The 130,271-nt window shown below is 52.1% G+C and overlaps 6 protein-coding genes, 2 long non-coding RNA genes and 1 pseudogene across 39 annotated transcripts; 6 read left to right on the top strand and 3 right to left on the bottom strand.

The window, feature by feature from the left end:
- The first annotated feature begins 4,285 nt into the window (after positions 1 to 4,285).
- Positions 4,286 to 6,475, top strand: LOC146752715 (zinc finger CCCH domain-containing protein 11A pseudogene; annotated as a pseudogene). Its single transcript, XR_014940432.1, has 2 exons — positions 4,286 to 5,403; positions 6,030 to 6,475. The product of XR_014940432.1 is annotated as a zinc finger CCCH domain-containing protein 11A pseudogene (transcript).
- Positions 6,476 to 25,302: 18,827 nt separating this feature from the next.
- Positions 25,303 to 37,629, bottom strand: LOC146752716 (uncharacterized). 2 transcript variants are annotated; one of them, XR_014940458.1, is made up of 6 exons: positions 37,523 to 37,629; positions 36,784 to 36,998; positions 28,426 to 28,497; positions 28,287 to 28,351; positions 27,993 to 28,068; positions 25,303 to 27,811 (listed from the first exon to the last, which is right to left on the bottom strand). It is a non-coding gene; the product is annotated as an uncharacterized LOC146752716 (long non-coding RNA). The 2 variants fall into 2 exon arrangements; XR_014940457.1 differs by lacking the exons at positions 28,426 to 28,497; positions 37,523 to 37,629 and having other exon boundaries at positions 36,784 to 36,922.
- On the top strand, positions 32,087 to 39,157 carry LOC146752717 (uncharacterized). The gene is made up of 6 exons (XM_085531404.1): positions 32,087 to 32,323; positions 34,448 to 34,532; positions 35,570 to 35,776; positions 36,742 to 36,948; positions 37,475 to 37,732; positions 38,619 to 39,157. The coding sequence occupies exons 2-6, from the start codon at positions 34,455 to 34,457 to the stop codon at positions 38,814 to 38,816; spliced, it is 948 nt and encodes a 315-aa protein (XP_085387530.1). The 5' UTR covers positions 32,087 to 32,323; positions 34,448 to 34,454; the 3' UTR covers positions 38,817 to 39,157.
- A 5,124-nt stretch (positions 39,158 to 44,281) lies between these two features.
- Positions 44,282 to 61,172, top strand: LOC146752718 (uncharacterized). 3 transcript variants are annotated; one of them, XM_085531433.1, is made up of 5 exons: positions 47,829 to 48,217; positions 59,214 to 60,407; positions 60,522 to 60,578; positions 60,745 to 60,801; positions 60,939 to 61,172. In XM_085531433.1, the coding sequence occupies exons 2-5, from the start codon at positions 59,784 to 59,786 to the stop codon at positions 61,071 to 61,073; spliced, it is 873 nt and encodes a 290-aa protein (XP_085387559.1). In that variant the 5' UTR covers positions 47,829 to 48,217; positions 59,214 to 59,783; the 3' UTR covers positions 61,074 to 61,172. The 3 variants fall into 3 exon arrangements, with proteins under 3 accessions (XP_085387558.1, XP_085387559.1, XP_085387557.1); XM_085531432.1 differs by lacking the exon at positions 47,829 to 48,217 and adding an exon at positions 44,282 to 44,595 and having other exon boundaries at positions 60,745 to 61,130; XM_085531431.1 differs by having other exon boundaries at positions 60,745 to 61,130.
- Positions 61,173 to 61,214: 42 nt separating this feature from the next.
- LOC146752719 (SUN domain-containing protein 3-like) lies at positions 61,215 to 95,745 on the top strand. Of its 28 annotated transcripts, none has more exons than XR_014940426.1 (11): positions 61,215 to 61,418; positions 62,364 to 62,468; positions 62,842 to 62,883; positions 63,930 to 64,097; positions 64,818 to 64,904; positions 90,565 to 90,669; positions 91,051 to 91,092; positions 93,994 to 94,161; positions 94,882 to 94,968; positions 95,282 to 95,444; positions 95,539 to 95,745. XR_014940426.1 is itself a non-coding variant. In XM_085531409.1 (10 exons), the coding sequence occupies exons 2-10, from the start codon at positions 62,446 to 62,448 to the stop codon at positions 95,346 to 95,348; spliced, it is 789 nt and encodes a 262-aa protein (XP_085387535.1). In that variant the 5' UTR covers positions 61,215 to 61,418; positions 62,364 to 62,445; the 3' UTR covers positions 95,349 to 95,745. The 28 variants fall into 28 exon arrangements, 23 of the variants coding, with proteins under 23 accessions (XP_085387535.1, XP_085387539.1, XP_085387534.1 ...); XR_014940427.1 differs by having other exon boundaries at positions 95,371 to 95,444; XM_085531409.1 differs by having other exon boundaries at positions 95,282 to 95,745.
- LOC146752720 (uncharacterized) lies at positions 85,830 to 88,920 on the top strand. The gene is made up of 8 exons (XM_085531368.1): positions 85,830 to 87,248; positions 87,363 to 87,488; positions 87,550 to 87,642; positions 87,780 to 87,839; positions 87,922 to 87,986; positions 88,218 to 88,293; positions 88,494 to 88,540; positions 88,694 to 88,920. Exons 1-8 carry the CDS (start codon positions 86,625 to 86,627, stop codon positions 88,893 to 88,895), a joined length of 1,293 nt encoding a protein of 430 aa, XP_085387494.1. The 5' UTR covers positions 85,830 to 86,624; the 3' UTR covers positions 88,896 to 88,920.
- Positions 91,272 to 93,235, bottom strand: LOC146752721 (uncharacterized). The gene is made up of 2 exons (XR_014940459.1): positions 93,056 to 93,235; positions 91,272 to 92,378 (listed from the first exon to the last, which is right to left on the bottom strand). It is a non-coding gene; the product is annotated as an uncharacterized LOC146752721 (long non-coding RNA).
- A 3,099-nt stretch (positions 95,746 to 98,844) lies between the features above and the next one.
- On the bottom strand, positions 98,845 to 101,875 carry LOC146752722 (uncharacterized). Its single transcript, XM_085531372.1, has 5 exons — positions 101,527 to 101,875; positions 101,073 to 101,202; positions 100,051 to 100,164; positions 99,818 to 99,967; positions 98,845 to 98,973 (listed from the first exon to the last, which is right to left on the bottom strand). The coding sequence occupies exons 1-5, from the start codon at positions 101,805 to 101,807 to the stop codon at positions 98,863 to 98,865; spliced, it is 786 nt and encodes a 261-aa protein (XP_085387498.1). The 5' UTR covers positions 101,808 to 101,875; the 3' UTR covers positions 98,845 to 98,862.
- Positions 101,876 to 103,453: 1,578 nt separating this feature from the next.
- Positions 103,454 to 107,039, top strand: LOC146752723 (uncharacterized). Its single transcript, XM_085531380.1, has 2 exons — positions 103,454 to 104,942; positions 105,782 to 107,039. The coding sequence occupies exons 1-2, from the start codon at positions 103,454 to 103,456 to the stop codon at positions 106,228 to 106,230; spliced, it is 1,938 nt and encodes a 645-aa protein (XP_085387506.1). The 3' UTR covers positions 106,231 to 107,039.
- The last annotated feature ends 23,232 nt before the right edge of the window (positions 107,040 to 130,271 follow it).

Consider the following 130,271-nt stretch of genomic DNA (forward strand, 5'->3'; position numbering starts at 1 on the left):
TGTGCCTGAAGGTCCGAACTGGGAATCCAGCCTTCATGCCGGACTGATAGTTCGTGAGCGGGGGAGACCTTGTTCCTGGATAGTCCCCCAGTGGTGGACATTCAGAAGGATTCTGCACAGCCAATATGTTTTTGTCTTCTTATTTGGTTATGGAGTGTGACATTATAATGCACACTGGGCAGAACTGGATTGCCACAAAGATTCTGTACAATAGTGTTACATTGAACTTGGAGAAGTTGTAACTCCATTGTGTACTGTGCTGTTATCTTGAACTTGAATGCACCGTTCTCTACAAGTTGACTAAGTGTTGCCATACAGCATTTCACAATTGTTAGGCAGATTGCTGTTGTGTGCTTTCAGGATTGTAGGCACTACAGCTGCATCACTTTGGTATGTATTTATGACAGCTTAATTGTTTTTCGCATATGTTTAATGTTTGAATCATTTGCGGAATAGCCTTAAATGTGCGAATCACCTTTGGAGTAACAGGGAGTATGCAGGGGAACCTTTACAGGGGCTGGAGATGATAAAGAGGGGGGAGATGTTGGGTATTGGGCAGGTGGTGCCTGCGTGCACCAGGGCTGGAGTCAGGGAGGTCACAAGTATCTGATGAGGCGGTTCTAGATTCTAGAACCCTTCCAATTGTGAGAACAGAAGTGCTGAGCTGTGTGCGTGTTCCACGGTGCAGAGTCCTGTGGCAGTTGGTGCCCGGTGTCTGTGCTGAGCAGCATTGAGGTCTTTAGGATCGTAGGAATCTGCCAGAGAGGAATCTGTTGTGAAGGTACTAAAGGTAAAAAGGCAGCATTTCTATCAGTATTATAGGAGGGAAGGAAACTTTATCCTTAACTGCTGTTTTTGTTCCCTTTGTCATGCAGTCAGTCCAGCAACTAACTTGAGAACCCGACTTCTCCTCTCTTTAGTTTAGATTTGGGAAAATTCCCTGAAAAAAAAATTATTTTTTGGAAAATTCACTAGTGTTTGTGTGAGTAAAAGGTTCCAGCCTTTCCTTACTGACTGTAGGAAATGCTTAGCACAGAAAAGTGCAGCACTTTAATGATAGAGTTCCGAATCACTTGAATTTGATCTTCTGTCTGTCCTGGTTGTAGGTTTTACTGCATTTGATACCTTAAAAAAAAAAAGCAACCAACAAAACAAACGTAAAATACCAAAATATTTGATTTTTACATCAGAAAAGAAAAAAAACCGACCCAAACCCTTGTTGTGGCTGAGCAGAACGTGCTGCAGCTCCATGCAGTGCTGAGTTACAGTATTCAGGCACATGTGTGTGGATTTGTGTATCGATACGCACTGGCATGCTTTTGCTGTACAAGTAACAAAGACAGGGGAAGGTTTTAGTGTTTTCTTCGTAGGTGAAGAAACCTTGAAGACCAGAAATTCCAACTTACAGAATTTGACATTGGCAAAGTGAGGAGGAAAATTCTTCCTACCCCGTTATTCTTAATTGACGGATTCAGTGTTGGTTCAGCCTACAGGAGAAGTGAACTGCAAGGCTTCGAAGATCGCTGTCTTTGCTGAGGTTGTCCAGGTGGGTGAGCTTGAAGACCTGCAGCGGTCAGACAAATGTGTTGGGGTTACTCACTGCTGTCACTCGTGGTGTTGAAGGAGGGGCTCCATTGGAGGGCTTGCAGCCGTGCAGCCCAGGGGCTCCGTGCTGAGTCAGGGTGATGTTACTAGAGTTTGACCAGTGTTGAGGAGGGCAATGTTTTGAAACAACTGCTCCTGAGAGACTGATTGAATGAACAGAAGAAAGCTGGGAAGATGATAGATAGGAGCACAGCTCAACTTTATGTGCTTCTGATATTTCAGTTTTTTCTTGCATGCTCAGCTTCTTTCTGCTCCTGTGGCCTTTGCCTTGCAGGTTGTTTTCCTGAATTTAAGCTTTTACTGGGTGAATGTTGTGTAGGGGGGAATTTCTTTGTTCGCCCAGTAGCCAGTTGGATGGGCAACTGGAGACTCAGCATTTATCTGTGTGGGTTTTCAGCCTTGCTTGCCATCTTTGTGCAGTGGTTGTAAGGTTAGGATCAAAGTTTTGAATCGATCCTTTTCTTCCTGTAGCTACTCTGCTGAGTCCACCAGAGTCTGCAGGTGACGATCTGAGGGCAGCTCAGATAACAGTGCAGCAGAGCAAGCTTTCTGTGCACTCCGATCCCTTTCCACAGTCATTGGAAGTGATGGAAGTGGAAAAGTCAGAGACTGTCCCAAGCCCGACACATCCTCCCGTTGTCATCAATTCTGCACATGATGACAAATGTGATGGTGAGTGTGGTTGATTTCCTGGTTCTCTAGTAGTTAATCTATTCACATAGGCTGCTTCTATGGGTTTACCAGGTAAGTGTAGCTGTTTAAATAAAGAACCCATCTGTAGTCACTTACATTTGTACTTAAGAATATTAACTGTGGGCTGAAGTGTCATTGTATGAGCTACATAAATATGGGAAATCTGATTGAATTCCTACCGCGTAACTGAAGAGACTGATTTTTTCTTTCCTTGTACAGACCAGCTTTCTAAGGAGAGAGAAGGAATAAAAACACCTATCCAGCAACCAGCTAAAGAAAACCATCATGGATCGCGGATCATTTCCATCAGGAAATCTAATGCTGATACCAAACAAGGTATTCCAGGATTAATCAGAAGCACTTGCCAATTAACTCCAAAGCAATTTATCGAACAAACACAACAGAACATAGGGTTGCTGAATGGACTCGGCTATTTCCATGATCTTGTTCCTACCTTGTAACTTCATGTGCCTTTCAGATTAGGAAGGTAAACTCCTTTGTTTACAGCATTAGAGCACGACGAGGCCACAGCATGGAGTTTAAGTGCCTGTATGTGCATCTTTCCAACCAGTGGTGAAAGCCACATTTGCTGATAGAGGAATCTAATGTCGTGTGGATGGGATAAAGTAAGGGATAAAGCCTACTTTTAATATCCAGAAGGATGAAAGGAGGGCAGCAGACAGACGTCAGGTCCATGGTGCTCTTAGCTGTGGGGAGAGCTGACAGGGTTTGTTCTGCATGCTTCTGAGCAGGAGGCAGTTTGCAGAGCTGTGGTCCTCAGCGTGTGCCTCTGTCCTTCAGTCTCATTCACTGCTCTGTGTTCCCAGATGACAGTCTGAATTTTGGAATAAAAACACTTGAAGAAATCAGACTGAAGAAACAAAAGGATAAAACCAAACAACAAAGTGGTGAGTTCATATGCCCTACTTTGTTATCCTTCTGATAATACTCAGATAGCTGGCACTGTGTTGGGGAATAGAGCCGTGCAGTGGTTGTTGCACATTGGACAGTAGTGAGTAACAAATGCGCTTTGGTCTTTGTGACGGTTCTGTCAGGTTTGTTTTTGTTGTTGGCAGTGGCTTTTCTTTTTCCTGTTGTAAACACTGTCTGTTTGTTCACTTGGATCAGAAGGGCCTTCAGGAGCTCCTGCTCATCAGCTCCAATCTCAAACTGTTCCTGTGCCGAAGAAGGAGAATGTGCGGACACTGGTCAGAACTGTGACGCTGTCTGCAAAGCAGGGTAATGATGAGTACCTTTGTTTCCATTTGGTGGCTGCTAAGTGGAATGGATAAATTACAATTGGGACTTACCCTGAGTGCATTACAGTTGCAATGTTATTTTCTGTCAGGGCTGTCAAAGTGGTGTCTTTGTTTTGGGTGGGAAATGAGCTCACAGGTCAGTAATTCTGTTGGTTTCTGTCAAATAAGCACTTTGTTTTTCTTTGTTTTAGGGGAGGTGCCTGTGATTAAACTGAATATTGCTGATAAACCTGGAAAACAGGAATCCTCTGTAGGTAAGGGCTGCTTGTGAGCTGCTGTTTGGCTGCCTCCACGTAAATGGGAGAGCACTGCTGAAGCAGGAGGGAGGAAAGTGTGTCGTGGGTCTGTGATGACTCCAAGTGGCACACAAGTGTAGCAGCTGGAAGGTGAATTTGAGAACATACACTTGGAGAAACCAGAGTTTGTGGTTGATTTGTAAAAATCTTTCTCCAAAGGAATTATCTTAGGAATGTTGTTGTTTTCTCTCTGTAGCTGATGTCAGTGGCCTTCCGCTGAAGCGCAGCCTCGCAGAAAGGCTGGGGAAGAAGATCAAGATTGACAGAGCACCAAGGAGAGGTAAATGGTCATTGGTGTTTGCTGCACAGATTCTCTAGGCTTTCTGCTTATTCTTTCTCAGGAGCGTTGTTGTTGGGAACACGTATATTCTGTAATATTATGACAAATCTGGAAACTTAAGCTCTCGTTGGACTCTCATTTAATCACTATGCTTCTCCTTTCTTGATGATGGCAGAGAAGGGTGCCAAGCCAGCAGGGGAGATCCATGTCAAGACTCTGGAAGAGATCCGTCTTGAAAGAGCGAATCAGCGAGGAGAAACCCCAGCTGCCCCCCAGGCAGAAGGGTGCTGTAAGGTGGAGGATCCCAGCTCCGGGGTGAGGCCTTCCCCTGCAGTTCACATTAAAACCTACTCGGAAGCCCTGGCTGAAAGGAAACACAAAGGACTGGAGGATGAGAAGCAAAATGTAGAAGAGCTTCTTACTGAGAAGAGAGCTGAGGGTAAATGCAAGAACGAGAGAATTATCCCTCCACCTGGGCCGGGTAACGTGAAACTGGAAGAGCCACGGCGTAAAATCAAGAGATTGGAAGAAATTCATATTAAAACTTTGGAAGAAATCAAGCAGGAGAAAGCCCTGCGGATGCAGCAGGTCGCAAAGCCAGCAGGTAAGGAGGTGCTTCACTGTCTGCTCTGCCAAAGTGCTTCCCCTGTCAAGCAAATGGATTTTGCTTAGAATTGCCTGGGCTGTTTCTTACAACATGCAAAGGCAGGAAGTGCCAGGATGTCCATCCATGTGTTTTTCCATTGAATCCGTGGTGTCTGTCTGCTTTATTCTGGAAAATTCATTCGCTGTGAGGTTTTGTAATTCAGTTTCTCTTGTACATTTTTTTTTCTGCCATGTTTTTGGTGTAGCATGTTCTGTGTGTTGATGCCAAGGTTGCCTTCATCTTTGGCGTGTGTTGCTTAGTTTGATATGTAAATGTATTTGAAAAGCATGGATTGACTCCTCAACATGGGGGCCAACCTCTGTCAGAAAGGTCAGGGGGGTGAATTATTCATTGGGGAGGTGAGAGAGGCTTTGTGATGAGACAGCATGTGAAGGAGGGAAGAGCTTGGATACTGTATGGACTGCGAGATGTCGCCTCTGTGCTTTGTTATTGAATGTGAGGAAATAAGCACATGGAGGAAACACTGGCACTCAGGTTTCTTTCTATGCTTGCTGTTGACCAAGTGATTTTCTTTTTCCTTGTTTTAAAGCACCTGGAAGAGAAGAGAAAAAGACTGTGGGATGGAGCAGGGCTGCTCCCAAAGCTGTCTCTTCACCCGCAGAGGTGAGTCCCTTCTGAAGATGGACACATTGACACAATTTCTTCACATGTTCTCATGTCTCACTGCTCACCATGTGCCACCATCATGAGTGCATTCCTACCTTCCTGCCTTTGGTGAAGAGCTGCAGCCATGTTTCACAATCCTGGTACTTTCAATGGCTTTCCCAGACAGCTTTGCACTCCTCAAACTCAGAATTGATCTGATTGTATCTGGCAGTGAGGCAGTAACCCTGCTGGCACCAGGTACAACTTGTGAGGTTAACGTGGGAGCGCTGGATACAAAAAGGCCACAATGGCTTCGTGTTCAATGAAATCAGACTGTGGGTGGATATTGTGTAGGGGAACAGGAATGACTTTCTGTTGCTCAGATAGAATGTGGTAGGTAACAACTCCAGTACTGCGCTGATTTAAACGAGCTTGCTTTGTTAATTGCACACGTTTGAAACAGTGTTTTCACAGCAAAGCATGGATCTTGTTATAGGGAGGCATTTATGAAAGGGTCAGTGACCCAAGTGACAGGAATGTACTGTTCCAGGTGCAGCCGTTTTTGCAATATCTCCAATCTGATTTCCTTCATACACTCCCCCTGGTGTCTGTTCTTATTTTGCACTTACTTTATTTCTTTTTAGCCCTGGGATCAGAGTACACCAAATTCTAGAGCTCAAGCAAAGAGCCTTGAGGGGGCAATAAAGGAGAAGCTGCAGCTGAGACAACCAAAGAAGCTGAAGAAGGAAGTGGCTGCTGTGCCGGCTGCAGCTAAAGAAACAGTCAAAGGTAAAAGTGCAGAGCTTAATAGTCCTGAATCCACCCTTCATGTTCAGCTTATCAGCTTGCAAAGGCCTAAGTGAAATCTCAGCACGGTGGGCAACAGCATTGCCAGGGAAACCATCAGCCCAACCTCAGGAGCAGAGAACTATGAATGAGTGTTGAGTGTGAGGTGGTCCTCGGAAGTAAAGGGACCTGAGTTGTCATGGTGGGTGCGTGCCTTTGCTTAGTGCTAGAAAGGGAAATGCTTATTTTCTTAGTTCACTTGTGTTCCTTCCAGCCAGACTTCAGCTTGAGAACGAGGGACAGACAGTGGCACTGAGCTGCAGACTTACCTGTGTGATAAACCCCTGGATGTATTTTGTGGGTCTGTTGTGGCTTGCACAGCGTCTGGTTGCACACTCTTGTCTGTAGCTCCTGCTTTTTCCTTTCTCTAGAGGGACCATGTATTGCTTTCTCCTGCTGTATGGCTGTTTCCCTTGTCTGGGTTATAATATGGTGTAGCTCTGCAGTTTCTTTGTTTCTTTGGTGGGACTGTTGGTATGCAGCACTTACTGTGGAAGATATTGCTGAGATTTGTGGAAAGAGCAATGTAATTTTGCTGGCCGGATGTATTTAACTGTGGAGAAGAGCTGTGGGAATGACAGGACAACCTGGACTCCTCTCAAGGCACAATTGTACCAGCTCTCTCTTCTTCCTGTAGCCAAGGGCAACGTGTGTGAGAAGCCTTGGGATGGCAAAGCCAGCAGCCCCACGAAGCGAGCAAGGAAGAGGAAGGCTGCTGAGATCTCTCCCTCTGCTGTGGCAGCTGTGAATCCTCAGAGAAGCACTGAAGAAGAGGAGCCTCCAGCTAAAAAAGCTAAAATAGCAGCTTTGGTAAGGAGGGGAGGAAGCATGAGTGCTGCCCTGGTCAGGCTTACTGATAAGGTCCTTCAGGAGCCCCTTGGCCCGCGTGTTGGGTTAAGGCTCAGCAGTGCTGAAGGAGAAGCGCTGCAGAGGAAGGATCTCCTGAGCAATCATTGACTTTGTCTTCCTTCTTTCCAGACTGCTGGTCCAGCCCTGCCGGAGGTCAGCCTGCTCACCAAGGCTGTAGAAGAAGATGACTTTGAAAAGTTCATCTCAGAAATCTTAGCAGGGGAACTGGAAGCCAAGTGCAACGTGTGTGAGAAGCCTTGGGATGGCAAAGCCAGCAGCCCCACGAAGCGAGCAAGGAAGAGGAAGGCTGCTGAGATCTCTCCTTCTGCTGTGGCAGCTGTGAATCCTCAGAGAAGCACTGAAGAAGAGGAGCCTCCAGCTAAAAAAGCTAAAATAGCAGCTTTGGTAAGGAGGGGAGGAAGTGTCAGTGCTGTCCTGGTCAGGCTTACTGTTAACGTCCTTCAGGAGCCCCTTGGCCCCATGTTGGGTTAAGGCTCAGCAGTGCTGAAGGAGAAGTGCTGCAGAGGAAGGATCTCCTGAGCAATCATTGACTTTGTCTTCCTTCTTCCCAGACTGCTGCTCCAGCCCTGCCGGAGGTCAGCCTGCTCACCAAGGCTGTAGAAGAAGATGACCTCGAAAAGTTCATCTCGGAATTCTTAGAGGAAATGGAAGGACAATATGACTTGGAGCTGGAGAAGGACGTGGATGAACTCCATCTTGAACTTTCTGAGATGATTGATAGTATATCTGAGTAGTCTTGTAGTATATATATATATAAATAAATATTTTAAAAGGCTTCACAATGAGTCTTAAAGCACAGCTGAACTGGTAAAAGATTGGCAGACTGCATTCCATTGTCCTGAGTTTTCCTGCTGGTCAGAGTTGAGGTCCTGTGCATCCATTCCCTGATCCTGGTTGGCTCCTTTCAGCAGCAAGAGGACAAAGCAGTTCTGTGACAGCCCAGAAGGACGTCCATCTGTGTGCTGCAGTGCCTGGCAATTGATCTCCTGATCCAGTGATGCTCTGAAGGCTTCAACCTCAAGCTCCTTCCTTCCTCCTCCCTTGGCCATGCTGGAAATGGAAATGGAAGCAGAAATTGACTTGGACCTGGAGAAGGATGATGAGGATGATCTCCTTCGTGAACTTTCTGAGATGACTGACTGTTGAACTGCGTAGTAGTTATTATAGTATGTTAAAGAAAAGAAAAAAAAAAAAAAAACCACAAACAAACAAAAAACCAAAAAAAACCAACAAAACAACAAGAACAAAAAAAAAAAAACCTTTAATTTAATAAAAACCTTTTCTTTTTGGTTGGATACCCCAGGGTGATACTTTACTAAAGGAGGCTTCACAATAATGAGTCTTAAAGCACAGCTGAACTGGTAAAAGATTGGCAGACTGCATTCCATTGTCCTGAGTTTTCCTGCTGGTCAGAGTTGAGGCCCTGTGCATCCATTCCCTGATCTAGGTTGGCTCCTTTCAGCAGCAAGAGGACAAAGCAGTTCTGTGACAGCCCAGAAGGACGTCCATCTGTGTGCTGCAGTGCCTGGCAATTGATCTTCTGATTCAGTGACGCTTTGAAGGCTTCAATCTCAAGCTCCTTCCTTCCTCCTCCCTTGGCCATGCTCAGCGTTGGGTGCAGCTGGAAGCTTCTTCGGTGCTCCCATTTCTCGGGCAGTCCCCATGTCTAGCCTGGAGTTCTGCCAGCTCTTGAGTTTTTTTGGTGTATGCCTTTGTTTATGACTCGAATCCTTTAAGGCAACTTAATGACAGTGTGGGGGTGGGAGGGAGCAGAATTATTCTGGTGTTTTGGACCAAATGTGCCACCAAAGCGGGGGGTGCTCCCTGCCTTCCAGTTATCAGCAGTGATGCAGCAGCAGTGTGAGAAGCGGGAGCTGCACGCCACTGCTGCGTTATTCCCTCCTTTCCCTTTTTCTGGATTTCCAGTGCTGTTTGCTGGCAGAGAGCGATGCTGTGCTGATGATTTCTGGAAGCCAACACGTGTGCGCTTCGCTTGTCTCAGTTCAGAGTGCAGCCATCCCAGCCCTGCTGTGGGCACAGTGCAGCCCTGGCCCTGCTGGAGGACGCCGTGGTGACTCTGTGCTTCAGCAGGGTATTGAGTGGTTTTCTGCTGCCTCTGGGTGGGACTGTGCCCATGTCGTGTCTGCCACTGTTACTGTAAATATTTTATCCTTTCCTTTTGTATTTGCCTTCTATTTAAGATATTGTATGAACGTAGTCAGGCTCCTCTGTTTGTGCCAGCGGCTCTCAGCTGTGTTTTTAAATAAACCTGGCACAGGACAGCAGTGCTGTACGTCTGCCTGCAGCTCTTGGAGGGAGCAGGAGGGGAGCCAGGAGTGCTGCTCCAGCAACATCCTGGTGCTGCTGCCACCAGGGTTACTGCTGTGCTGCTGTTATGAGCTCCATGGAAGAGATGAGCTCCAGCATGGCCTCCTCACACTTATTTGGCTCTGAACCCTTCAGTTGCTATTGGCCGTGGCACATTCCATGCAGTGTGAATCTCTCTAACAGACATAACTGTATCAGTGGAATTGTGGGGGCTGGGAGGGAGGACACAGTGCTGCTGAGAGCAGGGCCAGGCAGCCCAGCATGCTCAGCACCACAGCCAGGTGAGGCTGGCAGTTCAGTTACAGGTGTGTGTGCAGCTGGTCACCACTCAGCCTCCCCCATTGCAGCTCCCTGTGTCCCACAGTTCCCCCATCCCCGTTCTCCCACTGTCCCATTGTCACCCTGCCACACCATTGCTGTGTGCACTAAACCTTTATTGCCCCCCGAAGAGGTCCTCATTGTACACCACCTGCGCCCGCTTGTCGCGGTGTGAGCCCATGGCACTGTTCTTTACGGCTGTTGGGGCACAGGATGGGGGCAGGGACTCAGCACTGCTGGCACCCCCACACCGTCCCTGTGCCCCCCCAGTGCCCCCCAGCTCACCCAGGGATCCCCAGAGCCTGGTCAGCTGATTCCATCTTCTTGTAGGTGACAAAGGCACAGCTGTGGGGGGGGTGAGGTCAGCACAGCTTCCACCCCATTCAGCACCACCCCACAACAGATGCACCCATACATCACTGACTCACCCACAGCTTTGCCCACGCCCCCTGCCCCTCTGCCCATCCTGCTCTCGCCTCCCCCGCTCCTCAGGCTCCGGCTCCTGCTCCCAGTCCAAGCGGCTGTCGCGCTCTCCCCTCTCAGGGGGGGTCCCCACGTCCCCCACCAGCTTCGGGGTCCCGCAGGTGCTTGCTGGTGCAGATGAAGCTGGTTTGAAAAAATGCGGGGGCGGAGGGGGGGTGAGCAAAATAAACACAGAGTGAGGGCACAAATATGGGGGAGAGAACAAAATAAAGGGATAGGAACCACAAATAATGAGGTGGGGGCAATAAAGAACTGGGGGTTGGGGGTGATGGCACTCACTTCTCATCGGGGTACCATCCCGTTCTCTGCAAGCCACGATGTTGTGGGAAGCTGTGGAGGAAATGTATTCTCTCTAAGAGAGGGGAGCAGGTATCTCCTAAATGCATATCCGAGCTGGTAAAATGGGCTCATATGAATGGACACCTTCAGGAGGTGGCACTGATGTTCACTGTAGCCGAATGGCGAGAAATAGTCGACCATCTGTGGGAATTTGTTATCTCCAAAAATAAGGAATACAAAATAAATATATTGAAGAATATGCAAGCCGAGCGGCAGTTCGCTGCTGCTGTGGTACAAGCTCTATCCGGACCTAGTGCTCAGTCAAGGTCAGAACTTGACTCCCTGTTACCAGGAGTTTCGTACTCCGTTTGCTCAACAGCCTCACAAGTCAGGGCTGCCGCAGAAGCCCCGAATAATCCCCCATCCTCGACCTCTTCAATGTCTCTGGCAGATCCGGTTTTGGCTGGTGAGGAAGGTGCGGTGGGGGGGGGGGGCTGAGGGGTGTGCAGAGCAGCAAGAAGCTCCTGAGAGTGAAAGCGACTCGGATAATGGTGGGAATGAGAAAGCGTTGGAGGAACATAATAAAACATTAACTGAGGAGCTGCAGGACTTAGAACTGTGTATGAAGGAGGCATCAGTCTCTTCGAGCGTTTCACCGATGTCTTTACAGCCCCTGTCTATGCGATTCCCCCCCACATGTAGCGATCCTCCACCTTTGCGTTGGTCTGGAGTCATTAGAGACATGATATTGGAGGGACCGTGTCAAGCTGTGTTTCAGCTCGCTTGCCCGCTGATAGACGATCAGCAGGGAGCTGCTCGGTGGGAAGTGCATCATTGGAAATTGTTACAGCAGGCTGGTAAGACTGTGACTGACTATGGGATAGATCTGAAGCTTCTAAGCAAATCATTCAATGGATTTTCACTGAGGATACTCATATGACACTAGACACTTCTAATCTTGTGCAGTTGTTACTAACACCACCAGAATACGTTGTTGGTCTCATCTCAAGGCAGAAAATAGCATCCAGCCTTTATAATAACTGTGTTTGTGTGTTTCTTTCCTAGTGGAATTGCTTTGTAACTTGCGGTGTTATAAATAATATTAGTAATGGTTTGACATAGTGTGTGATTTTCTGTTACCAATGCAGTCTCAAGAATTAGAATTTTAGGCATTATCCATAGATCAAATGTGTGTTAAAGAAAGGATTTGATGTAATCAGTGCTGTAATCTATGGGAATAGCTCTTTTAGTATGTTAGTACTGCTCACTCATGATGTTATTAGCCTATTAATTAGCTTTTCTTAATTTGCAAAGACAAAACCTGGAAAGGAATCCCAGGCAAAGGGATGACCCTGTATTGTAGAATGGATACGTCTCTTACACCCAACTAATTGGGATTTTAAAAATATGACCATGCATCACTTGAGACAAAAGTGCATACTAATAGAACTAAATTTGATAGTTTATTCTGTTTTCCAGGCAGCTGTTCCACTTGGGCTCTGTATCACGCACTGGCCATGCGGATATGGTGTACAACTGGAAGAAATCCTTCAGACCCTGAATGCAGGAGAGAATCTGTGATGGGTGAGAGAGGAAAGGTGCACTTTGAAGCAGGGAAGGCCCTGCTGGCACCGCCTGTCGCAGCCACCACCAACACGGTTTGCTGTTTCTCAAGGGTCAATAAGTAATAATGCCCCTAGTGATACTCCAGCACATTTGTCCTCTAAAACTGGTTCTATCTGACATGCAACTTCATAAAGTTCAATTATCAATTATTAGCTCAAAGGCATGGTTATGAGCATCCTAAAAGCATTTGTTGCACAATAGTTAGTGGCCATTAAAAATCAATATATCAGAGTATATGCAAGTTGAAGACTTTTCCTAACTAGTGACATGTGAACACAATGGGACCCTCATGGATTTATTTCCAGGTTGCAGAAACTTAGGTTGCAGAGCAAACGAGTTTGTTCTTTTTAGTAGGTTTAACAGTAATGTTGTTATGCTGTGTTTGACTTGTCTCTTTTTTCACTTCTAGAGGATTGTCAATCGAGGTCTTGATTGAGTTATAATGGTTATGTTATTAATATAAGTAGTGTTGTTATTCTATAGGCAGTAGCTTGCTAATTAATAAAAAAGGGGGGGTCGCCGCGCTCCGACCCCGCAGAGCTCCACTCCATGCGGTACTTTGAAATAGGGATGACGGAATCCGGCCCCGAGCAGCCCTGGTTCTTTGAAGTGGGGTACGTGGATGGCGAAATCTTCGTGCACTACAACAGCTCCGGTCGGAGGTACGTGCCCCGCACGGGGACAAGTACCAGTGCTGCGTGGAGCACGCCAGCCTGCCCCAGCCCAGCCTCTACTCATGAGGTGAGTGAGGGGATGTGGGGCTGGGGGGCTCTGGGCTGCCCCTTCCCCTGCTGACAGCCCTGCCTTCCCCCAGAGCAGTCACAGTCCAGCCTGGTGCCCAATGTGGTGGGGGTGGTTGTCGCCGTTGTGGCCATTGCCATCATGGCTGGCGTTGGATTCATCATCTACAGACGCCATGCAGGTAAAAGTGGAGGGGTGTAGGAGGACAGTGGGGGCTGTGGGGGGATTTGAGGCTCCCTCAGGAGCCCTCAGCCTGGCTGTGATGTGAACCTGTGCTGATGCATCTCTCTGTCTGCAGGGAAGAAGGAGAAAGGCTACAACACGGCGCCCAGTGAGTGATGAGGGCAGCGCTGTCCCCCACCTCTGCCCAGTGCCAGGGCAGCATTGGGGTCCCCGCTTTCTCCCAGGGTTCCCCTTCCTGGTGCTCAAAGCTGCTCCATGCCCCACAGCAAGAACAGGGCTGGGGCTCATGGCTGTGAGAGTCCTTCCTTGTTTTCTGGCTCCAAGCTTGCTTCCTGAGGTGTTTCTTGTGAGAAGACTCTCAATGATTTATTGAAGTGGCAAGTAATGGGTGCTACCGTGTGACAATCAATATCACTTTTTGGGTATTTGAATATTTGAAAGCACCTTCCTTCAGAGCTGTTTGCCTCCAGAAGAGTGCTCAGGACTGTTTATGAGCGGAAGATCTGGCCCGGGACTAAATAGCTCCAGCTTGGTGTGGGAAATCTGGGTTATGAAGCCATCGTGCCCTGTGAAAAACAGGATGCGGATGGGTATCCCTGCTCCCTCTTATCTGCTGGCAAGGCTCAGAAGATGGGAACAAAGGAATTTCTGCTAAGATCCCAGAGCCAGAAGCTTCCATTCCAAGGAGTGCTGACTCAACTACTTTGGATTCGAGCTGTCACTCCAAAGAGAGCTGACTTGACCACTTTGGACATATAAATAAGTTGGTGCTACCATTGGAAATTGTCATCGTGGTCACCATTAACAGAACAACGCCTGACGACCCACCACGACTGAAGACCAATGACTGAACTACAAACCTCGATGGATCCATGGTGGTGAATATCTCCCTCTTGCTTCCTACAGAGACTCCTTGCTTCTATTTCATATTTTTACTGCATTCCCTTTCCCATCACCCTACACCATAATAGCGTCCGTCCTCCCCTTCCCCATCTCCCTGATAAAGTCTTGTAATAAACTGGTCGGACCAATGTTTGAACCGTTGTTTCTTACTCCCGCACCAGGTATATGTATATCAAAGAACCTTGCCTCCCTCCTACAAACTGGGCTGAGACAATGGCTCTTCTTACCTTACAGGCCAGGAAGGTGGAACCAGCAACTCGAGCACAGCTGCGGTGTGGGGCTGGGGGTTGGAAGGGGTCCCTGTGCTCCTTGTGCTCCTTGTGGTGCTGCACCAGGGCTGGGCTGGGACTCTGCAGGGAGCTGAGGGTTGGGATGTGAACGTGGCCCTATGGGACACCATCTCTTCTTCTTCACACAGGAAGTAACCAAACCGTCTGAGTGCTGTGCTTCAGCCTGCAAGGGGCCAACTGGCCACACGAGCATTTGGGGTCGGTGATGAACACAGCCCCATCCCCTCTACCTCTCACATCTCCCTCTGCTTCCTATGCTGTTATGCTTTTCCTGTGCTGCTTCTTGTGAAATAAAGTGTTGGGCTGTTCTGTGCTCAGCCTGCGGCGCATTCTGCTCCGTGCTGTGCTCAGGGTTGGGGTGTATGAGGGGACCTCTCCTCATCCCTCCTCCCCCCACCCCACACTCTTTGCCCATTGCTCCATTTCACACTGCTGCTCTCCTCCTCCCCCTTGCACTCCCTGTGCTATCTGCACCGCTTTGGCATGAAGACATGACTGGAAAGTTCATCTAGTATTGGGCTGAGCTGTGCTTCCCCCCCATAACCCACAGTGCTGCCACAGCCACATTCTGAGGGCAGACACCCAGCTTCCATAACCAACCATGCACTGAGGCTGAGCTGCCCACACCCCACATCCCAACCTGCTCCTCTACAAAACATCTCCGCTTTATTCCATACAAATCCCAGAGCATCCCACTCTTCCCATCCTGCAGCGGGGAGCGGAGACAGCCACAGCTCCCCATGTCCCATCGCATCCCACTCCAGCTGCCCTGTGGTCCTCAGTGCTGCAGCAGCCGGCTGTAGGGTTGTCTCGCTTCAATTTAGGAGTGAGGCAAAGGTTCTTTTGATATGTTATGCCCGGGTGAGATTAAGAAGAAGAACATTCAAATGTTGATCCGTTTATTGGAAATAAATTCCAGTTTATTGGAAATAATAGACAGTTGATTCCAGTTTATTGGAAATAATAGACAGTTGAGGAGATGGGGAAGGGAGAGGGACAAATGCCAAAATTAGGGTGATGGGGAAGGGAAAGTAGGTGATAGAAAAAGGTAGAAAAGAGCAAGAATTATGTTAAAGCGGGGAATAGTCACCTCCTGAATGCAGCAGCGTCCCATAGCACGTTGTTAACGTTGGTCCAGGGCAAAATAAGTGTAGGGGAGAGCAGCAGCGAAGTAGCAGGCCACAGATCGATGAAACGCAGAGAAGATGGTCAGAATAGCGAGGTCTCAGGAAGTGGAGTCTTGGGCAGCGAGGTCCCTCAGAGCAGAGTCTCGAGCAGCAATCCCAGAAGAGATAATAGGCAGCAGTAGGACAACGGTGGAGGAATCTGAGGTCAGATACCTAGATGCCCACAAAGGTCCTTCAGCATGCAGGCATCTTCTTCAGCATGCAGGCGCTCGCGTAGAGAGGCATCTGATGACAGAAAACATCCTTGTTTCCATAGTGAGGCATCTGGTGTCAAAAAACCTCAAATTTGGGGTTTGTCCGTGCCCTTTTTATCCTTCTTTCCAGCCTTCGAGACATTTCGGGACCGCTCAGGTCAGAGTCCTGTGATTTCCTCAGAGTTGTCAATCTTCCTTGAGATGGGCCAACATGGAAGACCACTTGAGGGACATTAGTCCTCAGAGATGGCCATCTTCCTTGAGATAGGCCAACACAAAAGACCACTTAAGGGCCATTAATCAGTATCTTATCTCCCTTTGGTAGCTCCCCGACTTGTCCATCTCCTAAACAAAGGGATTTCTCGAACCTTGGTTCCTGTGTGTCTCAGTCCTGGAACCTTGGTCAGGACTTGCCTGAACTTGTCCATTTCAGCAAACTTTGAGACAGTAATGTAAAAAGCATGGCCTCTTACAAGGGTCCATTGCGGGTCCTCAGTTCGGTGGGTGTCCCCATCTCAGCCATCGTGTCATGCTCCAGCACCACAACATGGTCTGCCTTCTCCAGCATCTGGGGTTGATGGCTGATGAGCAGCATTGACTGGTCCCCCCTGTTGGGTAGGTTTGTGGCGTGGCATTAAACTGGAACATTCGGTGTTACACACTGTGTGTGAGTCCCGTCTGTTCCCATGTGCGGAGGCACGGTACTTTCACACAGCAGCCTTGATTTGTCGCCGGATCGGGAGGCGACAGCCTTCATGTCAGAAATGTGGACAAATGCTTCTGTTGTCTGAACCGTCTCTTGGCCCTCAGCACAATGATGCGCTGCCTTTCCAACCCTTCACAGCACTGCTAGGTGCCAAGTGCTGTGCTTTAAGTCTGTTGTACGATGAGTGGCAGCAGAGACTTTCCAAGGGAAATGCTTCATGCTGTAGATAAACAACAACAACAAATACAGCTGGGTTAATGTGGTCATCTTCCTGTGGCATATTAGTTGAAGCAAAAAAGAAAATCCCCATCCCTTCTTGCTGAAGCTCTTGGCCACCCCCAGGAAGGGCTGAAAAGCTCTTCCAGGTCCTTTCCTTAGAGCCTTTGATGCAGAGGGTCCCCACAGATTCCATTCCAAGATCTCCCTAAGCCTCCCTGTTTCCTACAGCTGTAGGCACTGATCCTAAAACAGCTGGGCTCTGTTTCCAGCCTGTGGGACCCCAGGAGTTCCTCACACCATTTTCTGCAAAGCCAGAGCTGCCCACAGTCCCCCACAGCCACTCTTCCCACTACATACGTCAGGGTGCGGATGCAGTGCGCTGAGTCCCGGATATCCCACACTTTGATGTACGACGTGGACACGGTGAACACCAACCCCGTGTGGCTGCAGTACTTGATGGAAACGACATTATTTGGGTGACCCTTGAGGGAAGCAATTTCCTGACCTGTCACCAAGTTCCACATCTTATAGCTCCGGTCTGTAGGAAGAAGAACGTGACTGAGAGAGTTGGGCTGGGGAGTTCCTCCGTGGCGTGGAGGCACCGACTCCTTCCCAAGCGCTACCTCCCACCACCCACAGCTCCACTCCAGGGCAATGAAGCCAGCCTGCTCCAGCACCTGGACATCAGAAGGCAGGGACAGGGGAGCAGCCCAGAAGGAGCCATCCCTGCCATGCACCCCAATTCCCCACGCCAGCCTGGGGAGATCTATGAGAATAGCGCATAAAAAGCCAGCAGCCCCCACACCTGTTCTGTCCAACATATACCTTTTTAGGCAGTGAAAAGCAGTTCATCAGTGGCATCCAGGCAGAGCACAGGCTTGGTGTGTCCTTCTGCCACAGAGACGCACTGCAGTGGGGCTGTCCGGGCATTCTTGGTGCCACCCACTGGATTAATGATGCCCCCTGCATGGGAAAGAAAGAAGGTGGGGTAGGTATGTGGAAAGGCACAGCACTGTAAGGTCCTACAGGCATGGGAAAGCACGAGCTGCCTCACCCCCAAGCATCTTCCACTTCCTGGTAGGGCAATGGGCCCCTCCATCTGAACTCAGGCATATCTGAGCAATCATCTTCATGGAAATTTTGGCATCTCCCCACTGGCAGCCCCTGCCTAACGGCTCTGCCCAGGTGACACAGACTGTGAGATGTGATGCTCACGGCCTCTGCTCTGAGCCAGGAAACTCAGCTCATTGGACCTCAGCTCAGTTGAGTACAAACTGCACTTTCTCCATCCTGAAGCTCTGCCAGGAACGCTTCATTAGACGAATTTCATGGCAGTTCCTTCAAGCTGCCAGCCAGCCTGTGGTTGGCAACGTTTGGAAACGGAGCTGTACTCCTTTTAAAACCAAAAGGATGACAGGGGGCAGCACTGGCATTTGCACCCAGCACCCTGTGCCTGATGCTGGCTCAGAGGATCCATCCTCACCAAACGTTCTTCCAAGGGACGCCCTGCAGGCACCTCATCCCTCCGGCCACAGCATCTGCCAATCACTTCCACATCAGAGTGTTCAGAACACTGAGGTCCAGCAGCCCCACTGCTGCAGTCCTGAGCTATGTGGACACCAGCAGCTCTTTCCTGCTGGCATTCCAAGCACTGCCTGGGGCTCTGAGCTGTGCTAAATCTTTTCCTATGAGTAGGCAAAACAAGGCAGGAGGCTGGAGAAGGGCAGGCCCAGGGCTGCATGAGGTCTGCATTAGTCAGGAGGGTGAAGGTAAGCTCATTAATTCGGGTTTAGAAGTCACAGGCGTGCGATCTCCTTCTCAATTAGCAGCTTTGCTCACACATTCAGCAGCTCTCCTCTGACCCCTAGTGTTGCTACTGGTCTCGAAGTGACACCGAGACCAAAGGGAAATCCCGGCTCCCCAGGGTGAGATGCGATCAGAGCAAACAGCTCAAGGCGACAAAGCACACACGCGTCTGGCGCCGTGTATCCAGTGGTTGCTGAGAGCAGAGCACCCATCAGCACCAGAGGTGCTCCTAAAGGGCAATGAGAAGGTTGTCCTTGCACTGGGACAAACTCAGGAGCACATTCACCCCGAGGCTGAGCTCTGCACAGCAGTGACTTGGCTTCTGGGGCAGAGAGCTCTGCTCACACAGGACCCAGCACTGCAGAGATACAGCCAAGAGTGGGGAACGCCTGCACGTATTTCCCTGGAAGATGCTTGCAAGAAAAACACACTGACAGTGCCCAGTGTTGCTCACCCCAGCATTACAGTCCTGCTGGAGAGCCAGGGATGGGACAGGACATGCTGACAAGAAATGACACAGAGTGTGTGATGAGGACCTCAATCTGCTTATTATGTGGATAATGCGGAGAGGTCTGGCTGACGGAGCTTCTCACTGTGTGAGTTGGTCAGCATTAGAGAAAGCCAGCATGGAGTTCTGTGAGCTTTTGCAGGGGACGAAGAGGCGCAGAAGCTGCTACCCACCCTTGGTGCTCTTAGAAAGTTAACTGAATCGGCCAAGGAGGAGCGGGAGTTATGGCTAACCTGTTTCCTGCAGGGGTGAACCCCAGAGGTTTGAGACGAAATGAGGTTTGGCAGATGAATGTCACAGACTTCCCAGAGTTTGGGTGTTTCCGTCACTTGCATGTCACAACTGACACATGCAGTGGTTTTCTCTGGGCTGTGGCACAATCTGGACAGACCGCCATGCATTACATAAAAGTGTTGTGCATGGCCATCGCTGTCATGGGTGCACCTCATGAGTTAAAGACTGACAATGACCCAGGATATAGAAGTGCATGTTTTGGACACTAGTGCACAGTTTGGGGCATTAAGCATATCTTCAGCATTCCTGGCAGCAGCACCGGCCAGGTTATTGTGGAGTGTGCACATCAGACCTTGAAGGGGCGTCTTCGTGCGCTTAAAGAGGGGGGAGGGCTGGAGGGGCCTGAGCTGTGCCCACACGCTCTCCTCCTGCGTGAGAGAATCGGATGGGAGACCATCAGCTGACCGAATGGACACCAATAGGTCAGGTCCTGAACAGACCTGACGCAGGGCCATGGCTCCCAGACCCTACTCCTCGTCATGGGCAGGGGATACGCCTGTGTCGGGACCCCAAGTGGGCCCTGCTGGCTGCCGGCATGTTGGGTTAAGCCGGCACCAAATGAGGAGCCATCCTGTGCACCGTGAGGATCCGAACATCTCAGCACCGGTTTTGGTCAACAACTCCTTGGTTAATGACTCCAGTGCAGCCAGTGATTTGACGTCAGCACTGGGCAGCGGCTGCTGGTAACGGCACATGAGACAGCGTTGCTCCCAATGTGCCTGAAGGTCCGAACTGGGAATCCAGCCTTCATGCCGGACTGATAGTTCGTGAGCGGGGGAGACCTTGTTCCTGGATAGTCCCCCAGTGGTGGACATTCAGAACGATTCTGCACAGCCAATATGCTTTTGTCTTCTTATTTGGTTATGGAGTGTGACATTATAATGCACACTGGACAGAACTGGATTGCCACGAAGATTCTGTACAATAGTGTTACATTGAACTTGGAGAAGTTGTAACTCCATTGTGTACTGTGCTGTTATCTTGAACTTGAATGCACCGTTCTCTACAAGTTGACTAAGTGTTGCCATACAGCATTTCACAATTTTTAGGCAGATTGCTGTTGTGTGCTTTCAGGATTGTAGTCACTGCAGCTGCATCTCTTTGGTATGTTATTATGACAGTTTCATTGTTTTTCGCATATGTTTAATGATGGATTCATTTGCGGAATAGCCTTAAATGTGCAAATCACCTTTGGGGTAACGGGGAGTATGCAGGGGAACCTTTACAGGGGCTGGAGATGATAAAGAGGGGGGAGATGTTGGGTATTGGGCAGGTGGTGCCTGCGTGCACCAGGGCTGGAGTCAGGGAGGTCACAAGTATCTGATAGGGGCGGTCACCTGCACAATTAAATAGGGTTTGTGGCATGGCATTAAACTGGTACTTTCGGCGTTACACACTGTGTTTTCTGGTTAGCATTTGGGCTGCTGTGCTAACAGATGTGTCTGGGGTTATCTTGTTTTAAAATGGAAGGGCTCAAAAGGAGCAGAGGGATGTGAGGTATTTCTAGTCCGCTTCATGCTCCCGATTCTAGAACCCTTCCAATTGTGAGGAGAACAGAAGTGCTGAGCTGTGTGCGTGTTCCACGGTGCAGAGTCCAGTGACAGTTGGTGCCCGGCGTCTGTGCTGAGCAGCATTGAGTTCTTTAGGAACGTAGGAATCTGCCAATCTGTTGTGAAGGTACTAAAGGTAAAAAGGCAGCATTTCTATCAGTATTGGAGGAGGGAAGGAAACTTTGTCCTTAACTGCTGTTTTTGTTCCCTTTGTCATGCAGTCAGTCCAGCAACTAACTTGAGAGCCCGACTTCTCCTCTCTTTAGTTTAGATTTGGGAAAATTCCCTGAAAGAAAGTTTTTTTTTTGGAAAATTCACTAGTGTTTGTGTGAGTAAAAGGTTCCAGCCTTTCCTTACTGACTGTCGGAAATGCTTAGCACAGAAAAGTGCAGCACTTTAATGAAAGAGTTCCGAATCACTTGAATTTGATCTTCTGTCTGTCCTGGTTGTAGGTTTTACTGCATTTGATACATTAAAAAAAAAACAACAAAACAAACCTAAAATACCAAAATATTTGATTTTTACATCAGAAAAGAAAAAAAAAAAAACCAACCCAAACCCTTGTTGTGGCTGAGCAGAACGTGCTGCAGCTCCATGCAGTGCTGAGTTACAGTATTCAGGCATATGTGTGTGGATTTGTGTATTGATACGCACTGGCATGCTTTTGCTGTACAGGTAACAAAGACAGGGGAAGGTTTTAGTGTTTTCTTCATAGGTGAAGAATCCTTGAAGACCAGAAATTCCAACTTACAGAATTTGACATTGGCAAAGTGAGGAGGAAAATTCTTCCTACCCCGTTATTCTTAATTGACGGATTCAGTGTTGGTTCAGCCTACAGGAGAAGTGAACTGAAAGGCTTGGAAGATCGCTGTCTTTGCTGAGGTTGTCCAGGTGGGTGAGCTTGAAGACCTGCAGCGGTCAGACAAATGTGTTGGGGTTACTCACTGCTGTCACTCGTGGTGTTGAAGGAGGGGCTCCATTGGAGGGCTTGCAGCCGTGCAGCCCAGGGGCTCCGTGCTGAGTCAGGGTGATGTTACTAGAGTTTGACCAGTGTTGAGGAGGGCAATGTTTTGAAACAACTGCTCCAGAAAGACTGATTGAATGAACAGAAGAAAGCTGGGAAGATGGGTGGGCATTCCTCATTCTTTTCTGCTTGTCGGTGTTTTGCTTAGGGTTCCTTTTCAAAAGAAGATTTCACTGATCAAGACAGTAGAAGACTTTCAGTCCAAGGAAGTACGAGCCAGCTCTTTGAGAGAGCACAGGAAGAGCTGCACAGAGATCCCCGAGACCAGAACTGCTTCTGTGCGCTCGTCGAGCATGTCGAAGAAAGGAGACGATTGCTATTTCTACTTCTATTCCACTTGTAAAAAGGTCTGCTTGGGTTTTTTCCTTCATTTCTCCTTCTTTCAGTTCTGAAGTCAAGAGGACGGGGTGGAATACTTAGAAGTATTACTGATCTTCAGCAAACTTCATAACTAATTGCATTGTGCAAAAGAGCAACTAGCTAAAAATGAGCTCAAAGCACGGCCAGTTCTCAGGTTGCACTAGTTCATTTTCCTCTCTTGGTTTCCATTGGGTTACAGGGAGACAACTGTCCCTTCAGGCACTGTGAAGCTGCTTTGGGCAATGAAACCATCTGCACGCTGTGGAAGGAGGGCCGCTGCTTCAGGAATGTCTGCAGGTTCAGGCACATGGAGATCAGTGTGAGTGTTGGCTCCTCAGAGTTTATCACCAAACCCACTTCTCATTTCTTTAGGTGGGCTGATGTGCTTTTGCAGATTAGGTTCATTTGCTTTGAAATGATGATGGTTCCTATTGTTAAGAGGGGGCTGGGAGGAAGCAGAGGGAAGAGAGCTCAATGGCAATGGTATATCATAGCAGAATATTCTTGTAGTAGATACCAACAGTGTTCTCTCAACAGTTGCTAAAGAACCACATCATTCAGACAAGCATTCTGCAAGGTGTGTTAGTTTAACCCCTTCTAAACTGGTGTCCTCACCCACAGAATGCTAGGAAAGCTCAGTGAGCCTGGTGCTCCCAGCCTGCGCACTCTTCAGAGTGGTGTTTGAGTGCTGCTTTGTGGCAGTCTGCTCACTGGCACCATCTGGAGCTCAGTCTCCCTTTGCAGATCTTATGTCCACATTACCATCAGCTTTTCTTCCTTTCTGTCTGCAGAAATTTCGCAGCATGATTTCCTGCTACTGGGAGAACCAGCCAGGAGGCTGCCAGAAATCCAACTGTGCCTTCCATCACACCAAGGGACGTTACCTCAATGGGGTTTTCTTTCCACCAAGCCAAAGTGAGTTTGTCTTTTTTAGGAATGAAAGATTAACTCTATTACTCACAGGTGGGTATAGTGTCATAAAGAACGCCAGATAACGTTCACTTGTGAGCTGATAGATAGGTGCACAGCTGAACTTTGTGCGCTTCTGATACCTCAGTTTTATCTTGCATGCTCAGCTTCTCTCTGCTCCTGTGGCCTTTGCCTTGCTGGTTGTGTTCCTGCAATTAAGCTTTTTCTGGGTGTCAGGGAGATGAATGTTGTGTAGGGGGGGATTTCTTTGTTCACAGAGAAGCCATTTGGATGGGCAAGTGGAGACTCAGCATTTATCTGTGTGGGTTTTCATCCTTGCCTGCCATCTTTGTGCAGTGGTTGTAAGGTTAGGATCAAAGTTTTAAATTGATCCTTTTCTTCCTGTAGCTACGCTGCCAAGTCCACCAGAGTCTGCAGGTGACGATCCAAATGCAGCTCAGATAACAGTGCAGCAGAGCCAGCTTTCCGTGCAGTCCGATCCCTCTCCACAGTTGATGGAAGTGATGCAAATGGAAAACAAAGAGAGTGTCCCAAGCTCTACACATCCTCCCGTTTTAATCAAAGCTGCAGATGATGACAAATGTGATGATGGTGAGTGTGGTTGCTTTTCCCGGTTCTTTACTAGTTACTCTATTCACTTAGGCTGCTTCTATGGGTTTACCAGGTAAGTATAGCTGTTAAAATAAGGAACCTGTCTGTAATCACTTCCATTTGTACTTAAGAATATTAACTGTGGGCTGCCAATTAACTCCAAAGCAATTTGTTGTAAAAGCACAACAGAACATAGGGTTGCTGAATAGACTCAGCTATTTCCATGATCTTGTTCCTACCTCGTATCTTCATGTGCCTTTCAGATTAGGTAGGTAAACTCCTTTGTTTACTTCATTAGAGCAAGATGAGGCCACAGCATGGAGTTTAAGTGCCTGTATGTGCATCTTTTCAACCACTGGTTAAAGCCACATTGTTGATAGAGGAATCATGTGGATGGGTTAAAGTAAGGGATAAAGCCTACTTTTAATATCAAGAAGGATGAAAGGAGGGTATCAGACAGACGTCAGGTCCATGGTGCTCTTAGCTGTGGGGAGAGCTGACAGGGTTTGTTCTGCATGCTTCTGAGCAGGAGGCAGTTTGCAGAGCTGTGGTCCTCAGCGTGTGCCTCTGTCCTTCAGTCTCATTCACTGCTCTGTGTTCCCAGATGACAGTCTGAATGCTGGAATAAAAACACTTGAAGAAATCAAACTGAAGAAACAAAAGGATAAAACCAAACAACAAAGTGGTGAGTTCATATGCCCTACTTTGTTATCCTTCTGATAATACTCAGATAGCTGGCACTGTGTTGGGGAATAGAGCCGTTCACAGAAGTGAACCTTTATCTTGTACTGCTGGTTTTGGAGTAGCAGTTGCTGGCAGCTGGGTGCTCCATGAGAGATAGACTTTTTTGTGGTTAACTGTTCTAAAATCTTTCTCCAAAGGAATTATCTTAGGAATGTTGTTGTTTTCTCTCTGTAGCTGTTGTCAGTGGCCTTCCGCTGAAACGCAGCCTCGCAGAAAGGCTGGAGAAGAAGATCAAGATTGACAGAGCACCAAGGAGAGGTAAATGGTCATCGGTGTTTGCTGCACAGATTCTCTAGGCTTTCTGCTTATTCTTTCCTGGGTGCGTTGTTGTTGGGAACACGCATATTCTGTAATATTATGTCAAATCTGGAAACCTAAGCTCTCGCTGGACTCTCTTTTAATCATTATGCTTCTCCTTTATTGATGATGGCAGAGAAGGGTGCCAAGCCAGCAGGGGAGATCCATGTCAAAACTCTGGAAGAGATCCGTCTTGAGAGAGCGAATCAGCGAGGAGAAACCCCAGCTGCCCCCCAGGCAGAAGGGTGCTGTAAGGTGGAGGATCCCAGCTCCGGGGTGAGGCCTTCCCCTGCAGTTCGCACCAAAACCTTGGAATCCCTGGCTGAAAGGAAACACAAACACCTGGAGGAAGAGAAGCAAAAAGTAGAAGAGCTTCTTACTGAGAAGAGAGCTAAGGGTAAATGCAAGAAGAAGAGAATTTTCCCTCCACCTGAGCCTGATAAAGTGAAACTGGAAGAGCCACCGCGTAAAATCAAGCCATTGGAAGAAATGCATATTAAAAGCTTAGAAGAAATCAAGCAGGAGAAAGCCCTGCGGATGCAGCAGATCGCAAAGCCAGCAGGTAACGAGGTGTTTCACTGTCTGCTCTGCTGAAGTGCTTCCCCTGTCAAGCAAATGGAGTTTGCTTAGAATTGCCTGGGCTGTTTCTTACAACATGCAAAGGCAGGAAGTGCCAGGATGTCCATCCATGTGTTTTTCCATCGAATCCATGGTGTCTGCCTGCTTCATTCTGGAAAATTAATTTGCTGTGAGGTTTTGTAGTTCAGTTTCTCCTGTACTTTCTTTCTGCCATGTTTTTGGTGTGGCTCTGTGTGTTGATGCCAAGGTTGCCTTCATCTTTGGCTTGTATTGCTTAGTTTGATATGTAAATGTATTTGAAAAGCATGGATTGATTCCTCAGCATGGGGGCCAACCTCTGTCAGAAAGGTCAGGGGGGTGAGTTATTCATTGGGGAGGTGAGAGAGGCTTTGTGAAGAGACAGCATGTGAAGGAGGGAAGAGCTTGGATACTGTATGGACTGCGTGATGCCGCCTCTGTCTGTGCTTTGTTATTGAATGTGAGGAAATAAGCACATGGAGGAAACACTGGCACTCAGGTTTCTTTCTATGCTTGCTGTTGACCAATTGATTTTCTTTTTCTTTGTTTCAAAGCACCTGGAAGAGAAGAGGAAAAGACTGCAGAATGGAACAGGGCTGCTCCCAAAGCTGTCTCTGCACCCGCAGAGGTGAGTCCCTTCTGTAGATGGACACAGTGACACAATTTCTTCACATGTTCTTGTGTCTCACTGCTCACCATGTGCCACCATCATGAGTGCATTCCTACCTTCCTGCCTTTGGTGAAGAGCTGCAGCCATGTCTCACAATCCTGGTACTTTCAATGGCTTTCCCAGACAGCTTTGCACTCCTCAAACTCAGAATTGATCTGATTATATCTGGCAGAGAGGCAGTAACCCGTTTTTGAAACATCTCTAATCTGATTTCCTTCATATGTTCCCCCTGGTGTTTGTTCTTATTTTGTACTTACTTTATTTCTTTTTAGCCCTCGGATCAGAGTACACCAAATTCTAGAGCTCAAGCAAAGAGCCTTGAGGGGACAATAAAGGAGAAGCTACAGCTGAGACAACCGGAGAAGCTGAAGAAGGAAGTGGCTGCTGTGCCGGCTGCTGCTGAAGAAACAGTCAAAGGTAAAAGTGCAGAGCTTAGCAGTCCTGAATCCACCCTTCATGTTCAGCTTATCAGCTTGCAAAGGCCTAAGTGAAATCTCAGCACTGTGGGCAACAGCATTGCCAGGGAAACCATCAGCCCAACCTCAGGAGCAGAGAACTATGAATGAGTGTTGAGTGTGAGGTGGTCCTCGGAAGTAAAGGGACCTGAGTGCTCATGGTGGGTGCGTGCCTAGGGAAATGCTTATTTTCTTAGTTCACTTGTGTTCCTTCCAGCCAGACTTCAGCTTGAGAACAAGGGACAGACAGTGGCGCTGAGCTGCAGACTTACCTGTGTGATAAACCCCTGGATGTATTTTGTGGGTCTGTTGTGGCTTGCACAGCATCTGGTTGCACACTCTTGTCTGTAGCTCCTGCTTTTTCCTTTCTCTAGAGGGACCATGTATTGCTTTCTCCTGCTGTATGGCTGTTTCCCTTGTCTGGGTTATAATATGGTGTAGCTGTGCAGTTTCTTTGTTCCTTTGGTCGGACTGTTGGTATGCAGCACTTACTGTGGAAGATATTGCTGAGATTTGTGGAAAGAGCAATGTAATTTTGCTGGCCGGATGTATTTAACTGTGGAGAAGAGCTGTGGGAATGACAGGACAATCTGGACTCCTCTCAAGGCACAATTGTACCAGCTCTCTCTTCTTCCTGTAGCCAAGGGCAACGTGTGTGAGAAGCCTTGGGATGGCAAAGCCAGCAGCCCCACGAAGCGAGCAAGGAAGAGGAAGGCTGCTGAGATCTCTCCTTCTGCTGTGGCAGCTGTGAATCCTCAGAGAAGCACTGAAGAAGAGGAGCCTCCAGCTAAAAAAGCTAAAATAGCAGCTTTGGTAAGGAGGGGAGGAAGTGTCAGTGCTGTCCTGGTCAGGCTTACTGTTAACGTCCTTCAGGAGCCCCTTGGCCCCATGTTGGGTTAAGGCTCAGCAGTGCTGAAGGAGAAGTGCTGCAGAGGAAGGATCTCCTGAGCAATCATTGACTTTGTCTTCCTTCTTTCCAGACTGCTGCTCCAGCCCTGCCGGAGGTCAGCCTGCTCACCAAGGCTGTAGAAGATGACCTTGAAAAGTTCATCTCGGAATTCTTAGAGGAAATGGAAGGACAATATGACTTGGAGCTGGAGAAGGATGTGGATGAACTCCATCTTGAACTTTCCGAGATGATTGACAGTATAACTGAGTAGTCTTATAGTATATATATATATATATATATAAATATTTTAAAAGGCTTCACAATGAGTCTTAAAGCACAGCTGAACTGGTAAAAGATTGGCAGACTACATTCCATTGTCCTGAGTTTTCCTGCGGGTCAGAGTTGAGGTCCTGTGCATCCATTCCCTGCTCCTGGTTGGCTCCTTTCAGCAGCAAGAGGACAAAGCAGTTCTGTGACAGCCCAGAAGGACGTCCATCCAGAAGGAGAACCCACGTCTCCTCGCCCGCTCCTTCTTCTCCTGTAGGTGAAGATGGGGCAGAGATGGAGGTCAGGGTCTGCTGCATAGCAGGGGGATCATGCAGGACTCGGGAGCCCAGCAGCACAACAGTGCTGGAAGGAGCCCTGTCCTCAAGGAGACCCCATTGCATGGGGAGACCACTGTTGGATGGGGTGAGGGTGCTGTGTGTTCTGCCCCTTACCAGCTGTGCCTCCACCAGCTCCGGCAGCACAGCCCCAGGCTCACACTCCACCTCCAGCTCCATCTGATGCTGTTGCCTGTGTTGAACAAGGCTTGGTTGGAGTCTATCACCACGGGGGGCTCCCCAGCACTGTGTGCCCACCCCCCAGGGCTGGGATGGGGCTGCTCTGTCACACCGTGCAGTAAACAGAGCCCCATCTCCAGCAGCACTGCAGTCCCATTGCTGCCCCAGGTGTGTCAGAGACGCCCGTGTGCAGGCGTGGGGTGCAGGGTCCCATGGGTGGGTCCCACTCACCAGGCACCCTCCAGCTCCAGCTCCTCCCGCTCCTCTCACAGGCGCTGTTTCTCCCTGCGCAGCACCTGGAAGACAAAAACATGAGCTCCAGGTCCACAACATGGGGGTGGGCAGCCCCCCACCCCTTCCCTCAACCCACCACACACACTATCTCCATTTCCTCTGTCTCAGCCTTCAGCTGCTCTTCCAGCTGGGCAATGAGCTGCTTCTCCTGCAAGACAAAGCGTGTACCACCAGGGGTGGCTGCGTTGGGTCCCATTCGGCCATGGGGGACGGGGGGGCTCATCTGGGGCAGATGTGACCTCCCCCCTTAATATGGGGGCTTGGGGGGTGGTTAAAGGTGAGTTAATGGGGTTTAATGGGGTTTACTAGGGATTAATAGGGATTTATTAGGGATCAATAGCAGTTAATAGGGATTAATAGGGATTAATAGGGGTTAATAGGGGTTTAATAGGGATTATTAGGGGTGTAATGGGGATTTATTAGAGATTAATAGGGATTAATAGGGGTTTAATAGTAATTTATTAGGAATTAATGGGGGTTTAATGGGGTTTAATGGAGGTTAATGGGGGTTTAATGGGAATTAATAGGGGTTATTAGGGGTTATTAGTGGGTTAATAGGGGATTAATGGGCTTAATAGGGGTTTAATAGGGATTTATTAGGGATTAATAGGGATTAATAGGCGTCAATAGGGGTTATAAGTGAGTTAACATGGGATTAATAGGGGTTAATGGGGGTTTAATGGAGATTAATAAGGATTTATTAGAGATTAATAGGGATTAATAGGGGTTTAATGGGGATTAATAGAAAATTAATAGGGAATAATAGGGATTAATAGGGAATTAATAGAGGTTAATGGGGATTAATAGAGATTTATTAGGGATTAATAGGGATTAATAGGGGATTAATAGGTTGTAATGGGGATTAATAGGGATTTATTTGGGATTAATAGGGGATTTATTAGAGATTAATGGGGTTTAATGCGGGTATAAGGGGGTTTATTAGGGATTTAATAGGAATTAAAAGGGATTAATAGGGGTGTAATGTGGATTAATAGGGATTTATTAGTAATTTAATATATGGATTAATATGGATTAATAGAATTAATAAGGATTAATAGGGATTATTAGGGCTAATAATTATTAGGGCTATTAATTATTAGGGCTATTAATTAATTAATTATTAGGGCTATTAATGCCATTACTAGGGCTATTAATTATTCAGTCTATTAATTAATTATTCCGGCTATTGATTAGGATTATTAATTAATTATTTATTGATTATTAATTATTAGGCTAATTAACTGCATCTTTTCTCTTTCCAGGTCCATATCGACGACGGAGCGACTTCCGCCCCCCCCTAATTAGTTAATTAATGATTAATTAATTAATGACCTGCCATTATATAATTAATCCATTAATCGAGGCCTCATTAGCACTTAATAACAGGGACCGGGAAAGGGGGCGGGGCTATGTAAATCAGGCCAATGGCTCATGAATATATAATCATATGCTAATGAGGTCTCACTGTTAGCTGATTTGGCGTGGTGGGGTTTGACAAAGCCACGCCCCCTTCATTTGCATAATTAATGCGCACGCGTTAACAAAGCTGGTGCCCGATTGGTCGGCGTCTTGTTCTTCCTTCGTTCCAATGGGGTTAATATTTGGGGGGGGGGGTGTTTAATTAAGGCATTAATTAAGAGGTTAATTAAGGGGTTAATTATGGGGTTAACGAGGGTCGATGTGTGGCCGGAGGTGGGGGGGAGGGGGAGATGATGGATGCTGTTGGATGAGAATAAAGATGGCGGAAGAGCGACAGGGTCTGGTGTTATTGGGGGGGGTATGGGGTATATGGGGGGGATGGAGCCTATAAGACCCTATAGACCCCATAGGACCCCATAAAAATCAATAGGACCCCATAAGAATCCCATAGGACTCCATAGGACCCATAAGTCCCTATAAGACCCCATAGGACCCCATAGACTCCATAGGACCCCACAGACCCCATAAGACCCTATAAGACCCCATAGGAACCAATAGGACCCTATAAGACCCCATAGAACCCCATAGGAACCAATACGACCCCATAGAATCCCATAGGAACCAATAGGACCCTATAAGACCCCATGATACCCCATAGAACCCATAAGTCCCTATAAGACCCCATAAGACACCATAGAACCCCATAGAGACCCCATAGGACCCCATAGAACCTCATAAGTCCCCATAGAACCCCATAGGACCCCAAAAGACCCCATAGGAATGAATAGGACCCCATAAACCCCATAGAAACCATAAGTCCCTACAAGACCCCATAGGACCCCATAGGAAACAATAGGACCCCATAAGACTCCATAGGAATCAATAGGACCCCATAAGACCCCATAGGAATCAATAGGACCCCATAGAACCCAATAAGATCCCGTAGAACTCCATAAGACCCCATAAGTCCCTATAATACCCCATAGGACCCCATAGGATCCATAGGAACCCACAGACCCCATAAGACCCTATAAGACCCCATAGGAACAAATAGGACCCCATAAGACCCCACAGGAATCAATAGGACCCCATTAGAAGCCATAAGACCCCATAAGAACCAGTAAGACCTCATAAGACCCCATAGAAACCAATAGGACTCCATAGGAATCAAAAGGACCCTATAAGACTCCATTGACCCCATAAGACCCCATAAGATCCCATAGGACCCCAAAGGAATCAATAGGACCCCATAAGACACCAGAGACCCCATAGGAACCAATAGGACCCCATAGAACCCAATAGAACTCCATAAGACCCCATAGGACTCCATAAACCCCATAGAAATCAATAGGATCATTAGAAACCATAAGACCCCATAAGAACCAATAGGACCTCATAAGACCCCGTAAGACCCCATAGGATCCCATAAGACCCCATAGGAATCAATAGGACCCCATAGAACCCCATAAGAGACCCCATAAGACCCCATAGGACCCCATAAGACTCCATAGGAACCAATAGGACCCCATAGAACCCCATAAGAGACCCCATAAGACCCCATAGAACCCATAGGAATCCGTAGAACCCCATAGAACACTATAAGACCCATTAGGAACCAATAAGACCCCATAAGACCCCATAGGACCCCATAGGATTCAAGAGGACCCCATAGGACCCCATAGAACCCCATAGGAATCAATAGGACCCCATAAGACCCCATAGGAACCAATAGGACCCCATAAGACCCCAACAGACCCCTATGGGATCCCATTAAACCCAATAGGATGCCATAAGACCCCATAGGACTCCATAGACCCCATAGGACCCCATAGGAATCAATAGGACCCCAAAAGACCCCATAAACCCCATAGGACCCCATAGAACCCATAAGTCCCTATAAGACCCCATAGGACCCCATAAGACCCCATAAGACACCATAGAACCCCATAGAACCCCATAAGACCCCATAGGACCCCATAGGAATCAATAGAACCCTATTAGACACCATAAGACCCCATAGAACCCCATAAGATCCCATAGAACCTCATAAGTCCCCATACAACCCCATAGGACCCTATAAGACCCCATAGGAATGAATAGGACCCTATAAGACCCCATAGAACCCCATAGGACCCCATAGAACCCCATAGGACCCCATAATACCCCATAGGACCCCATATAAACCCCATAGGACCCCATAGGACCCCATAAGACCCCATAGGGCCCCATTAGACCCCATAAACCCCATATGACCCCATAGGACCCTATAAGACCCCATAGGACCCCATAAGATCCCATAGGACCCCATAAGACCCCATAGGAACCAATAGGATCCTATAAGACCCCATAAGACCCCATAGACCCCATAAACCCCATAAGACCCCATAGAACCCCATAAGGGGAAGGAAGGAGCCCCAAATTCCCCTTATTAACCAATCAAACGAAGCTTTTCCTGGTCTTTCAACCAATCAGAGCTCTCCTCCAGCCCTCATTTGCATACGGCTGAGGCAATAGTTACACAGCACTAACGGCTTCATCCTATAGGAGGATATAGGGTGAGACTATGGGGTCTATGGGGTCTTATAGGGTTTTATGGGGTGTATGGGGTCTTATGGGGTCCTATGGGGTCTTATGGGGTCTCTATGGTGTCTCTATGGGGTCTTATGGGTTCATATGGGGTCCTATAGGGTCTTATGGGGTTCTATGGGGTCTTATTAATTCCTATGGGGTCCTACGTGGTCTTATGGTTCCTATGGGGTCCTATGGGGTCTTATAGGGTCCTATGGGGTCCTATGGGGTCCTATGGGGTCTTATGGGGTCTATGGGGTCTCTATGGGGTCTATGGGGTCTTATGGGGTCTCTATGGGGTCTTATGGGGTTTTATGGTGTCCTATGGGGTCCTATGGAGTCTTATGGTGTCTATGGGGTCTCATTGGTTCCTATGAGATCCTATAGATTCCTATTGGTTCCTATGTGGTCTTATGGGGTCTTATGGTGTCCTATGGGGTCTTATGGGGTCCCTATGGGGACTTATGGGGTTCTATGGGGTCTTATGGGGTCCTAGGGGATCCTATGGTGTTTCATGGGGTCTATGGGGTCTTATGGGGTCCTATGGGGTCTCTATGAAGTCCTATGGGGTCTTATGGGGTCTCTATGGGGTCCTATGGGGTCTCTATGGGTTCTTATGGGGTCTATGGGGTTCTATGGGGTCTCATTGGTTCCTATGAGATCCTATAGATTCCAATTGGTTCCTATGGGGTCTTATAGGGTCTCTATGGGGTCCTATGGGGTCTTATGGGGTCTCTATGGGGTCCTATGGGGTCTCTATGGGGTCTTATGGGGTCTTATGGGGTCCTATGGGTTCCTATGGGGTTTTATGGGGTCTATGGGGTCTATGGAGTCTATGGGGTCTGTGAGGTCTTATGGGGTCCTACGGGGTCTATGGGGTGTTATGGGGTCTTATGGGGTTTTATGGGGTCTATGGGGTCTTATGGGGTCCTATGGGGTCTTATGGGGTCTCTATGGGGTCTTATGGGGTCCTATGGGGTCCTATAGCGTCTTATGGGGTCCGAATGGTTCCTATTGATTTCTATGGGGTCCTATTGATTCCTATGTGGTCTCTATGGGGTCTTATGGGGTCTATAGGGTCTTATGGGGTCTTATGAGGTTCTATAGAATCTATGGGGTCTTATGGAGTCCTATTGATTCCTATGGGGTCTTATACGATCCTATGGGGTCCTATGGGGTCTTATGGGGTCTGTATGGGGTCTTATGGGGTCAATGGGGTCTTATGGGGTCCTATGGGTTCTATGGGGTCATATGGGGTTCTATGGGGTGCTATGGGGTCTTATGGGGTCCTATGGGGTCCTATGGGGTCTATGGGGTCTCTATGGGGACTTATGGGGTCCTATGAGGTTCTATGGGGTCTATGGGGTCTTATGGGGTCTAATGGGGTCTTACAGGGTCTTATAGGGTCTATGGGGTCTTATGGGGTCCTATTGCTTCCTATTGATTCCTATGGGGTCATATTGCTTCCTATGGGGTCTTATGGGGTCTTATGGGGTCTTATGGGGTCCTATGGGGTCTTATGGGGTCTTATGGGGTCTATGGGTCTTATGGGGCCTTATGGGGTCTTATGGGGTCCTATGGGGTCGTATTGGTTCCTATGGGGTCCTATGGGGTCTTATGGGGTTTATGGGGTCTTATGGGGTCCTATGGGGTCCCATGGGGTCTTAAGGGGTCTTATTGCTTCCTATAGGGTCTAATGGGGTCCTATGGGGTCTTATGGGCTCTCAATGGGGTCTTATGGAGTCGTATTGGTTCCTATGGGGTCCTATGTGGTCTCTATGGGGTCTTATGGGGTCTTATGGTGTCCTATAGGGTCCTATGGGGTCCTATTAATTCCTATGGGGTCCTATTTTTTCCTATGGGGTCTTACGTGGTCCTCCAAGGCCATAGAGTTGGAGGGCCGGGGGGGATAGGAGGCTCCTCCAGGATCATAGAGTTGTAGGCTGAGGGGATATTAAGTCCTCCAAGGCCATAGAGTTGAATGGGAAGGGGGGATAGGAGCCTCCTCCAAGCCCCGTAGCTTAACTAGGCCTCTAACACCCCCATTCAGCCCTTAATTAACCCAATTAAACCCTTAATTAACCCAATTAAGCTTTAATTAACCTCATTAGAGCTAAGATGGACAATGAGGCCTTCGAGATGGGACCCGAGGAACCCGTCGGGTCCCGGAAGGGAAAAGATGGACACCATAAAGAGGTAAGGATTGGGGTGAGGCCTAGTGAGGCCTAGCGAGGCCTAGTGACAACTCTATAGAGTTCCTATGGGGTTCCTATGGGGTCTCTATGGGGACTTATGGGGTCCTATGGGGTCTATGGGGTCTCTATGGGGTCTTATGGGGTCCTATGGGATCCTATGGGGTCTTATGGGGTCCTATGGGGTCTTATAGGGACTTATGGGTTGTATGAGGTCATATGGGTTTCTATGGGGTCTTACTAGTGAGACCTAGTAAGGCCTAGTGAGTCCTAGCGAGGCCTACCTAGGCCTACCTAGGCCTATCATGGCCAACCTTGGCTTGGATTGGATTGGATTGGATTGGCCTAGCACGGCCATCTTGGGCCTACCTTGGCCTACCTAGGCCTGGATTGGATTGGATTGGATTGGCCTAGCACAGCCATCTTGGGCCTAACTTGGCCTACCTTGGCCTGAATTGGATTGGATTGGATTGGATTGGCCTAGCACGGCCATCTTGGGCCTACCTTGGCCTACCTAGGCCTGAATTGGATTGGATTGGATTGGATTGGATTGGATTGGATTGGATTGGATTGGATTGGATTGGATTGGCACGGCCATCTTGGGCCTAACTTGGCCTACCTTGGCCTGGATTGGATTGGATTGGCCTAGCACAGCCATCTTGGGCCTACCTTGGCCTACCTAGGCCTGGATTGGATTGGATTGGATTGGCCTAGCATGGCCATCTTGGGCCTATCATGGCCTACCTAGGCCTGGATTGGATTGGATTGGCCTAGCATGGCCATCTTGGGCCTAGCATGGCCTACCTTGGCCTAGCTTGGCCTAACTAGGCCTAACTGGGCCTAGCATGGCCTACCTTGGCCTACCTTGGCCTAACTAGGCCTAACTAGGCCTAGCATGGCCTATCTTGGCCTACCTTGGCCTAGCAGGGCCTAACTAGGCCTAACTAGGCCCAATTAGGCCTAACTAGGCCTAACTTGGCCCACTTCGGCCCGGTTCGGCCTATGTAACCCCCCCTTTCTCCCCTCCCCCCCATATCCAAGATGGCGCCCGAGTGGGGCAGGAGATCCCTATGGAAGCTGTTCGGCCTCTGCCTGTTGGCCAGCTCCATTATGACCGCCGTGGGGCTGGGAAGCTTGAGCGTCATCAATAGGAAGGCGATTAACGAGTTGCGTGTTAACAAGGTGGTTAATGAGGTGGAGGGGGACAAAGGACGGCTCCGGTTCGTGTATAGGATGGGGATGTCGGAGGTAAGTGGATGGGGGGGATATGGGATGGGGGGAGGAAGTGGGGGGGAAAAAAGTAGGGGAGAGGAAATAGGGGGGGATATAGGGGGGAAATAAGGGGGGAAGAGGAAGTATGGGGGATATAGGGGGGAAATAAGAGGGGAAGAGGAAGTAGGGGGGGATATAGGGGGGAAATAAGGGGGGAAGAGGAAGTAGAGGGGGATATAGGGGGGAAATAAGGGGGGAAGAGGAAGTGGGGGGATATAGGGGGAGAAGAAGTGGGGGAGGAAGTGAGGAGGAAGTGGAAGTGGGGAGGAGGAAGAGGAAGGGAGGGAGGAAGAGGAAGTGGGAGGGGAAGGGGAAGAGGAAGTGGGGAGGAAGAGGAAGGGAATGGGAAAAGGGAGGGGAATAAGAGGGGGAAGGGAAGAAGGAAGAGGAAGAGGAAGAGGAAGAGGAAGAGGAAGAGGAAGAGGAAGAGGAAGAGGAAGAGGAAGAGGAAGAGGAAGAGGAAGAGGAAGGAAAAGACAAAGTGGGAGGGAAGAGGATGTGTGGGGGGAAGTGGGGAGGAAGTGGGGAGGAAGTGGGAGGGGAGAGGAGAGGAGAGGAAGTAAGAGGGGAAGGGAGGAAGGGGAGGGGAAGAGGAAGTGGGGGGGGTATAGAGGGGAGAGGAAATGGAAGGGGAAAAGAAAGCGGGAGGGGAGAGGAAATGGACTTATGGGCTTATGGGGTCCTATAGGGCCCTATGGGGTCTTATGGGGTCCTATTGCTTCCTATTGATTCCTATGGGGTTTATGGGGTCTTATGAGGTCCTATGGGGTCTGATGGGGTCCTATTGATTCCTATGGGGTTTATGGGGTCCTATGGGGTCTTATGGGGTCCTATGGGGCTTATGGGGTCCTATAGGGTCCTATGGGGTATCTTCTTCCTTTCCTATGGGAAGGGGAAGGGGAGGGGGAAGAGGAAAGGGAATAAGCCCATTTCCTTTCCAGCCACAACGCTACCCCGGAGGTGAAATCCAATGGGCGACGTACCGGCTGGATCCCAAGTGTTATCCGGATCGAGAAGCTCGCGTCTTCGCTCAAAGCCTCCACGAGCATCAAGCCAAAATGAGCCTGGCTTTAATCAGGATCAAACCTGGAGCGCTTCGGGTCCCCCACTGGCATTTTAATGCCAACGTCCATGGCTACGTGGTGCAGGTAGGCCGCAGCCTTTGGTTTAGCTTCCACATCCTCTTTCTCTCTTCCACCTTTAAGAATATACTTCCTTTTCCTCTATGGCTTCATTTAACCCTTATTCCCCTACCTTGTAATCCATTTACCTCGTGGGTCTACCCTAAAACCCTATAGGATTTGGCCATATTATATAGGGGTGGCCCATGTTAATTGGGGGTGGCCTTTGGTTTTACTTCCACTTCCTCTTTCTCTCTTCCACCTTTAATCCTATACTTCCTCTTCCTCCTTGGCTTCATCTAGCCCTTCCTCCCCCACCTTATAACCCTTTACCTCGTGGGTCAACCCTAAAACCCTATAGGATTTACCCTATATTCTATAGGGCACAACATGGATCTCGCTTTTCCTCCCACTTCCTCTTTCTCTCTTCCGCTTTTGACCCTACACTTTCGATTCCTCTCTCGCCTTATCCATCCCTTCTTTCCCCACCTTATAACCCCTTTACCTCGCGGGTCTACTCTAAATCTAATAGGATTTCCTCTATAATCTATAGGGCACGGCCTGGATCGGCATCGTCACCCCAACCAACGTCACTACCTACCGAGCCGAAGTCGGCCAGGTCCTTTTCTTCCCCCGGAACGTTCTTCATTGGATCCAAAACACGGAGGATGGGGGGGAAGGAAATAAAAGCCGGACCCCAAAAGAACTCGTCCTCGTTCTCTTTTATGGGACCCACGAGGAGCTGAAGACATTGGAGGTGGATGAGGCCGTTAATGGGACCCCAAATGAGGTCTTAATTGAGGCTTTACAGGTATGGGGGGGGGGGTGGAAAATGGGGGGTTTGGGGTTTTTTTGGAAGGTCCTAGAAGGGATCGAAGGGATTGAGGTGAAAGAGGGGACCCGGCCGGTTAAAATGGTGGTAGTTGCGTCTATCACGTTCCGTTGAGGAGATATAGGGTTTTATATGGGATGGTTGGGTGTTTCTATGAGGTTCCCTTGAGGAGATATAGGGTTTTATATGGGATTTGGGTCCTGGAAGGTTAATAATGGGGATTTGGGGTCATCTCATTGGGTTCTATGGGGGATTTGGGTCCTGGAAGGGGGATAAGAAGGAACTTGGGTCCTGGAAGGTTAATAATGGGGATTTTGGGTCTTCCCATTGGGTTCTATGGGGGATTTGGGTTCTGGAAGGGGGATAAGAAGGAACTTGGGTCCTGGAAGGTTAAAATGGAGGCGGTTGGGTGTTTCTATGGGGTTCCGTTGAGGAGATATAGGGTTTTATATGGGATTTGGGTCCTGGAAGGGGAAAAGGGAGGTAATAGGGTCTTCCCATTGGGTTCTATGGGGATTTGGGTCCTGGCAGGGTAAAAGGGAGGTAATAGGGTCTTCCCATTGGGTTCTATGGGGTTTTGGGTCCTGGAAGGGTAAAAGTTGGTAATAGGGTCTTCCCATTGGGTTCTATGGGGCATTTGGGTCCTGGAAGGGTAAAAGGGAAGTAATAGGGTCATCCCATTGGGTTCTATGTGGGATTTGGGTCCTGGAAGGGTAAAAGGGAAGTAATAGGGTCTTCCCATTGGGTTCAATGGGGTTTTGGGTCCTGGAAGGGGAAAAGGGAGGAAATAGGGTCGTCCCATTGGGTTCTATGGGGGATTTGGGTCCTGGCAGGTTAATAACGGGGTTCTTTTGGGTCCTGGCAGCTTCGTAGTGTTCGGGATTGGATTGGAAGCTTCCAGAAGGTCCCGATCCTACAAAGCTTGAACCACCCCATTAATTTAAGTCAATTAGTGCGGGATGTTAATTACACCCAGGCAGATAACGAGCAAGTATGGCGGTATTTATATGACCTTAAAGGTAAGGACCCTGTAAGACCCCATAGACCCCATATAACCCCATAAGACCCCATAAGACTCCATAGACCCCATTATACCCCATAAGACCCCATAAGACCCAATAGACCCCATAAGACCCCATAAGACCCCATAGACCCCATAAGACCCCATAAGAACCCATAGAACCCATTAGACCCCATAAGACCCCATAGACCCCATAAGACCCCATAGAACCCATTAGACCCCATAAGACCCCATAGAACCCATTAGACCCCATAAGACCCCATAGACCCCATAAGATCCCATAAGACCCCATAGACCCCATTAGACCCCATAAGACACCATAAGACCCTATAGACCCCATAAGATCCCATAAGACCCCATAGACCCCATTAGACCCCATAAGACACCATAGACCCCATTAGACCCCATAAGACACCATAAGACCCTATAGACCCCATAAGATCCCATAAGACCCCATAGACCCCATTAGACCCCATAAGACACCATAGACACCAAAAGACCCCATAAGACCCCATAAGACCCATAAGACCCCATAAGACCCCATAGACCCCATAAGACCCCATAAGACTCCATAGACCCCATTATACCCCATAAGACCCCATAAGACCCCATAAGACCCAATAGACCCCATAAGACCCCATAAGACCCCACAGACCCCATAAGACCCCATAAGAACCCATAGAACCCATTAGACCCCATAGACCCCATAAGACCCCATAGAACCCATTAGACCCCATAAGACCCCATAGACCCCATTAGACCCCATAGACCCCATAAGACCCCATAGACCCCATTAGACCCCATAAGACACCATAGACACCAAAAGACCCCATAAGACCCTATAAGACCCCATAAGACCCCATAGACCCCATTAGACCCCATAGACCCCATAGACCCCATAAGACCCCATAGAACCCATTAGACCCCATAAGACCCATAGACCTCATAAGACCCCATAAGACCCAATAGACCCCATAAGACCCCATAAGACCCCATAGACCCCATAGACCCCATAAGACCCCATAGAACCCATTAGACCCCATAAGACCCCATAAGACCCCATTATTACCCTTCTAGGACCTTAAAGACCCCATAAGACCCCATTATTCCCCTTAGAGGACCTTAATAGACCCCATAAGACCCCATAGACCCCATTAGACCCCATTATTCCCCTTCCAGGACCTTATAGACCCCATAAGACCCCATAGACCCCATTAGACCCCATTATTACCCTTCCAGGACCTTATAGACCCCATAAGACCCCATAGACTCCATAAGACCCCATTGACCCCCATTATTCCCCTTCTAGGACCTTATAGACCCCATAAGACCCATAGACCCCTAGACCCCATTATTCCCCTTCCAGGACCTTAATAGACCCCATAAGACCCCATAGACCCCATTAGATCCCATTAGACCCCATTATTCCCCTTCCAGGACCTTCTCAACCCCATAAGACCCCATAGACCCCATAAGACTCCATTATTCCCCTTCCAGGACCTTAATAACCCCCATTAACCCCCATTTTACCCTTCCAGGACCTTAATAGACCCAATAAGACCCCATTGACCCCATTATTACCCTTCCAGGACCTTAATAGACCCCATAAGACTCCATAAGACCCCATAGGACCCCATTATTACCCTTCCAGGACCTTAAAGACCCCATAAGACCCCATAGACCCCATAAGACCCCATTAAACCTCATTGACCCCCTTTATCTCCCTTCCAGGACCTTCTCAACACCATAAGACCTCATAGACCCCATTATTCCCCTTCCAAGACCTTAATAACCCCATAAGACCCCATAGACACCATGACCCCATTAAACCCCACTATTACCCTTCCAGGACCTTAAAGACCACATAGACCCCCATTATTACCCTTCCAGAACCTTAATAGACCCCATAAGACCCCATAGACCACATAAGACCCCATAAGACCCCATTAGACCCCATTCTTCCCCTTCCAGGACCTTAATACCCCCATATAATCCCATATTCCCCTTCCAGGACCCTTCCTTTAACCTTCCAGGACCTTTCTATCCCCCTTAGGTTCCCCTCCGGCACCATTTAATGGCGGAGTTTTCCACTGGGCTCCGTATCGACCTGCCAGGACCTGGATGGAACCAATGAATCTCATTTACATCCAGTCGCTCCTTCAGGTAACGCCTTTAAGCTGCCAGGACCTTGGAGGGGTCGGTTGCCAAATAGTGAGCTATTCGATTACATAGGAAACCGGTGTTGCCAAATAGTGAGCCATTGGAATGCATAGGTGCCAAATAAGGAGCTATTGGAATACATAGGGGCCCATCGTTGCCAAATAGTGAGCCATTAAAAGACATAGGAAACCATACTTGCCAAATAGTGATCCATTCGATTACATAGGAAACCAGAGTTGCCAAATAGTGAGCCGTTAAGTTACATTGGAAACCGTAGTTGCCAAATAGTGATCCCTTGGATTACATAGAGTCCCATAGCTGCCAAATAGTAATCCATGGACCCCCATAGAGCCCCATAGAGCCCCATAGAACCCCATAGAGCCCCATAACCCCCCATAGGACCCTATAGAGTCCCATAGCCACCGCATAGGACCCTATAGACCCCCATAGAGCCCCATAGAGCCCCATAGGGATCCATTAGACCCCATAGACCCCCCATAGGACCCCCATAGAGCCCCATAGCTGCCAAATAGTGACCCATAGAGCCCCATAGGACCCCACAGACCCCCATAGCCACCCCATAGGACCCTATAGAGCCCCATAAGACCCCATAACCCTCCACTGGACCCCATAGAGCCCCATAGCTGCCAAATACAGACCCATTAGACCCCATAGAGTCCCATAGCACGCCATAACCCCCCATAGAACCCCATAGACCCCCATAGAACCGCCATAGGACCCCATAGGGCCCCATAGCTGCCAAATACAAACCCATTAGACCCCATAGAGCCCCATAGGACCCCATAGAGCCCCATAGACCCCATAACCCCCCATAGAACCCCATAGAGCCCCATAGCTGTCAAATAGTGATCCATTAGCCCCCATAGCTGCCAAATAGTGATCCATTGGACCCCATAGGACCCCTACGACCCCCATAGACCCCCCATAGGACCCCCATAGAGCCCCATAGAGCCCCATAGAACCCCATAGAACCCCATAGAGCTCCATAGCTGCCAAATAGTGATCCATTGACTCCCATAGAGCCCCATAGGACCCCATAGCCACCCCATAGATTCCCATAGAGCCCCATAGACCCCCATAGGACCCCATAGACCCCCATATAAACCTATATAACCCTATATGATCCTATATATAACCCATTGCAGCACCCCGATCCTCTCACCATAGCCACCCTAAGGATCTTCCCTAATGAACTTGGCCAACCCCATTATCATCTTAACGCTAACGAGCTGGCTTACATCCTCCAAGGCTGTGGCAAGGTAAGGCCCTATATTGTATATAGGGGATATAGGGGGGTGGGATGCAAATGAGGCTTAATGAGCTCATGAATATGCAAATGCAGGCCGGCCTGGTGTTGGAGAATGGGGAGAGCCTGAGCTTCGAGGTGGAAGTGGGGGACGTCCTATTCTTCCCTATGGGGAGCCAGCATTACTTGAAGAGCGGGTGCCCTGACGGGATCCTATTGGTGCTGGGTTATAGCACCGGGAATATGGTGGGTCTATGGGGTCTATATGGGGTTCTATGGGGGTCTATGGGGTCTATAGGGGTCTATGGGGCTCTATGGGGCTCTATGGGTGGCTATGGGGTCTATATGGGGTCCTATTGGATCCAGTTGGGTCCTATGGGGTTCTGTGGGGTCCTATTGGGTTCTATGGGGCTCTATGGAGCCTTATGGGGTCTATAGGGGTCTATGGGGGTCTATGGGGCTCTATGGGGCTCTATGGGGGGTCTATAGGGTCACTATTTGGCAGCTATGGGGTCTATGGGGGTATATGGGGGTCTATGGGGCTCTATGGGTCTCTATGGGGCTCTATGGGGTCTATATGAGGCTCTATGGGGCTCTATGGGGTCCTATGGGGGTCTGTGGGGGTTTATGGGGTATCTATGGGGCTCTATGGCGTTCTATGGGGGTCTGTGGGGCTCTATGGGGTTCTATGGGGTTCTATGGAGCTCTATGGGGGTCTGTTGGGATCTGTGGGGCTCTATGGGGGGTCTATAGGGGTCTATGGGTCTCTATGGGGGTCTATGGGGGGCTATAGGGCTCTATGGGGTGCTATGGGGTCTCTATGGGGTTTATGGGGTCTCTATGGGGCTATATGGGGTAACTATTTGGCATCCATGGCCCTCCATTCATTCGAATGGATCCCTATTTGGCACCTATGGGCCTCCATTCATTCCTATGGGGCTCCATTCATTCCTAAAGAACACTATTTGGCAGCTCAGAGCCTCCATTCATTTTAATGGCTCACTATTTGGCACCTATAGGAACTCCAAACCCAGCGCCTCAATCGCTACTTCCGGTCTCTCCCGGCCGCCATCTTGGCTCGCCTCTTCAGTACGGATCTAGAAAAGACCCGGATGTTGCTCCGGGATCAATTAAAGCTCATTAATTAACGCTTGTAACTCATTAAACAGATGGCAACGCATTGATTGTATTGAGACGGTCCTCCAGGGCCATAGAGTTGGACGGGCTAGAAGAGACTTCCGGGTTTAGAGAGGCATAAAGGGACTTCCGGGTTCCGAACGCTTCCGAACGCATCCGAAGGTTTCCGAAGCCCGAAGAAACCCGGAAGTCGAGCGGAGCGGCTCCGAACTTGACCCGAGCGGCTCCGAGCGCTTCCGAGTGCACCCGAGTGGTTCTGAAGTCGATCCGAGCGCTTCCGAAAGGCTCCGAACGGTTCCGAAGCGTGAAGGAACAAGGAAGTCGCTCGTAGCGATCCCGAATGGCTCCGAACTGGACCCGAGTGTTTCCGAGCGTCTCCAAAGTCGACCGGAGCGCTTCCGAACGGTTCCGAATGGTTCCGAAAGGGTCCGAAGCCCGAAGAGACACGGAAATTGCTCGTAGCGATCCCGAATGGCTCCGAAGTGGACCCGAAGGGCTCCGAGCGTTTCCGAGCTCCTCCGAAGTGAACCCGAGAGCTTCCGAAAGGATCCGAATGGTTCCGAAGCCTGAAGAAACCCGGAAGTCGCTCGTAGCGAACCCGAACGGCTCCGAACTGGACCCGAAAGTTTCTGAATGTTTCCGAAGTTGACCCGAGCGCTTCCGAACGGAACCGAAGCCCGAAAAACCCGGAAATCGCTCGTAGCGATCCCGAAATAGACCCGAGCGTTTCCGAAAGGTTCCGAACAGCTCCGAACCCGACCGGAAGCCGCCTGTAGAAACCCGGAAGTCAACCAGAAGTCGCTGGGAGCGGTTCCAAACCCGACCCGAGCGGTTCCGAAGAATTCCGAAGGTGAAATCGAAGGAACCCGGAAGTAAACCGGAACTCGCTCCGAAAAGACCCGAGCGCTTCCGAACGGAGACGAAGTGGATCTCGGAGCAACCCGGAAGTTAACCGGAAGTCGCTTCAGAACGACCCGAGCGCTTCCGAATACTTCCGAAGAGAGCCGAACCGGAACGGAAGTGGCCAGACCAACCCGGAAGTAAACCGGAAAAACCTTCAGCAGGCTCCTCCGGCAGCCGAACCGGCTCCGAACACCGGACGAACTTCGTCTTTTTTCGGCTGTTTTCGGTTCCGGTACCGGGGATGGAGAAACAAGGGCGGGTGGATTGTCCGGCGTTACCGCCCGGGTGGAAGAAGGAAGAAGTGATACGGAAATCGGGGCTGAGCGCCGGGAAAAGCGGCGTCTATTACTTCAGGTAACGGGGACCGGCCCACCGTTCCCTGGTGGCAAATTCTCATCTTTTGTTGGCTCTGTGCTCCTCCCCTGGCTTTCTGCAAGGCTGCCATTTGCTGGAAGGCTGCTTCCATCAGCTTCTGACAGAAAGGAGACAAGAAATGCATGAAGAGCATCTCTTTGGAGGAGGATCTGAGCACAGCCAACCACAAGCTTCTGGTCAAGAGCAGTTTCTTCAGTTTACCGTTCCACTGCTACAGTGTTGTGCCACTTCTGCAGTGTCCTTTCCTCTCTCCTGCATCACACACCCTGCCCTTCCCTTCACGCGGCCCTATTTAGAGGCAGGTACCCACACCACAGCTCACAAGAGCTTCCTACCCACAGAGGCTTTCTCTTGCTTGGCCTCCACGCCTCACCTTGGCCTCAAGACTACTAAGTTGCAAGGCCTCTTGGCCAGGCTCTGGGCCTCCCTCCAGGCTGTTTCACCTTAAGGCCTCTAAGCCTCCTGGGCAACCTCTAAGCCTTTAGGCCTCCACCTATGCCCCTAGGACAGCTTACAGGCATCTGTGCCTCCAGGTGTGTTCTCCATTACAGCTCTAAGCCTTCCTTTGTGCCATAAATGCTCATGGACACGTGGCCTCTTTTTTGGCCTCCCTCTGTGCATCAGGCCCTCAAAACCTCAGTGCTTCCAGTCCAGCCCTTTAGTACCTCGGCTCCAGGCCTACCCTTAAGCTTCAAGGACTTTAGGCTCTACAGGGCTGTTAAGGCCTCTAAGCCCCCTTTTTTTGGCTGTGTCCGATAGAACCACCACTGCCCTTGATGCTCTGTCCCATAACCCCCACAGCTTAGCCCCGTAAGCTATGCACCATAAGCTTCTGTTTGCCTACAAGCTATGGCCTCTAAGGTTCCCCATGGGGCTCTACGCAACACGGCCAGGGACAGAAATGGGGCTGTTTCTGCCCTTCTTGTCACCCGGCCCCTCCCACCGTCTGTCAGGGGCAGGAACCCACAGGACCCATAGAGAACCAAAAGAACATCATAGAGAGTCATAGAGCCACATAAGAATGACAGGGAGCAATAGAGACCCATGGGGAGCCAAAGGGAACAAATACAGACCCATATGGGAGCTATACTGACACGCTCACACATGTACCTGCAGGGACCCATATTAGTGCATAGGGGAACATACTGCCCTGTAGCAACCAACTGTGCCCCACAGCCAGTTACGATGATGTTCAGTCACCATGGATCAAGGTTCACGGCACTGTGGGATGGCCTGAGTGGCCAACTCACACTCTTGGCCACCCTCCATCTCCCGTGGCTCCCACACCAACCCCACAGCACCACCCACACTAAGACCTGTCCTGCAAATGCAGCTGCTGCCGCTCAACAAGTCTTATTGGCTGAAAGCAGGAGAGTTGAGAGATCCAAAGGGGTTGTGAGATCAGAGGTTGGGGCTGGAAGGCAGAGCATCTGCAGCTTTCGTTCCTCACTGAGTCCTTTCTATTGGGAAAGGAGATGGAGGGAGTTGAGAAGATGGAGGGCAGGGATGTGGGGTAGGAACCCACCTTGATGCTGATGTCACAGCTCCGGGCCTGCAGCTTGTTACCTGGGACTCAGCCGTGTCAGCACGTGTCAGACTGAAGGGGCTTCTCCTGCCAATGCAAAGAGGAAAGGCTTCGTTATGGGCCGGAGGGGGACCAGTGCCCCATAGTGCCCCATAGCTCCCACTGTTCGCCCCATAGATCCCAAAGCATCCCATAGATCTCATAGTGCCCCACAGTTACCACTGTTCGCCCCACAGATATAGGTAAACCTAATACAGAGTCAATGATTTCCTGGAATTCGGATCCATATTCAATAGTTGTTTAGCATGCAGACCCCTCTCTTGTTATCACCCATCATATCAGTGTGGGAATAAAATGTTGTTTGTGCCTTTAGAACAAGAGAAGAATCTTTTCTTTCCAGGTCTCAGTATATAAGTGAAGTAGTTTGTAGTTATTTCAAGGTCTCAGTATATAAGTGAAGTAGTTTGTAGTTATTTCAAGGTCTCAGTATAGAAGTGAAGTAGTTTGTTGTTATTTCAAGATCTCAGTATACAAGTGAAGCCGTTTCTAGTTATTTCAAGGTCTCAGTATACAAGTGAAGCAGTTTCTAGTTATTTCAAGGTCTCAGTATACAAGTGAAGCAGTAGCAGAGGAGAGGCTTTGTTATGGGCATGGGAAGAGCCCCAGCAAAACAAGTGCTTCCAAAGGCTTGCAAAAGGGACCCCACGGGAGTCGGCCATGTTGGAGAGCAGAGGGTGGGCAGGAAAGCTCTTTCTTCCCATGACTTGCAGGCAGCCCAGCCTCCCCCCTTGCACTTGCCATACCTGAACGTGGAAGGTCTGCGCAATATCTCCACCCACGTCATAAACATACAGTCCCAGGAGAGTTTCCCTTTCGTCCTCATCCACTCCCTCAAAGACAAGAGATGATGGCGGTCACACTTAGGCAGGCCGTGCCATAAAGAACACACTGAGGCCAAAGGTGGGAGCCCTTCCAACCCTCCCTGTGCTCTGGTAGGATTGGAGCACAACGAAGGGCGAACCTGAGTCAGGGCACGTGGAGCAATTGCTCCCAGCTGCTCGGCCACAAAGAGCAGCAGAGGCCTTTGGAGACATGGAACCAGCCGAGGGATTCGGTGCCCTCAGGCAGGATGCCGTGCTCTGCAGCAGCCCACCACTGAAATTTGGGAGCTCCCAACTGTATGGGGTCGTATGGGGCTATGTTGGGTGTCTACCGTGTGGCTCTATGGTGCTCTATGAGCTCTTGTGTGGCTCTATGGGGTCTTACAGGGCTCTATGTGGCAGTTATGGGGCTCTGTTGGGTGTCTGTAGGGCCCTTATGGGGCCCTGTTGGGTGTCTGTGGGGCACCATGAGGCTCTTTGGTTCTCTATGAGCTTCTGGTGCAGCTCTATGGGGTCTTATGGAGCATTATGGGGCTCTATGGGGTGTCTGTGGGGGTCTATGGGGTCTTATGTTGCGGTTATTGTGTTCTGTTGGTTATCTCTGGGGCTCTATAGGATTTCAATGGGCTCTTATGGGGCTCTATGGCAAAGCTTTTTCCTCGGGGGCCTCCAGAAGCAGCAGCAGGCAGAGACTTACCAAGATGGCAAAGTCTCTGGGGGCACTGTTGACATCCCCAGAGGGAGACACCGCCTTGGAGACATGCCAGACAGTGAAAGCCGTGGGCCAGATGTTCTCCGGCAGCTGGATGACGGTGTGGCCCTGCGAACCTTGGAAAGCCCAGCAGTTTCCAACAGACATATCAGGCTGAAATGAGAGAGATGCGTCCATCAGCGGTGAGGCAAAGAGTCGCCAGAGCTGGATGCTGGGCAAGGAGCACAGAATTTGTCTTCTGTGTGGGCTGCCGTGCTCCCCGTAATGGAACGCTACTCAAGGGACAGGAGGGGAATATGCAAAGGTTTGGACAACAGCTCTGGAGTCAACCGCCTTTCTCTGCTTGCCCAGAGCCGGCGGGGCAGCCCTCCCCAGCATCTGTCAGCCCAGCACCCTCCCAACGCTGGTGTCAGTGATGTGGGGAAGAGTGTGGGCTGAGCAGAGCAGCTGGGCCAAAGGAAATGGATGTGCAGCCAGAATGGGGTGAGGATGGGGGGAGGGAGAATGGGGGGAAGGGTTGGGGGTAGGAAAGACTGGGAGAAGGATGGGGGGTAGGATGGAGGGAGGAAATGGGAGAATGGGGGGGAAGGATGGTGGAAGAAAGGGAGGGGAAGGATGGGGGGGAGAAGGATGGAAGGAAGGTTGAGGAGGGGGAAAGGATGGGGAGGGGGAAAGGATGTAGGGGGACAGATCGGGGGAAGGAAGGGCTGCGGGATGGAGGGGGAGCCCTTATGGGGCTCTGTGGGGTGTCTGCAGGGGGAGGGGTGCGAAAGCAAGGGGGGGAAGCCCACTGTCAGCACTTCTCCTGCCATACCTGCAAGAGGGTCTCAGGGGACTTTGCGGAGGAAAAGAGGGGAGAAAGCCGGCCTTTCCCACCGTAACTCTTGGTGGTCCTCTCCGCATCAACAGTGGCACCTGAAATAAAGATGGACAGACGTGCACTGGGACAGCACAGAGACAAGCTGAAGGAGTGAATGCTCATTCCCCAAAGCTCTTGGCGGGGCTCTGGGGTGCAGAATCCCTCCCGCTGTGTATGGGAACTGCTGAGTCCCGGCATGATGCGCTGATTGAGCACCTGGGGAAATGAGCCGGTCAGCCCTGGGAGCAGAGTTGAAGGGTTTTTAAATTCTCAGAGATGGGGGCTTTAGACGGGATGTGAGGAGGAAATTCTTGACCCCCAGTGGGCGGTGAGGCCCTGCAATGTGCTGCCCAGAGGAGCCATGGATGCCCCATTCCCGGAGGCGTTGGAGACCAGGTTGGATGGGGCCCTGAGCGCCTTGATGCAAAGGGTGGCAGCCCTGTCAGTGGCAGGGAGTTGGACTGGGATGGTCTTAAGGTCCCTTCAGACCTCAGCCATCCTAAAGCTCTATGAGATAAGTGTGACAGGAAGCAGAGCTGGGCAGGTTTTGGGGAGTGCCAGGCGCAAAGCTGAGGGTAGTGAAGCTGTCTACATACCCAGGGATTTCAGAGCCCAGTTGGGCATCAAGTAGCTGTTTTCCACGATGCTGTCAATTTCAATCCGTGTCAACAGAAAAATTTCCTGGCAACAAACAGGGAATGGAGAGACAGCAGTGAGCACAAAGACAGGAGAGCAGGGAGTCCTACCCAAGAACTGCACTCCAGAGACACAGCAAAGATGGACTTTGGGCTCTGCCTGATCCCAGTGTTGCCAGCCCCGTGTCTGCTGTAGAACAGCCTGGACAGGCAGTCAGATCGTGCCCTGAGCCAGCCAGGCTCTGCAGAGCTCCAGTTGCAGCTGGCCTGGAGAATGGCCCTTCCAGCTAAGAAGTCTGAAGCACAAGTCTCTTGGCAGGGGCCGCATCCAGCCTCCAAGCCAAGCCCAGCAGGCCTCTGGCTGGGGCCCAGCCAGGGGGAACTCATGGCTCTGCACAGAGCACCCTGATCCCAGCTTTACCATGCAGACAGCACCAGCAGCAGCTCTCAGTGTGGGGAGCAAAGTAGCTCCAAGACACAGGGGAGGCTGAGCCTGAGAGCCAGGTGTGGGGCAGGCGGCCAGAGCACAGAGCTGTCCCTGTAAAGGGCTGGAAGGGAGCAGTACCATTACCTGTCTCGTCAGTTCGTCGATCCCATTCTCCTCCAGGACATCATACACTGATTGTGCAATGAGATGCTTCCTGATTGACAGCTCATAACTTATCAGGTGTAATTCTGGCCCAACCATTGAGTTCCTGAAGGCAAAGCAAAGCAAGTCTTGTTCAGCAACGCAGGTCAGAGTTTCAGTGCCACGAGGTGAATGATTCCGGGGGGTTGTGCCCTTCCTTATCCCCCAGCCCCTTTGGTTCCTTTGCTTTGCCAAGGGCTGCCTTCACCATATAGATGGGAAAGGCTGGAGCCCTGGGCACAAAGTGAAGGCGTGCATGGAGCACACAGCCAGCCGAGGCCAAGCTACAGAGCCAGGTGCATAGCAAGGAAGTGTTCTTACCCCTGAGACGGGAGCTCATGCACAGGTCCTGCTGACACCACCTGGAAGAGAAAAGCATTTGATGGGAGGAAGCACCAGGAGCACGGCCAGAGCTTCCAAAGGAGCTTCCCAGGGAGCCGCTGGCAGAATTTCCTGCTACTTCCCAGCACTTTGCAGAGGACCGCTGCCCAAAGTTGGGCCTTCAGCCCTCCACGTGCTGCAGAGCATCTGCTGCTTCTCCGTTTGCTCTCCCATCCCCTCCAGACTCCACAGTGTCACGGACAGGCCAAAGGCCCCTTCTTCCCATGTGCTGTTGCCTTCAGCCTGAGCTCCGTGCTGGGCACTGGGAAGATGCTGCCACACCAAAGCCCGTCCTGCTGCCAAGGCAGCCCCCAGCCTGGCTCAAGGGCCCACAGAGTCTCAGCAGCGATGGGCCCGTGGCCAAACTCCCCCTGTCCCCACGGAGGCTGAAGGGCAGAGCTTTGTCTTCTGCCGCACGCTGTGGCACTGACCTGCAGGACATTTCCCCAGGCTCCCAATATCCAGAGGAAGGCTCCAGCTGTGGGAGACATCAGTCAGGAGAGACCATTAGTTTGCCAGAGTGCTCGGAGCCCTGCAGCCCATTTCCCTCCTCCCAACCCAGCCGTGTGGGACAGTCCCGCTCCTTGGCTCCCGTGGGTTTGCCTCCAGCCCAAGGCTGGAATTCCCAGAAGCAGCTCCGAGCTCCTTTGGATGCCCTGGTAAAGATGGCTGTGCCATTGCACAACTGCTCCCGTCCTGGGCACGGACAGGCCGTGTGCTGCTGGCAGGGGCTGTGAAAGTCACAGACTCATAGAATGGCCTGGGTTGAAAAGGAACGTAATGCTCATCCACTTCCAACCCCCTGCTATGTGCAGAGTCGCCAACCAGCAGCCCAGGCTGCCCAGAGCCACGTCCAGCCTGGCCTTGAATGCCTGCAGGGATGGGGCATCCACAGCCTCCTTGGGCAACCTGTTCCAGTGCGTCACCACCTTCAGAGTGAAAGACTTCCTCCTAGTATTTAATTTAAGCCTTCCCATCTCAGTTTAAAACCATTCCCTCTTGTTCTAACACTAGATCTAGATCAATCCATGTCTGTGACAGGGGTGCCGTAGGCCTGTGCCCCCCATGTCTCCAAAATGTGGGAAGGGAAAAAGGAAAATGGTAGGTGGATGGGAGCTGGGCTCAAGGAAACAAACAGAGCAGCAGCAGCAACGATCTAAGGAGGAAGACTTACTTTACTAACTACAATGTTGGAATGCAAGATAACACAATATAATACAATGTAATTGAAATTGAGGTCCTCTGGGCTGTGTAGTTCTTCTCTGCGCTCCACAGGATGTCGTGAGGTGGGAAACCAATAGCAAACATTACACAACCATGACAGTTATGCAGCTGCAGACATCTGGCCAGAAGGTGTGGTACAGGCGGCCGGGTCATGCCCCAGTACAAGCTGAAGCGTTGACCCAGGATAGAAATACGACCTGTATCTTGCCCTGGAGGGCAGACACTCCCCTCCTGCTACCCCTGAAACATCCGTATTACTCCCGGTGAGTCTTTGGGCCTCTAGGATCACCAGAAGGAATGAAATGCCATCAAAGCATTCCAGTGCTGCTGTCAGATCATGTGCAGCATCTGGTGATGGTCTGCATGGGACTGATGGAGCGTAGGATGGACCTGCACCTCACAACCACATGCCTCCAGTAGCACCATCTGGCACTGGCCCATAAAAGAGCATGAACTTTAATTGAGCATCACTCATTTTAAATTGTGTCAGCATGTATTGTGACAGGAAATTATACAAGCATTGCGAGAGGATTTGGCAGAGGATTTGGTGTGTTCTGTGCTGAGCCTGAACACTGCCAAACAGGCTTCTCCTCAGCCGTGGCATCCTGTTCCCTTGTGCCTATTAGCACAGGCCACCAGCAGTTGTCCTGAGTATGGAACACTGCCATGAGCAGCCAGGAGCCCTGCTGTATGCCTGGAGGGCACTGGTTGTGTTCCCCCAACCCCCCCCAGGCCCCATGCTAAAGTTGTGTCTGTTTAAGTCCACTGGTTATAGTATACAGAGCTGCGGAGCACGTTGGAATGGCTCCTCTGGGATCAGGTGGCCTTCTGCAGAAGCATCTCCAGCTCCCATCCTCGGGTCCATCTATGCTGACATGCTGGATGTAGGGATGTTCCCAGTGGCTGGCTTTGGTCACAGTGGGCGCTTCCTGACGGTGACCCCTCAGATCCAGGGGTAGATCACACAGCAGAGCTTAGCTGGGTCCTGCTGGCTGTTCAGATTGCTTGTTTTTCACTTGTTTTGTTTTCAATTGACGGAGTAGCTGGTGTGAATGGGGAGTGCTGCGCAGTCAGGACCAGTCGGTTATGGAAATGACACATGCCCAGAAATGTTATGAAAACAATTGTCCAGGCAGTGAGAGGTTCTGGTGGGACAGAAGGTGAAGCAGAGATGAGAATTTCATTTAACAAGGAAAGGAGGAAAAGACAGAAGAATACAGCAAGAATGGGGGATAGATTTACCTCCTAGAAAATTCAGTAATCTGTGCATAACCTGACATGTGTGATGTCTGCATATTCCCCTAGAACGTGCAACACTTTGTTTCTTCATGTTATTTGAAGCTCTGCTGTGGTTTGATCAAGTTGCTCCTGATGCCAGCCACGGGTGCAACTTAAAACATTCTCAGCAGAACGGTAATAGAGGTTGCTCAAAAGGAACTAAAGAAATTAAAGAGTTAAACTGAAGCCAGCACTTAGCGTCCTCTCACCAGCCATCACCTCTGGTCAGCCATCAAAAAGGAGTGTACCATCAGTGGCCTTGAGGCCTAATTCCTACTGGCCTGTGTGGTGGCCCTGAGGGCCTACACCTAGTAACCAAGGGGTTAATGGAGACCTATGGAACAAGAAGCTTTTCAAGAGGCTGAGAGACCACGGATGCCAATGAGAGAGAGCACTAGACCTGGCCTGCAGGCCAGGAGAGAGGCCTCTAGTCCTCTAGCCATCTCAGCCTTCCTCTGGACCTCCATGTCTCTAAGCCCTCCCGTAGGTGTCTAAGTCTGTACACCTCTGCACCTTCTTTGGTGCCTGAGTGCCCCTGGGCCACCCTGTGGCTCTCTTGGCCTCTCTGTCTCAAGACCTCTAGTCCAGCTTCAAGGCATTCAGACTTCTTGGGCTGTGGGTGTCCAGACCTCAAGGTACAAGTACAACCCCCAGCTCCTCTTGGCCTTTGCTCTTCTAGGCTTTCTCTTGCTTGGCCTCCATGCCTCCCTTTGGCCTCAAGACTACTAAGCTGCAAGGCCTCTTGGCCAGGCTCTCGGCCTCCCTCCAGGCTGTTTTACCTTAAGGCCTCTAATCCTCCTGGGCAACCTTTAAGCCTTTAGGCCTCCCCCTATGCCTCTAGGACAGCTTGCAGGCATCTGTGCCTCCAGGTGTGTTCTCCATTACAGCTCTAAACCTTCCTTTGTGCCATAAATGCTCATGGACTCGTGGTCTCTTTTTTGGCCTCCCTATGTGCATCAGGCCCTCAAAACCTCAGTGCTTCCAGTCCAGCCCTTTAGTACCTCGGCTCCAGGCCTACCCTTAAGCTTCAAGGACTTTAGGCTCTACAGGGCTGTTAAGGCCTCTAAGCCCCCTTTTTTTGGCTGTGTCCGATAGAACCACCACTGCCCTTGATGCTCTGTCCCATAACCCCCACAGCTTAGCCCCGTAAGCTATGCACCATAAGCTTCTGTTTGCCTACAAGCTATGGCCTCTAAGGTTCCCCATGGAGCTCTACGCAACACGGCCAGGGACAGAAATGGGGCTGTTTCTGCCCTTCTTGTCACCCGGCCCCTCCCACCGTCTGTCAGGGGCAGGAACCCACAGGACCCATAGAGAACCAAAAGAACATCATAGAGAGTCATAGAGCCACATAAGAACGACAGGGAGCAATAAAGACCCACGGGGAGCCAAGGGGAACAAATACAGACCCATATGGGAGCTATACTAACACACTCACACATGTACCTGCAGGGACCCATAGAAGTGCATAGGGGAAAATACTGCCCTGTAGCAACCAACTGTGCCCCACAGCCAGTTACGATGATGTTCAGTCACCATGGATCAAGGTTCACGGCACTGTGGGATGGCCTGAGTGGCCAACTCACACTCTTGGCCACCCCCCATCTCCCGTGGCTCCCACACCAACCCCACAGCACCACCCACACTAAGCCCTGTCCCACAAATGCAGCTGCTGCCGCTCAACAAGTCTTATTGGCTGAAAGCAGGAGAGTTGAGAGATCCAAAGGGGTTGTGAGATCAGAGGTTGGGGCTGGAAGGCAGAGCATCTGCAGCTTTCGTTCCTCACTGAGTCCTTTCTATTGGGAAAGGAGATGGAGGGAGGTGAGAAGATGGAGGGCAGGGATGTGGGGTAGGAACCCACCTTGATGCTGATGTCACGGCTCCGTGCCTGCAGCTTGTTACCTGGGACTCAGCCGTGTCAGCACGTTCCTCTGCCTCATCCAGCATGTGCTGTGCCCTGGGGAACTTGGCCAAGTTGGCCTGCTTGTCCTGTGGCCTAGCCCCGGTCCCCACCCCAGTCCCCCCCCCAAACACCCACCCAACTCATCCCCGCAGCTCCTCCCTCCCCCCAACCAGCCTCGAGTCGGGCAGAAAGTTATCGACATCTCTTCATTGAATGATCAATCCCTAAATAAAACCCTCTGGTAGACATCAGAGTTTAGGGGTTTTTAAGGTTTATTAGGGTTTTTTATGGTTTTTAGATTTTTTAGGGATTTTTAGGGGTTTTTAGGTGTTTTTAGAGGTTTTTAGGGGTTGCCGTGGATTTCCACTCGGTACACGCACTTGTATTCCGCGTACCCCCAGTTGCTCCACACATCCAGTTTGATCCTTTGGTAGGATTGAAGGGGCTTCTCCTGCCAATGCAAAGAGGAGAGGCTTTGTTATGGGCTCCGTTATGGGCCGGAGGGCTTATTAAGGGTTCATCAGGAGATGGATCCACCTCCATGGTCTCATCAGGGGTTGGATCCACCTCCATGGGCTCCATGGAGGGGGTCACACGTCTGGTCCAGCCGTGACGGGAACGGGCTCTCTTGCCTGTCTGCCGCCTGATGGTCATGGCGGGCCCCCTCCTCCTCCTCTTCGACCCTGCGGTCACCAGCTACATCTTCCCACCTAAATCCTGGGAATCCTCCAGCCTCGCTCTCTTAGCTCCCCACATGGCTGTTAATGGCCAGAGCTCTCATAGGTGAGTGCGTTGCGTGGGGCAGCGGTGACCAAGGTGACTGCTGTGACATGGCCAGGGTTCTAACATGGCGACCGCACTGCTGGCACTGGCGTTCCACATGGCATGAGGAGGGGGCTGTAGGACAGGGCACGGCACGGGAGCCAGAAGGCACTGGTCCTTGGGTTAAAAGGGGAGGGGGACTGCGCACATTCCCTTTGTGTCCGCCCCCCCTCCCCACCGACTCCATCCCATAACCCCTGTAAACCACCCCAACACCATCCCATAACCCATCCCAACCCCAAACTCATCCCATAACCTCTAGAACCCCTGCCGGCACATGGGGTCCCATCCAGGCCAAAAGCCAGATGGCAAGGAAGGCCTGAAGGAGAAAGCCGTCTGGTCGGATGGTTGCGGGGCGCCTGCCAGGCCAAAGGCCGGCTTGGGGATCCCTGCCAGGCCAGAAGCCTGCAGGCCTGGGAAGCCCTGCCAGGCCAAGAGCCTGCCGCCGACCGGCAAACACTGGAAGGCCAAAAGCTGACTGGCCAGCCTGGGGAGTCCTACCAGGCCAACATCCAGCCTGCCCGGGGCTCACTGCCAGGCAACAAAATGGCTGACTGACCTGCTGGGCCTGGGAGGCCAAAAGCCGGCCACGTAGTCCGGGGGGACCTTGCCAGGCCTGAAGTTGGTAATGCGGTTAGATGGGCACTGCCAGGCTAAAAGCCAGCTGTCTGCTCTGGGGGGCACTGCCAGCTCAAATGCCTGCAGGCCAGGGAAGCCCTTCCAGGACAAAAGCCTGCAGACTGGGGTCCCTGCCAGGCTAGAAGCCGGCTGTCCGGCCTGTGGGGCCTGGCTTACCTTGCATTCCCTTGTCATAGTGAGTGAAATAAGTTTGCCTCCTTAGATGGTTGCTGCTGCTCTCTTGGTTTCCTTGTGCCCAGCTCCCATCTCCCTGCCCCTTTCCCTTTTCCCTGGTGGCAAATTCTCATCTTTTGTTGGCTCTGTGCTCCTCCCCTGGCTTTCTGCAAGGCTGCCATTTGCTGGAAGGCTGCTTCCATCAGCTTCTGACAGAAAGGAGACAAGAAATGCATGAAGAGCATCTCTTTGGAGGAGGATCTGAGCACAGCCAACCACAAGCTTCTGGTCAAGAGCAGTTTCTTCAGTTTACCGTTCCACTGCTACAGTGTTGTGCCACTTCTGCAGTGTCCTTTCCTCTCTCCTGCATCACACACCCTGCCCTTCCCTTCACGCGGCCCTATTTAGAGGCAGGTACCCACACCACAGCTCACAAGAGCTTCCTACCCACAGAGGCTTTCTCTTGCTTGGCCTCCACGCCTCACCTTGGCCTCAAGACTACTAAGCTGCAAGGCCTCTTGGCCAGGCTCTCGGCCTCCCTCCAGGCTGTTTTACCTTAAGGCCTCTAAGCCTCCTGGGCAACCTCTAAGCCTTTAGGCCTCCCCCTATGCCTCTAGGACAGCTTACAGGCATCTGTGCCTCCAGGTGTGTTCTCCATTACAGCTCTAAGCCTTCCTTTGTGCCATAAATGTTCATGGACTCGTGGTCTCTTTTTTGGCCTCCCTCTGTGCATCAGGCCCTCAAAACCTCAGTGCTTCCAGTCCAGCCCTTTAGTACCACAGTTCACGGCACTGTGGGATGGCCTGAGTGGCCAACTCACACTCTTGGCCACCCTCCATCTCCCGTGGCTCCCACACCAAACCCACAGCACTACCCACACTAAGACCTGTCCCACAAATGCAGCTGCTGCCGCTCAACAACTCTTATTGGCTGAAAGCAGGAGAGTTGAGAGATCCAAAGGGGTTGTGAGATCAGAGGTTGGGGCTGGAAGGCAGAGCATCTGCAGCTTTCGTTCCTCACTGAGTCCTTTCTATTGGGAAAGGAGATGGAGGGAGGTGAGAAGATGGAGGGCAGGGATGCGGAGTAGGAAACCACCTTGATGCTGATGTCATGGCTCTGTGCCTGCAGCTTGTTAACCTGGGACTCAGCCGTGTCAGCACGTTCCTCTGCCTCATCCAGCATGTGCTGTGCCCTGGGGAACTAGGCCAAGTTGGCCTGCTTGTCCTGTGGCTTAGCCCCGGCTCCCACCCCGGTCTCCCCCCAAACACCCACCCAACTCATCCCCGCAGCTCCTCCCTCCCCCCAACCAGCCTCGAGGCGGGCAGAAAGTTATCGACATCTCTTCATTGAATGATCAATCCCTAATTAAAACCCTCTAATAGACATCAGAGTTTAGGGGTTTTTAGGGTTTATTAGGGTTTTTAATGGTTTTTAGATTTTTTTAGGGGTTTTTAGGGTTTATTAGGGCTTTTTAGGGGTTTTTAGGTGTTTTTAGAGGTTTTTAGGGGTTGCCGTGGATTTCCACTCGGTACACGAGGTGTACTCCGCGTACCCCCAGTTGCTCCACACATCCAGTTTGATCCTTTGGTAGGATTGAAGGGGCTTCTCCTGCCAATGCAAAGAGGAGAGGCTTTGTTATGGGCTCCGTTATGGGCCGGAGGGCTTATTAAGGGTTCATCAGGAGGTGGATCCACCTCCATGGGCTCCACGGAGGGGCTCACACGGCTGGTGCAGGCATGACGGGAACGGGCTCTCTTGCCTGTCTGCCGCCTGATGGTCCTGGCGGGCCCCCTCCTCCTCCTCTTCGACCCTGCGGTCCCCAGCTACATCTTCCCACCTAAATCCTGGGAATCCTCCAGCCTCGCTCTCTTAGCTCCCCACATGGCTGTTAATGGCCAGAGCTCTCAGAGGTGAGTGCATTGCGTGGGGCAGTAGTGACCAAGGTGACTGCTGTGACATGGCCAGGGTTCTAACATGGTGGCCGCACTGCTGGCACTGCTGGCACTGGCGTTCCACATGGCATGAGGAGGGGGCTGTAGGACAGGGCACGGCACGGGAGCCAGAAGGCACTGGTCCTTGGGTTAAAATGGGAGGGGGACTGCGCACATTCCCTTTGTGTCCCGTCCCCCCCCCCGACTCCATCCCATAACCCGTGTAAACCACCCCAACACCATCCCATAACCCATCCCAACCCCAAACCCATCCCATAACCTCTAGAACCCCTGCCGGCACATGGGGTCCAGGCCAGGCCAAAAGCCAGATGGCAAGGAAGGCCCGAAGGAGAAAGCCGTCTGGTCGGATGGTTGCGGGGCGCCTGCCAGGCCAAAGGCCGGCTTGGGGATCCCTGCCAGGCCAGAAGCCTGCAGGCCTGGGAAGCCCTGCCAGGCCAAGAGCCTGCCGCCGGCCGGCAAACACTGGAAGGCCAAAAGCTGGCTGGCCAGCCTGGGGAGTCCTACCAGGCCAACATCCAGCCTGCCCGGGGCTCACTGCCAGGCAACAAAATGGCTGACTGACCTGCTGGGCCTGTGAGGCCAAAAGCCGGCCACGTAGTCCGGGGGGACCTTGCCAGGCCTGAAGCTGGTAATGCGGTTAGATGGGCACTGCTAGGCTAAAAGCCAGCTGTCTGCTCTGGGGGGCACTGCCAGCTCAAATGCCTGCAGGCCAGGGAAGCCCTTCCAGGACAAAGGCCGATGATCTCACTATAGTGTCATACTTGATCCCAACAAAAAGACATTTTCTTCCAAAAACACTGCTTTTCATCTCCAAAAGAAGAAATTTTCTACAAAAAATCACTCCTCTTAGCACAATATGATTCTTTCTCCCCAGTATAAGATTTTTGTCTCAAAAAATGCAATGATTTCAGCATTCAATATCTATTTATGTCAAGATTTAGACAGTTTTCACCCGAATATCACTATTTATCCCAGAATGCAGAGAGGTGCATTCTTTCTTTCCAGGATCCCAATAACCAGCTGTGCTGTTTATGACCCTTCGTGGCTTCTCCTGGTGGTTCGACGTGTCCGGCCTCACCTAGAAAGGAAAACTCAAAGCACAAACAGTTCCTAACAGGTGCCACAGGAGGATTTTCTCTCTGCCACTGGATGGACCAACCAGATGCTGCCTGGAGGGTTTCACTTCACTGGAAGGACAGGAATGGGAGCCTGAGCAGATCCAAGCTGAACTTCAATACGCAATGTGTTCAATGCTCACAACGAATGGGTTGGTTCCAATGGGCCCTATGCCCCCACTAAAGAGCTTTGACAGCTCACAGCACTTGCCCAGAGCACTGCGGGTTGTTTCTCCTCTGCACTGTGGGGTCTCAGGGGTGGGAGCCTGCAGTTTTCTAAGCTTATTTTGGCTGAAAACAAGTCCCGTGTCAAAGAAAGCCAAGCCTGCCCCTTGATCCTCATTGAGCTCTGAGGCCGACCTGCCCTGGGTGCCCAATGAGCACCAGTGAGAGCTGCAGCAATCGAGATGCTCATCATTAGAGATGGCAGCGGTCAAGAGGTTCAGGCCCATGCAGGAAGATGCTGAGAAGGGCAGCGGGCTCAGCATCTCATCCTGAGGCCAGCCTGCCTGAGGAGGCCACCTCCATCCCCACTGGTGGGGGCCATGGCACACAAGGGGTGAGCATCAGCCTGAAAAGAGCAGAGCTGGGCTCCTGCAGGCAGGGCAGGCAGCAGGCGGGCTCAGAGTGGGCAGCAGCCATCACCGCCTGCATTCCATTGCGTCGAATAGGCTGCTGTGTGACATGGAACCCAGGAGCCACATCAGAGCGGCTGCAGGGCGGTGGGTGCCACATCCTGGAGGAGCTTCTGGCGAACGACTGGAAGCATTTGGAAGGGATGAGTTCCCACGTGGCTGTTGCCAACAAGGAGCAACCCGCGTGTGTGATGCGCACCAAGATGAGCTGGTGGGAGGACGGCCCCGCAACAGGCTGTGGCTCCCAGGAGTCCAGATGGCACCAGCAAAGGTGTGGGGATCCACAGCCAGCACACGGCACCGTTGCCAATGGGCACCAGCCGGCCCCATTCCGCAAGCGGTGCGGGTCCTGCAAGCAGCTGTGTGAGTGGTACAGCAATGCGGGCCCAGTTTGCCAGCGGAACATTAACAGCATGCAGCAAGTGGAGCTGCTGCAGGAGCTGGAGCAGGTGAGCACCTAATGGACGGGCACACAAGGGCCGAGCTGCCGGCTGAAGGGCACCCTGCCCATGGCATGGCAGCAGAGGGCCGGGGGACAACGCTGCTCCCTTCCCCTCCCACAGGCTCATGAGCAGCTCATGGAGAACCGCACGGCCACGGCCAGGGAGTCTTTATTGAAGGTGAGGAGATGCTGCTGTGTGGTGTGGGGTGGGAGAAGTGCCCTCGTGTGGGTCTGCAGCTCCAGCCCTGCAGGCCCTGCTTGCCCCGATGGAGGAGGCAGGAGGGGACTGAGCCCCATGGGAGCACCGGTGCCCTGACGGTTGATGCTCTTCTGCTTTCCCACAGAATGCCCAGCAAATACGGGCTGAAAGAATGGCTGCCCGTAAAGAGGAGCTGGAGCAGGTAGGGGGCAGTGAGGGCTCGTCCTCACAGCTCGGCATCCTCACGCCTCTGGCTGTGCAGGAGGACCTCGGTCCCAATCCCTCGGGTCCATGGGACCCAACGCAGCCACCCCTGGTGGTACACGCTTTGTCTTGCAGGAGAAGCAGCTCATTGCCCAGCTGGAAGAGCAGCTGAAGGCTGAGACAGAGGAGATCGAGCCTGCCCGAGGAGCCGTCTGTCCTCACATCCACATCGCTGCCACCCAGCAACGAAGGAACGGGGTCTCCCACTGAGGAGATGGCAGCAGCAGGGGCTAACGGATCGTTGGTCAGCTGCTCATCCCGCCCGTGCCGGCCTCTCATTGGTCAGCGGGTACCCCGCCGACGCGTGTCGCCGTCTCATTGGTCAGCGGCAGCGCCGCCGGCTCCGATTGGCTGAGGCTCCGCGCGCGGGAGCGGCCGCCATCTTGTGTCTTGGTGCCTCCCGGTTCTCCCTTCGTTCGGCTGAAGCCGCTGCCGCAGCCCGGGCCACCCCGCACGGCAGCGCCGCTGCAGCCGCTGCGCGCCGGAGCTGTCCGGGCAGCACCGAGACGGAACCGCGGCACGACGGGAGCGGTGCTGAGGACGGCGGCGCCGGAGGTGTGCGGGAGAACGGGGCCGGGCCGGGGCTGGGGAGAGGAAGCTGAGGTGGGCTGTGGGTGTAGGGGGCAGTGGGGGAGGAGTGGGGGGGATGGAGGAGTTGAGGGGGCTGTGGGGTAATGTGTGGCCGTGGGGGGGCTGTAGGTCCTATGGGGCTGTAGGGAGGGCCTAGGGTAATGTGGGGCTGTGGGGGGCAGTGGGATGGATGTAGGGGTGAACAGTGGGGGAGATGGGGTTGTAGTGGGCTGTGTGGGGATCCCGAGGGATAGGAGGAAATGGGTGGCTGTGAGGGGAATGTGGGGTCTGCCGGTGGCTGTAGGGGGATATGGGGATGTAGGTAGGTGAAGTGGGAGTGTAGAAAGGTGTGAGGGGGTTATCGGGAGAGCTGTGGGGCTCTAGGGAGCACTGTTTGGGCTGTAGAGGGCTATAGGGCTGTGCGGGGTTTGTAGGAGGATATGGGGCTGTAAGGTGCTAGGGGGAGTGCAGGGGTAGATGTAGGTGTATGTGGGGCTATGGGGAGCTTCCTAGTGGCCATAGGAGGGGGTATGGGGTTCTAGAGAGTTGTCTGGGACTTTTGATGTGGTCTAGGGCTATATGGGACAGCGGGGGCTGTGGGGAGAATATAGATGACTGTGGAGGGGCTAGAGGGCTGATGCTGGGCTGTGGGGGGCTCCAGGGGATCATGGAGCTCTAGGGGGCTGGGGTGCTCTGTAGGGCTGTGGGGGAGTTGTAAGGTTCTAAAGGGGGGGGTGTAGGGTGCTCTGGGTGGATTATAGGAGGATATGTGTCTCTAAGGGACTGTGGGTGGGCAGTAGGAGGATTCTAGTGGGATACAGTGTTATAGGGGATGTATGGGGCTATAGAGTGGGTTATAGGGGCATGTGGGGCTAGAAGGCTCTCCCTCGCTTCCCCTTTCATTTCCCCCTCCCCTTTCCCCTTCCATAGCAGAGTGGGTGAAACGCTAGTCCTGAAATTTCAGTCAGAATTGGAAGAGAGAAGGGAACGGCAGGAACGGATCAGCCGGGCCATGGGGCAATATCTGCTGGGGAGGTACCGGATGTTGGGGAAATGCTGCCCCCAGTGCCAGGTGGGGGGGGGGACATGGTGGGTCGGGAAGGGGCCCGGGGGGGGGGGCAGTGTGGGGGTTGTGGTAGAGATGGGGGGGCTGAGGGGGGGTCTGGAGGGGATAGTGGGGTGTTGTAAGCAGGGGAGCTACTGCCCCCATTGCCAGGTGGGGGGGTTATGGGGTGGGGGATTGCTATGGGGGGGTATTACTGTTGGGGATGGAGAAATGTTGTGGGGTCTGAAGTGGGGGGTTGGGTTCATGGTGGGGAGGCGGGGGTGGGAGTGGGCCATGGCACTGTGGGGGGCTCCCTGTGACTCCCCCACCTCTAAACTGTACCCACCCCTCCCCACCCCCCAGACGATTTTCCTACAGGACTATTAGCAGCATCTCTGGAAAGGGGTGAGTTGGAGGGGGGAATTGGGGGTCAGGTGGTGGGGGGATGGGAGTGGGATGGGGGGTTGTAGATGGGGGGCAAAGGGTTGGAGGGTGGATACGGAGTGGGGTCAAGGGACCCATACTCCATGAACCCATGGAGTGGGGTCAAGGGACTCATCTGGCAGCCTCGTTTCGGGGGGGGCGGTGCCCCGAGCACCCCCTGCCTCAAAGAGGCGCCCAGAGCCCCCTGCCCCCCCTGTGGCCTCTAAGATCTGGGGGGCGAAATGGGGGCAGCGCAGCAGCAAAGATGTGGCGGCTGCGACCAACACGACGGGGGTGGGTCCTGCTGCACCCCAGGTGTTTAGATAAGAGCCCGGCAGAAAACACCGGGAGGACCCCCCCGAGCTGCCAACCCCACCACAAAAGCCCGGAGCCAACAGCTGCCCCGCTGCCCTTCATCCCCTCCCCCAGCCGCCAGCTCTAAGTGGGGCAGGAGAAGCTCGGGGGGGTCGGAGAACGTGGGGAAGAGGCTGGTGGACAAATGGGGGGTTAAGTGGGGCGAGGGTGGGGTCCTGAGGCAGAGGAGGAAGAAGAGGCGCAGGGAAGGGGCAGAGCTGGGTGCTGGGCTAAGGAAGCCAAGCAGTGTCGGAAGGAGGCAGGGATGGGACAAAGACCCCCCTGGGACCCCCAGAGGGCGGCGTGGAGCAACGCCGGCTCCGCAGTGGACAGCAGTTGGGCTTCTCGGAGACCCCAGACCCCACAGCAGCTGGGCCTGGGCTGCATGGGTTAGGAGGAAGGAGTGGACAAGGAGGTGGTGTGGAAGGGGAGGGATGGGATCCAGCGAGGGGCTGCTATGGAGGTCCCCCCTGGGATCCTGAGGTGCTCCATCATTGGGAGCCCTGGAGGTGGTGCCATGGGGGGGATCCTTGTGATCTGGATCCCACAGTGCTGTGCCAAGGGGACCCTTGGGATCCAGCAGTGCGATGTGGAGCGGATCCCCAGCATCCAGTGATGTGACAACACTGGGACCCTTTGCCTCACCACTGATGGACGCATCTCTCTCATTTCAGCCTGATATTTCTGTTGGCAACTGCTGGGCTTTCCAAGGTTCGCAGGGCCACGCCGTCATCCAGCTGCCGGAGAACATCTGGCCCACAGCTTTCACCATGTGGCATGTCTCCAAGGCGGTGTCTCCCTCTGGGGATGTCAGCAGTGCCCCCAGAGACTTTGCCATCTTGGTAAGTCTCTGCCTGCTGCTGCTTCTGGAGGCCCCCGAGGAAAAAGCTTTGCCATAGAGCCCCATAAGAGCCCATTGAACCCCTATAGAGCCCCAGAGACAAGCAACAGAACACCATAACCACAACATAAGACCCTATAGACCCCCACAGACACCCTGAAGAGCCCTATAGAGCCCCCACAGACACCCCATAGAGCCCCATAATGCTCCGTAAAACCCCATAGAGCTGCACAAGAAGCTCATAGAGAACCAAAGAGACTCATGGTGCTTCACAGACACCCAACAGGGCCCCATAAGGGCCCTACAGACACCCAACAGAGCCCCATAACTGCCACATAGAGCCCTGTAAGACCCCATAGAGCCACACAAGAGCTCATAGAGCACCATAGAGCCACACGGTAGACACCCAACAGAGCCCCATACGACCCCATACAGTTGGGAGCTCCCAAATTTCAGTGGTGGGCTGCTGCAGAGCACGGCATCCTGCCTGAGGGCACCGAATCCCTCGGCTGGTTCCATGTCTCCAAAGGCCTCTGCTGCTCTTTGTGGCCGAGCAGCTGGGAGCAATTGCTCCACGTGCCCTGACTCAGGTTCACCCTCCGCTGTGCTCCAATCCTACCAGAGCACAGGGAGGGTTGGAAGGGCTCCCACCTTTGGCCTCAGTGTGTTCTTTATGGCACGGCCTGCCTAAGTGTGACCGCCATCATCTCTTGTCTTTGAGGGAGTGGATGAGGATGAAGTGGAAACTCTCCTGCGATCGTTTATCTATGACGTGGACGGAGAGATCGCGCAGACCTTCCATGTTCAGGTATGGCAAGTGCAAGGGGGGAGGCTGGGCTGCCTGCACGGCATGGGAAGAAAGAGCTTTTTTTTTTCTCCTTTTCCCCTTCCATAGCAGAGTGGGTGAAACGGTAGTCCTGAAATTTCAGTCAGAATTGGAAGAGAGAAGGGAACGGCAGGAACGGATCAGCCGGGCCATGGGGCAATACCTGCTGGGGAGGTACCGGATGTTGGGGAAATGCTGCCCCCAGTGTCAGGTGGGGGGGGGCCATGGGGGGTCGGGAAGGGGCCTGGAGGGGGGGGAGCAGTGTGGGGGTTGTGGTAGAGATGGGGGGGCTGAGGGGGGGTCTGGAGGGGATAGTGGGGTGTTGTAAGCAGGGGAGCTGCTGCCCCCATTGCCAGGTGGGGGGGTTATGGGGTGGGGGATTGCTATGGGGGGGTATTACTGTTGAGGATGGAGAAATGTTGTGGGGTCTGGTGTGGAGGGTTGGATTCATGGGGGGAGGCGGGGGTGGGAGTGGGCCATGGCGCTGTGGGGGGGTCCCTGTGACTCCCCCACCTCTAAACTTTTCCCACCTACCCTCCCTCCAGATCATTCTCCTACAGGACTATTAGCAGCATCTCTGGAACAGGGTGAGTTGGAGGGGGGAATTGGGGGTCAGGTGGGGGATGGGGGGGGGGGTTGTGAATGGGATGGGGGGGAGCAAAGGCTTGGAGGGCGGATACGGAGTGGGGTCAAGGGAGGGGGTATGTGGGGCTGGGACGGGGTAAGGGGTAGGGATGGGGGGTGAGGAATGGGGCTGTGGGGTGCTCAGGGGTTGGGCATGTGGGGGTTGGAATGGGGTCTTTGGGGGTCAAGGGGTGGGGGTGGGGGTGATATGGGATAGGGTCATGGCGGGGGAAAGGGGAATGGGGTCATGGGACGGGGGGGTGAAGATAGGAGGAGGGGTTGCAGGGCCATGGAATAGGGATTTTTGGGGGGGGCGGTGAGGGATGGAGTGGGGAGGGGTCCAGGGGGTGGGGATTAGGTTGGGGTTGTGGGTCTAGATGGGGATCTGGATGGGAGGGTGGGGGCAGTGGTTATGGGGGGGATGTATGGGATGGGGTGAGGGGGGACCTGGGGATGGGGGCGATATGGGATGTGATCGAGGTGGGGGGGTTGGGGGCTGTGGGATGGGGTTATGGGGAGTTACAAAGGGAATGGGATGGCAGTTGGGCTGGGTTACGGGATGGAGTGGGGGGGTCACAGGGAATGGGATGGGGTGGGGTGGGATGGGATGGGATGGGGGGGTTATAGAGGTGTTGGGATGGGTTTGGGGTTGGGATGGGTTATGGGATGGCGTTGGGGTGGTTTACAGGGGTTATGGGATGGGGTTGGGGGGGAGCTCACAGGGAATGTGAGCAGTCCCCCTCCCCCTTTAACTCCCATCCCCCCCTTTTCCTCACAGCGCCGCAGTCACAGCGAAGGGGCTGCAGCAACATCAACTGCTGCGGCAGTGAGAGCTGAGAATCCTAAGCACTAGGCCACCAGGGATATCTGTTTTTCTGCAGTATGAACCTTTTAATATTTAACATTTGCTCTTGCTCTTCTACATCACGACGTTATACTTAATATAAACATCTACATAGAAATAAACTATAATCAAAACATAATATGCGCATGGGTCTGCATACAAATATATACACAGAGTTACCGACTATACTGCCCTAGCATCAGATTCCTTTGCGGTACACATTGAACATCCCCCCTAACCCTAACCCTGCACTAACCCTACACTAACCCTAACCTCTCCCTTGTTCTGCCTTTCTAAGGCCCTGGACTGGCCCACTGCCTTTTGGCCTGGCAGGGCACCTGGCCGGCTCGATTTTGGCCTTGGAGGGCTTCCTTTGCAATGTGCTGTGGAAAAGGGAGTTGAAGGGAAGGGAAGGGAAAAGAAGGGAAGGGAAAAGAAGGGAAGGGAAAAGAAGGGAAGGGGACCCAGTGTGTTTAGTGGAGCGTGGGAAAGATTGTGAGCCTGAAGTATTCGGCCCATGAGGAACCGGGGGAGATAGAGATGAGCGTGGAGTAACAGGGTTCTGATGTGCACAAGGGGTTGCCTGCATGTGAGCTCCTGCTCTGAGTCCTCGGTCCTTCAGCAGGGAGGCGGTTGCTCACACACAGACACTGGGTGATGCCCAAGGTGCCTGGGCTGCTCCTGATGTGTGCCAGTGCTTGTAAACCGTGTGGGAAGTCCCTTTGACAAGACAGCTCCTTCCTGGGCATCAGCTGAGGGCCAGAGAGGGGATAGCACCAACTGTCTGTTGAATTCACATGCAGCTGCAAGTGCGGCACAGGGCCTTCAGGAAAGCCATGCCCATGGTGTGTCCGTGCTGCTACGTCAGCTCCAAGACCCACGATGGCTCTGATGCCTGTGTGCCACCTTCTGCACACTGATACCATAGATGAGCTCTCCAGTCCAGCTGTGTCCAGGGATGCTTTCCAATGAGGATGTTGACACGTGTGGTTTTGCACTAATGCAAACAGCAACACACAAGAAGCTCGAAATCTTGGTAGAGCTGCTGGCCTGAGCTCCTGTTTGGACCACAGGGGCACAGCTGAATGGCTTCCACAACTGCACTGTAGCACAAGGAGGATACAGAGTCTTTAGGATGGATGGGCGAGGAGACAAGGAAGGGCGGCTGCCCTCTGTGAGAGTGCACTGAGCTCTGCCGGGGGATGGAAGAACAGACAGGTCAGAGCTAATGGAAATGGCAAACAGAGGAGACCAACAGTGACTGTTCTCAGCTTCCTGATCAGGGAGAGCAAGTGGAAGGTGCCCTCTGCAGACAGATGGGAGCCTGATGTTGTCAGGCTCTTGTCCCCTTTGGCGGCCTTTTGCACTCCAGTATGTGCTGCAGGGACAGCACAGCAGGGCATGTGGCATCCAGCAGATCCCTGGAGAGCACAGATGGGAGATTCTTGACCAAGCCATGGAGGAAGCAAAGAGGAGAGGTGCTCTGCTGGATCTCATACTCTCCGGCATGGAAGGTCTGGTAAGAATTGTGAAGGTCAAAGGGGCATCAGGCCATGTGCAAGATGCAAATGGATCTCTTTTTATTTATTTATTTATTATTTTTATTTGAGGCTGTGTCACGGGTTACTTAGATTTACCTATGCCCGTGACAGGGGAGCCACCCTGTGGGCCCCCTCTGGGGCCCGGAAAGGAGGGGGAAAAGGGGAATAAAAGGGGATAAAAACAGCGGCAATCTAAGGAGGAAAAACTTATTTTACTAAATATGACATCGAAATAAAGGATAACACAATATAATATAATTGAGGCTAATAAATCGAACGAAACAGAGAGAGAGAGTCCCCGAAAACCGAGAGGCCGACTGTGAACTCTAGGAGACACGGCTGGAACGCTTCCCACTCTCCGAGAAGTCCGAGAGAAGAAGGAGGGCACTCCAGCCTGGGAACGAGATTATATAGCGTCCTGGTCCCATGACTTATCATTAACCCTGTTGTTCTCTGGGATATGTAGTCTTCTTCTGTGGACTGCACATTCAATAGAAGTATCCATACTTTACATGATGTTATGATGTGGAATACTGATAGCAAAATTACAAAATTACAAAACCATCAGACAGGTGACATTGGGGTGACAATGGTGTGATGCTGTTGGGATAACGTTGGAGTAATGTTGGGGAGCGATGTTAGGAGCGATGTTGGGGTATCACTGGGGTTGCTATCAGGGAGGGAGGGACGCTTTTGTTGCTGGGGGCCGACGCTGGGGGGTCATGTTGGGGTTATGTTGGGGTTATGTTGGGGTATCCCTTAGGGGGCGACATCGCTGGGGTGGCGATAGGGGATCAGTTTGGGGTGACACCGGGGTGCAGTTCCGCTCTTTGGCCACGCGGTGGCAGCAGAGAGCTCTCCGCTCTCTTGACGACAACGAAACGAAGTCGGGTCAGCAGAACCGGACCGGAACCGCGCATCCGAATCCTTACGGAACACAAAACTCAACACTCCAATCTGCATCGTTCCCATTTACAGAGAAAACCTCATGAGAAACACCCCTCCTCTCCCATCCTCAGAACCGACCCAGACCCATAGATACCTTCTGGAACCACCCGTGTACTGCCCTCAAGCCTCCCCCCTCAATAGGCGACCCAGAGCCCCCCAGCGCTGACAACGTACGTCCACTCTCCCCTCCCTCCCCCAAATTAGGGCCAGACCGCGGGGGGCAACGAGGCGGCCGCCACCCACCCCCCATCTCCGTCCCCTTCATCCAACACGAAGGGGGTGATGACGGCGGGGGGTCGAACCCCTTCCCACACCCCCAGCGTTTCCCACATGGCGTCGAACATGCGGCGTCGCCTGGAGGCGTCCCAAGGGGGGGGACGGCCAATGGTAGGGGCGCAGGGTGGGCCTTAATTCTGCTCCCCCCGACCCCAACCGCACCGAGCGGCCCTGAGCCCCCCCCCCACCTGCACGTGGAGGCGATGAGGGGGGGTCGCGTCTTCGGGCTCCAAACGGAGGCAAAGCCGTAACCCCCCCCCGGGGCTCCCCATCGTGCCAAAGCCCTCCTGTAACCAGGGGGATCCCGGGGGGCACCGAAAGGCGGGGGGAGCGGTGGGGGGTTGTCAGGGAGGCGATGGAGGCGGAAAGGAGGGGGGGACAGAGCGGAGGCTGAGAGCCGACCCCCCCCCCTCCGTGGTTATCCGATGGGGGGGAAGGCGGAGCGGGGGGGCGGCCAAGACGGTGCCCAACTTGGGGGGACCCAAAGCGGTCGTTAAAGCGGCCTGAAGCGCAGCCCGGTCGCCGACGTCGATGTCCCCCCCCCCCCCCGACGCTGTGTGGGCTTAACGGAGGAGCTCTGTGGGGCAGCAGGGGGGCGGCAGCGCTCAGCACCCCCTGCCCCCCCCCTCCAGTCTCCGTCCCCCCCCCCGGCTCCGGGCGGCCAAACGCCGCAGGTAGCGGCTGCACGCTTTGGGCCGGGGGGACCAGGCGCCCGAGCCAATACTCTCAGGTACCCCCGCATCCCCCCCTCGTTTCGGGGGGGGGCGCCCCCAGCACCCCCTGCCTCAAAGAGGCTCCCAGAGCCCCCCCCCAACCCCCCGCCCCCCCCGCGGCCTCTAAGATCTGGGGGGCGAAATGGGGGCAGCGCAGCAGCAAAGAGGTGGCGGCTGCGACCAACTCGACGGGGGTGTCCCGCTGCCCCCCAAGTGTTTAGATAAGGCCACCAGAGCCCGGCAGAAAACACCGGGAGGACCCCCCCGAGCTGCCAACCCCACCACAAAAGCTCGGAGCCAACAGCTGCCCCGCTGCCCTTCATCCCCTCCCCCGGCCGCCAGCTCTAAGTGGGGCAGGAGAAGCTCGGAGGGGTCGGAGAACGTGGGGAAGAGGCTGGCGGCCAAATGGGGGGTTAAGTGGGGCGAGGGGGGGGTCCCGAGGCAGAGGAGGAAGAAGAGGCGCAGGGAGGGGTCAGAGCTGGGTGCTGGGCTAAGGAAGCTAAGCAGTGTCGGAAGGAGGCAGGGATGGGACAAAGACCCCCCCGGGACCCCCAGAGGGCGGCGTGGAGCAACGCCGACTCCGCAGTGGACAGCAGTTGGGCTTCTCAGAGCCCCCCAGCACCCACAGCAGCTGGGCCTGGGCTGCAGGGGTCAGGAGGAAGGAGTGGGCAAGGAGGTGGTGTGGAAGGGGAGGGATGGGATCCAGCGAGGGGCTGCTATGGGGGTCCCCCCTGGGATCCTGAGGTGCTCCATCATTGGGAGCCCTGGAGGTGGTGCCATGGGGGGGATCCTTGTGATCTGGATCCCACAGTGCTGTGCCAAGGGGACCCTTGGGATCCAGCAGTGCGATGTGGAGCGGATCCCCAGCATCCAGTGATGAGACAACACTGGGATCCCCGGGGTCTCTAAGGACTGCATGGAAGGGAGGTGCATTAGAAGGGGAAGGGGTGCACTGGGATCCAGAGGAGCTCAGCCCCACGGTGACACGAGGCTGCCCAAGGCTGTTGGGACCCAGTGGGTCATAGTGTGAGGCTGGGCCGGGATCTGGCAGCAGGTTGTGGAAGGAGCCACCTGCAGACATAGGAGATGCTCCAGGATCTGGTCAGCAGCACGGCAGGATTCAACAGGATCTGATGAGAAAGAAAAGAGATGGGGGTGAGATCCTCCATCCATACAAAGATCCCCTGGATTCCCCCCCCCCTCCCAGCCCCATAATGGGATTCCAATGGATCCCTTGATCCTTTCCAGTACCAAGGTGATGATCCCTGGGATCCCATCACCCCAAACTCAGCCCCCAGACCCTCCCCATTACCAATGCAGAGCCCCCCCCCCCCCCCCCATAAGATTCATCCCCCCCAAAGCTTCTCACCTTCCACCAGCAGCAGCACCAGGGGCTGAAGGCAACATCCTGGGGGGGTCCCCCGGCCCCTCAGCAGCTCCCGCAGACACTCAGCTGCTGCCGCCGGGCCCCCCCCCGCTTCACCCCCTCGGCTTCCTGCAGCAGGAGGGTCACAAAGGGGGCAACGACACCCACGGACCCCCCCGTGCCGGTGGCCAATAGGACGGTGACGGTGGCCAGAAGGAGCAGAGCCCGGGGGTGACCCGGAGGGTTGTGGGGCAGAGTCAGCAGCTCCAGTAGAGCCTCGTATACCGCCGGGACCCCCCCGGGACCTCGCATGCTTCACGGGGGTACTCGAGCAGGAGCAGCAGCAGCTCCACCTGTAGGGGGGGGAAAGGGTGTTGCGGGGGGGACACACAGCCCTCCGTGGAGACACAGCTGACACGTCCCCACCCCTCTGAGGACACCCCCCCCCACCGTAGGGCCGTAGGAACCACAGCGAGGGCGGAACTCCAGTGAAGCAGATCGTTTCCAAGGGGGACCCATTTCCGCAGAGCACGCGTTCCCTCCGGGGGAGCGGGTTATGGCACGGACCCATTGGGGATAATGGGGGGAAGGGAGTTGCATCCCCCTGATAAGAACAAGAGGGGGTCTGCATGCTAAAGAACTACTGAATATGTATCAGAATTCCGAGAACTATTGCCTAGGTATCAGAATTCCAATAAATCATTGACTATGTATTAAATGTACCTATATCTGTGTCATAATTTTACAAGTCGGTGTGCAAGTTTGGTGGAGCTATCCCCCTTGCACCCGGCGCTGCACAACGCTGGAATAAACATACCTGCTTTATAACCCATCTCTGGATTATAGAGTTTGATTCTGCAAGTCACTGGAGGTTAATGAGAGAGTCTGGGGAATGGGAGATTTCCCTTTAGTCAGGGAAGAGGTGGTCTGTGAGTGCCTAGGAAACATTAAGGTCCATCAATCCATGGGACCTGATGGGGTGCATCCGCGGGTGCTGAGAGAGCTGGCGGAGGTCGTTGCTGAGCTGCACTCTGTAATCTATCAGAGGTGTTGGAGAACTGGGGAGGTGCCTGAAGACTGGAGGACGGCCAGTGTCAGTCCGGTCTTCAAGAAGGGCAAGAAGGAAGACCCGGGTAATTATAGGCCAGTCAGCCTCACCTCTGTCCCAGGGAAGGTGATGGAACAGCTTGTGCTGGATGCCATCTCCAGACAACTGGGAGATAAGGAGGTTATCAGGAGTCCTCAGCATGGGTTCACCAAGGGGAGGTCATGCTCGACCAACCTTGTGGCCTTTTATGAAGATGTCACTAGCTGGGTGGACGGGGGGAGAGCGGTAGATTGATTTCAGTAAGGCTTTGGATACTGTCCTCCATGACATCCTTATAACAAAGCTGAGGAGGTATGGGATAGATGAGTGGACGGTGAAGTGAGTCGAGAATTGGCTGACTGGCAGAGTGCAGAGGGTTGTCGTTGGCGGTGCGGTGTCTGGCTGGAGGCCTGTAACTAGCGGCGTCCCCCAGGGGTCTGTGCTGGGTCCGGTCCTGTTCAACATCTTCATCAATGACCTTGATGAGGGGATAGTGACCACTCTCAGCAAGTTTGTGATGACACGAAGTTGGGAGGATTGGCTGACATGCCTGAAGGCTGTGCTGCCATTCAGCGAGACCTGGACAGGCTGGAGAGCTGGGCAGTAAGAAACTGGATGAGGTTTAACAAAAGCAAGTGTAGAGTCTTGCACCTGGGTAGAAATAATTGCATGCACCAGTACAGGATGGGGGAAGAGCTGCTGGAGAGGAGCTGTGCATAGAAGGACATGGGCGTCCTGGTGGACAACAGATTGACCATGAGCCAGCAGTGTGCCCTTGTAGCCAAAAAGGCCAATGGCATCCTGGGGTGTATTAAAAAGAGCGTGTCCAGCAGGTCGAGGGAGGTGATCCTCCCCCTCTACTCTGCCCTGGTGAGGCCTCATCCGGAATATTGTGTCTCGTTCTGGGCTCCCCAGTACAAAAAAGACAGGGATCTCTTGGAAAGAGTCCAGTGGAGGGCCACTAAGATGGTGAAGGGCCTGGAGCATCTCCCCTGTGAGGAGAGACTAAAAGAACTGGGTCTGTTTAGCCTTGAGAAAAGAAGGCTGAGAGGGGAACTAATCCAGGTTTATAAATACCTGAGGTGTGAGGACCATAGTGGCGAGGCTGGTCTCTTTTCAGTAGTGTGTGGGGATAGGACTAGGGGTAATGGGATGAAACATTAGCATAGGAAGTTCCGCAGGAATGTGTGCAAGAACTTCTTTACGGTGAGGGTGACGGAGCACTGGAACAGACTGCCCAGGGAGGTGATGGAGTCTCCTTCTCTGGAGATATTCAAGACCCGCCTGGACGCCTACCTGTGCGATGTGATGTAGGGAGCCTGCTTTGGCAGGGGGGTTAGACTCAATGATCTCTAGAGGTCCCTTCCAACCCCTACAATTCTGTGATTCTGTGATCTTGGTAGCCCTCCATTGGACTCTTTTTAGCGTGTCCAGCTGTCTCTTGTACTGGGAGCCCAGACACGGACACTGTTCTCCACATACAGCCTCACCAGTGCCTGGTAGAGCAAAAGGAATGGTGCTGAGTAATGGTCCTTACCCGCTACAAGAGAAGTAGCTAGGGCTGTGATGGCAGCACACTGCTTTATGACTGACACGGAGATCTGCTAGAAAGAAGGCCTGGTGGGACTGAACACGGATGCAAGGTGGTCCAGCTTTTGTTTCACTGCAGACTGGCAGCTGCATGGAGTTATGTACTCGATATAGTTGTGCCCCTGTGGCTTCCTTCTGATGTGCCCGGGAAGTCCCCTTAGAATAGACTGCTGCCTGAGCCAGAAGTCTGATACAACATCACTTGTGTGGGTGGAGTTTTACTATCTCTGTGTTCACGTCTATTATGTGCTTTGTTTTGTTTAAATTCAACTCTCTGTGTGTATGGGCGCAAGTCTGCCTTTGCAAAATCCTTTTCTTGTGGCCTTAGGCAACAATCAAGGGGATCTCGAGCTTCAGTGCTCAGCAAGAAGCACAGCACTCAGGAAGGCCATGAAGGGCTCTGGTAAGTTGATCTCCCTCCACAGGTCAACTTTATTTCTTGTTTTTTTCCCCAGCACTGGGAATGGCTGCTCTGGTGGTTCGTTCTAGGGAAGCGCAGCCGCTTGCATTGCTCTGCTGCACAGCTGCCCTAAAAATAGTTGGGAAGTGGAAAGACAACTGCCTTTCATATGTCCTGAAATACAGCTCCTCTGGTGGAGTGTGTCCTGGCAGCTTTGTGTGCATGGATGTAGTCCTGGGGCTGTTGAGAACTGGCTGTGCAGGGGCCTGGAGGCGGCACAAGACCAGAGGGCACTTCTGATTTTTGTGCAAGAATCTGGCTTCCTTTTGTTTCTTGCAGGCACGGATGAAAATATCATCATTGACATCTTGACCAAACTAAATGTTTCCCAACGTCAGCAAGTTCCAATCACCTAAAAGGTCTACAGAGATGTGTGAAGGTGGTTGTGTCACTTGGGTGAAAAGTGAAAAAGGACCCAATCTCCGTAAGAGAAAAGTCAGCGGAGAATTTCCTTGACCAAGGTTGTTTTGTTCTTGTTCAGTTCAGAGCAGTTGTTGATGCAAGGAGAGTTAGAGCCTAAAGAGAAGTGGTGAACAGCTCAGTTCTGTCTGTCCTGGAAGGCTGCACCTTCAGCCACCTCCTTCCTCCTCTCTTGGCTTTCTAGGATTTGATTGGTGACTTGATGTTGCTGAGTGGGAATTTTGAGAGGGTGATGGTGGGGATGATGACTCCCACCGCCATGTCTGATGTGCACAAAGTGAGGAGGGCTGTGAAGGTTTGCAAATCTTTCTTTTGTATTGCTGAAGTTCTGGCCAAGTGAGCCAAGCCGAGGGGAGAAGGGGTTAAATCTTCTTGTGGGTGCAGCTCTGTGCTCTGCGGTGAGGAGCTCCAGGCTGGCTTTTTCTCACCCGATGTGTCTCATGGCCTGCTCCTCAAACCCATCTTCTGCAGGGAGGGGATTCTGACTCTGGGTGTGCATGAATGCCATGGGCTCTTTTCTCAATGTCCCAGTAAAGTGGGTTGCTGCTCGTTTCAGAAGGAAGCCCAAAGCACATTTGAGATGTGTCACTGTGTTTGTGAGCTAGTATTCCCTTTGAAGGACTCCAATAGCCATCTCCAGCAGCTGTTTCTGAGTGGGGAATTCTCAAGGGTTGCTTCCAGTAGATGCTGTGCTGAGCTGTGTCTTCTGTCCTTGAACCTTTGCAGGGTAACAGAGATGAGGGAATGTATGTGGATGATGCCCTTGCTCAGCAGGATGCTGTGGTGTGTAGGAACGTGCTTCCTTGCAAGAGTAATCTGTTCTTGTGCATGTGATGTGTAGTGAAGAGAAGCCAACCTGTGAAATAGGAATAAATGGGTTCTGCTCTAGTTTGCAAGTCTCTAATGAGACGTCTCTAGGCAGGCAAGCAACTTGGCAGGGGCAATGACATTTCAGCTGTGAGTTGCCATGCCTGGATGGTGCTTGTTGGAAAATATCCATGATCTGGACAAGTACAGGCCAGCAGTTCTCTACCACCTATGAATTAAAGATCTTGTGTATACCCAGTCTTCTCCATGAGCCTTACTTTGCCATCCATAATGTCTTTAAGTGCCTGTACGAAGCGGGGGAGAGAATAGATGAGGTACAATTTATGTCCATCCTCTGTACATGGAACAGGCATCACCTGCTCAGAGGCAGGACCCCTCCACAGCGTCCTGGGTTTTTCTTGCCTTCCTTATTTGTGTGTGATGCTTTTATAGGAGCTTCATAGGTGTTGAGTAAGTGCAAGCTCTTCTGGGTCAATGGGTGTCTTAGCGAGAGCCCCATTGCATCCATTCCCTTCGGTCTGTTTCGTTCCCTTCTGAGACTGGAAGGGACTTCAGAAACCTAAGTACAGTTTGCTGCTGCTCTAGCGTGGAAAGTAGAGATCATGGAGTGTGACCACCATTGGGGCATGGGGGAGAGGAGCTGAGAAATTCATCTGCCAGCATGAAGTAGAAGGTCTTGAAAATGGTAACAGCTGTGGTAGGCCAATTAGCAGGACTGTTAGCAATGGAAATGAATTATTTTAGTGGGATGGTCCTGATATATCTGGCAGTGCTGCAGGAATGATAGAATGTTCTTGCAGCATGTGAGGAGCTTGTTCTTGCCAAATGACCCTTTGGATGTCTCTGACACTCTACTGTGGACTCTTCCTCTTAGCTGGGCAGGAATGTCTTTATGGCCAAGCCAGGTGTTGTCACAGGTACAGGAAATGCTGCCGGCCATCCTGTAAGCTGGCAGATGATCAGCAGCAGGTCTTAAGTTGCTCAGCCCCAGGCAACTCACTGACATCTACCTGATGGCGCTGGAAGGGCTGCACTGCCCACGGCCACCTCCCTTTGCTATTTGCTCCCTTTATTCCTTACTTCAGCATGTGGCAGACTTCAGTAATGCAAATGACTGATAATGCATCAGTGTTTTCCAATGTGCTGATCTTAGAAAGTCTTCAGGGAGCGGTGGCACATTCCTGTGTGTAGCGGTGAGGAAAAAGGAGTAACAAGAAGGTATACTTAAAGGTATTAAATTAATTTATTAATGACTTACTCCTAACACTAACATCTAACAGTATAACGGGCAAAAGCCCAACTGGATGCAGGGAAATGGAATCAGAAGGAAACCAGATGTTGGCTACTCTCTCTTCTCCCTCCCCACGGCCTTCCAGACTGTGCTGTCCTATTCCACAATGAGGGGGGTTGTGTAGAGGGAATGCCATATCCCAAAAGTGGAGGCAGGCGCCTGGAGCTTGATCAGCATCACCTGGAAGGGCAGAAAGGAAAGGTAGATCAGCAAGGGCCCTTCTTTGCTGCCCTTGCTCCCTGCAAGGGAGATGTGGGGAAGCCTCAGTGGAGGGGGGAGAGGCGTGAAGGCTGTGCTTGTGAAGCAGGGGGGAAGAGCTGAGCAGCTGCCTTACCCAGCCTACGCTGTAGTCTGCTGGCCCGGGCTTCACTGCTTTGCCCTCTCCATGTTTTGGTCGGGCTGCCATGGTGTATGCGGGCACCCTGGTCTTGTACACATCCATGACCACTTTGGGGAGCGCCGCAGGACCTGGAGTGTGCAAGAGAGTCAGGGCCACACGGGGCTGGAATCACATTCAAGGCTCTCTCTTTCCCTGGAAGGCTGCATTAAGCAAAGCTGCAGCAGGGTTGGAAGCCCCTGTGGCACAGGGAGAGGAGCCTGGTTTTGGATGCTAACATGGAAGAGAGGAGCAGCAGAGCTCACCTTGGCAAGGTCCTCGTCAAAGCGACCGCGCTGGCTCCTTCCCCTCATGGAGTAGCAGGAGCTGGCCGATGTGTAGGCTGTGTTGGGCCCCATCAGCCTGGGCAGTGTGTAAGTGCCAGGACCTGCAGGAGGAGCAGCAGAGAGTGTGTGCGTGAGGGGATGGAGGAGATGGAGGCAGCAGCGAGGGGCAGCCTGCACAGCCCGCTGGTGGGAACAAGAGGGACATGTTGCCCCTCTGAGCAGCAGCCCGTCCCTGGAGGATGCTCAGGCTCCTTTGAACCCAGACCAGAAGCGGGCCCCTTTGTCCTTGGGTCACAAGGAGCAGTGCCGGCAGCACTGACCTTCCTCGGCCAGGCCAAAGAGCCAGGAGGATCTGACAGAACAAGGCTGGGGAGCTGCTCTGCCCCATGATGTCCATGCTTCTTTGATCCTCCAGGACCCTTCCAAACCAACCCGTTCTGTACTTCTTCAGATCTCCACGGACTCTTCCAACACAAACCTTCCTTGCAGTGCTGAGATCGTCAAGGATCCTCCCCGACAAACCCTTCTATACTTCTGTCATCATTAAGCAACACCCCAACCCACACCATCCTACGATCCCATGACCTTCCAGGACCCTTCCAACACACTATATCCCCAATGTGCTCCACGCCCTGGGGATGGTCGCTGTACCTGTTGTCCCCGGGATGGAGTATTTGGGCCCGGGGCTGGGGAACTGGGCCGAGATGAGGCCACGTGGGCGATGGGGTCTCCAGGTCCCCACCCAGGCTCCGTCCATGCTGGTAGGCATGTGCCTCCAAAACTAAAGGCAAGAGCAGAGCAGTTACTGATGGGAGTTCCTGAGCAGGAAGGGCCAGTAGCAGTTTCTCCTGCTCACTGCCTCCTGGTGCCGGCAGCACTGTTGAACTGCAGGAATTCCCATCTGGGCTCCTGGCAGAGGCAGCAACAGCGAGGTCCTGCTGGTTGTTCAGATTGGTTGTTTTTCTCTTGTTTTTTTTGTAATTCATGGAGTAGCTGGTGTGAATGGGAAGTGCTGTGCAGTCAGGACCAGTCAGTTCTAAAAGTATCACATGCCCAGAAAACGTTTGTCCAGGCTGTGAGAGGTTCTGTTGGGACAGAAGATGAAGCAGAGATGAGAATTTCCTTTAAATGAGATTGGAAAGGAGGAAAAGAGGAAAGAATACAGCAAGAACAGGGGATAGATTGATCTTCTAGAAAAATCAGTGATCTGTGCATAATCTGTCTTGTGTGATGTCTGCATATTCCCCTAGAACATACAACAGTTTGTTTCTTTATGTTATTTGAAGCTCTGCATTGGTTTAATTAAGTTGCTCCTGATGCCAGCCACAGGTGCAACTTAAACCATTCTCAGCAGAACGGTAATAGAGGTTGCTCAAAAGGAACTAAAGGAATTAAAGAGTTAAAATGAAGCCAGCACTTAGCGTCCTCTCACCAGCCATCACCTCTGGTCAGCCATCAAAGAGGAGTGTATCATTAGCGGCCTTGAGGCCAAATTCCTACAGACCTGTGTGGTGGCCCTGAGGGCCTACACCTAGTAACCAAGGGGTTAATGGAGACCTATGGAACAAGAAGCTTTTCAAGAGGATGAGAGACCACGGATGCCAATGAGAGAGAGCACTAGACCTGGCCTGCAGGCCAGGAGAGAGGCCTCTAGTCCTCTAGCCATCTCAGCCTTCCTCTGGACCTCCATGTCTCTAAGCCCTCCCGTAGGTGTCTAAGTCCATACACCTCTGCACTTTCTTTGGTGCCTGAGTGCCCCTGGGCCACCCTGTGGCTCTCTTGGCCTCTCTGTCTCAAGACCTCTAGTCCAGCTTCAAGGCCTTCAGGCTTCTTGGGCTGTAGGTGTCCAGACCTCGAGGTACAAGTACAATCCCCAGCTCCTCTTGGCCTCTGCTCTTCTAGGCTCTGCTGGCTCATTAGAAGATCCAATTGATAGCTTAGCCATCCAACCAGAGCAGAGGAAATGTGATTGCTATGGTAAGCCTGGAGAACAGAGCAGGGGAGTAAACATTTCCGCCTCTGGCTGTTTGTTCCTTGAGGGATGCCATCCATCTCCTTCCCACCCTTCCTAGACTGCCCACGTGCCAGCTCCAGATTCTGCCCAGCCTTTGGGGGAATCGCTGTGACCACACAGTCGCGCCACTGCCTTGTGCACTGGATTTCACAGCATCCTGATGGTGAGTAGTGGTCTTGTGAGGATGCTGAGCAACGCTCTTGAGCTCTGCCCTTTTCCTGGACCAGTGCCTCAAGCCATCCTGAGCCCAGAGCCTGTCTCTCTTTTTCCCTGATGTTCCATGGCAAAGTGAGCAAAATTGGACTTTGCCAGCCACTAGCTTCACAACCCAAAGGACAGCAGCAGAGCAGTCCTGCAGCTCATGGCAGCCCTGTGGCTCTGCCCTTTGCCAAGCTGGAGAGCTGAGTCAGCTCCGAGATGTGGGACCAGTTGTCCTCCTGACAGTTGATCCTGATCCTCCCCTGAGTCCTGTTGCTAACCACTGATAAGAGGAGCAGGTAACAGACAGAAGGATCTGGCCTTCTTCTGGGTAATAGACATCTGCATGAGGGAGATAGATTGTGTTTTTGCAGTGAAGCAAGTGCTTCTGGTATGTAGAGCAGGCCTTTGTTGTGGGACCAACATTTTCTGTATGCAGTGCAGGCCTTTACTGAACCCTCTCATGAAACAGTGAAGCTGTGAGGTGAGTCATTTTTCTTCCACTAGAGCAGTGAGCACTAACAGGGGTTGACTGTTTTTCTTCCACTAGCGGGGCAATTTGACATGGGTAGGACTGAGCACTGACGTAAGGCAGGTGTGCAGGGAAAAGGGAGAACCCAGTACAGAACAAAGTGAACATGCCTTAAGAAAATTGCCCACCTGCTTCACAATGACAGCACATCAAAAACAACAGGTTGGTAACCACTGCATATTAAAAAAACCAATGAGTGAACGCCAGGAGAGCATCACCCGCATTAGACTTAGAGTATATAACGGCATGGATTGCACCCATCAGCATGCAATTTCTCCCTTACCGGCAGGGGTTGCGTGCCCGTTATTGCAATAATGAATAAACATTGCTGCTATCACTAAGATCCTTGCCTTGCCTGAAAATTTGGATGTTGAGCTTTTCTCACACAGAGGTCTCACACACATGGCAGGGAGCATCCCAGGCCATGGTGTCAGAGGTGGCTGTCAGCTGGGGAGTAGGAATCGTGTTGGAAGCACTGGATGGCAATGCTTGGTGTCTTGAACAGAAGCACTCTGTTAGATTTGATGCAGGAAAAAGTGCTGTGCCACAGCCTTTGAGAGCATTTTGTCTGTTGTGCAGGCCTCACTGAGAAACTATGGCAGAGGATTTGGTGTGTTCTGTGCTGAGCCTGAACACTGCCAAACAGGCTTCTCCTCAGCCGTGGCATCCTGTTCCCTTGTGCCTATTAGCACAGGCCACCAGCAGTTGTCCTGAGTATGGAACACTGCCATGAGCAGCCAGCAGCCCTGCTGTATGCCTGGAGGGCACTGGTTGTGTTCCCCAACGCCCCCCCCCCAGGCCCCATGCTAAAGTTGTGTCTGTTTAAGTCCACTGGTTATAGTATACAGAGCTGCGGAGCACGTTGGAATGGCTCCTCTGGGATCAGGTGGCCTTCTGCAGAAGCATCTCCAGCTCCCATCCTCGGGTCCATCTATGCTGACATGCTGGATGTAGGGATGTTCCCAGTGGCTGGCTTTGGTCACAGCGGGCGCTTCCTGACGGTGACCCCTCAGATCCAGGGGTAGATCACACAGCAGAGCTTAGCTGGGTCCTGCTGGCTGTTCAGATTGCTTGTTTTTCACTTGTTTTGTTTTCAATTGACGGAGTAGCTGGTGTGAATGGGGAGTGCTGCGCAGTCAGGACCAGTCGGTTATGGAAATGACACATGCCCAGAAATGTTATGAAAACAATTGTCCAGGCAGTGAGAGGTTCTGGTGGGACAGAAGGTGAAGCAGAGATGAGAATTTCATTTAACAAGGAAAGGAGGAAAAGACAGAAGAATACAGCAAGAATGGGGGATAGATTTACCTCCTAGAAAATTCAGTAATCTGTGCATAACCTGACATGTGTGATGTCTGCATATTCCCCTAGAACGTGCAACACTTTGTTTCTTCATGTTATTTGAAGCTCTGCTGTGGTTTGATCAAGTTGCTCCTGATGCCAGCCACAGGTGCAACTTAAACCATTCTCAGCAGAACGGTAATAGAGGTTGCTCAAAAGGAACTAAAGGAATTAAAGAGTTAAAATGAAGCCAGCACTTAGCGTCCTCTCACCAGCCATCACCTCTGGTCAGCCATCAAAGAGGAGTGTATCATTAGCGGCCTTGAGGCCAAATTCCTACAGACCTGTGTGGTGGCCCTGAGGGCCTACACCTAGTAACCAAGGGGTTAATGGAGACCTATGGAACAAGAAGCTTTTCAAGAGGATGAGAGACCACGGATGCCAATGAGAGAGAGCACTAGACCTGGCCTGCAGGCCAGGAGAGAGGCCTCTAGTCCTCTAGCCATCTCAGCCTTCCTCTGGACCTCCATGTCTCTAAGCCCTCCCATAGGTGTCTAAGTCCATACACCTCTGCACTTTCTTTGGTGCCTGAGTGCCCCTGGGCCACCCTGTGGCTCTCTTGGCCTCTCTGTCTCAAGACCTCTAGTCCAGCTTCAAGGCCTTCAGGCTTCTTGGGCTGTAGGTGTCCAGACCTCGAGGTACAAGTACAATCCCCAGCTCCTCTTGGCCTCTGCTCTTCTAGGCTTTCTCTTGTTTGGCCCCCATGCCTCCCTTTGGCCTCAAGACTACTAAGCTGCAAGGCCTCTTGGCCAGGCTATGGGCCTCCCTCCAGGCTGTTTTACCTTAAAGCCTCTCAGCCTCCTTTTTTGGCTGTGTCCAATAGAACCACCACTGCCCTTGATGCTCTGTCCCATAACCCCCACAGCTTAGCCCCGTAAGCTATGCACCATAAGCTTCTGTTTGCCTACAAGCTATGGTCTCTAAGGTTCCCCATGGGGCTCTACACAACACGGCCAGGGACAGAAATGGGGCTGTTTCTGCCCTTCTTATCACCTGGCCCCTCTCACCGTCTGTCAGGTGCAGTAACCCACAGGAACCATAGAGAACCAAAAGAACATCATAGAGAGTCATAGAGCCACATAAGAACAACAGGGAGCAATAGAGACCCACGGGGAGCCAGAGGGAACAAATACAGACCCATATAGGACCTCGAGGTACAAGTACAACCCCCAGCTCCTCTTGGCCTCTGCTCTTCTAGGCTTTCTCTTGCTTGGCCTCCATGCCTCCCTTTGGCCTCAAGACTACTAAGCTGCAAGGCCTCTTGGCCAGGCTCTCGGCCTCCCTCCAGGCTGTTTTACCTTAAGGCCTCTAAGCCTCCTGGGCAACCTCTAAGCCTTTAGGCTTCCCCCTATGCCTCTAGGACAGCTTGCAGGCATCTGTGCCTCCAGGTGTGTTCTCCATTACAGCTCTAAGCCTTCCTTTGTGCCATAAATGCTCATGGACATGTGGCCTCTTTTTTGGCCTCCCTCTGTGCATCAGGCTCTCAAAACTTCAGTGCTTCCAGTCCAGCCCTTTAGTACCTCGGCTCCAGGCCTACCCTTAAGCTTCAAGGACTTTAGGCTCTACAGGGCTGTTAAGGCCTCTAAGCCCCCTTTTTTTGGCTATGTCCAATAGAACCACCACTGCCCTTGATGCTCTGTACCATAACCCCCACAGCTTAGCCCCGTAAGCTATGCACCATAAGCTTCTGCTTTGCCTACAAGCTATGGCCTCCAATGTTCCCCATGGGGCTCTACAGAACATGGCCAGGGACAGAAATGGGGCTGTTTCTGCCCTTCTTATCACCCGGCCCCTCCCACCGTCTGTCAGGGGCAGTAACCCACAGGACCCATAGAGAACCAAAAGAACATCATAGAGAGTCATAGAGCCACATAAGAACGACAGGGAGCAATAGAGACCCACGGGGAGCCAAGGGGAACAAATACAGACCCATATGGGACCTGAGGTCGCCCTATTAACGGTTTCACGCCCCCTTGAACTCTCTCTTCAAAGTTCTTTTCAAATTTCCCTTACGGTACTTGTTGGCTATCGGTCTCATGCCGGTATTTAGCCTTAGATGGAGTTTACCACCCGCTTTGGGCTGCATTCCCAAGCAACCCGACTCCAAGAAGCTATACTGACACACTCACACATGTACCTGCAGGGACCCATAGAAGTGCATAGGGGAACATACTGTCCTGTAGCAACCAACTGTGCCCCACAGCCAGTTACAATGATGTTCAGTCACCATGGATCAAGGTTCACGGCACTGTGGGATGGCCTGAGTGGCCAACTCACACTCTTGGCCACCCTCCATCTCCCGTGGCTCCCACACCAAACCCACAGCACTACCCACACTAAGACCTGTCCCACAAATGCAGCTGCTGCCGCTCAACAATTCTTATTGGCTGAAAGCAGGAGAGTTGAGAGATCCAAAGGGGTTGTGAGATCAGAGGTTGGGGCTGGAAGGCAGAGCATCTGCAGCTTTCGTTCCTCACTGAGTCCTTTCTATTGGGAAAGGAGATGGAGGGCAGGGATGTGGGGTAGGAACCCACCTTGATGATGATGTCACGGCTCCGTGCCTGCAGCTTGTTACCCTGGGACTCAGCCGTGTCAGCACGTTCCTCTGCCTCATCCAGCATGTGCTGTGCCCTGGGGAACTTGGCCAAGTTGGCCTGCTTGTCCTGTGGCCTAGCCCCGGCCCCCACTCCGGTCTCCCCCCAAACACCCACCCAACTCATCCCCGCAGCTCCTCCCTCCCCCCAACCAGCCTCGAGGCGGGCAGAAAGTTATCAACATCTCTTCATTGAATGATCAATCCCTAATTAAAACCCTCTGGTAGACATCAGAGTTTAGGGGGTTTTAGGGTTTATTAGGGTTTTTAATGGTTTTTAGATTTTTTTAGGGGTTTTTAGGGTTTATTAGGGCTTTTTAGGGGTTTTTAGGTGTTTTTAGAGGTTTTTAGGCGTTGCCGTGAATTTCCACTCGGTACACGCAGGTGTATTCCGCGTACCCCCAGTTGCTCCACACATCCAGTTTGATCCTTTGGTAGGATTGAAGGGGCTTCTCCTGCCAATGCAAAGAGGAGAGGCTTTGTTATGGGCTCCGTTAGGGGCCGGAGGGCTTATTAAGGGTTCATCAGGAGGTGGATCCACCTCCATGGGCTCCATGGAGGGGGTCACATGGCTGGTCCAGCCGTGACGGGAACGGGCTCTCTTGCCTGTCTGCCGCCTGATGGTCCTGGCGGGCCCCCTCCTCCTCCTCTTCGACCCTGCGGTCCCCAGCTACATCTTCCCACCTAAATCCTGGGAATCCTCCAGCCTCGCTCTCTTAGCTCCCCACATGGCTGTTAATGGCCAGAGCTCTCAGAGGTGAGTGCGTTGCGTGGGGCAGCGGTGACCAAGGTGACTGCTGTGACATGGCCAGGGTTCTAACATGGTGGCCACACTGCTGGCACTGCTGGCACTGGCGTTCCACATGGCATGAGGAGGGGGCTGTAGGACAGGGCACGGCACGGGAGCCAGAAGACAATGGTCCTTGGGTTAAAAGGGGCGCGGGACTGCGCACATTCCCTTTGTGTCCCGTCCCCCCCCCCGACTCCATCCCATAACCCGTGTAAACCACCCCAACACCATCCCATAACCCATCCCAACCCCAAACCCATCCCATAACCTCTAGAACCCCTGCCGGCACATGGGGTCCCAGCCAGGCCAAAAGCCAGCTGGCAAGGAAGGCCCGAAGGAGAAAGCCGTCTGGTCGGATGGTTGCGGGGCGCCTGCCAGGCCAAAGGCCGGCTTGGGGATCCCTGCCAGGCCAGAAGCCTGCAGGTCTGGGAAGCCCTGCCAGGCCAAGAGCCTGCCGCCGGCCGGCAAACACTGGAAGGCCAAAAGCTGACTGGCCAGCCTGGGGAGTCCTACCAGGCCAACATCCAGCCTGCCCGGGGCTCACTGCCAGGCAACAAAATGGCTGACTGACCTGCTGGGCCTGTGAGGCCAAAAGCCGGCCACGCAGTCGGGGGGGACCTTGCCAGGCCTGAAGCTGGTAATGTGGTTAGATGGGCACTGCTAGGCTAAAAGCCAGCTGTCTGCTCTGGGGGGCACTGCCAGCTCAAATGCCTGCAGGCCAGGGAAGCCCTTCCAGGACAAAGGCCGATGATCTCACTATAGTGTCATACTTGATCCCGACAAAAAGACATTTTCTTCCAAAAACACTGCTTTTCATCTCCAAAAGAAGAAATTTTCTACAAAAAATCACTCTTCTTAGCACAATATGATTCTTTCTCCCCAGTATAAGATTTTTGTCTCAAAAATGCAATGATTTCAGCATTCAATATCTATTTATGTCAAGATTTAGACAGTTTTCACCCGAATATCACTATTTATCCCAGAATGCAGAAAGGTGCATTCTTTCTTTCCAGGATCCCAATAACCAGCTGTGCTGTTTATGACGCTTCATGGCTTCTCCTGGTGGTTCGACGTGTCCGGCCTCACCTAGAAAGGAAAACTCAAAGCACAAACAGTTCCTAACAGGTGCCACAGGAGGATTTTCTCTCTGCCACTGGATGGACCAACCAGATGCTGCCTGGAGGGTTTCACTTCACTGGAAGGACAGGAATGGGAGCCTGAGCAGATCCAAGCTGAACTTCAATACTCAATGTGTTCAATGCTCACAACGAATGGGTTGGTTCCAATGGGCCCTATGCCCCCACTAAAGAGCTTTGACAGCTCACAGCACTTGCCCAGAGCACTGCAGGTTGTTTCTCCTCTGCACTGTGGGGTCTCAGGGGTGGGAGCCTGCAGTTTTCTAAGCTTATTTTGGCTGAAAACAAGTCCCGTGTCAAAGAAAGCCAAGCCTGCCCCTTGATCCTCATTGAGCTCTGAGGCCGACCTGCCCTGGGTGCCCAATGAGCACCAGTGAGAGCTGCAGCAATCGAGATGCTCATCATTAGAGATGGCAGCGGTCAAGAGGTTCAGGCCCATGCAGGAAGATGCTGAGAAGGGCAGCGGGCTCAGCATCTCATCCTGAGGCCAGCCTGCCTGAGGAGGCCACCTCCATCCCCACTGGTGGGGGCCATGGCACACAAGGGGTGAGCATCAGCCTGAAAAGAGCAGAGCTGGGCTCCTGCAGGCAGGGCAGGCAGCAGGCGGGCTCAGAATGGGCAGCAGCCATCACCGCCTGCATTCCATTGCGTCGAATAGGCTGCTGTGTGACATGGAACCCAGGAGCCACATCAGAGCGGCTGCAGGGCGGTGGGTGCCACATCCAGGAGGACCTTCTGGCGAACGACTGGAAGCATTTGGAAGGGATGAGTTCCCATGTGGCTGTTGCCAACAAGGAGCAACCTGCGTGTGTGATGCGCACCAAGATGAGCTGGTGGGAGGACGGCCCCGCAACAGGCTGTGGCTCCCAGGAGTCCAGATGGCACCAGCAAAGGTGTGGGGATCCACAGCCAGCACACGGCACCGTTGCCAATGGGCACCAGCCGGCCCCATTCCGCAAGCGATGCGGGTCCTGCAAGCAGCTGTGTGAGTGGTACAGCAATGCGGGCCCAGTTTGCCAGCGGAACATTAACAGCATGCAGCAAGTGGAGCTGCTGCAGGAGCTGGAGCAGGTGAGCACCTAATGGACGGGCACACAAGGGCCGAGCTGCCGGCTGAAGGGCACCCTGCCCATGGCATGGCAGCAGAGGGCCGGGGGACAACGCTGCTCCCTTCCCCTCCCACAGGCTCATGAGCAGCTCATGGAGAACCGCACGGCCACGGCCAGGGAGTCTTTATTGAAGGTGAGGAGATGCTGCTGTGTGGTGTGGGGTGGGAGAAGTGCCCTCGTGTGGGTCTGCAGCTCCAGCCCTGCAGGCCCTGCTTGCCCCGATGGAGGAGGCAGGAAAGGACGGAGCCCCATGGGAGCACCAGTGCCCTGACGGTCGATGCTCTTCTGCTTTCCCACAGAATGCCCAGCAAATACGGGCTGAAAGAATGGCTGCCCGTAAAGAGGAGCTGGAGCAGGTAGGGGGCAGTGAGGGCTCGTCCTCACAGCTCGGCATCCTCACGCCTCTGGCTGTGCAGGAGGACCTCGGTCCCAATCCCTCGGGTCCATGGGACCCAACGCAGCCACCCCTGGTGGTACATGCTTTGTCTTGCAGGAGAAGCAGCTCATTGCCCAGCTGGAAGAGCAGCTGAAGGCTGAGACAGAGGAGATCGAGGTAGTGTGGTGGGTTGAGGGAAGGGGTGGGGGGCTGCTCACCCCCATGTTGTGGACCTGGAGCTCATGTTTTTGTCTTCCAGGTGCTGCACAGGGAGAAACAGCGCCTGCGAGAGGAGCGGGAGGAGCTGGAGCTGGAGGGTGCCTGGTGAGTGGGTATGGTGAGTGGGACCCACCCATGGGACCCTGCACCCCACGCCTGCACACGGGGGTCTCTGACACACCTGGGGCAGCAATGGGACTGCAGTGCTGCTGGAGATAGGGCTCTGGTTACTGCACGGTGTGGCAGAGCAGCCCCATCCCAGCCCTGGGGGGTGGGCACACAGTGCTGGGGAGCCCCCCGTGGTGATAGACTCCAACCAAGCCTTGTTCAACACAGGCAACAGCATCAGATGGAGCTGGAGGTGGAGTGTGAGCCTGGGGCTGTGCTGCCGGAGCTGGTGGAGGCACAGCTGGTAAGGGGCAGAACACACAGCACCCTCACCCCATCCAACAGGGGTCTCCCCATCCAACAGTGGTCTCCCCATGCAATGGGGTCCCCTTGAGGACAGGGCTCCTTCCAGCACTGTTGTGCTGCTGGGCTCCCGAGTCCTGCATGATCCCCCTGCTGTGCAGCAGACCCTGACCTCCATCTCTGCCCCATCTTCACCTACAGGAGAAGAAGGAGCGGGCGAGGAGACGTGGGTTCTCCTTCTGGATGCAGTGAGTATCCCCTCATTGCTCTTTGCCAACAGCAGCCGGGTTCCCATCAATGTGCTGATGGCCTGGACCCCTCTTCAGCCCCTTTGGCACCATATGGGGCTGTGCTGCCATGGGGCAGGGACGCCTCATTCCCAACCCTCTTTCACCCCACAGGACCATCTGCCTCATCTTCGTCTGCCTCCAGCTGCTGCTCATTGCTGTGCTGGGCTCTGCCCTATTTTACGCCCAGCACTATGACCAGGAGCTGCTCTATCGGCTCCTGCTGCGGGTGCTGCCCCAGCCAATGTACGCTTCCGTGGCGTACTTTGCAAGCAGGACCCTGCGTGTGGTCTGTGATGGGCTGCTGCCCATCTGACCACCCAGCTCAGTAACCCCTCCCAGCTCGGGGCTGCGTGCTGGGATAGGGAACAGGGCTCTGTCCCCACGGAAGGGGCCTCTCCTGTGCTCCCGCCCCCAGGCACAGCAGTGGGGCCGCCATTTGGGGTGGTTTACACGGGTTATGGGATGGAGTCGGGGGAGGGGGCGCTCACAGGGAATGTGAGCAGTGCCCCTCCCCTTATAACTCCCATCCCCAACTTTTCCTCACAGAGCGCAGCAGACACAGCGAAGGGGCTGCAGCAACATCAACTGCCGCAGCAGGGAGAGCGCGGGAAGCAAGCCAAGGAAATGGCAGCAGAAACATCTCATGGCGAGAGCATCCTGCCCGAGGAGTCCTCCCACAACACATCTGGATCGCTGCCACCCAGAAGGGAAAAAGCGGGGTCTCCCACTGACAAGATGGCGGCAGCAGCATCTCGTGTGGAGCCCAGCCTGCCCGAGGAGCCGCCTGTCCTCACATCCACGTCGCTGCCACCCAGCAACGAAGGAACGGGGTCTCCCACTGAGGAGATGGCAGCAGCAGGGGCCAACGGATCGTTGGTCAGCTGCTCATCCCGGCCGGGCCGGCCACTCATTGGCCAGCGGCAGCTCCGGCCCGCCCATGCCGGCCTGTCATTGGTCAGCGGGTGCGCCGCCGACGCGTGTCGCCGTCTCATTGGCCAGCGGCAGCGCCGCCGGCTCCGATTGGCTGAGGCTCCGCGCGCGGGAGCGGCCGCCATCTTGTGTCTCGGGGCCTCCCGGCTCTCCCTTCGTTCGGCTGAAGCCGCTGCCGCAGCCCGGGCCGCCCTGCACGGCAGCGCCGGTGCAGCCGCTGAGTGCCGGAGCTGTCCGGGCAGCACCGAGACGGAACCGCGGCACGACGGGAGCGGTGCTGAGGACGGCGGCGCCGGAGGTGTGCGGGAGAACGGGGCCGGGCCGGGGCTGGGGAGAGGAAGCTGAGGTGGGCTGTGGGTGTAGGGGGCAGTGGGGGAGGAGTGGGGGGGATGGGGGAGTTGAGGGGGCTGTGGGGTAATGTGTGGCCGTGGGGGGGCTGTAGGTCCTATGGGGCTGTAGGGAGGGCCTAGGGTAATGTGGGGCTGTGGGGGGCAGTGGGATGGATGTAGGGGTGAACAGTGGGGGAGATGGGGTTGTAGTGGGCTGTGTGGGGATCCCGAGGGATAGGAGGAAATGGGTGGCTGTGAGGGGAATGTGGGGTCTGCCGGTGGCTGTAGGGGGATATGGGGATGTAGGTAGGTGAAGTGGGAATGTAGAAAGGTGTGAGGGGCTTATCGGGAGAGCTGTGGGTCTCTAGGGAGCACTGTTTGGGCTGTAGAGGGCTATAGGGCTGTGCGGGGTTTGTAGGAGGATATGGGGCTGTAAGGTGCTAGGGGGAGTGTAGGGGTAGATGTTGGTGTATGTGGGGCTATGGGGAGCTTCCTAGTGGCCATAGGAGGGGTCTGGGGTTCTAGAGAGTTGTCTGGGACTTTTGATGTGGTCTAGGGCTATATGGGACAGCGGGGGCTCTGGGGAGAATATAGATGACTGTGGAGGGGCTAGAGGGCTGATGCTGGGCTGTGGGGGGCTCCAGGGGTTATAGGGGCACGTGGGGCTAGAAGGCTCTCCCTCGCTTCCCCTTTCATTTCCCCCTCCCTTTTCCCCTTCCATAGCAGAGTGGGTGAAACGCTAGTCCTGAAATTTCAGTCAGAATTGGAAGAGAGAAGGGAACGGCAGGAACGGATCAGCCGGGCCATGGGGCAATACCTGCTGGGGAGGTACCGGATGTTGGGGAAATGCTGCCCCCAGTGTCAGGTGAGGGGGGGGGACATGGTGGGTCGGGAAGGGGCCCGGGGGGGGGGGGGGGGGGCAGTGTGGGGGTTGTGGTAGAGATGGGGGGGCTGAGGGGGGGTCTGGAGGGGATAGTGGGGTGTTGTAAGCAGGGGAGCTGCTGCCCCCATTGCCAGGTGGGGGGGTTATGGGGTGGGGGATTGCTATGGGGGGGTATTACTGTTGGGGATGGAGAAATGTTGTGGGGTCTGAAGTGGGGGGTTGGGTTCATGGTGGGGAGGCGGGGGTGGGAGTGGGCCATGGCACTGTGGGGGGCTCCCTGTGACTCCCCCACCTCTAAACCGTACCCACCCCTCCCCACCCCCCAGACGATTTTCCTACAGGACTATTAGCAGCATCTCTGGAAAGGGGTGAGTTGGAGGGGGGGAATTGGGGGTCAGGTGGTGGGGGGTTGGGAGTGGGATGGGGGGTTGGGGGTGGGGGGGGCAATGGGTTGGGGGTTTGGGGATGGGGGGACAAAGGGTTGGAGGGTGGATACGGAGTGTGGTCAAGGGACCCATACTCCATGAACCCTTGGAGAGGGGTCAAGTGACTCATCTGGCAGCCTCGTTTTGGGGGGGGGGGGCGCCCCCAGCACCCCCTGCCTCAAAGAGGCGCCCATAGCCCCCTGCCCCCCCTGTGGCCTCTAAGATCTGGGGGACGAAATGGGGGCAGCGCAGCAGCAAAGAGGTGGCGGATGCGACCAACTCGACGGGGGTGGTCCCGCTGCCCCCCAAGTGTTTAGATAAGGCCACCAGAGCCCGGCAGAAAACACCGGGAGGACCCCCCCAAGCTGCCAACCCCACCACAAAAGCCCGGAGCCAACAGCTGCCCCGCTGCCCTTCATCCCCTCCTCCGGCCGCCAGCTCTAAGTGGGGCAGGAGAAGCTTGGGGGGGTTGGAGAACGTGGGGAAGAGGCTGGCGGCCAAATGGGGGGTTAAGTGGGGCGATGGGGGGGGTCCCGAGGCAGAGGAGGAAGAAGAGGCGCAGGGAGGGGTCAGAGCTGGGTGCTGGGCTAAGGAAGCCAAGCAGTGTCAGAAGGAGGCAGGGATGGGACAAAGACCCCCCCCGGGGCCCCCAGAGGGCGGCGTGGAGCAACGCCGACTGGGCAGTGGACAGCAGTTGGGCTTCTCAGAGCCCCCTAGCACCCACAGCAGCTGGGCCTGGGCTGCAGGGGTCAGGAGGAAGGAGTGGGCAAGGAGGTGGTGTGGAAAGGGAGGGATGGGATCCAGCGAGGGGCTGCTATGGGGGTCCCCCCTGGGATCCTGAGGTGCTCCATCATTGGGAGCCCTGGAGGTGGTGCCATGGGGGGGATCCTTGTGATCTGGATCCCACAGTGTTTTGCCAGGGGGACCCTTGGGATCCAGCAGTGCGATGTGGAGCGGATCCCCAGCATCCAGTGATGTGACAACACTGGGACCCCCGGGGTCTCTAAGGGCTGCATGGAAGGGAGGTGCATTAGAAGGGGAAGGGGTGCACTGGGATCCAGAGGAGCTCAGCCCCACGGTGACACGAGGCTGCCCAAGGCTGTTGGGACCCAGTGGATCATAGTGTGAGGCTGGGCCGGGATCTGGCAGCAGGTTGTGGAAGGAGCCACCTGCAGACATAGGAGATGCACCAGGATCTGGTCCAGCAGCACGGCAGGATTCAACAGGATCTGATGAGAAAGAAAAGAGATGGGGGTGAGATCCTCCATCCATACAAAGATCCCCTGGATTTCCCACCCCCCACCCACCAGCCCTCCATAAATCCATGGGACCTGATGGGGCGAAATCAAGGTAGACTACATCTACCGCTCTCCCCCCGTCCACCCAGCCCTGGCTGGGCCACACCCATCTCCTGTCTTTGTGCTCACTGCTGTCTCTCCATTCCCTGTTTGTTGCCAGGAAATTCTGCAGCTGACACAGCATGCAATTGAGAGAGTCGTGGAAAACAGCTACTGGATGCCCAACTGGGCTCTGAAATCCCTGGGTATGTAGACAGCTTCACTACCATCAGCTTTGCGCCTGGCACTCCCCAAAACCTGCCCAGCTCTGCTTCCTGTCACACTTATCTCATAGAGCTTTAGGATGGCTGAGGTCTGAAGGGACCTTAAGACCATCCCAGTCCAACTCCCTGCCACTGACAGGACTGCCACCCTTTGCATCAAGGCGCTCAGGGCCCCATCCAACCTGGTCTCCAACGCCTCCGGGAATGGGGCATCCATGGCTCCTCTGGGCAGCACATTGCAGGGCCTCACCGCCCACTGGGCTCAAGAATTTCCTCCTCACATCCCGTCTAAAGCCCCCATCTCTGAGAATTTAAAAACCCTTCAACTCTGCTCCCAGGGCTGACCGGCTCATTTCCCCAGGTGCTCAATCAGCGCATCAGGCCGGGACTCAGCGGTTCCCATACACAGCAGGAGGGATTCTGCACCCCAGAGCCCCGCCAAGAGCTTTGGGGAATGAGCATTCACTCCTTCAGCTTGTCTCTGGGCTGTCCCAGTGCACGTCTGTCCATCTTTATTTCAGGTGCCACTGTTGATGCGGAGAGGACAACCAAGAGTTACGGTGGGAAAGGCCGGCTTTCTCCCCTCTTTTCCTCCGCAAAGTCCCCTGAGACCCTCTTGCAGGTATGGCAGGAGAAGTGCTGACAGTGGGCTTCCCCCCCTTGCTTTCGCCCCCCTCCCCCCGCAGACACCCCACAGGGCCCCATAAGGGCTCCCCCTCCATCCCGCAGCCCTTCCTTCCCCCGATCTGTCCCCCTCCATCCTTTCCTCCTCCCCATCCTTTCCCCCTCCTCAACCTTCCTTCCATCCTTCTCCCCCCCATCCTTCCCCTCCCTTTCTTCCACCATCCTTCCCCCCCATCCTCCCATTTCCTCCCTCCATCCTACCCCCCATCCTTCTCCCAGTCTTTCCTACCCCCAACCCTTCCCCCCATTCTCCCTCCCCCCATCCTCACCCCATTCTGGCTGCACATCCATTTCCTTTGGCCCAGCTGCTCTGCTCAGCCCACACTCTTCCCCACATCACTGACACCAGCGTTGGGAGGGTGCTGGGCTGACAGATGCTGGGGAGGGCTGCCCCGCCGGCTCTGGGCAAGCAGAGAAAGGCGGTTGACTCCAGAGCTGTTGTCCGAACCTTTGCATATTCCCCTCCTGTCCCTTGAGTAGCGTTCCATTACGGGGAGCACGGCAGCCCACACAGAAGACAAATTCTGTGCTCCTTGCCCAGCATCCAGCTCTGGCGACTCTTTGCCTCACCGCTGATGGACGCATCTCTCTCATTTCAGCCTGATATTTCTGTTGGCAACTGCTGGGCTTTCCAAGGTTCGCAGGGCCACGCCGTCATCTAGCTGCCTCAGAACATCTGGCCCACGGCTTTCACTGTCTGGCATGTCTCCAAGGCAGTGTCTCCCTCTGGGGATGTCAACAGTGCCCCCAGAGACTTTGCCATCTTGGTAAGTCTCTGCCTGCTGCTGCTTCTGGAGGCCCCCGAGGAAAAAGCTTTGCCATAGAGCCCCATAAGAGCCCATTGAACCCCTATAGAGCCCCAGAGATAACCAACAGAACACAATAACCGCAACATAAGACCCCATAGACCCCCACAGACACCCCGAAGAGCCCTATAGAGCCCCCACAGACACCCCATAGAGCCCCATAATGCTCCGTAAAACCCCATAGAGCTGCACAAGAAGCTCATAGAGAACCAAAGAGCTACATGGTGCCCGACAGACACCCAACAGGGCCCCATAAGGGCCCTACAGACACCCAACAGAGCCCCATAACTGCCACATAGAGCCCTGTAAGACCCCATAGAGCCACACAAGAGCTCATAGAGCACCATAGAGCCACACGGTAGACACTCAACAGAGCCCCATACGACCCCATACAGTTGGGAGCTCCCAAATTTCAGTGGTGGGCTGCTGCAGAGCACGGCATCCTGTCTGAGGGCACCGAATCCCTCGGCTGGTTCCATGTCTCCAAAGGCCTCTGCTGCTCTTTGTGGCCGAGCAGCTGGGAGCAATTGCTCCACGTGCCCTGACTCAGGTTCGCCCTCCGTTGTGCTCCAATCCTACCAGAGCACAGGGAGGGTTGGAAGGGCTCCCACCTTTGGCCTCAGTGTGTTCTTTATGGCACGGCCTGCCTAAGTGTGACCGCCATCATCTCTTGTCTTTGAGGGAGTGGATGAGGACGAAATGGAAACTCTCCTGGGATCGTTTGTTTACGATGTGGACGGAGAGATCGCCCAGGCCTTCCATGTTCAGGTATGGCAAGTGCAAGGGGGGAGGCTGGGCTGCCTGCACGGCATGGGAAGAAAGAGCTTTCCTGCCCACCCTCTGCTCTCCAACATGGCCGACTCCCGCGGGGTCCCTTTTGCAAGCCTTTGGAAGCACTTGTGCCATGGCGCTTCCCATGCCCATAACAAAGCCTCTCCTCTGCTACTGCTTCACTTGTATACTAAGGCCTTGAAATAACTACAAACTGCTTCACTTGTATACTGAGATCTTGAAATAACAACAAACTACTTCACTTATATACTGAAACCTTGAAAGAAAAGATTCTTCTCTTGTTCTAAAGGCACAAACAACATTTGATTCCCACACTGATAAGATGGGTGATAACAAGAGAGGGGTCTGCATGCTAAACAACTATTGAATATGGATCAGAATTCCAGGAAATCATTGACTGTGGGGCGAACAGTGGGAGCTGTGGGGCACTATGAGATCTATGGGATGCTTTGGTATGTATGGGGAGAACAGTGGGAACTATGGGGCACTATGGGGCACTGGTCCCCCTCCGGCCCATAACGAAGCCTTTCCTCTTTGCATTGGCAGGAGAAGCCCCTTCAGTCCTACAAAAGGATTAAAATGGATGTACGCAGCAACTGGGGGAACGTGGAATACACCTGCGTATACCAATTGGAAATCCACGGCAACCCCTAAAAACACCTAAAAACCCCTAAAAAACCCTAATAAACCCTAAAACCGCCTAAAAAACCTAAAAACCATTAAAAACCCTAATAAACCCTAAAAACCCCTAAACTCTGATGCGTACCAGAGGGTTTTATTTAGGGATTGATCATTCAATGAAGAGATGTCGATAACTTTCTGCCCGACTCGAGGCTGGTTGGGGGGAGGGAGGAGCTGCAGGGATGAGTTGGGTGGGTGTTTGGGGGGGGGACTGGGGTGGGGACCGGGGCGAAGCCACAGGACAAGCAGGCCAACTTGGCCGAGTTCCCCAGGGCACAGCACATGCTGGATGAGGCAGAGGAACGTGCTGACACGGCTGAGTCCCAGGGTAACAAGCTGCAGGCACAGAGCCATGACATCAGCATCAAGGTGGTTTCCTACTCCGCATCCCTGCCCTCCATCTTCTCACCTCCCTCCATCTCCTTTCCCAATAGAAAGGACTCAGTGAGGAACGAAAGCTGCAGATGCTCTGCCTTCCAGCCCCAACCTCTGATCTCACAACCCCTTTGGATCTCTCAACTCTCCTGCTTTCAGCCAATAAGAGTTGTTGAGCGGCAGCAGCTGCATTTGTGGGACAGGGCTTAGTGTGGGTAGTGCTGTGGGTTTGGTGTGGGAGCCACGGGAGATGGAGGGTGGCCAAGAGTGTGAGTTGGCCACTCAGGCCATCCCACAGTGCCGTGAACCTTGATCCATGGTGACTGAACATCATCGTAACTGGCTGTGGGGCACAGTTGGTTGCTACAGGACAGTATGTTCCCCTATGCACTTCTATGGGTCCCTGCAGGTACATGTGTGAGTGTGTCAGTATAGCTCCCATATGAGTCTGTATTTGTTCCCTTTGGCTCCCCGTGGGTCTCTATTGCTCCCTGTTGTTCTTATGTGGCTCTATGACTCTCTATGATGTTCTTTTGGTTCTCTATGGGTCCTGTGGGTTCCTGTCCCTGACAGACGGTGGGAGGGACCGGGTGATAAGAAGGGCAGAAACAGCCCCATTTCTGTCCCTGGCCATGTTGTCTAGAGCCCCATGGGGAACCTTAGAGGCCATAGCTTGTAGGCAAACAGAAGCTTATGGTGCATAGCTTACGGGGCTAAGCTGTGGGGGTTATGGGACAGAGCATCAAGGGCAGTGGTGGTTCTATCGGACACAGCCAAAAAAAGGGGGCTTAGAGGCCTTAACAGCCCTGTAGAGCCTAAAGTCCTTGAAGCTTAAGGGTAGGCCTGGAGCCGAGGTACTAAAGGGCTGGACTGGAAGCACTGAGGTTTTGAGGGCCTGATGCACAGAGGGACGCCAAAAAAGAGACCACGTGTCCATGAGCATTTATGGCACAAAGGAAGGCTTAGAGCTGTAATGGAGAACACACCTGGAGGCACAGATGCCTGCAAGCTGTCCTAGAGGCATAGGGGGAGGCCTAAAGGCTTAGATGTTGCCCAGGAGGCTTAGAGGCCTTAAGGTGAAACAGCCTGGAGGGAGGCCCAGAGCCTGGCCAAGAGGCCTTGCAGCTTAGTAGTCTTGAGGCCAAGGTGAGGCGTGGAGGCCAAGCAAGAGAAAGCCTCTGTGGGTAGGAAGCTCTTGTGAGCTGTGGTGTGGGTACCTGCCTCTAAATAGGGCCGCGTGAAGGGAAGGGCAGGGTGTGTGATGCAGGAGAGAGGAAAGGACACTGCAGAAGTGGCACAACACTGTAGCAGTGGAACGGTAAACTGAAGAAACTGCTCTTGACCAGAAGCTTGTGGTTGGCTGTGCTCAGATCCTCCTCCAAAGAGATGCTCTTCATGCATTTCTTGTCTCCTTTCTGTCAGAAGCTGATGGAAGCAGCCTTCCAGCAAATGGCAGCCTTGCAGAAAGCCAGGGGAGGAGCACAGAGCCAACAAAAGATGAGAATTTGCCACCAGGGAACGGTGGGCCGGTCCCCGTTACCTGAAGTAATAGACGTCGCTTTTCCCGGCGCTCAGCCCCGATTTCCGTATCACTTCTTCCTTCTTCCACCCGGGCGGTAACGCCGGACAATCCACCCGCCCTTGTTTCTCCATCCCCGGTACCGGAACCGAAAACAGCCGAAAAAAGACGAAGTTCGGCTGGTGTTCGGCGCCGGTTCGGCTGCCGGAGGAGCCTGCTGAAGGTTTTTCCGGTTTACTTCCGGGTTGGTCTGGCCACTTCCGTTCCGGTTCGGCTCTCTTCGGAAGTATTCGGATGCGCTCGGGTCGTTCTGAAGCGACTTCCGGTTAACTTCCGGGTTGCTCCGAGATCCACTTCGTCTCCGTTCGGAAGCGCTCGGGTCTTTTCGGAGCGAGTTCCGGTTTACTTTCGGGTTCCTTCGATTTCACCTTCGGAATTCTTCGGAACCGCTGGGGTCGGGTTCGGAACCCCTCCCAGCGACTTCCGATTGACTTCCGGGTTGCTACAGGTGGCTTCCGGTCGGGTTCGGAGCTGTTCGGAACCTTTCGGAAACGCTCGGGTCTATTTCGGGATCGCTACGAGCAATTTCCGGGTTTTTCGCGCTTCGGTTCCGTTCGGAAGCGCTCGGGTCAACTTCGGAAACATTCAGAAACTTTCGGGTCCAGTTCGGAGCCGTTCGGAGCCGTTTGGGGTCGCTACGAGCGACTTCCGGGTTTCTTCAGGCTTCGGAACCATTCGGATCCTTTCGGAAGCTCTCGGGTTCACTTTGGAGGAGCTTGGAAACGCTCGGAGCCCTTCGGGTCCACTTCGGAGCTATTCGGGATCGCTACGAGCAATTTCCGTGTCTCTTCGGGCTTCGGACCCTTTCGGAACCATTCGGAACCGTTCGGAATCGCTCCGGTCGACTTTGGAGACGCTCGGAAACACTCGGGTCCAGTTCGGAGCCATTCGGGATCGCTACGAGCGACTTCCTTGTTCCTTCACGCTTCGGAACCGTTCGGAGCCTTTCGGAAGCGCTCGGATCGACTTCAGAACCACTCGGGTGCACTCGGAAGCGCTCGGAGCCGCTCGGGTCAAGTTCGGAGCCGCTCCGCTCGACTTCCGGGTTTCTTCGGGCTTCGGAAGCCTTCGGATGCGTTCGGAAGCGTTCGGAAGCCGGAAGTCCCTTTATGCCTCTCTAAACCCGGAAGTCTCTTCTACCCCGTCCAACTCTATGGCCCTGGAGGACCGTCTCAATACAATCAATGCGTTGCCATCTGTTTAATGAGTTACAAGCGTTAATTAATGAGCTTTAATTAATCCCGGAGCAACATCCGGGTCTTTTCTAGATCCGTACTGAAGAGGCGAGCCAAGATGGCGGCCGGGAGAGACCGGAAGTAGCGATTGAGGCGCTGGGTTTGGAGTTCCTATAGGTGCCAAATAGTGAGCCATTAAAATGAATGGAGGCTCTGAGCTGCCAAACAGTGAGCCATAGGAATGAATGGAGGCCCATAGGTGCCAAATAGGGAGCTATTACGGTGAATGGTGGGCCAGATAGCTGCCAAATAGTTAGCCATATGAATGAATGGAGCCCCATAGGAATGAACGGAGGCCCATAGTTGCCAAATAGGGAGCCATTCGAATGAATGGAGGGCCAGGGATGCCAAATTGTTAACCCATAGAGCCCCATAGAGACCCCATAAACCCCATAGAGACCCCATAGCACCCCATAGAGCCCTATAGCCCCCCATAGACCCCCATAGGACCCCATAGAGCCCCATAGACCCCCATAGACCCCATAAGGCTCCATAGAGCTCCATAGAACCCCATAGAGCCCCACAGACCCCCATAGAACGCCATAGAGCCCCATAGACACCCCACAGACCCCCATAGGACCCCATAGAGCCCCATATAGACCCCATAGAGCCCCATAGAGACCCATAGAGCCCCATAGACCCCCATATACCCCCATAGACCCCCATAGACCCCATAGCTGCCAAATAGTGACCCATAGACCCCTATAGACCCCCCATAGAGCCCCATAGAGCCCCATAGACCCCCATAGGACCCCATAGAGCCCCATAGACCCCCATAGACCCCCATAGACCCCATAAGGCTTCATAGAACCCCATAGAACCCAATAGGACCCCATAGAACCCCATAGGACCCAATTGGATCCAATAGGACCCCATATAGACCCCATAGCCACCCATAGAGCCCTATAGACCCCATAGACCCCCATAGAACCCCTTATATACCCCATAGACCCACCATATTCCCGGTGCTATAACCCAGCACCAATAGGATCCCGTCGGGGCACCCGCTCTTCAAGTAATGCTGGCTCCCCATAGGGAAGAATAGGACGTCCCCCACTTCCACCTCGAAGCTCAGGCTCTCCCCATTCTCCAACACCAGGCCGGCCTGCATTCGCATATTCATGAGCTCATTAAGCCTCATTTGCATCCCACCCCCCTATATCCCCTATATATAATATAGGGCCTTACCTTGCCACAGCCTTGGAGGATGTAAGCCAGCTCGTTAGCGTTAAGATGATAATGGGGTTGGCCAAGTTCATTAGGGAAGATCCTTAGGGTGGCTATGGTGAGAGGATCGGGGTGCTGCAATGGGTTATATATAGGATCATATAGGGTTATATAGGTTTATATGGGGGTCTATGGGGTCCTATGGGGGTCTATGGGGCTCTATGGGGCTCTATGGGGGTCCTATGGGGGGTCTATGAGGGTCGTAGGGGTCCTATGGGGTCCAATGGATCACTATTTGGCAGCTATGGGGGCTAATGGATCGCTATTTGACAGCTATGGGGCTCTATGGGGTTCTATGGGGGGTTATGGGGTCTATGGGGCTCTATGGGGTCCTATGGGGCTCTATGGGGTCTAATGGGTCTGTATTTGGCAGCTATGGGGCTCTATGGGGTCCAGTGGAGGGTTATGGGGTCCTATGGGGCTCTATAGGGTCCTATGGGGTGGCTATGAGAGTCTATGGGGTCCTATGGGGCTCTATGGGTCACTATTTGTCAGCTATGGGGCTCTTTGGGGGTCCTATGGGGGGTCTATGGGGTCTAATGGATCCCTATGGGGCTCTATGGGGCTCTATGGGGGTCTATAGGGTCCTATGCGGTGGCTATGGGACTCTATGGGGTCCTATGGGGGGTTATGGGGCTCTATGGGGTTCTATGGGGCTCTATGGGGTTCTATGGGGCTCTATGGGGGAATATGGATGACTATTTGGCAGCTATGGGGTCCTATGGGACTCTATGGATCACTATTTGGCAGCTATGGGGCTCTATGTAATCGAACGGATCACTAATTGGCAACTACGCTTTCCAATGTAACCAAATGGATCACTATTTGGCAACGCTGGTTTCCTATGTCTTTTATTGGCTCACTATTTGGCAACAGTGGGCCCCTATGTATACCAATGACTCCTTATTTGGCACCTATGCATTCCATTGGCTCACTATTTGGCAACCGACCCCTCCAAGGTCCTGGCAGCTTAAAGGCGTTACCTGAAGGAGCGACTGGATGTAAATGAGATTCACTGGTTCCATCCAGGTCCTGGCAGGTCGATACGGAGCCCAGTGGAAAACTCCGCCATTAAATGGTGCCGGAGGGGAACCTAAGGGGGATAGAAAGGTCCTGGAAGGTTAAAGGAAGGGTCCTGGAAGGGGAATATGGGATTATATGGGGGTATTAAGGTCCTGGAAGGGGAAGAATGGGGTCTAATGGGGTCTTATGGGGTCTATGGGGTCTTATGGGGTCTATTAAGGTCCTGGAAGGGTAATGCCATGGAAGGTCCATGCCATGCCCTATAGAATATAGGGGAAATCCTATAGGGTTTTAGGGTAAACCCACGAGGTAAATGGATTACAAGGTAGGGGAATAAGGGTTAAATGAAGCCATAGAGGAAAAGGAAGGATATTCTTAAAGGTGGAAGAGAGAAAGAGGAAGTGGAAGCAAAACCAAAGGCTGCGGCCTACCTGCACCACGTAGCCATGGACGTTGGCATTAAAATGCCAGTGGGGGACCCGGAGCGCTCCGGGTTTGATCCTGATTAAAGCCAGGCTCATTTTGGCTTGATGCTCGTGGAGGCTTTGAGCGAAGATGCGAGCTTCTCGATCCGGATAACGCTTGGGATCCAGCCAGTACATCGCCCATTGGATTTCACCTCCAGGGTAGCGTTGTGGCTGGAAAGGAAATGGGCTTATTCCTTTTCCTCTTCCCCCTCCCCTTCCCCTTCCCATAGGAAAGGAAGAAGATACCCCATAGGACCCTATAGGACCCCATAAGCCCCATAGGACCCCATAAGACCCCATAGGACCCCATAAACCCCATAGGAATCAATAGGAAGCAATAGGACCCCATAGAACTCCATAAGACCCCATAAGACCCCATAGAACCCCATAGGACCCCATAGGACCCTATAAGACCCCATAGGACCCCATAAGACCCCATAGGACCCCATAGGACCCTATAAGACCCCATAGGACCCCATAGGAACCATAAGACCACATAAGACCACATTAGGCCACCAGGTCTAATGAAGGATCTGATCAAAGTATTCCAGTCCTACTCCTCACCTGCATCACCAAAAGTCTCAGCTGTTAAACGCACACGCTTCCCAGCTCGAGCAAAGAACAACAGTACGATTGCACCGCGTGTTTCCATGTGGCGCTACCTATGTGACCGTGGAGAAGACATGAGGAAGTGGCATGATCAGCCTACTTCTGCACTACGAGGACGGGTGAAAGAACTACTAGACATACCAACCGCCAGTGGAGTTGCTCCAGTCATCACAGGTAACCAATAGAGGGGCCCTGCCCTCAGTCAGGGGAGGGAAAGGGATAATAGAGTTTATTGGACTGTGTGGATTCGATGGCCTGGCACATCAGAACCACAGGAATATAAGGCGCTGGTGGATACCGGTGCACAGTGCACCCTAATGCCCTCCAGTCATGAAGGGACAGAATCAATCCATATTTCTGGAGTGACTGGGGGCTCTCAAGAATTGACTGTGCTGGAGGCTGAAATAAGCCTCACTGGCAAAGACTGGCAAAAACATCCTATTGTGACTGGCCCAGGGGCTCCATGTATACTGGGTATTGATTACCTCAGAAGGGGGCATTTCAAGGATCCTAAGGGGTATCGATGGGCCTTTGGGATAGCTGCTGTAGATATGGACAACATTAAGCAGCTGTCTGTTTTGCCTGGCCTGTCAGAGGACCCGTCTGTTGTGGGGCTGCTACGAGTAAAAGAGCAGCAGGTACCGATTGCTACAAAGACAGTGCACAGACGGCAGTATCGCACCAACAGGGATTCCTTGATCCCCATTCATGATTTGATTCGCCAGTTGGAGAATCAGGGAGTGATCAGTAAAACTCACTCACCTTTTAACAGTCCCATATGGCCAGTGCGTAAAGCCAGTGGAGAATGGAGGCTGACAGTAGACTACCGTGGCCTGAATGAGGTCACACCCCCATTGAGCGCTGCTGTGCCGGACATGTTGGAACTCCAGTACGAGCTGGAGTCAAAAGCAGCCAAATGGTATGCCACCATTGACATTTCCAATGCCTTCTTCTCTATTCCTTTGGCTGCAGAATGTAAGCCACAGTTTGCCTTCACCTGGAGGGGCATTCAGTATACTTGGAACCGTTTGCCCCAGGGGTGGAAACACAGCCCAACCATTTGCCATGGGTTGGTCCAAACTGTACTGGAACAGGGTGGTGCTCCTGAACACCTGCAGTACATTGATGACATTGTTGTGTGGGGTGATACAGCAGAAGAGGTTTTCACAAAAGGAGAGCAGATCATCCAAATTCTTCTACAAGCCGGCTTTGCTATTAAGTGAAGCAAAGTAAAAGGACCTGCCCAGGAAATTCAGTTCTTAGGTATGAAGTGGCAGGATGGACGTCGTCACATCCCAACAGATGTGATCGACAAAATCACTGCCATGTCTCCACCAACTAGCAAGAAAGAGACACAATCTTTCCTGGGTGCAGTAGGCTTTTGGAGGATGCACATTCCAAACTACAGCCTCATTGTAAGCCCCCTTTATCAGGTAACGCGGAAGAAGAATGATTTTGCATGGGGCCCTGAGCAGCAGCAGGCTTTTGAACAGATTAAACAAGAGATAGCCCGTGCTGTAGCCCTGGGGCCAGTACGGACTGGACAGGATGTAAAGAACATCCTCTATACTGCTGCTGGAGAGAAAGGCCCCACTTGGAGTTTGTGGCAAAGAGCCTCAGGAGAGACCCGAGGCCGACCCCTAGGATTCTGGAGTCGATCATATAAGGGGTCTGAAGAGTGCTACACTCCAACTGAGAAGGAGATCTTAGCCGCGTATGAGGGGGTTCGGGCTGCTTCCGAAGTAGTCGGGACTGAAACACAGCTCCTTTTGGCACCTCGACTGCCAGTGCTGAACTGGATGTTCAAAGGACAGGTTCCCTCCACCCATCATGCTACCGATGTCACCTGGAGCAAGTGGATTACGCTGATTACACAGCGAGCGCGAATGGGAAACCTCAATCGTCCAGGAATCCTAGAGGTAATCATGGACTGGCCTGAAGATAAAAAGTTTGGAACATCACCAGCAGAAGAGGTATCACGTGCTAAAGAGGCCCCACCATACAACGAATTACCAGAAAATGAAAAGAAATATGCCCTATTCACAGACGGATCATGTCGCATTGTAGGGAAGCATCGCAAATGGAAAGCTGCTGTGTGGAGCCCCACACGACAGGTTGCAGAGGCCACTGAAGGTAAGGGAGAATCAAGTCAGTTTGCAGAGGTAAAAGCTGTCCAGCTGGCCTTAGATGTTGCTGAACGGGAGAGGTGGCCAATGCTGTATCTTTATACTGACTCATGGATGGTGGCAAATGCCTTATGGGGGTGGTTACAGCGGTGGGAACAAAATAACTGGCAACGGAGGGGAAAATCTGTTTGGGCCGCTGAACTATGGAAGAACATTGCTTCCCGAACAAAGAATATGGTTGTAAAGGTGCGTCATGTGGATGCACATGTGCCCAAAAGTCGGGCTACTGAAGAACAACAAAACAACCATCAGGTAGATAAAGCTGCTAGAATTGAGGTGGCTCAAATCGACTTGGATTGGCAGAATAAGGGCGAATTATTTCTAGCTCGATGGGCTCATGAGACCTCAGGCCATCAAGGAAGAGACGCAACATATAAGTGGGCCAGAGACCGAGGGGTGGACTTAACCATGGATGCTATTGCGCAGATTATTCATGATTGTGAAACATGTGCCATAATTAAACAAGCCAGAAGGATGAAACCTCTCTGGGAGGAAGGGCGATGGCAAAAGTATAAATATGGGGAGGCGTGGCAGGTTGATTATATCACCTTGCCACGATCTCGCAGTGGTAAGTGTTATGTACTCACTATGGTAGAGGCAACCACTGGGTGGCTTGAAACATACGCAGTACCCCATGCAACTGCTCGAAACACCATATTAGGTCTTGAGAAACAAGTCCTGTGGCTACATGGCACCCCAGAAAGAATTGAATCTGATAATGGGACACATTTCAAAAATTCTCTTATAAATGCTTGGGCCAAAGATCATGGCATTGAGTGGATTTATCATATTCCCTACCATGCACCAGCTTCTGGTAAAATTGAACGATATAATGGGTTGTTGAAAACTATGTTGAAAGCAATGGGTGGTGGAACATTTAAGCACTGGGAGAAGAATCTGGCAGAAGCCACTTGGTTGGTCAATACTAGAGGATCTGTCAATCGTGATGGTCCTAGTCAATCTAGCCCCCCACACTGTAGAAGGAGATAAGGTCCCTGTTGTACATGTAAAGAACATGTTGGGAAAAGCTGTTTGGGTCCTTCCAGCTTCTGGAAAGGGCAAACCTATCCGTGGAACTGTCTTTGCCCAAGGACCTGGGTGCACTTGGTGAGTAATGCAGAAGGATGGGGATGTTCAATGTGTGCCACAAGGGAATTTGATGCTGGGGGAGTGCAGTCAATAATTTTATGTATCTATATATATATATATATATGTTTGCATGTGTAGTGTATTTTAGTTATTATAGTTGTACATTTAGTTATGTTACATGCAATTCTACTATTTAGCTATCACAATTTTACATACGTGTATATATATGTATATATATGTATATATTAACCATGATGTAATAATGTAGAATAAGGGGTGGAATGTCATGGTTTTGTAATTTTGTAATTTTGCTATCAGTATTCCACATCATAACATCATGTCAAGTATGGATACTTCTGTTGAATGTGCAGTCCACAGAAGAAGACTACATATTCCAGAGAACAACGGGAGTAACAATAAGTCACGGGACCAGGACTCTATATAATCTCGTTCCCAGGCTGGAGTGCCCTCCTTCTTCTCTCGAACTTCTCGGAGAGTGGGAAGCGTTCCAGCCGTGTCGCCTAGAGTTCACAGTAGGCCTCTCGGTTTTCGGAGACTCTCTCTCTCTGTTTCGTTCGATTTTGTTAGCCTTAATTATATTATATTGTGTTATCTTGTATTTCGATATCATATTTAGTAAAATAAGTTTTTCCTCCTTAGATTGTCGCTGTTTTATCCCACTCCCCTTTTCCCCCTCCTTTCCGGGCCCCGGGGGGGGGGGGCGTGGGGTGGCTTCCCCTGTCACGGGCATAGGTAAATCTAAGTAACCCGTGACAGCACCACATCCAAATGGCTCTTAAACACATCCAGGGACTGCAACTCAACCGTCTCCCTGGGGAGCCTATTCCAGTACTTAACTACCTTTTCTGTAAACAAGTGTTTCCTAACATCCAACCTAAACTTACCTTGGTGCAACTTGAGGCCGTTTCCCCTTTTCCTGTCACTTCTCACCAGTGAGAAGAGACCAGCCCCACTCTCACTGTAAGCACCCTTCAGATACTGGAAGAGAGCGATAAGGTCTCCCCTCAGCCTCCTTTTCCTCAGACTAAACAGCCCCAGCTCCCTCAGTCTCTCCTCATAGGGTTGATTTTCTAAGCCCTTCATGAGCCTCATTGCCCTTCTCTGGATCTGCACCAGCACCTCCATGTCTTTCCTGTGCTGAGGTGCCCATAACTGAACATGGTACTTGGGATGAGGCCTCACCAATGCCGAGTACAGGGGCAGGATGACTTCCCTAGTCCTGCTCACCACGTCATTCCTGATACAAGCCAGGATGCCATTGGCCTTCTTTGCCACCTGTGCACAGGGAAGGAGAGACTGAGGGGTGACCTCATTAGTATTTATAAATATGTTAAGGGTGAGTGTCAGGAGGATGAGCCAGGCTCTTCTCGGTGACGTCCAATGATAGCACAAGGGGCAGTGGGTACAAGCTGGAACACAGGAGAAAAACTTCATCACAGTAAGGGTAACAGAACACTGGAACAGGCTGCCCAGAGAGGTTGTGGGATCTCCTTCTCTGGAGACATTCAAACCCTGCCCAGACACTCCTGTGTGACCTGGTCCAGGTGTTCCTGCTCCTGCAGGGGGATTAGACTAAATGATTGTTACCTCGATCTGGTAACCTGGAAAGTCAAGTCCCTTTGTGAATGTGTATCGACGGCCCCGACCAAGTCACAGCTGTTTGTTACACCATTATGGTGAGCGGTAAAATGGCGTTTATTGGAATGTGAGGGTCCCTTATATAGGTATCCAGTTTCATCCTTACCTTTTTTACATATGCATGACCCAGCAGGGGAGGGCCTATCACGTTACATCCCGAGGGTCCGATTTCGCCTAATACAACATCTCCCTCTCCCCATGCTTAACAAAACCATGCCCCGTTACAACGCAAGCGCCGATCCTAATCCTAATATATAAAAGTGTTAGTACTTATATAAATTTTTTTGGTGAGTTATTTAAAAAGTGACGTAAACATGCAGAGGTATGTGGTGCAGTGTGTAATAATGTTAGTGCTTCTTTAGTTAGTATTTTCAAGGCATCTTGGGCTATATTATACAGTTCATCCTTCTGCTCAAAGCTTCTCATATATCTGCTGGAACTCCATTTTCTCATTCAAAGTCCTTGCACCTGTGCCTCTTGAGCCAGCAGCAGGAAATCTATTGCAGCTCTTTTCTGTAAAACAGCATGCCTGAAAGAAAAGTACTCAGATTTCGATTAGTTTTCTGTTTCTCCCAGACCGCCCTTTTGGGTGATCACTGCATCAGGTTTTACTTTTCTCGATGGGACCCATAAAATTTTTCCTGATTCTCTGTCCTTTACTGCGGCATAACCTCTTCGTTCAAAATGATTGATTGCATAATGTGCTGTGCCAATACTTCAGCCTGCTGGGCTATTGGGATCCTACCACTGTGACCTTTCCCTCCCCAAGGACACGTATCTTGTCCTTCAGGAGACGGTTGGCCCTTTCCACAATGCTTGTCCCTGGGAATTCCCAGTGATGCCTGTCGAGTGAGATATTCCCCAATGCTCCTTGAGTAGATCTCGAGATGAAGTACGAGCCATTGTCTGTCTTGATGTGTCGCAGCACACCAAGGACCATGATGGCAGTGGCCCAGTGTCGCTGAGCTGCAGGGGACTTAAATGTTAACATAACCATCACTCAATCAAAACCTTCACTGATAATACACTAAACAGAAGATTACATGTAACATCATAATTTTTGAGTTGACATATACACACTCATTCCAGCATTCATTTTAGACTATTCTATAAATGAAAATTTCTAAGCTAATGTATTATTACTTATCGATAACTATGAGGTGGCAAACCACCAAAAGGAGAGAGAAGGAACACAGTAGTGGTGGATGCGATAGGCAGTGCCAGCAGGGCGTCCCCTGCTTCAAAGTGCACTTTGCCTTTCTCACCCATCACAGATTCTCTCTTGTGCAGGGCTTTTTTCACATGTGCTCCATACATGCATGGCCAGTGCATGATACAGAGCCCAGATGAAACACCTGTTCTTAAAAGATAACAAACCACTATATTAGATCTCTCTACAATACAAACTACTCAGAAAAGTTATTGACAGCTATAGTCACTTATTTCTATTGTTACAAAAATCATCTATGGGTAATATAGTAAGTCTTGATGCAGTATAGAGTGAGATGCACCTGTAACTGTCAGAAAACAAATATCTTTGCACTGCTGTGTGCACATTGCATTCAGCCCACTACGGGCAAAACTCATCCTGGGATCTTCAGGACCTGCTCTAGTAAAGCTGCCACCGTTCCATCCAACTCCACCACCACAATTCCCCCTCCATACAATTTCAAGCTCCATCAACAAATTTGTCCAAGTCCCTACCCTAGTCCCCTAAATGTGTATATTACTGGGAGAAAATGAAGACATTCTTGCTCCGACTAGCAAGAGATACTTCTAATGTCTTGCTTTTGTCCCCATTCGGAAGTAACGATTTGTTTACTTTCACAAGCGGCGGAGCCGAGGGGCGGGGGGGGGGGGGGGGGTAGGCAGTGAGGAGGGGCAGCGCGGGGGTTTGCGTTCTCTTGCTGGCACTTAAACTTCTCTGCCTAGAGCAGATCACATTCAATATTTTAACTCACTGTTCTTCTGTAACCTTTTTCCTGTTTTTTGTTTTTCACAATTCCACTACTCGAACCCTCAATTACACTTCCATGTGACATTAATAATTCCACTTCCATATAGCATTCATGTTTACACATTCCTATTACATTAACAGTTCCATACACCATTTGCATTTATACTTTCATATACCATAAACCTTTAACAATCACAAAGACAGTGACAATAATCAATACAGTTTATCCTAAGTATTCTTCCTCTCCTCCAAGTTGTCAGCAGGAGTTTAACCGACTCCAACTCGGGCTGCAGTGGCTCGCTTGTCAGCTGGTCTTGTTTCAGCTTCAGAGACTCCACTCGAGCCCGGGGCCCCCTGACCAGGCCCCCAATTAACGATAAAAAGGAATGCCTCCCTTATCTTTGACCAATCCGAGACTTGGTCGCTCTTGTTCTCCCTTCTCCCTCCCCCCAGGTAGAGCTGGACCAGTAGCCCACCCTCTTGGGGAAGGGTTATTATGATTAGGAACGCCTCTGCCTCCGCTCCCGCTGATGCGGATTGGCTTCCATCTTGGTTAGTCCTATCCACCCCGCCCCACGGGGCGGAGCCACACCCACAACCCATCCCATCTCGAGGAAGGGACCCATCCTCCCGCCCCTGCTCACTCCCCTTCCCCACCCCCAAGGATGGGCGAAGGAGTGCAGAAGATACCGGTTGCTTTGGATACCGATATGGGGCCTCAGAGGAAGGCTTCTGCGGGTCAAGAGATAAGGATGTGGAATGTGTGGAATGCTGCTGGACGGGGCCATCTGCTCGTTGTTCAGCCGGAGTGATGGGTGCGGTCTGGATGGCTCCCGCCACCTTGTCTTTGTCTTTCAAATCCTCACATCTGCAAGAGAAAAAGCCTCCCGACCCAATTCCCAAAGCAGCCCCAAGCCGAGTCTTCCCTTTCCGAGCCGCTTTCAGCGCCCCAAGCACCAACCCCCACGTTTTGAACTCAGCATCTTTCTGCTCATTCATTGCGCGCTCACAGAGCGAAAAAGTTAAAGAGTCCCGCTTATTGTGATCCAAAATCACCCGAGGAGAGGAAAGCTCCCTCTCCTTTTCAAGACAACTAATGACGACTGCTATGTCCTTCTTAGAAGGCGTAGCTTTCCTACCATAGTAGGTTTTACAAAGTTGCAATACTACTCTAATGACGGAATACATTTACCCAGAGACCTGAAGTCTTCCTGGTCTTCTACGAACTATCGGCCGTAGGATAGGTGCAGCGCTGCATTCCCCTTTGCACCCCACCGAGAGTGCTTCCACGGGCTCGAACCGTGGATACCGCGTCCGTCAGCGCGGTTTTAGCCGTCGCACACTCACCTCCAGGACTTTGCCTCACACGGGGCACCATTTGTTACCTCGATCTGGTAACCTGGAAAGTCAAGTCCCTTTGTGAATGTGTATCGACGGCCCCGACCAAGTCACAGCTGTTTGTTACACCATTATGGTGAGCGGTAAAATGGCGTTTATTGGAATGTGAGGGTCCCTTATATAGGTATCCAGTTTCATCCTTACCTTTTTTACATATGCATGACCCAGCAGGGGAGGGCCTATCACGTTACATCCCGAGGGTCCGATTTCGCCTAATACAACAATGATCTTTTGAGGTCCCTTCCAATCCCTGACATTCTGTGATTCTGTGTTTGTATTGGTTCCGTTACCCCTATGATGGGTGAGGTCCCTCTTCAATAAGCAGCAGAATCTGGTACCATTCAGACCTCCTGCTCAGAGACCCCCTGTGTGATTGTTTTATTTTCATTTGCTTACAGATTGTTTCTGTTTGTGGTTGTGCTGTTATGATAGTATAACATGTGTTATATTACCTCAAGGGTTTAAAATGGACTTTTACTCCAACAAGTAAATATAAAAATGAACATGACACTGGAGACTTTTACTGCTGTATCATTCTGTGGGTTGGGGTGGCCTACATTCTGTGGCTACAATGTGTGGGCTCAGCTGTGATCCTGTATTGTTTTCTCCAATGTGCTGATATTAAGGTTGCTCTGTGGCAGATGCTACTTCTGGCACTGACTTTGCATATTTGCTGTTTTTTTGCAAAGGCTTTAGACTTGCATGTAGTACAGCTGGGCTGATAGGTGGTAACTTGAGCTGCTGTAGCTGGAGGAGGGGGGGGGGAGAGAAAGGAGGGTGGAATGAGGGACATAGAAATTTCATTCAATGAATTGAAATATCATAGAGCAAATGAGAGCCACAACCCTTAGATCTGCTGAGGTCAGCTACCTCATTAGTGAGTAGTGCTGCCTTTGAAAACTTTCTGGCATGAAATATTTCCCCATACTTCTCTCACAGTGCAGAAATAATTGGTAGGAGGATAAAAAATAAGTGGAGGTACTGGTTGACAGGCATGGACCTGCTTGTTTATCTTGCAGAAGGGAATTAATGCAGCATGAAATAACACCAGCTTTTGTCTGTGAATGGAGGTGACAGGGGACAGGTGCATCTGACTATGCAGTGGTTCTTCAGTTACTTAGGTTAAGGGTAAACCCAAAAGGAGTATACAGTTGGTTTGTCCGCGTTCATGAGGTTTGCCAGCAGATAAGTGTAGCAGGAGCATTTGCTGTTAGTACCTTGGGAAGTGTGTGGTCCAAGTATTGGTGCCTGCTGAATGCCTTTTAAAGCCCTTCTCGGCTCTGTCAGTGTTGTGGATTAGTACAGAGGGGCAGCTCTGTGTCTGTTGGCCAAAGGGGCCTGAGCTACAAAATGATTGATAAAGAGGGAGGCTGACTAAATCCGTGAGCCCCTGGGACTTGTTAGCCCATTTTCTTGTGTTTTCTGGAGGAGAAAAGAGCTGCCTCCATCCCAGCCCTACATCATTGGCTTGATGGTGGCACTGACAAATGTGGAGAGAGCCTGATGCTTTTTGCGCAGACATTTGGCATGGTGTTGTTGAGGTGAGAGTTTGGTTTAGACCCTTCTCTGCTCTTGAAGGGGTGGCTGTCAAGGGACAGGAACTTTCCATTTAGGGCTTTTTTTTTTTTTGCATAGGTAACAATGGGCCTGGTTTGCACTGTAGAAAAGCTGTCATGTAAATGGTGCCTGGCTCCATTGTCAACCATGTCTGGCTGTGTTCCAGCAGCTATGGTTTGCACAGTTCAGGTGTGCAGTGTGTGGAAGGCACACTTGTCCCAAGAGAATGTGGTGGGGAGAGGCAGGGAAATGTCCGATGCTGTATTTAAATAGAAATTGAGTACATGGGAAATGGGCACACGGAGAGAGAGAGACATGCCCTCCCATGTTGCTCCCCACGTGAATCATACTTGGCCATCTTTGGGGAGCATCCAGACCCTTGAAGCTCAGGCATGCAGAAAGCTCTCTGCAGTCTGAGTGCTCTGGTGGAGACGGGGCCACGCTGCCTCACCGACCCTCAGTGGGGACCCACAGCCGTACAGCACCATCAGCACAGCAGAACCGGGCCGTGCTCCTGATGCTGCCGCTTGTCCAACCTCCCTCTCGCTGCCCCCATTCTGCTCAGGCAGCCGGTCCCAGCAACAAACACCAGCACAGAACTGCAGCCCCGACTCGTCCCGCTCACTGACAGCCAGAGCAAGGACATGTTACACACCTTCCTTCAGCTCCGATCACCTTCCCGGCGCCACCATGCCGCCATGGCCTGGAACTGCTCCCGCCGGCACCAAGCGCTTCCTGCCCCTCCATCCCCCGCTCCTCCTTTCCCTTCACTTTCCATCCGCACTCAGGACACAGATCTCAATGGAGGTGGCTGCAGAACATCATCAGTGCAGGCAATCAATGGCTCGTGCTGCGCTTCACTGCCTTGTGCTCCTCACTGACTGCTCTGTTGTGCCCTTTCCTAACCCTGCAGGATCAGGATGGCCCGGCTGGCTTTACTGCAGAGCCTCATCATCTGAGTCTGAAGCCTTGGGGGAAAAGCTCAGCAGCTGCCGAGGGAAGATTTCATGCCGTGTCCTGCACACAGCCCAGCCCTCCCTGCTCTGCGCTCCTGGCATCCCCTGCAGCCCCTGTGCTGTGACCAACACGATTTGTGCTCGGACCCAACGCCCTCCCTGCTGCCGGCCCTCCCCCATGCCCATGTGCTGCACCCACAGCGGTTGCCCCAGCCCCACAGCCCCACAGCCTCCTGCAGGCAGCACAGCCCCGGGCACCGGGCTCGGCCCCAGCCCCGAGGTGCTGCTGCACGGGCTGAGCCCAGACCCACAGCTGAGATGCAATGACCACTCATCAATCTTTGGTTTCCCTCCTTCACATCCAGGTCCTTTGCTGCACACAGCCCAACAATCCTCTCTTTCACCTCCGGCAGTGCTGCTTGCTGCCATGCAGGCAGCAGGAGGCAGTGCCTTGTAGCTCATTGTACCGAGTCCACTGTGCAGGCTGGTGGAAGAAGGAAGACGCCAAGGCGCCAATTGAAAATGGCCACCAGACACTCCTGGCATCCAGCCTCTCCTCTTTGGGCTCTGGCTCAGCAACGTGCCCTCGCAGCACCCTGGCACTAAACACGCAGCGCTGCCCATCGCGCGCTTGAAGCCATTGGAGCTGAAGCAGCACCGCGCGGCTCAGGGCCCTCCCGGCTCCTGGCTCAGCTCTGTGCCCGAGGCGCGTTCACCTGCAGCCCTCCAGCTGCCCTGTTCTCCTCCACGCGTGCAGCTGGGCTTCCTGGGGCAAACAGCAACACACGGTGCATCAGAAGGCTGAAAGAGCCAGCCGGGAAGACAGACAAGCTCAAGAGGCTGAGTGCAGGGACACCCTTCTTCCTCCCGCCCTGCTTCCTCTCCCTTGCTTTCCTCTCAGCCCTCGCAGAGCAAGGGGATGCTCACAGTCTGTTGCTAGCAGTTCCAGTTGGGCTGAAAGGCCACAGGTGCAGAACACCAACAGGGAAACGGGGGAAAAGCAGCTGCATTTCCATGGAGGGACCTGAAGCCGACCGCTTCATCGTCCTACGATGGCCAGCCCAAGCCAGGCACATTTTGAGCAGCTACTGAAAGAGACAGCACCAGTTTTAAAAAGTTTGGTTGGCTTTTATTTGAAATGAAGAGATGCAAAATGCAACTAAAATGCATTTCAACACAAAATTAAGTAGGTAAGATACTAACAATGACTAAAGACATGCTATAAGGTCAGCTAATAATCAATACGTTGAAACAGGAATCGAGCTGAAGCACCCTGAAGGAATGCAGCGTCTCCAGCTCTTGCCATACATCAAGTCCTGCACAGGTGAAGCCCTCTTCTAATGCAGCACAAGCCCTTCCCTTCCAGCTTCCTTCCTTCCTCTCCATTGTCCACAAAAGGGAAACACGGCCGTGCCTGCAATCCAGACCATACTGACCGTTGACTTTGGTGCCACCTCCGAGGAAGCGTTGCAGGTGGTTCTGCTGTCCTTTGTGGCTTCTTGCTCAAGCCCTCATCGTTGCTTTCTGCTTTCCATCTCGGCCTTCTTCCCCAGCTGAGCAGTGCTTCCCTTGCCTCAGCTTTCTTCACTCTCTCCTAAGTCTCAGTCCCCAAACTCTCCGAGTCCTGTGCCCTGTGCCCTTTCCTGTGCCCTGGCTTGTGTCTCTGAACATTGGGAGAGGACTCCTAAGCTCTGTCCCTACGCTGGATCAACTCCAGCTCTTCCTCCAGCCAGCCCATAACCCTTCCACGCCTCATTTTTCTTTCACTTGCAGGGAGTCTGGATTCCCACCATGGGAATGAATGGAAGAAAGTACGCTTGAGGAGCAGAAGTTTGTGTTTGGCTGTGCTCAGATCTTCCTCCCAAGAGATGCTCTTCACGTCTTTCTTGTTTCCTTTCTGCTAGAAGCTGAAGCAAACAGGCTTGCAGTGAAGCATGGCCTTGCAGGAAGGCAGGACACTGGTGTGGAGTGTGGCCCAGCTGTGAAGAGAGCTATAGACACACAGCAGGCATCTGGGTTCTGGGTCCTGTCTTTCTAGTCAGGCTTGCTGTCTGTCCTTTCTTGCGACTGTTGTCATTGCATGTTGCTTGAGGTCTTGCAGTTGGAGGGGTTGACAGTGACCTTTCCTGTCCAGGATTGGAAAATCAAGCCCACAGTTCACCCAAGAGCCTAAGATCCATTGCAGTCAACACTGGAGATGAGATTTCTCCGTATCGTGGCCCAGTTGGGCCTTTGGTCTTGATGAGGGGGGTTGGTCTCGATGATCTCTGGATGTCCCTTCTAACACCTCTAATTCTGTGATTCTGTGCCAGTTTGCAGACTGAAGGTAGTGCTGGACTCATTAAATCTTGCAGCTTCCCCTTTCTTGGTTCTAACAGGGAGAGGTGCTGAGCCAAATGGCAAGATCTATGTGAAAGCTGCTCTCCAGGCTGGAGGGCTTCCTGGAACAGCAGGTCCCAGGACAGGGGGACGACCTTCCCCTGCAGTTGACAACCACTCCTTCTGCAGGACGGTGGCTGCAAGAAAGCACAAGGGAGTGGAGGAAGAGGAGCAAAAAGCAGAGCTGTGGCCTGCCAAAAAACACGCGAAGGTGGAGCGCAGTGTGGCAAAGGCCCAGAGCCCACATCAGAGCAGAGGCAGTGTGCCAGCTCCAGAAGTACATCCTGGGCTAGAAGTAAGAAGATGCTGTTGTAGCTGCCTTGGTGAAGCACTTCCCTTATCAAGTGCATGGAGTTTGCTTGGGGTTTGCTTTGCTTTTTCCTTCTCAGGACAGAGAAGGGAAAAGAGTTGAAGGCTACCCAGTCCATGTCCTTGACCATGACCATGCCACAGTGCGTGACCCCCTCTTTTCCCTTTAACCCCACGTCCCACTAGAAGTGTCTAGTGTCATATGAGTATCCTCAGTGAAAATCCATTGAATGATTTGCTAAGAAGCTTCAGATCGTTTCCCATAGTCAGTCACAGTCTTACCAGCCTGCTGTAACAATTTCCAATGATGCACTTCCCACCGAGCAGCTCCCTGCTGATCGTCTATCAGCGGGCAAGCGAGCTGAAACACAGCTTGACACGGTCCCTCCAATATCATGTCTCTAATGACTCCAGACCAACGCAAAGGTGGAGGATCGCTACGTGTGGGGGGGAATCGCATAGACAGGGGCTGTAAAGACATCGGTGAAACGCTTGAAGAGACTGATGCCTCCTTCGTACGCAGTTCTAAGTCCTGCAGCTCCTCAGTTAATGTTTTATTATGTTCCTCCAACGCTTTCTCATTCCCACCATTATCCGAGTCGCTTTCACTCTCAGGAGCTTCTTGCTGCTCTGCACACCCCTCAGCCCCCCCCCACCGCACCTTCTTCACCAGCCAAAACCGGATCTGCCAGAGACGTTGAAGAGGTCGAGGATGGGGGATTATTCGGGGCTTCTGCGGCAGACCTGACTTGTGAGGCTGATGAGCAAACGGAGTACGAAACTCCTGGTAACAGGGAGTCAAGTTCTGACCTTGACTGAGCACTAGGTCCGGATAGAGCTTGTACCACAGCAGCAGCAATCTGCCGCTCGGATTGCATATTCTTCAGTGTATTTATTTTGTATTCCTTATTTTTGGAGATAACAAAGTCCCACATATGGTCGACTATTTCTCAACATTCGGCTACAGTGAACATCAGTGCCACCTCCTGAAGGTGTCCATTCATATGAGCCCATTTTACCAGCTCGGATATGCATTTAGGAGATACCTGCTCCCCTGTCTTAGAGATAATACATTCGAGCAGTTCCTCCACAGCTTCCCACAACATCGTGGATGGCAGAGAACGGGATGGTACCCCGATGAGAGGTGAGTGCCATCCCCCCCCCCCCCCCAGTTCTTTATTGCCCCCACCTCATTATTTGTGGTTCCTATCCCTTTATTTTGTTCTCTCCCCCATATTTGTGCCCTCACTCTGTGTTTATTTTGCTCACCCCCCCTCCGCCCCCGCAATTTTTTCAAACCAGCTTCGTCTGCACCAGCAAGCACCTGCGGGACCCTGAAGCTGGTGGGGGACGTGGGGACCCCCCTGAGAGGGGAGAGCGCGACAGCCGCTTGGACTGGGAGCAGGAGCCGGAGCCTGAGGAGCGGGGGAGGCGAGAGCAGGATGGGCAGAGGGGCAGGGGGCGTGGGCAAAGCTGTGGGTGAGTCAGTGATGTATGGGTGCATCTGTTGTGGGGTGGTGCTGAATGGGGTGGAAGCTGTGCTGACCTCACCCCCCCACAGCTGTGCCTTTGTCACCTACAAGAAGATGGAATCAGCTGACCAGGCTCTGGGGATCCCTGGGTGAGCTGGGGGGCACTGGGGGGGCACAGGGACGGTGTGGGGGTGCCAGCAGTGCTGAGTCCCTGCCCCCATCCTGTGCCCCAACAGCCGTAAAGAACAGTGCCAAGGGCTCACACCGCGACAAGCGGGCGCAGGTGGTGTACAATGAGGACCTCTTCGGGGGGCAATAAAGGTTTAGTGCACACAGCAGTGGTGTGGCAGGGTGACAATGGGACAGCGGGAGAACGGGGATGGGGGAACTGTGGGACACGGGGAGCTGCAATGGGGGAGGCTGAGTGGTGACCAGCTGCACACACACCTGTAACTGAACTGCCAGCCTCACCTGGCTGTGGTGCTGAGCATGCTGGGCTGCCTGGCCCTGCTCTCAGCAGCACTGTGTCCTCCCTCCCAGCCCCCACAATTCCACTGATACAGTTATGTCTGTTAGAGAGATTCACACTGCATGGAATGTGCCACGGCCAATAGCAACTGAAGGCTTCAGAACCAAATAAGTGTGAGGAGGCAGTGCTGGAGCTCATCTCTTCCATGGAGCTCATAACAGCAGCACAGCAGTAACCCTGGTGGCAGCAGCACCAGGATGTTGCTGGAGCAGCACTCCTGGCTCCCCTCCTGCTCCCTCCAAGAGCTGCAGGCAGACGTACAGCACTGCTGTCCTGTGCCAGGTTTATTTAAAAACACAGCTGAGAGCCGCCAGCATAAACAGAGGAGCCTGACTACGTTCATACAATATCTTAAATAGAAGGCAAATACAAAAGGAAAACATAAAATATTTACAGTAACAGTGGCAGACATGACATGGGCACAGTCCCACCCAGAGGCAGCAGAAAACCACTCAATACCCTGCTGAAGCACAGAGTCACCACGACGTCCTCCAGCAGGGCCAGGGCTGCACTGTGCCCACAGCAGGGCTGGGATGGCTGCACTCTGAACTGAGACAAGCGAAGCGCACACGTGTTGGCTTCCAGAAATCATCAGCACAGCATCGCGCTCTGCCAGCAAACAGCACTGGAAATCCAGCAAAAGGGAAAGGAGGGAATAACGCAGCAGTGGCGTGCAGCTCCCGCTTCTCACACTGCTGCTGCATCACTGCTGATAACTGGAAGGCAGGGAGCACCCCCCGCCTTGGTGGCACATTTGGTCCAAAACAAAAGAATAATTCTTCTCCCTCCCACCCCCACATTGTCATTAAGTTGCCTTAAAGGATTCAAGTCATAAACAAAAGCATACACCAAAAATACTCAAGAGCTGGCAGAACTCCAGGCTAGACATGGGGACTGCCCGAGAAATGGGAGCACCGAAGAAGCTTCCAGCTGCACCCAACGCTGAGCATGGCCAAGGGAGGAGGAAGGAAGGAGCTTGAGGTTGAAGCCTTCAGAGCGTCACTGAATCAGGAGATCAATTGCCAGGCACTGCAGCACACAGATGGACGTCCTTCTGGGCTGTCACAGAACTGCTTTGTCCTCTTGCTGCTGAAAGGAGCCAACCAGGAGCAGGGAATGGATGCACAGGGCCTCAACTCTGACCAGCAGGAAAACTCAGGACAATGGAATGCAGTCTGCCAATCTTTTACCATTTGCTGTGCTTTAAGACTCATTATTGTGAAGCCTCCTTTAGTAAAGTATCACCCTGGGGTATCCAACCAAAAAGAAAAGGTTTTTATTAAATTAAAGGTTTTTTTTTATTGTTGTTGTTTTGTTGATTTTTGGTTTTTTGTTTGTTTGTTTGTGTTTTTTGTTTTTTTTTTAACATACTATAATAACTACTACGCAGTTCAACAGTCAGTCATCTCAGAAAGTTCACGAAGGAAATCATCCTCATCCTTCTCCAGGTCCAAGTCAATTTCTGCTTCCATTTCCCCTCCTGAGATTTCCAAGATGAACTTTTCAGTGTCATCTTCTACAGCCTTGGTGAGCAGGCTGACCTCCGGCAGGGCTGGAGCAGCAGTCTGGGAAGAAGGAAGACAAAGTCAAAGAAAGGAAGACAAAGTCAAAGAAAGACAAAGATTGCTCAGGAGATCCTTCCTCTGCAGTGCTTCTCCTTCAGCACTGCTGATCCTGAACCCAACACGGGGGCTAAGGGGCTCCTGAAGGATGTTAACAACCACGTGAAGGCTGCAGAGCACCTCAGGTCTTTTTAACAATGCAGCATTAATGGACAAATTCCTTCACACCACAAAGGAATCACAGGGCTGCAGAGCATTGTGCGCACACTGCCATTCATCCAGCATCCTGCACAAAGCGACTGCTTTGAAAGGAAACCTGCAGAACATTTCAGTTCTCCACACTTTCTGCAGCAGTTGTATCTCAGTATCAGCCTGACCAGGACAGCACTGACACTTCTTCCCCTCCTTACCAAAGCTGCTTTTTTAGCTGGAGGCTCCTCTTCTTCAGTGCTCGTTTAAATCAGCACAGTGCTAGAGCTGTTACACACCACATTCTATTTGAGCAACAGAAAGTCATTCCTGTTCCCCTACACAACATCCGCCCACAGTCTGATTTCATTGAACACGAAGCCATCGTGACCTTTTTGTATCCAGTGCTCCCACCTTAACCTCACAAGTTGTACCTGGTGCCAGCAGGGTTACTGCCTCACTGCCACATACAATCAGATCAATTCTGAGTTTGAGGAGTGCAAAGCTGTCTGGGAAAGCCATTGAAAGTATCAGGATTGTGAAACATGGCTGCAGCTCTTCACCAAAGGCAGGAAGGTAGGAATGCACTCATGATGGTTGCACATGGTGAGCAGTGAGACACGAGAACATGTGAAGAAATTGTGTCACTGTGTCCATCTACAGAAGGGACTCACCTCTGCAGGTGCAGAGACAGCTTTGGGAGCAGCCCTGCTCCATTCCACAGTCTTTTCCTCTTCTCTTCCAGGTGCTTTAAAACAAGGAAAAAGAAAATCACTTGGTCAACAGCAAGCATAGAAAGAAACCTGAGTGCCAGTGTTTCCTCCATGTGCTTATTTCCTCACATTCAGTAACAAAGAACACGAGAGAGGCGACATCTCGCAGTCCATACAGTATCCAAGCTCTTCCCTCCTTCACATGCTGTCTCTTCACGAAGCCTCTCTCACCTCCCCAATGAATAACTCACCCCCCTGACCTTTGTGACAGAGGTTGGCCCCCATGTTAAAAACTCAATCCATGCTTTACAAACACATTTACATATTAAAACAAGCAACACGCCAAAGATGAAGATAACCTTGGCGTCAACACACAGAACATGCCACACCAAAAACATGGCAGAAAGAAAGTACAGGAGAAACTGAATTACAAAACCTCACAGCGAATGAATTCTCCAGAATGAAGCAGGCAGACACCACGGATTCAATGGAAAAACACATGGATGGACATCCTGGCACTTCCTGCCTTTGCATTTGGTAAGAAACAGCCCAGGCAATTCTAAGCAAACTCCATTTGCTTGACAGGGGAAGCACTTCAGCAGAGCAGACAGTGAAGCACCTCGTTACCTGCTGGCTTTGCGATCTGCTGCATCCGCAGGGCTTTCTCCTGCTTGATTTCTTCTAAGCTTTTAATATGCATTTCTTCCAATCGCTTGATTTTACGCAGTGGCTCTTCCAGTTTCACGTTACCAGGCTCAGGTGGAGGGAAAATTCTCTTCTTCTTGCGCTTATCCTTAGATCTCTTCTCAGTAAGAACCTCTTCTACTTTTTGCTTCTCTTCTTCCAGTCGTCTCTTCTTCCAGATCTCCCCTGCTGGCTTGGCACCCTTCTCTGTCATCATCAAGAAAGGAGAAGCATAAGGATTACAAGAAATTACAACGAGAGCTCAAGTTTCCAGATTTGTCATAATATTACAGAATATACGTGTTCCCAACAACAACGCTCCTGAGAAAGAATAAGCAGAAAGCCTAGAGAATCTGTGCAGCAAACACCGATGACCATTTACCTCTCCTTGGTGCTCTGTCAACCTCGATCTTCTTCCCCAGCCTTTCTACGAGGCTACGCTTCAGCGGAAGGCCACTGACATCAGCTACAGAGAGAAAACAACAACATTCCTAAGATAATTCCTTTGGAGAAAGATTTTTACAAGTCAACCACAAACTTTGGTTTCTCCAAGTGTATGTTCTCAAATTCACCTTTCAGCTGCTACACTTGTGTGCCACTTGGAGTCATCACAGACCCACGACACACTTTCCTCCCTCCTGCTTCAGCAGTGCCCTCCCATTTACGTGGAGGCAGCCAAACAGCAGCTCACAAGCAGCCCTTACCTACAGAGGATTTCCGTTTTCCAGGTTTATCAGCAGTATTCGGTTGACTCACAGGCAACTCCCCTAAAACAAACAAAGTGCTTATTTGACAGAAACCAACAGAATTACTGTCTTGTGAGCCCATTTCCCACCCAAAACAAATACAACCAAAAGACACCACTTTGACAGCCCTGACAGAAAATAATATTGCAACTGTAATGCACTCAGGGTAAGTCCCAATTGTAATTTATCCATTCCACTTAGGAGCCACCAAATGGAAGCAAAGGTACTCATCATTACCCTGCTTTGCAGGCAGCATCACAGTGCTGACCAGTGTCCGCACATTCTCCTTCTTAGGCACACGAACAATCTGAGATTTGAGCCGATGAGCAGGAGCTCCTGAAGGTCCTTCTGATCCAAGTGTTTTTATTCCAGCATTCAAACTGTCATCTAGGAACACAGAGCAGTAAGTGAGACTGAAGGACAGAGGCACACGCTGAGGACCACAGCTCTGCAAACTGCCTCCTGCTCAGAAGCATGCAGAACAAACCCTGTCAGCTCTCCCCACAGCTAAGAGCACCATGGACCTGATGTCTGTCTGCTGCCCTCCTTTCATCCTTCTGGATATTAAAAGTAGGCTTTATCCCTTACTTTATCCCATCCATATGACATTAGATTCCTCTATCAGCAAATGTGGCTTTCACCACTGGTTGAAAAGATGCACATACAGGCACTTAAACTCCATGCTGTGGCCTCGTCTCGCTTTAATGATGTAAACAAAGGAGTTTACCTTCCTAATCTGAAAGGCACATGAAGTTACAAGGTAGGAACAAGATCATGGAAATAGCTGATTCCATTCAGCAACCCTATGTTCTGTTGTGTTTGTACAATGAATTGCTTTGGAGTTAATTGGCAAGTGCTTCTGATTAATCCTGGAATACCTTGTTTTGTATCAGCATCAGATTTTGTAGTGGAAATTATCTGCAATCCAAGATGGTTTTCTTCAGCTGGTTGCTGGACAGGTGTTTTTGTTTCTTCTCCCTCCTTAGAAAGCTGGTCTGTACAAGCAAAGAAAAAATCAGTCTCTTCAGTTATGCGGTAGGAATTCAATCAGATTATCCACTGCACAAAGATGGCAGGCAAGGCTGAAAACCCACACAGATAAATGCTGTCTCCACTTGCCCATCCAAATGGCTTCTCTGTGAACAAAGAAATCCCCCCCTACACAACATTCATCTCCCTGACACCCAGTAAAAGCTTAAATGCAGGAGAACAACCTGCAAGGCAAAGGCCACAGGAGCAGAGAGAAGCTGAGCATGCAAGATAAAACTGAGGTATCAGAAGCACACAAAGTTCAGCTCTGAACCTATCTATCAGCTCACAAGTGAACGTTACCTGGCGTTCTTTATGACACTATACCCACCTGTGAGTAATAGAGTTAATCTTTCGTCCCTAAAAAAGACAAACTCACTTTGGCTTGGTGGAAAGAAAACCCCATTGAGGTAACGTCCCTTGGTGTGATGGAAGGCACAGTTGGATTTCTGGCAGCCTCCTGGCTGGTTCTCCCAGTAGCAGGAAATCATGCTGCGTTTTTTCTGAAGACAGAAAGGAAGAAGAGCTGATGATAACGTGGACCTAAGATCTGCAAAGGGAGACTGAGCTCCAGATGGTGCCAGTGAGCAGACTGCCACAAAGCAGCACTCAAACACCACTCTGAAGCGTGCGCAGGCTGGGAGCACCAGGCTCACTGAGCTTTCCTAGAATTCTGTGGGTGAGGACACCAGTTTAGAAGGGGTTAAACTAACACACCTTGCAGAATGCTTGTCTGATTGATGTGGTTCTTTAGTATCTGTTGATAGAACACTGTTGGTATCAACTACAAGAATATTCTGCTATGATATACCAATGCCATTGAGCTCTCTTCCCTCTGCTTCCTCCCCTATTCTTAACCGTAGGAACCATCATCATTTCAAAGCAAATGAACCTAATCTGCAAAAGCACATTCAGCCCACCTAAAGAAATGAGAAGTGGGTTTGGTGATAAACTCTGAGGAGCCAACACTCACACTGATCTCCATGTGCCTGAACCTGCAGACATTCCTGAAGCAGCGGCCCTCCTTCCACAGCGTGCAGATGGTTTCATTGCCCAAAGCGGCTTCACAGTGCCTGAAGGGACAGTTGTCTCCCTGTAACCCAATGGAAACCAAGAGAGGAAAATGAAATAGTACAGCCTGAGAACTGGCCATGCTTTGAGCTCATTTTTAGCGAGTTGCTCTATTGTACAATGCAATTAGTTATGAAGTTTGCTGAAGACCAGTAATACTTCTACTTATTCTACCCATTCCTCTTAACTTCAGAACTGAAAGAAAGAAAAAATGAAGGAAAAAACCCAAGCAGACCTTTTTACAAGTGGAATAGAAGTAGAAATAGCAATCATTTCCTTTAATCGACATGCTGGACGAGCGCACAGAAGCAGTTCTGGACTCGAGGATCTCTGTGCAGCTCTTCCTGTGCTTCTCAAAGAGCTGGCTCGTGCTTCCTTGGACTGAAAGTCTTCTACAGTCTTGATCAGTGAAATCTTCTTTTGAAAAGGAACCCTAAGCAAAACACCGACAAGCAGAAAAGAATGAGGAATGCCCACCCGTCTTCCCAGCTTTGTTCTCTTCATTCAATCAGTCTTTCTGGAGCAGTTGTTTCAAAACATTGCCCTCCTCAACACTGGTCAAACTCTAGTAACATCACCCTGACTCAGCACGGAGTCCCTGGGCTGCACGGCTGCAAGCCCTCCAATGGAGCCCCTCCTTCAACACCACGAGTGACAGCAGTGAGTAACCCCAACACATTTGTCTGACCGCTGCAGGTCTTCAAGCTCAACCACCTGGACAACCTCAGCAAATACAGTGATCTTCAAAGCTTTGCAGTTCACTTCTCCTGTAGGCCGAACCAACACTGAATCCGTGAATTAATTAATTATAACAGGTTAGGAAGAATATTCCTCCTCACTTTGCCTATGTCAAATTCTGTAAGTTGGAATTTCTGGTCTTCAAGGATTCTTCACCTTTGCAGAATCCACAAAAACCATCCTCCGTCTTTATTACCTGTACAGCAAGAGCATGACAGTGCGTATCAATACACAAATCCACACACATGTGCCTGTATACTGTAACTCAGCACTGCATGGTGCTGCAGCACGATCTGCTCAGCCACAACAAGGGTTTGGGTTGGTTCATTTTTTTTTTTTTCTTTTCTGATGTAAAAATCAAATATTTTGGTATTTTAGATTTGTTTTGTTGCTTTTTTTTTTAAGGTACCAAATGCAGTAAAACCTGCAATCAGGCCAGACAGAAGATCAAATTCAAGTGATTCAGAACTCTTTCATTAAAGTGCTGCACATTTCTGAGCTAAGCATTTCCGATAGTCAATAAAGGTTGGAACCTTTTACTCACACAGACACTAGTGAATTTTCGAGGAATTTTTTTTTTTTTTTTTTTTTTTTTTTTCAGGGAATTTCCCCAAATCTAAACTAAAGAGAGGAGAAGTCAGGTTCTCAAGTTAGTTGCTGGATTGACTGTATGACAAAGGGAACAAAAACAGCACTTAAGGACAAAGTTTCCTACCCTCCTCCAGTACTGATAGAAATGCTGCCTTTTACCTTTAGTACCTTCACATCAGATTCCTCTCTGGCAGATTCCTATGCTTCTAACAACCTCGGTGCTGCCCTGCACAGACGCCGGGCACCAACTGTCACTGGACTCTGCACCGTGGAACACGCACACAGCTCAGCACTTCTGTTTCCTCACAATTGGAAGGGTTCTGGAATCGGGAGCATGAAGCGGACTAGAAATACCTCACATCCCTCTGCTCCTTACGAGCCCATCCATTTTAAAACAAGATAACCCCAGACACATCTGTTAGCACAGCAGCCCAAATGCTAACCAGAACACACAGTGTGTAACGCTGAAAGTACCAGTTTAATGCCGCGCCACAAACCCTATATAGTGGTACAGGTGACCACCCCTATCAGATACCCATGACCTCCATGACTCCACTGCTGGTGTATGCAGGCACCACCTGCCCAATACCCAACATCTCCCCCCTCTTTATTATCTGCAGCCCCTGTAAAGGTTCCCCTGCATACTCCCTGTTACCCCAAAGGTGATTTGCACATTTAAGGCTATTCCGCAAATGAATCAATCATTAAACATATGCGAAAAACAATGAAACTGTCATAATAACATACCAAAGAGATGCAGCTGCAGTGACTACAAACCTGAAAGCACACAACAGCAATCTGCCTAAAAATTGTGAAATGCTGTATGGCAACACTTAGTCAACTTGTAGAGAACAGTGCATTCAAGTTCAAGATAACAGCACAGTACACAATGGAGTTACAACTTCTCCCAGTTCAATGTAACACTATTGTACAGAATCTTCATGGCAATCCAGTTCTGTCCAGTGTGCATTATAATGTCACACTCCATAACCAAATAACAAGACAAAAACATATTGGCTGTGCAGAATCGTTCTGAATGTCCACCACTGGGGGATTATCCAGGAACAAGGTCTCCCCCGCTCACGAACTATCAGTCCGGCATGAAGGCTGGATTCCCAGTTCGGACCTTCAGGCACATTGGGAGCAACGCTGTCTCATGTGCCGTTACCAGCAGCCGCTGCCCAGTGCTGACGTCAAATCACTGGCTGCACTGGAGACATTAACCAAGGAGTTGTTGACCAAAACTGGTGCTGAGATGTTCGGATCCTCACGGTGCTCAGGATGGCTCGTCATTTGGTGCCGGCTTAACCCAACGTGCCGGCAGCCAGCAGGGCCCACTTGGGGTCCCGACACAGACGTGTTTCCTGCCCTTGACAAGGAGTGGCATAGGGTCTGGGAGCCATGGCCCTCCGTCGGGTCTGATCAGGACCTGACCTATTGGTGTCCATTTGGTCAGCTGATGGTCTCCCTTCCAATTCTCTCAGTTAACTTTCTAAGAGCACCAAAGGTGGGTAGCAGCTTCTGCGCCTCTTCGTCCCCTGCAAAAGCTCACAGAACTCCATGCTGGCTTTCTCTAATGCTGACCAACTCACACAGTGAGAAGCTCCGTCAGCCAGACCTCTCCGCATTATCCACATAATAAGCAGATTGAGGTCCTCATCACACACTCTGTGTCATTTCTTGTCAGCATGTCCTGTCCCATCCCTGGCTCTCCAGCAGGACTGTAATGCTGGGGTGAGCAACACTGGGCACTGTCAGTGTGTTTTTCTTGCAAGCATCTTCCAGGGAAATACGTGCAGGCGTTCCCCACTCTTGGCTATATCTCTGCAGTGCTGGGTCCTGTATGAGCAGAGTTCTCTGCCCCAGAAGCCAAGTCACTGCTGTGCAGAGCTCAGCCTCAGGCTGAATGTGCTCCTGAGTTTGTCCCAGTGCAAGGACAACCTTCTCATTGCCCTTTAGGAGCACCTCTGGTGCTGATGGGTGCTCTGCTCTCAGCAACCACTGGATACACGGCTCCAGGCGCGTGTGTGCTTTGTCGCCTTGAGCTGTTTGCTCTGATCTCATCTCACCCTGGGGAGCCGGGATTTCCCTTTGGTCTCGGTGTCACTTCGAGACCAGTAGCAACACTAGGGGTCAGAGGAGAGCTGCTGAATGTGTGAGCAAAGCTGCTAATTGAGAAGGAGATCGCACGCGTGTGACTTGGAAACCCGAATTAATGAGCTTACCTTCACCCTCCTGACTAATGCAGACCTCATGCAGCCCTGGGCCTGCCCTTCTCCAGCCTCCTGCCTTGTTTTGCCTACTCATAGAAAAAGATTTAGCATAGCTCAGAGCCCCAGGCGGCGCTTGGAATGCCAGCAGGAAAGAGCTGCTGGTGTCCACATAGCTCAGGACTGCAGCAGTGGGGCTGCTGGACCTCAGTGTTCTGAACACTCTGATGTGGAAGTGATTGGCAGATGCTGTGGCCGGAGGGATGAGGTGCCTGCAGGGCATCCCTTGGAAGAAGGTTTGGTGAGGATGGATCCTCTGAGCCAGCATCGGGGACAGGGTGCTGGGTGCAAATGCCAGTGCTGCCCCCTGTCATCCTTTTGGTTTTAAAAGGAGTACAGCTCCGTTTCCAAACATTGCCAACCACGGGCTGGCTGGCAGCTTGAAGGAACTGCCATGAAATTGGTCTAATGAAGCGTTCCTGGCAGAGCTTCAGAATGGAGAAAGTGCAGTTTGTCCTCAACTGAGCTGAGGTCCAATGAGCTGAGTTTCCTGGCTCAGAGCAGAGGCCGTGAGCATCATGTCTCACAGTCTGTGTCACCTGGGCAGAGCCGTTAGGCAGGGGCTGCTAGTGGGGAGATGCCAAGGTTTTCCATGAAGATGATTGCTCAGATATGCCTGAGTTCAGATGGAGGGGCCCATTGCCCTACCAGGAAGTGGAAGATGCTTGGGGGTGAGGCAGCTCGTGCTTTCCCATGCCTGTAGGACCTTACAGTGCTGTGCCTTTCCACATACCTACCCCACCTTCTTTCTTTCCCATGCAGGGGGCATCATTAATCCAGTGGGTGGCACCAAGAATGCCCGGACAGCCCCACTGCAGTGCGTCTCTGTGGCAGAAGGACACACCAAGCCTGTGCTCTGCCTGGATGCCACCGATGAACTGCTTTTCACTGCCTAAAAAGGTATATGTTGGACAGAACAGGTGTGGGGGCTGCTGGCTTTTTATGCGCTATTCTCATAGATCTCCCCAGGCTGGCGTGGGGAATTGGGGTGCATGTCAGGGATGGCTCCTTCTGGGCTGCTCCCCTGTCCCTGCCTTCTGATGCAGGTGCTGGAGCAGGCTGGCTCCATTGCCCTGGAGTGGAGCTGTGGGTCGTGGGAGGCAGCGCTTGGGAAGGAGTCGGTGCCTCCACGCCACGGATGAACTCCTTAGCCCAACTCTCTCAGGCACGTTCTTCCTACAGACCGGAGCTGTATGATGTGGAACTTGGTGACGGGTCAGGAAATTGCTTCCCTCAAGGGTCACCCAAATAATGTCGTTTCCATCAAGTACTGCAGCCACACGGGGTTGGTGTTCACCGTGTGTCATGGTTTTGTAATTTTGTAATTTTGCTATCAGTATTCCACATCATAACATCATGTAAAGTATGGATACTTCTATTGAATGTGCAGTCCACAGAAGAAGACTACGTTACCCCTGTTGTTCTCTGGGATATGATAAGTCACAGGACCAGGACGCTGTATAATCTCGTTCCCAGGCTGGAGTGCCCTCCTCCTTCTCTCGGACTTCTCGGAGAGTGGGAAGCGTTCCAGCCGTGTCGCATAGAGTTCACAGTAGGCCTCTCTGTTTTCGGGGACTCTCTCTCTCTCTGTTTGTTCGATTTGTTAGCCTCAATTATATTATATTGTGTTATCTTGTATTTCGATATCATATCCGCAGGCACCGAACCCCAAGGGGCCACACACGCTCCGCCTCACTGCTCCGGCAGCCCAACTCTAACTCGGTCCGGTCCTGGGCTCGGCGCAGCTGCTAGTCCGATGGCAATGGAAATTATAATAATTGATCACAGTCCGTTACAGATTTCTTTGTTCTTTCTCCACACCCACTGCTGCATTTGACTAGTCTTTAAAAAATCTGTCATGGGTTACTTAGATTTACCTATGCCCGTGACAGGGGAAGCCACCCCGTGGGCCCCCCCAGGGGCCCAGAAAGGAGGGGGAAAAAGGGGAATGGGATAAAAACAGCGGCAATCTAAGGAGGAAAAACTTATTTTACTAAATATGATATCGAAATACAAGACTCCTCACAAATTGAGGATTTCCCCTGCAGTTTCCTTAAATGACAGCATTCCCTGTCCCTTCTCTATCACAAGGAACTATCCACTCCCTGCACTGAATCTAGTTTAAAGTGCTGGTAATCAATCCAACCAGCTTGCTCCCCAGCATGCTTTTGCCCCACCTGCTCTGTCACATTCTGTCTGATGTCCACATACCTGGTCTCTCAAAGGCCTGCCCAAGATCACAGTAACCAAAACCTTGATCTGACACCATTACCTGAGCCAGTAATTTACCTGGCCCATTCTCCCTCTTCATTTCTCAGCCCCCAGTCAGCAGTACAGAGAAGACTACTTGTGTTCCTGATCCCTTTAACATCTTCCCAAGGGATTCAAAGTCCCTTTTAATGTTCTGTAATTTCCTTTTTTGCAGCCTCCTGGGACCCTACTTGAATGAGACCTTGAGTGGGTAGTAGCCTTCTATTTTATCAGAGGCAGTAGAGTCTTCTTAACATCTGTGACATGTGCCCCCAGATAACAGCAAACTGCTCTGGAGAGGTTATTTTTGGTGGCAAATTCGGGGCCTCAGTGCCTCCCAGCAAGGAGTCTCAATTACCAAGGCTCATCAGCTGTTTTTGGTGGCACTAGTTTTAATAGGACTCCTTGGTTGGCCCTGCCCCGCATGCTTGTTGTATGCAGTGGAAGCAGGGACAGGTAGCTGGGAAGGGGCCAGGTATGCTGTCTGGACATGCATGGGATCAGGAAGGCTGAGGCACAGATGGAACTGAACTTGGCGAGGGATGTAAAAATAACCAGAAGGGAGCCTACAGGTGCACTGGGCAGAAGTGACAGACCTGGGAGAGTGCACTCCCTCTGACAAATGAGGAGGGAGAACTGGCTTTAACCAACATGGAGAAGCGCAAGGTACTCTATGAGTGCTTTGCTGTCTGGATTCTGCTGGAGATATTCTTCCACCTGGCTCCTGGCTTGTACCAGCTGGAGAGAGC

Source organism: Coturnix japonica, unplaced genomic scaffold (genome assembly GCF_054131305.1).
Source record: "Coturnix japonica strain WE unplaced genomic scaffold, WE-NBRP24 Scf042, whole genome shotgun sequence".
Classification (NCBI taxonomy): Eukaryota; Metazoa; Chordata; class Aves; order Galliformes; family Phasianidae; genus Coturnix; species Coturnix japonica.

Coding starts and splice junctions, on each gene's coding strand:
- LOC146752719 (XM_085531407.1), top strand. CDS start 62,446: ATGGGGCAATATCTGCTGGGGAG. Junction 62,884..63,929: donor AGCAGCATCTCTGGAAAGGG/GTGAGTTGGAGG, acceptor CTCTCATTTCAG/CCTGATATTTCTGTTGGCAA. Junction 64,905..90,564: donor CGCAGACCTTCCATGTTCAG/GTATGGCAAGTG, acceptor CCCCTTCCATAG/CAGAGTGGGTGAAACGCTAG.
- LOC146752722 (XM_085531372.1), bottom strand. CDS start 101,807: ATGGGAAGGGGAAGGGGAGGGGGAAGAGGAAAAGGAATAAGCCCATTT. Junction 101,203..101,526: donor CAGGTAGGCCGCAGCCTTTG/GTTTTGCTTCCA, acceptor TTAACCTTCCAG/GACCTTTCTATCCCCCTTAG. Junction 100,165..101,072: donor ACATCCAGTCGCTCCTTCAG/GTAACGCCTTTA, acceptor AACCCATTGCAG/CACCCCGATCCTCTCACCAT.
- LOC146752718 (XM_085531432.1), top strand. CDS start 59,784: ATGCTGAGAAGGGCAGCGGGCTCAGCATCTCATCCTGAGGCCAGCCTG. Junction 60,408..60,521: donor TGCTGCAGGAGCTGGAGCAG/GTGAGCACCTAA, acceptor CCCCTCCCACAG/GCTCATGAGCAGCTCATGGA. Junction 60,579..60,744: donor CCAGGGAGTCTTTATTGAAG/GTGAGGAGATGC, acceptor GCTTTCCCACAG/AATGCCCAGCAAATACGGGC.
- LOC146752720 (XM_085531368.1), top strand. CDS start 86,625: ATGCTGAGAAGGGCAGCGGGCTCAGCATCTCATCCTGAGGCCAGCCTG. Junction 87,249..87,362: donor TGCTGCAGGAGCTGGAGCAG/GTGAGCACCTAA, acceptor CCCCTCCCACAG/GCTCATGAGCAGCTCATGGA. Junction 87,489..87,549: donor GGGTCTGCAGCTCCAGCCCT/GCAGGCCCTGCT, acceptor TGGGAGCACCAG/TGCCCTGACGGTCGATGCTC.
- LOC146752723 (XM_085531380.1), top strand. CDS start 103,454: ATGAAGTGGCAGGATGGACGTCGTCACATCCCAACAGATGTGATCGAC. Junction 104,943..105,781: donor CTTGCCACGATCTCGCAGTG/GTAAGTGTTATG, acceptor TTTTGCTATCAG/TATTCCACATCATAACATCA.
- LOC146752717 (XM_085531404.1), top strand. CDS start 34,455: ATGGACAATGAGGCCTTCGAGATGGGACCCGAGGAACCCGTCGGGTCC. Junction 34,533..35,569: donor AAGATGGACACCATAAAGAG/GTAAGGATTGGG, acceptor CCCATATCCAAG/ATGGCGCCCGAGTGGGGCAG. Junction 36,949..37,474: donor TCCATGGCTACGTGGTGCAG/GTAGGCCGCAGC, acceptor TATAATCTATAG/GGCACGGCCTGGATCGGCAT.